This window comes from Phaseolus vulgaris, chromosome 3, assembly GCF_000499845.2.
Source record: "Phaseolus vulgaris cultivar G19833 chromosome 3, P. vulgaris v2.0, whole genome shotgun sequence".
NCBI classification, from domain to species: domain Eukaryota; kingdom Viridiplantae; phylum Streptophyta; class Magnoliopsida; order Fabales; family Fabaceae; genus Phaseolus; species Phaseolus vulgaris.
In genome coordinates this window covers 40,760,591-40,902,710 of record NC_023757.2, presented here as the reverse complement: position 1 = coordinate 40,902,710, position 142,120 = coordinate 40,760,591, and the positions used below count along the sequence as shown (strand labels likewise).

Sequence of the window (142,120 nt, the reverse complement as noted above, 5' to 3'; positions counted from 1 at the left end):
GTCTCCATACATCAACATTAGGGAGCTGATGGTTGCTTTGCCTGCTGACCCATGTGGCACATGAATTGGGTATGCCAGCAATACCATTCATACCAGAATCCTCCCCACAAACCTGCATATTACCTGAAGACTTTGCATGTTCCAACACACCAGACGAATTAGTATCAGAATCAGGCTCCCAAATTGCAGGAACTTGACTCATATCCTCTTGCACAGCTTTGTCATGATGAGGCTGCAAAACACTTTCATTTTCACGAATTTTCGTACGAGAATTGTTACTAGGAGTGGGTGATTTAATAGAATTCCATCCATTGGATCTATTGAATTGCTCACCCCTACTATTGGGGGATGACAGCGTCTGTTGATGGGTCCAAGAACCTGAAATAACCTTATCAGTTACTTCCAAGCCTGAGGTATTAGCAGCAGTTTCATAACTATGACTCCCTTCCCCAATTGGTTTTTGCTGAGGGCTGCAGTCTAGCCATTTGCCTCTTTCTAAAAACTGTGGAATTGATCTTTGAGATGAATCGGTCTGTAATCTGTCTTGCTGTTCCTGTGCAGTATCAGCACCTGACTGATGAAATCCAGGAAGACCAGAATAGTTTACAGCGGTACTGGGCCTGCTGCTGAGATCATCTGGCCACATAAAAGGCCTTGAATTTATATTAGGTGCTGACTGCAAGTTATTGTCAGCCCACACTGATTGCTGTTTACTGTCATTCATGGTTGAAGGCCGCTCAGTTCCGGAACGCTCATTATTCCGGAAACTTAGACCACTCCATTCTTCCTGTATACCCATTTCACTACCAGAAGTTTCAGCTACAGCAGACTGCATAAGTGCACTCCAACTCCCACTCTGAACTGATGGAACTCCACCTAAACTATCTGTACCATCCAGCATATTGAAACCAATTCCATCCCAAAGGCTGTCATCTGAACCAAATAAAATCTTCTCTTCTGTTGGATCTAGGGTAGCCACGTTTTGTGAAGGAGGAACCTGCGCTGCCACCTTGTCCTGAGAAGTGTCAGAAGATCCACCAAGTTCTTGCCTCCCATTAAAATCTTCAATTTGTACATCTCTTTGCTCAGAATTTACTTGCTGCAAGTTATCCATATTTAATCCACTGTTTATACCTTGAGACAGAGAACCAAACATACTTTTTCCTTGAACATCCTGTCTTGAAACTGAATTTCCATCATTTGTGTTTGTTTGATCTGAAATTGAAGCATATTGATGAACTGGAAATGAATGGCCACTGGCTGATATGTGTGGCAAAGCCGGTTTGTCACTTTGAATGCGAGAATACTGATGTTGGTGTTGGTGGTGTTGTTGATGTTGGATAGAAGAAACCTGAGATGCTGCAGGCTTATCTGCTTGAACATGAGAATACAGGTTGGGTCTTGAGCCAGAAATTGGAAGCCCGTAAAGAGACTGCTCTCCCTGATTAGGAACCAAGCCCATTAGGCGCAGTTGTTCAGGAGATAACATAAGTCCATTAGAGGACCCTTGCATAACTGCAGATGCACCATGCTGGAGCCAATTCGCATTAGACATAACTTCAGGCTGCTGCCACACAAGGTTAGATGCCTCATTGATGGGAATGCCATTAATAAGAGATGCAGAATGCCCTCCAACTGTCTGTTTTGAAATGGAGGATGCTGGATTCATAGAACTCTGTTGCCTAGCTTCTAGTTGATGAAGTTGTTGCTGCCTTTGAAGTTCTTGCATCTGGTTGAGCATTGCTTGCTGTTGTAAAAGCTGCATGTCATTCATCCCTGACTGCTGTCTAGGAAAAGACTGAAGCATGCCTGAATGCCGACCACTCATTTGCTGTTGACTTCCAAAAAAATCATAATTAACAGGAGACTCTGATGCATCAGTCCTAGTCATGTTTTTCTTGTAGTGTTCAAGACCAGGCCCTTGTTGTGACTCTAGTACAGTCATTCCTCTTGAAAGATTTGAAATGCCATGCAAATCAGCCTCTGTATCCATTCCCAAAATGTTTGCTTCATTTTGCCTTGACTGAAAAACCTGATGCCCCTGCATATAGCCATTTACAGTTGTCTGTTGGTTTGGGAGTTGATTTCTACCAGAGTCAGGCCTCAAATTTGATTGTGCCAAGTTCAAACCATGTCGTAAATGTGGTGTGCTTGGGTGTCCCTGCTCAAAATCTTGGTACGCATAATTCGATTAGTGATGGGGGGGAAGACAATAAAGTTATAACTTACAAGGTATGTTAAACCAATAGAGATTTATCAAAAAAAATGGTAAATGCAAGTGATAAACTATCAATAAGAAATAAGTAAGCTATTATATAAAAGGGGAATTTGACATTTAGTTCTACCTGATTGCTGTATATTGAAATTCTTCAAATTGGAAATAGAAGGTGCACCAGTTGGTCTCTGGCTACCAGCCCACAAATTGTTGCTTAGCCCTGGCCAATTCCCGTCAACTGCCTGTGAATGATACTGGCCCTGGGACAAGTTCTCTTGACCAAAAAAATTATGGACCCTGTCTCCTACTTCGTTTCCAGGCATAGATAACTCAGCCCACAAATTTTCAGCAAATAACTATTTATAAGAAAATATAGTAAATCAAGGAAGATAAAGAAAAAGTTCCTCCGAAAATTATGCTGTCCAAAAATACACCTTTGAGGGACAATCATTTAATCCTGGAAATTATTAAAGGAAAAGAATTAGAGTGCAAGCAAAAATCCATTTGTATATACTTATGCATAGAATGTTGTGAAAGCACAATGTAAAATAACAACTGACATCCCATGCAAGATGAAATACTTGATCACTATTAATCAACCGCACCATGTATCGCACAGAATACTGAGGATTAGTGCAAAATAGTGAGATGCAAAAAATTCACGCACAAAAAAACATTATAAGGCAAGAATAGGCTTCCAGGAATGAATATTGAATGTGATAAGCATTGTGATGCACAATGAAATTACCTATAAAAAAAAGCCCTATAACTTTTATTTGTTTGTGGGTAAAAATTTTGGACTACTACTTCTTAACTGAACAAAAGCACATGTCTTACGTATCAAATCCTTTGGTAAAGTGTAAGACAAAGCATAGAAGTTCAATTCCAACATCAAGATTCTGTGTTCCTTCTTAAATGAAGAAAAATATGACAAAAAAGGAAGAGAAAATATGAGAAAAAAAGGAATGCAGTTCCAACTTCCAAGTTATAATACTGGAAGCACCTCCAGCATCACAAGGTCAAATCACTAAGTATATTAGGCACTCTAAGCCTAATCCATGTTTTTCTTAAACATTCTTGTACTACAGGATTTTCTCCCTTACTTGCACTGTAACTATTATACAAGCCTAGTATTGAAAAACTAAGGTTCAAACAGAAATTATCCTCCTCAAAAAATGTCTACTTATAAAAAGGATTTCTTCTTTCTGGACCAATGTGTCACCACCACTAACAAATAAATAAATATATAAAATATGCTTAGCCTTCACCCTCTTCGGCTAATTGAGGGATTGGTGCACAAAAGGAATTGAATTGGAGAATATTTATAGAGGCTGCAACAACTTCCCAATCAACCATGGTGAGAATCTTGAGAACGAAAGAAAGAACACACTTTTAAAAGTGAAATGCATAACCTCAAACATACTTGCTCCAAATTAATGTGCTGGCAAACCAGAGGCATGCAGAAAATGGGAATAAAAAAACCCACTGCAAAGCTTCTGCTTTGTATTCCCCATATGCAGCTTCACCTTTTCTATTTACAAATGCATGTTATTCTAGTAATGGCATTCAATATTACTACCGGCGTTTTCACATACTCGCACCCCTTAGTTTTTAACTTATCGTCCTCAAGACATCTTAGAAATGCATTGCATTTACGGAAACTGGCAGTTATTTCTCAAAATTGAAAGCAAACTCCAACTATTTGCAGCATGGTAACCAGAAATATCCCAACAAATGAACTTATCCAAGATCTTCAAAGCTCTCCCCTTTAGTTCTGCACGTACACATACACTTCAACTACAGCTATTAAAAAGTGGTTTAGAACAAAATTCCATCATCTCTGCTGCCAGTTCCAGGCTCATATTGCACCCACAAAGATAGAATCTGAAACCAATCTTTAACACCTATCCTAAAATTAACCGAGTATAATCTCCTTGCACAAATCACTTGGGTGAATCAATTTGTCAGCGGAAGAAACCCTTCCACTTCACTTTCCACATACTATAATGTTATATAAGTATGCCAAGAATTCACACTCTCTTTCCTAATACCGTATAGAGCGAGAACTAGAAACAAGGTAATTGAAGCAATCAACCACGAAAATCCACAATCAAATTCGCACAATTCACCTGAGCTGAAACATTCTAACTTCTTAAAGAAATGGGAGGAAGCTAAGCACTCAACACGCAATTACTATTCCCCTTCCCCAACTCTCCCATCAGCTGAGTTTGTCTCAAAACAGAAAATCGCTCGAAAATCTCAAAAATACGACCCAGACGCAAAAGATCGGAAGCGCGGCACAATTCGAGCTCACAATCAGCATTCAAATTGATGAAACAACGCAAAACGAGTGCACATGCTTGCGAATTGGCGCCCAACGCGAAAAGCCAGAGACGCAAGCGCAGATTTGGTTTTTCTTTTTATTTCTTTAATTTTCTCAAAGAAAGGGTTCGTAGAGAAAGAAGGCTAGGGTTTTGAGAGATAGAAAGATAGCCCGTGAACTCACAGTGACATTGAGAAGGCTCCATTGAAGCTCCAAATTGATCCCGCGAGAGTGTTGAAGAAGCATGCGTTAGGGTTTGAAGCGGTGGGAAGCAGAAGAAAACAGGACTCTCTCAGCTCACACAGATAAAGTGATCGAAATAGTGCGAAATTTTCAACGAACACAGCAACAATACTCAGGCTCGGCCCCAACGTGAGGCTCGGCGATCCGAAGCTCGTTGCTTCGGATCCGAAGCTGGGCTCTTTCAGGCTTTTTTTAGAAGATAGGTTGTATGAGCTATAGTGAGCCCAAGAGGGGAAGATAGCACGTGAAGAGTTGTTGAAGGTAAATGACACATCCAATTGAATTTCGACACGTGGCAAAGTGACGGCACAATCCCTTTTTTGGAGCGGGAATAAACTGCTGGGCGAAAAAGCCCAATCACTTTGTTTCAGAAAAACGTGATAAAATAATTGCTTCTTTGAAAACAGTTCATTATAAACATTTATCAAAACAAAACAATAATTTATTTATTGTAGTTACTTAAAAGTTTAACTCTCAATCATCTAGTTGACTTTATTTAGTTTTTATGTTTGAATTCAAATTATTATTTTTTATAAGTCTAACTATAGCTTATATATTAAAATATTTATTATTTATTGTGCATAATGCATGAACTGAAATGTTAGTTCATTTTAACAGTGAAAAATGTATAGATTTTACTTCAGAAATAATTAGAAACAAAGCTAAGCTGACGGCACAACTAACCTTTATTACAAAGTAAATTAAAGGCTACTTTTGAAAACTTAGAGAGCGGGTACCTCTTTTCTCTTTATTATATTCTCTTGCATCTTTTCCTTTGCATTGTAACAACTTCATCTAACTTTTGGTAGGTTTTTGTTTCATTTTTTATGTAAAGTATGTCTTCAACAAATGTTCTCTACAGTACTTTAATTGTTAGTATTATAAAGTATTGAACAATAATGAAAGCATGAATGAAATGATGTTTGAATGTATGAGAGAAACAAATGACAAAATTTCATGTGATTAATTCATTGTTTGTTGCCCAAGCCACGTGGTAAAGTTTTTTTTTTTCACCAGCCTTGTGCTATGATCCCTAGATGTGGAGTTTCAGAGGTTATATGGAGAGATTTTGTCATTTAGTAGGCGATGCATCATCATACACTGTAGCAACTAATGATTGTAAGAAAAGATATCAAAATAAAATCGTACAATAGTAAACTTTGTTAATAAATAAAATAAAATCGTACAATAGTAAATTTTGTCACCCAAGTTGTTGGGTTTGGGTTTGGATTGTTAGAGAATTTATGATTAGGGAAATTAGAGGATTTGAGAGTATGTGTAAAATTGTTTGAATTGGGATTTGAGTGAATTTGTGAGAATGATTTATTGAAGTTTGTGATGATAGTTGGAAGAAAACTTACAAATTATTTATAAATTTATTCTTGTTATTAACAAATATTTGAATAATAAATTATACATTTTTAGTTTTGAATTAATTAAGTTTTTGTAATATATAATATCTATAATTGCTAATATTTTTAATGAAAAATTAAAAAATATAATATAAAATAATTTTGTATTTAATTAAAATAATGTTATTAAATATATTAAAATTTATGAAATAATAATAATTGTTATATACATTTGTTATTTTATATAACTATATATATAACTATATATGTTTTATTGATATTATAATTTTATTTTATTCTTTTCATTATTTATAATTATGTATTTTTATTAATAGTATAATTAAATATTTTTGTTACATAAATTTATATAATATTTAATATATTAATTTTGTATATTGTATAAATATATAATTATATTAATAAGTATAATAGTAATAAAAATAATTAATATTATTAACCGTTTGAATAATTACTATATTTTAAAAATAATGTACAATGTAAACATATTAGTAAAATGAGATATATATAACTATGCTCTGGTGCATGGAAGGTACGCAAGTAAATTCATTGAAGTTTACGTGACACCCTCTATAATCTCTCATATAATATAAGATAAAAAATGAAGTCCCTGTTCCCTCCCATCTGCGCCAACCCCTGAAAATACAGCACAAGTAAATGTTTCTGTAATGAGAGTGTATTAAAAATATTATAGAGTATTTTTTAATAAATATAAATGTTTATTACATTCATAAAGAATGGTGATTTAACTTTAAAAAAAGTATTATACAAACAATTTATTAATATTAATCACATAATATTTGGATATTGTTGGAAATATTAAATGAATTTGGTTAGCTGAAGTAACTAGCATCAACAATCCCTCAATCAACGTTAAAATACGTGTTCTAGTGTATTAGATTATAAAGATATTGTTATTAAGCCAGATAACTTTAATGTAATTCCCTTTACAACACTTGATGGTGGTGACAACCTAAGTAATGGTTCACACATGGACACAAGGTCATCACTGCTAACATTAGTAGCTGGTTCTCCATCAATTGGCAAACCAAGTTGCAACGCTACATCCGCTAAAGTAACAGTTACTTATATGACAGGTAAATGAAATGTATGTGTTTTAGTTCTTCATCTCTCAACTAAAGTTGTTAATAAATGATGGTTGATGTTAATACTTTCAAATGTGAAGAATTTCAGTTTCATGAATTAAATTTTGGACTCGTGCATCAACCATGTCCTAGATGATTTAGCACCTATATTGAATGATGTTTAGGTTGTAGCACTAATGCAAAAATAGAGTTTTACAACGTGTATAAACACTTATTTAAGCGGGAGCGTTGTCTACAAAAACAAATGACAATTTTGAAAGTAAGATCAACATATAATTATCATTTATTTGAAAATAAAGCGCATAAATTACTATTTAGTGGGCAACCGTCACCTATAATGGTCACTATAGACTATGTTTTTTAGGCAATCATCGCCTATACATGTGTCTACCATATAGACTATGGTTATTAGGTCATAGCCGTCATTTATATGCTTTTTTATTTTCTATTCTATGTGTTTTTGTTTTGCGTTTTCTTCACCGTTGTTCTCATTGTTGTCTTCTTTGTAACTTATCCCTGTTGTCATTGCTTTCATTTCTTGTAGTGTGTCCTTATTGCTTTTTATGTTATTTTTTATATTTTTTTGTGCTTTCTTTAAAAATCATTGTCTAAAAAGATTTCTACAATAGTGTAGAAATCTTTGATTGTTTTCCCATAAATCCTCATGACATGCTTATGTTGAAGACAGAGTAAAGACATATGTAGTAGAAGTTGTTGATTAAAAGTCATTACTAACAAAGAAGAAAATAGTATTACATATTTGAAATTTAGTTAAATGTGAACATAGAAAATCAAAATGAAAAAAAACTATTTGATATTTACATTTTTTTTTCTTTGTCTGATTTCGTTTAAATGGTATATTGCATTTTATAAACACATAAACCTTAATTTCATTAAAGAAAACATTTTTATGACGCACAATTAATTATTTATACTTCCTTTTAATATTATTATTTATTTTTATATAAAAATATTTAATTTTCAATTTCAAGTTTTCAATGCCATAAACAATAATATCATATTTCAATAAAAATAATTATAAAAAATATTTAATTAATATTTAAAATTTTAAGAGAACAAATATAGGCACGAATTCAAGTAAGTCCATTATCTAATAAGAATACATTGAACTTAACTCTAGGGCAGTTTCTTCATGCACCCCCACAATATTATGCAAAGACAAAAATAATCTTATTATTTTTAAAAAATCCCAAAACGCACGTAAGATCCACACTACTCTTTCTTCTTCCTTTGCCCACAAACTACACACACGAATTCTATTTCTCTTTGAACAGCGGCGACGCTGCTCCATCTCTTAGCACAGGAAGGTGTTTCTTTTGGTGGTGGCCGGTAGTGTCCCGAATTATCATTTTCGCAGTTTATATATAGTATTATAGACAATGCAGTTCGGTAATTTTACGAAATCAGGAATTCGCATTGGTTTTTCACATTATGGATTTGGAAATCCATAAATCTTTTGGATTGGAGAATCTGTAAATCTTTCATATCTATCAATCTGTAACAAAATATAGATTTTGGGATTCAATAATCTAGAAATCAACAATTTATTAATAATTTGCTTCCAGAACACCTCCTCATCTGGAAAACAACATGATTCACTTCCAGATTGATGAATCCGTAGCACACTCCACCACGGTGTCCTTTTCCAAATAAATGGTAAAGGTCAGTTTCAAAATTTTTAAAATTGTGGGAGTGCAGGAAGAAAAACACAGGGATGCAGGAAGAAAAACACAGGGATGCAGGAAGAATAAGCTTAACTTTAGTTTAGCGTTTTAGGTTTTCTAATCTATAAAACAAGACTGTTTTTTTTCTGCACCTCCATATATTTTTCTGGCACCTCTATACACAAATTGAAAATATATTTTTATCCTTTTTTGTCACCCCATAGACTAGTTTCCGGATTATATAATTTGGAACACACTTGAAAAAAGACTTTTGGATTACATAATCCGGAAGCTAAATAAGACTTCCAGATTATGTAATTTGGAACACATTTGAAAAAAGACTTATGGATTACATAATCCGGAAGCTAAATAAGACTTCCGGATTATGTAATCTGGAAAGTAATCATGCATATGAAAAAAGGCTTCCAGATTACATAATCCGAAATCTAATTATAAATTTAAAAAATGACTTTCAGATTACGTAATCCGAAATATTATAGAAGGACATTTTTGAAAATATATGGAGGTGAGAGAAGAAGGTATGGAGGTGCAGGAAGAAACAGTCATAAAACAAATGGACTTAGTCATCATGGACTAGAAAAACAAAATTTTTCAAGTTCACCGAGACTTTTTCTATTTGCATATTCATTTTTTTTTCTGCACCTTATTTTTTTAAAATAACGGATTTGTTATTCTATGTTATAACAAGTATAAAAATGGAGGTGTTTAACTTTATTTTCAGAGCATTTTCAAATTTGTGCAATTTAAAAGTTTTCTAAATTAAACAATTTAAAATAATAATTTTAATTTTAGTATTATTATAAAGTGTATATGCTAAAAAGATCGAATGACCCATATTATACAATCCATAATTAAAATAAAATTATTTTTGAATTGGAACATATCGTTTTAAACAAGTTTCATACTATGAAAATTGAAATAATATTGTTTAAGTTTTGAGTTAAAAAACAGACAATTCATTTGATAACACGTATTCATAAATATAATTATGAATGTCAGATTTCTTATTATAGATTTTTTTTGGTACAATTGTAGCTACAATTGATACTGAAGTTGATCTGGAATTGCACCTGCAATTTCATATTCATCCAAAAGTTAAAAATTGTGTCTCCATGACAATCTTTTATTTTCACCTTTTGAGTTTTGGGCATCTGTTGGGCCTATTTCTCTTTCCAGTTTTAGTTTCAATTTTTCTTTTATGTTTTTGTTGTTGTGCTTTCTCTTTGCACCCCACGTATTTATATCCCTTTTAGTGCTTTTTGTTAAATACATTTCCAGTTTCTTATCTTTCACGAGTGCTATCTTCTCTCTCGTTCTGTTCTACACCAAAGATTCAAGTGTTTTCTTATTGTCTCTGTAAATATCAGCTTCACAAAGCCTTGTGTTGATTTCATTTTATGAAGAGTGTGCACTCTGAATTTGCTCCCTCGTTCTATCAAGATTTATTTTCTTTAGTTCTTTTTACATTTCACACATTTTTCCTCTTTACGTTTTTATTGTTTTCTCTTTGACAACTTTTTTTTTTTTTTTCTTCAGTTTGTGATTTCGTGTTCAAATGGTTGCTAGTTAAACCTTTAATCCTAGTTAAAGTAAGAACCCTGTTCAAGGTGAAAATCTTACCCACGGTTTCTTGTATCTATATCCTAGTGAAAATCCTGCAACTTCTCTTATGCTTCTTGTTCTTGATTCAACCAATTATCATTTTTTGAGTCGTTTGGTCATCATTGCATTAAGCACAAAGAACAAGGTTGAGTTCGTTAACGGTACTACTCCCCAACCTTCAGAGACCGATCCTTCCTTATCACATTGGACACATTACAACAACAACATGGTGTCATCCTGGCTTGTGCAATCAGTCTCTGTTCGTATACACCAGAGCATCATATGGATGGATAGAGTAGACATCTGGAATGATCTCAAGGCTAGTTTCTCACAAATGGATTTATCTCGTATATTTGATCTTTAAATGAACGCCTCCTCTCTCAATCAAGGTAGATTATTTCACAAAACTTGGGGTTATTTGGGATGAATTAGATCATTTTAGGATTGGTCCTATATGTTCTTGCAATGTGCCTTTTATTATTGTCGAAAGAAAAAGAGAGGATCAGACAATGCAGTTTTTAGGTGACTTTAATGATCAATATTACAATATAAAAGCTCGTGTCCTTCTCATGGAACCCATCCTAGTTATTACCAAAAAAAAAATATGTTGTTGTTCAACAAGAACACCAGTTTAATAGAAATGTTATTGTTGCTAATATAAAAAATGTTCCCCCTATTACTCATACCAATAACACTACCTGTCATTCTATGGAAAATTGAGTCACAGTGAAAGTGTTTGTTTAAAGACAAATGATTTTCCTAATCAAGATAACAAAGGACCCAAATTTAGCAATAAAGGATTTGTATTTACTGCAATAGAACTAGTCATACTATTGATGTTTGCTACAAGAAACATGGGTATCCCTTGGATATAAATCTCAGTATGGTAAGCTTCCTCAATTCAACAACATCAGCATTGCAGAACAAACAGAATAATGGAAGAGATTTCTGCATCACTCAACATCAATATCAAATTCTCTCAGACCTTCTTAAAAATGTTCACAAGATCATATTTTAGTTATCACATGTAATATCCATAAACTCAAAAACTCCAAATTTAATGAATATACTTGGATACTAGATTCTGGTGCCACATATCATATTTGCTTTTTTTTCTGTCTAATTTTACATCATATAATCATGTTAAACCTATTACTATTAAGCTTCCTAATGGAAATTCTGTTATTACTTTTTGTCCTGGCACAATTTCCTTTAATGAAAAATTCATTCTTAAAAATGTTTTATATGTACCATACTTCTCTTTTAATCTTATTTCCATATCCCAATTGACAACATCTCTTAAATGTGAACTTATTTTTTCACATACTGAGTGTTTGATACAGAAGTCCATGACCAAAGACAAGATTGGTACAATTGATATTGTTGATGGCTTATATGTTCTCAATAAAATTGATAGCAGTATTATGAGTTGTATTACAAGGCAAAATAACATTTGGCACCTCAGAATGGGACATCCAAAGGAAAGGTTAAAAATTCTACAAAACTATTATCCTAATATTTATATTTATATTGACAAGTATTATATCTTGGATGCATGCCATCAAGCAAAACAAAGAAAGCTATGTTTCTTTCCTAGTAATACTCAAACTGCTCATGCTTTTGAATTACTACATATTGACATTTGGAGGTCCTTTTCTGTTGTATCCATGTTTGGTTTTAAATACTTTCTTACTATCGTTGATGATTTTACTAGATATAATTGGCTTTTTCCCATGCATAACATATCTAAAGTCAAGATTAGTGTTATTAATTTTGTTACTTATGCTGGAAATGATTTTCTATGCATGATTTCTTTCTCTAAATGTATTATCGACCAAATCACTTGTGTTGAGACACCTGAGCAAAATGACATTGTTGAAAGAAAACACCAACACCTCTTAAATGTTACACAAACTCTTATTTTTCATTTTAAACTCCCTACTATTTTTTAGTGCTTTGTTGTTGATGAGCATATATTTATTCACACTCACTAGCCTTATTCATAGATTATTGGACTATAATAATAAATAAATCCATTGTTTTAATTAATATTCTTATAATTGGGTTTATTTGGGCCTTAACTATTATTATTGTTAATTTTGTGTTTTTAGAGTAAATTATCCAGAGGAAGCATCTACCTTTGTGAATGGGCCAAATATGCAAAAGTCCAAGTTGCTTCTTGAACCAAAACAGGAAACAAATTTTGAGGAGAAGAAAGAGAAAATAAAATCTACAATATCTCAGAAACAGAATTGGAAGCAAATCTTCTGCAAAATACAAGAATTATGGAAAGATAGAAACTTGGAAACGGTTAACAAAATATAAACTACAATATTCTCTCAAGATCCTTGGAGGTGAAAAGCCTATAAAAGGACACAAGCATCAAGGAGAAAAGAGAGCTTCATAGGGTTTTCTTAGTTTATTTTCTTCTTTGTAATTCTTTTGTTTTGCCTCCGCATGGAAGGCTAAACCTTTTTGGTTGATTCCTTTGTAATTTCCCATTGAGTTCTGAGGTTTTGTTCTATACAAGTTTTGATTTTTAAGTCTCTATAGCAGTTGTTTTTATTGTCTAATCTCCTGGAAAACTAGTTTTTGTGAGAGGTTGTACTTGAACGCATGATTGAGAGTCTTCCTTATCTTAAACTTTGGTTTCTTAGTTAGTTCGCATTGTTCTAATTAATTTCTTGGGCGCATGATTCAAGGGAGAGGAGGTAAGCATTCCCATGGAGTATACGCATGGAACAAAGTGGGTATTGATTAAACCAGTAGACGCATGCTTTACTGGTGAGTTTCAGTTGAATCAGATCGGCGCATGTTCAATCTGGTTTAGCTCTGTTGGAGGATTGAGAAAAGATTAATCTTTAGAGAACCTGTGAAGAATTTAATGGTGGAAGAACTAGGGATCAACCGCTTTTTATTTGCTATTTTAATCTCTTTTATATTTTTTGCACAACTATCTCAAACCCCCTTTTTATCTTTATTGTTATTGCTAACTTTTATTGTCTGCAGATAGATTTTAAACCCTAATCAACTGATTTTACTATTGGATTCGTTGGGAGACGACTTGGGGACATTTGTCCACAATTATACTATCATCTCTCTAGTGTTAGAGAAGTCTACGCTAGAATCATATTAATTTGACAGCAAAACGACAGCTATCAAATTTGGCGCCGTTGCCGGGGAATTCAATTTGATTTTGGTTATCAGGTTTTTCTTTCTTATCTGCATAATTATTTTTTTTCCCAATTTTTTTTTCTGCATATTTAACCTTTATTTTCTTCCTTTTAGTTTTTATTTATTTATTATAGCAATAAAAAAAACGAAAAATAAAATAAAAAAATAAAAAAATAAAAAATCCAATATTTAGGATATCTGTTATTTTATTTTATTTTGATTTGTTTTTATTTTCTTTATTTATATTTATATTTTTATCTTTATTTTGTTTTGATTTGTTTTATTTTCTTTCTTTATATCTTTTATCTTTATTTTGTTTTGATTTTATTTTATGTCATATATCTTTTATCTTTATTTTATTTTTTTTGTTTTTATTTTATTCCTTTATATCTTTTATCTTTATCTTATTTTGCCTTTATTTTATATATTTTCTTTTTTTAGTTATTTCTTTTGTTTTGTTTTGTCATCTTTATTTATTTCTATTTTTGTTTTTGTTTACTGTTTTTATTTTCTATATTTTATTTATTTTTACATAATATTTTTTTTCTTTTTTCTTTTTTTCTCTCTAACTATTTTTTTTAAAGCATTAAGTGTAGCATTTGCATTAGTTTTTATTTTTATAGGATTTTGCATTTAGGGTAGACACTTCAGTTGCTACTCTTTAAGTTTTTAAATTGAAAGCAATTCAGGGAAGACTCTGGCTAGGAAAGACTTGGTTTTTAAGTTTGTCCGCTTGTGACTCACCTCTCTTTCCTGGGAGTTTACTTGGTTTGCTTTTCAATTAAAAAAAAAGTTTGCTCTGAGGCGTCTAATAGGTGTTGGTGTCCATTACATATCTCCCCTGTTTTCAATTCTAAAATGGAAAGGAAATTAGCTGAACAAATTTACAATTATGATAATCATTGTGAGCCATATTTGCAGCAATCTTCACAGTTTTATAAGCAGCTTTTACAACAATGTGAACCCTACTTTCAACAGCCTCAAAATTATAATTCATATTATCAACAATGTGAGCAGCCTTTGCAGCAATGTGAACCCTACTTTCAACCGCCTCAACATTATAATTCATATTATCAGCAATATGAACAGCCTCTACAACAATGTGAACCTCACTTTCAGCAGCCTCAATGTTATAATCCATACTGTCAACCGCCTTATGAGCAACCTCAACAACAATCATATTATCAGCAAAACTATTTTGATGAAAGTCAAACATCTTTTCAACCATTTGTGCAAACTGATAATACTCCTCGTAATCTTGAAGAACCAACTTTAGAGGAGTTGATGAGGAAAATGACGGAGAGTAACACAAAATTTCAAGAATGGACGGCTGAAAAAATTGCAATTCAAAAGGAAGAACCAAGGCAAATAAAGGAGGTCAACATGAAATATGATCAAGAATGGGTGGCTAAAAAAATTGCAATTCAAAAGGAAGAACCAACTTTAGAGGAGTTGGTGAGGCGGATGGAGGAGATGAACATGAAATATGATCAAGAATGGGAGGCTAAAAAAATTCTAATGCAAAAGGAGGCTGATGTTATAGCAAGAAGAGAGAAAACTGATCAAATGATTGGAGAGATTGCAGATTATGTTCAAGAGATGAAATCACCTCATGATCCAGATATAACTCTTCCAGACACTGATGGAATGTCTAACCTTGAAGCACCTACCTCTGCCATAGACACTCTCGAAAAGAAGTGGGGCATATCAACTGTTTTTAAAGTTAATCCGAATGATTTGCATGAAGTTGAGCTAGCTGAACCTAAGATTGCTACACCATTGAATGCTACTGTCCAACCTCTACTGATGGAGGAGAAATCATTGCTAAATCATGAGGAATTAAAAGTTGTGACATGTGAAGATCATTTAGTGCATCACATAAACACTAAGGATGAAAATGTGCTTGAGTTTCTAGGAGATTTTAACTTCTCCAATCCAATTAAATGTACAAATGTTGAGATAGAATGCACTAACTCTTGTGATACAGGTCTTGATAGAGAAGTTGTTGATGCTGTTATATTTGCTGAATCTACTGAACAAGATTGTGCACTAGCAGATGGCTCTAACATAGTTTTGGAGGTAATACAAGAAGAGGAAGAGCAAATGTTACCCGTCCTTCAAGTAGACACTGCTAGTGGAGAAGAAGATGATATTATTCTTCCATCCTTAAAGCTTCAAAGAGTACAACCTCCATTATTTAAGGTGAAGCCCATATCACTCATTCCATCATCTCCACTGGCTACACCTTCTACCATAATTGGAACGTTTGAAAGCAGCCTTTACCAGCCACCACCACCTCTTAACTTACATTTCATTCCATCTCCCACCCCAACTAGATCGTCTACTCTAGCTAGACTGTCTAGCCTTAGACCACCACCCTTAGACGATCCTCAAACAACTAACCATATCAGATCGTCTATGATGAATAAATTTTTGTCTTCCATCTATACTCTAGAAAGTACCATCATCCATTCATGGAAGAAACTGTACCATTTCACACGGCCTCCAGACCTACCCCAGTTCCATCCACTAGGCTTCTTCAACATAATATTTTTGTTACATAGTTTACCAAGGTACTGCATGCTTTGGTTAGACGATCCAGTTGACAGTGTTTCTACACCACTATGGATGAAGAGTCTTGGCTTGTATTGTAAAGGGGATGGTTGAAACAGCTGCAACTGCCACTTCCCTCAAGCTGAATGAGGGAGTACTTCTTCTCTCACTTTTATTATACACATTTATTTATTGATTTTACATTGAGGACAATGTATGATTTAAGTGTGGGGGAGGAGAATGATAGTTTAGGATTTATCTTTTGTTGATTTGTTTTTGTGTTTTTTGTTTTTCTTTTATTTGTTTGAATTTCTTTTTGCTTTTGTTAAAATAAATAAGTTCTTTAGGATTGTCTAATGGCTGACATGTTTTATAATTCTTGAAAATCTTGGTTTCTTGATCTTTGTTGTTTGATTTTCTTAAAAATTGATAAATAAGTTGGTTATGAGAAATTTTGGGTTGAATCTTTTGATAGAATGTCCCTAGTGAGTTTTGAGCCTTAATTGATATATCATTTAATACTCTTTTTAGTGTGTTTTTACTCATGTTTGCTTATACTCTAGAACTTAGCTTGATTCTTTGTTTTACAATTGTGATTTACGTGCATGAATTGATATGATAGAGGCATTCTTTGTTTAAATTAACCCACTAGCCATATTAGCCTACCTTTATGATAATCCATTTGTTAACCCCTTGAGCCTATAGCCTTTTTCTTATTTTTAACCCTCATTGCAAGCCTCAAAACAGAAAAATCATGTTTGTCCCTACCTTAGAAGATGAAGGAGCGTTGAAATTATTTGGGAATAGGTTTTTGAATAAGTGTGGGGTGTATCTCATTTTCATAGTTTACCTCTTCAGTTTTAAAGAAAAAAGAAAAGAAAAAAAGGGAAAGGGGTAAGACAAAAAATGAAAACATCAAGAAAAAGAAAAGCAAAGCAAAATAAATAAAATAAGAGTGGATCATCTAATACATTGGATTGACTGTCTACCATATGAAAAAAAATTATATCTTGAAATAAAAAGAGGAGTTGAATTGTCATAAATACTTACACTTGTTTTTAGACCTACCCACCATTGCTCCTTTGTTTTTCTATGGTTTTAAGCCTTTTTTCCCCTTTTACCTACCTTTACCTTAGCCTCATTACATCCCTTATGAAGTCCTCTTGATCTTTGATTGCATGTTTTTTTCGATTGTTATGAATATTAGAGTCTTGCTAAGCATATGGTAGTCTTTGTCTGCATGGGTGCTGAGTGTAAATACAAACCCTAATAAACACTGAGAGTTGGAGAGTGTCCAGTGAAGTTCTGTCAATTTTGATTCAACCTTCGATTTCAATTACCTGCTTGTATATTAAAATATACAAATTTCCATTCACATTTTTCTTGATTCCTTAATTTCTTGAAATTATATCATGTTTGCCATTATGCATTCTTAGAATTTGTTATTTGTTATTTGCATTGTTTTTCTTTTCTTTTTAAACCTTAGAGTGCTTTGCCCGGGAGTGCAAAAGGATAAGTGTGGGGGTATTTGATGAGCATATATTTATTCACACTCACTAGCCTTATTCATAGATTATTGGACTATAATAATAAATAAATCCATTGTTTTAATTAATATTCTTATAATTGGGTTTATTTGGGCCTTAACTATTATTATTGTTAATTTTGTGTTTTTAGAGTAAATTATCCAGAGGAAGCATCTACCTTTGTGAATGGGCCAAATATGCAAAAGTCCAAGTTGCTTCTTGAACCAAAACAGGAAACAAATTTTGAGGAGAAGAAAGAGAAAATAAAATCTACAATATCTCAGAAACAGAATTGGAAGCAAATCTTCTGCAAAATACAAGAATTATGGAAAGATAGAAACTTGGAAACGGTTAACAAAATATAAACTACAATATTCTCTCAAGATCCTTGGAGGTGAAAAGCCTATAAAAGGACACAAGCATCAAGGAGAAAAGAGAGCTTCATAGGGTTTTCTTAGTTTATTTTCTTCTTTGTAATTCTTTTGTTTTGTTCTATACAAGTTTTGATTTTTAAGTCTCTATAGTAGTTGTTTTTATTGTCTAATCTCCTGGAAAACTAGTTTTTGTGAGAGGTTGTACTTGAACGCATAATTGAGAGTCTTCCTTATCTTAAACTTTGGTTTCTTAGTTAGTTCGCATTGTTCTAATTAATTTCTTGGGCGCATGATTCAAGGGAGAGGAGGTAAGCATTCCCATGGAGTATACGCATGGAACAAAGTGGGTATTGATTAAACCAGTAGACGCATGCTTTACTGGTGAGTTTCAGTTGAATCAGATCGGCGCATGTTCAATCTGGTTTAGCTCTGTTGGAGGATTGAGAAAAGATTAATCTTTAGAGAACCTGTGAAGAATTTAATGGTGGAAGAACTAGGGATCAACCGCTTTTTATTTGCTATTTTAATCTCTTTTATATTTTTTGCACAACTATCTCAAACCCCCTTTTTATCTTTATTGTTATTGCTAACTTTTATTGTCTGCAGATAGATTTTAAACCCTAATCAACTGATTTTACTATTGGATTCGTTGGGAGACGACTTGGGGACATTTGTCCACAATTATACTATCATCTCTCTAGTGTTAGAGAAGTCTACGCTAGAATCATATTAATTTGACAGCAAAACGACAGCTATCAGTTGTACAACATGTTGTTTTTCTTATTAATTGTATGCCTACTCCGCTACTTAATAATGTTACTCCTATGGTGAAAAAATGCATAAAAAGGTTTGTAAAATTTATTCTATTCGTGTTTTTGGGTGTTTGTGTTATTCTTCAACTATCCTCGCTCACAACAAAAATGCTAGACAGTCGCGTTGTTCCAAGTGTTTTTCTTGGTTTCAAATCAAACACAAAAAGTTTCTTGTTTTTAAATCTTAAGATAGATTTGTCAAGAAATGTTATCTTTTTTGAAAACTCTTTTCCCTATCATTCAAAACATATTCAAAATAATTATTCAAGCAGCCTTTCTTTACCCATTCCTCAAAATTATGTCCAGACTCATGATGATTTTCATATGCACACTGAAAGTATTGATAATAGTTTTTCTGATAATATTTTTGAGATTGATACTAATGTTTAGCAAAGTGAGACTATAATTGTCTCTCCTAGAATATCTACCCGCAACAGAAGGCCCTATGCTTATCTCTAAGATTTTGATATGCCAAACTTCAGCAATAATACTGTAAGTACTAAACATTCTATTCATTCCTTTTTAAATTACAATTCTTTATCCAAGCATTTAAAAAATATAATAATGTTAATCTCTTATGTTGAGGAACCTCGAAATTACGAGGAAGGTGTCTTATACCCACATTGGATCCAATCTATGAAGGAAGAATTGCAAGCACTCCAAAATAGTGACACATGGTCCTTGACCAAACTTCCTTATGGAAAAATAACAATTGGGTGTAAATGGGTCAATAAAGTCAAGCATCATGCAGATGGTTCTATTGAATGCTACAAAGCCCGCTTGGTAGCAAAATGGTACAATCAAATTGAAGGTCTAGACTTCTTAGACATCTTTGCTTCTATAGCAAAGTTAACTACCCTACGTCTACTCCTTTCTCTAGCAACAACTCAAAATTGGACACTCAAGCAACTTGATGTGAATAATGTCTTCCTACATGGAGACCTAGATGAAGAAGTTTACATGCAATTGCCTTCAGGTTTTCCATTCTCTTCTCCCAATCTTGTTTGTCGCCTCAAGAAATCTCTTTATGGCCTCAAACAAGTAGGTAAATAATGGTATGCTAAACTCTCAAACTTTTTATTTCATACAATTTACAAAATCTCAAATGTTGACCATTCTTTATTTTTGAAATATGATGGCAAACACACCACGACATTGTTGGTCTATGTGGATGACATTATTCTCATTAGGACTAATCCTATGGAAATATCTACCATCACTGGTTTGTTATATAATTTTTTTCATATTAAAAATCGTGGTGATTTAACTTATTTTATGGGCATTAAAGTGGCTTGTAATGCCACTGCATTCACTTAAGTCAATGAAAGTACATTATGGACCTACTAAAAGATAGTGGCATGTTGGGATGTCCTCATGCTCCTACACCAATGCTTCATAATACCAAACTCTCAACCACAAAAGGCATTCCCCTTGGAGACGCATAATCCACTACTTACAAACGTCTGACAGGACGTCTCATTTATCTGATCAACACCCGACCTGACATCTCCTTCTCAGTTAATCACCTCAGTTAGTTCGTCTCACACCCCCAACCAATGAGCATCATCAGGCAACAATGTGCATTCTTCGCTATCTTAAACGAACTCCCGACACATGTATATTCTTACACAATAAATCTCCTATTCAATTAAAAGCATATAGTGATTTTGATTGGGCTACATGCCCTGAAACTCGCAAATCCATAACTGGTTTTTCTATATATTTGGGGGAGTCTCTCATATCTTGGAAATCCAAGAAACAACAAACCATATCCAGGAGCTCATCTGAGGCAGAATAATGTGCCCTTGCTGCAACCACTTGTGAGCTTCAATGGATAACATACCTGCTGCATGATTTACACATTCAACATCAACAACCAACCCTTCTCTATTGTGATAACCAAGTTGCCATCCAGAATGCTCACAATCAGGTCTTCTACGAATAAACCAAACACATTGAGATTGACTGTCATGTTTTTAGGGAGAAACTCAACACAGGCCTTTTCAAACTTCTTCCAATTCCTTCCTTCTTACAAGCAGCAAAGTTTTTCACTAAGCCTCCACCCACTACTCAATACAACATTATCTTTTCCAAGCTAAGAATAAAAGACATTTATTCCTAGTTTGAGGTGTGGAGAAAATCTTTTATTTTCAGCTTTTGGAATGTTAGACCTATTTCTCTTTCCAGTTTTAGTTTTTTTTGTTATGTCTATCGTTTGCTATCTCTTTGCATCCCATGTATTTATACCCCTTTTAGGGCTTTATGTAAAATACTCTTTTAATAAATTTTGAGTTTCTTATCTGCCACAAATGATCCCATGTATTCAAATGTTTTCTTATTGCCTCTGTAAATGAAAACCTTTTTCAATTTTTCTCTGATACCCTTTTATTCACAACCTATAATTTTGGAAGTTCAAAAGTCTCCACCTTTTCCTTATTGTGTACATCACCTTTGAACCCGTTTGCATCATTTAGGCATAGTTTGTTTTTTGACGAGAAAAAGTAAATGTTTAATGCGCATAAGTGAAAAATATGATTTTTTTTTATAAATAATAAAAAACACGAAAAAATGAGAACAGTTATACACGTTTAATTTTTTTTTACGTTTTAGAAAAGAATTATGAAGAAGTTTATATATATATATAATTAATTATTTATAATTTACTTAACTAGTCTTTATTTTAAACTTAGATTATTATTATTTTTATTTAAAATAGGATTACAATTCAAATATAATAAAAATTATAAAAAAAATAATTATTATAAAATAACATAACTAATCATAATATATATATTATATTATAAATATAAATAATAATAATAAAAAATATATTTTAATAATAAAAAATAAATTATATAATAATTATAAAAAATAAGATAAATATAATAATGTTATTTAATATAAAAATATTTTTTTATCAAATATTTATTATTATAAATATTTAAATATTTTTTATCAAATTTTATATTATTTTGTATTTTTTCTAAAGTTGACTTTAACACATTATCAAAAATAATATTTCAATAGAAAAATATTTTAATTAAAAATAATTATAATTTATAAATAAATGAATCAAAATAATTTTTAAATATAAGAGTAAATTTATAAATTTATATTTTTATCAATTAAAAAATATAATTTCAATTACACCTATCAATCACTCATAAATTTTTTCTACTATTATATTTACTTTAATTCAAACAACCTCACACTTTTTCATAATTTCCTCTGAATAATCTCAAATCTCCTACCTTAAATTCACTCTATTAAAAAAAAACATTAACAGTACCTTTTTCATACTTTTTCCCTAAATCATCTCACACTTTTTCATAATTTCCTCTAAATAATCTCAAATCTCCTACCTTAAATTCACTCTCTAATAAAAAAAAACATTAACAGTACCTTTCTATACTTTTTCCCTAAATCATCTCAAATCTCCTATCTTAAATTCACTCCCTAATAAAAAAAAAAAAACATTAACGGTACCTTTGTACTGTGTTTGAACTATGGGTAAAAAAAGGAAGTGTCGCATTTGTTGAAAAATAATAATATTGACTTTGAATAATGTAAATAAAGTCAAAAAAACCTATATCACACATATTTTAAAAATTAATTTTTTTAATTATATTATAAATGTTATATAAGTAAAGTTGTAAAAAATAATGATAATTACACAATTTATGCATACAATTTTATAATTATTAATAATATATAATAGATTATGTTATACATTTTATAATATAATTAATTATATAATATAAAATAAATAATAATATAAATATATTTATATAGTAATAATAATAAAATTATAAATATTATTAATATAAAAGTTAAATTTTACAAAATAAGAATATTATTTAGAGTTAATTTATAAAATAAAACATTATAATTTCAATAAATTTTTAAAAAATAATAAATATAAACTAAAAAAATTAATAATGGTTAATTTTTTTATTAAATAATATATTTTTTATTTTATTTTTTATTTTTAACAAATATTTAATAACATTAATAATAATAATAATAATAATAATAATAATAATAATAGTTATAATAAAATTATAATATTAATGTTGTAATATATATATAATTATTATTATTATTATTATTATTATAAAATAAATATAAACATATTGTTATTATTATTTAAATTTAATATAATTTTTTATTTAAATTTTATACTTATAAATATTAAAATATTATTTATTTTATTTAATAATTTTTTATATTTCAACAATTTTACATAATTCAAATTTGTTTCACTGACAGCTCTTATTACAAAATGTAATGTTTTAATTACAAACAATTCAAATATAAAAAATAATCATTCAATACATATTTTTAATTAACTGAAATCTACAAAAACAAAAATAAATTTATAAATTCATATTTTTAACCTTTTAAAAAAAATAAAAAATCTCTCATAATCATCCTATCACTTACGAATTTCAATAAATTTTTCACACAAATTCAGTTATATAAACAACTTAACTTTTTTTTCAAACTTTTTTTAAAAATCAATTTAAATTTATTTTCTCAAATTCTCACACATCTTCTCCCTAATCTAAATGTAAGAAGTTTTTATTTATTTAGATTTTAGTTAATTAAAATTTTATAAATTATTTTTCGTTAAATAATTAATTAATAAAATATTAAGATTACAAATCTACTCTTCCATCTTAACAAAAAACTAATTAATTTATTTATATATTTTTTATAATTAATAATAATATTATTATTATATAAATTTAATTTTATATAAATAAATATATTTTTTCATTAATTATTATTATTCAATATTTGATTAAATTAAAATAATAATTAATAATAATAATATTATTATTTATTTTTTATCAATTTATTTAATTTATATTTATTATCATTATTTAAAAAATTTATTTTAATTAATATAATTATTTATAGTTTTATTATTATTTTATAAATTAATTTAAATATTAATATTTTTAATATTTATATTATTATTTATTATTATTATTATTATATTATTATAATTAATTATATTATAAAATTTATATAGATAGTTAATCTATGATTATGTATATACATAATCAATTATATATTATAGAAAAGTATATAAATTTTATAATGTAATTAATTTTTTTAATATATATTATTTCCATTTTATTATAAATATATATTATTTTTATTTTCTTATAAATATATAATATTTTTATTTTATTATAAATATATAGTATTTTCATTTTATTATAAATATATTTAATATTTTTATTTTGTAATATAACTTATATGTTTTGAAAAACTTTTTTTAAATAACTTTAATTGTTTTTATCATATATATATTATTTTTTAATCAAACATCTAAATCAAACATAATCAAATATTTATATTTTACATTCATAATTTTTTTTAAAATTAAAATTTATGTAAATTTATTTATTTTTACTTTTGAAAATTATTTATATTATAAAAACTAGAAAATAAAATTCACATATTTTTTTGGAAAAAAAATAAGAAAAACAGTTGTTTTATTTGATTTTCAACTTGAATATTTTTGTAAATCATTTTTCACGTTTTATGTAATTCCATTTTTTCCCTCCTTTAATACAAATAACAAGCATTTCTTCATATTTATCTTCGTCAAGAACCCTAAGATTTGCAACAAAAATAAATGTTTATAATATAAACAACAAATATTTCTTTATATTTATCTTCGTCAATAGCCCAAACGTTTGCACATGTACACAAAAATAATATAAACGTTCATATAAGTGTTCACACACTGAAATATTTACCTAATATTTTTTTCCTTATATTTCAAGTTGATGGAAAAACATATTTTTAGAATGTTTAATCAAATATATTTTACATAATTTAAATCTAAATAGATGATTGTTTATGATTTTTTCACAAAATTAAATAGTATGTTTTTTAGTATGTTTTTTTAGTATGTTTTTTTAAGATTACCAAAATAAGTAAATATTTAAAAAATTAATAAATAAGTTGTATTTTAAAAATTTGATTTAAAAATAATAACTCATGAAAACACAAATTCTATATTAAAATAGAAGTTGTGTACTTGTATAGGATAAGGAACCTAGATACCTCTGCCTGGATGTACAATTATTGACATGTCGATGATCTCCAAATTCCTTTAAGTCTCATTTTTCCAATGTCGATACTCGATCGGTCGGGATACCTGAGATTGCATTCCGACACTCAAGTCAATGCTCTGATTTAGGTGTATTATAGTAGAATATAAAAACGTACTTTGCTTCTTTACATAAAGCTTTATTTATAATGTTTGGTTTATGAGTTTTGATCCTTATGGACTGAATATTAGTTGTTAACTGCCATCTATAGCGATTCCTTAATAAACTTGTATGAGATTTTGATTTTTTAAATTTCTCATTTTTAGAAGTTGTACCATTAATACAATACATATTTTTTTTTTATCGAGAATAAATTGGGAGTGTTGATAGTTTGTATGGTGGTCTCATAATTAAGAAAGGTTTAGAGAAAAAAAAAATTTGGTAATTAGTAGGAAAACAAAAAGGTGTTTCAAATGTCTTCTTTCTCACCCACCATTGACAAAACAACTTGCTTCAATTGAGATACCTACCATTGCTGAATATTCTCCCTCACCTCACCACTCTGCAAGCAAGACTAAGAACTATTTTAGTAGTTATAATTAATTGCTTCAATTGGTAGTTATGTTTTATTTTTTTTTAAGTTTAACTATTTTAGTAATTTTTTAAAAAAATTACACTTGTTAAAAAGAAACTAAGTATTACATTGATCAAATAAAATAAAAGGCAAAAAAGGGGGAAATGTAAAGAAGTCATCGGTTGCTTTTTCTCTTTCAAATAATATCATTATTTTATAGTATAATATATAAGTAAATGTATAATTTATTTAATAAATTAATTTTATAAAATTGAATTAAAATTAAAATTTTATTTTTAATATAATATTAAAATAATTTATAATTTATAAATTTATTAAGTTATCGACATAAATATATAATTTCCATAAATATATAGTTTAATGTAAAGTCGATACATTTTGATACAATGATAATATATTTAAAATCTCGCTTTAATTAAAAAGTATAAAAACATTTCATATCATATTAATAAATATGAATCTTGAATAGTCAATTTTATGAATCTCCATTACCTCACCACAAAACTATCATAACTTGTGATTCCCTAATCAAATTCTACACATTGTTTCTTCTTTATACTAACTTGTTTCATTACATTCACAAAAATAATGGGCCGTGTTTGGACGTTGTTACTAACTTTTTAAATTTCTCTGAAGACACGAAATTAATATTCTAGATGAACAAAGAAAAATATAGAAACTCAAATATTCTATTGTGAAAATTAATATTGTTACTGTTTTGTATACGGTTTTCAACTCACGTGTTCTTACTATTCTTTTGATTGAGATCCAAGGGAATACTTTTCAAAACTATATTTTTCTTACATGATGTAACATGACCTCTCAAAAATAAATTCAATTTCCTTTTTCAAAATTTGCAGATCCATGGAAATACTTTTCAAAACTATATTTTTCTTACATGATGTAACATGACCTCTCAAAAATTATTCAATTTCCTTTTTCAAAATTTGCAACTCGTGTATGAAATTTTTTCATTACAGTTTACTTTAAAACTATTTAATCTTATAAATTTTGTGAAAATTTATAAAATATTATTGTTTGTGATGTCAATCCTTAACTTTTTTTTTTCTAGTTGAATTATGTAATTTTGGGGCTCATTATTAATAATCATACTGATATTGCAAATTTCATATTTCATCATACATTACTTTCAATTATAAATCAAGAAATTATTAATAACACTATAATCTAATTATACGAAAAAGAGATAAAGAGAAATTTAGAGAAAATTAATAGATACTTAAATTTCTTGTATATCACAACTTACTTTATAAAAAAATATACATAAAGGTAAGAAAATAAAATGGTATATAAAAAGATGGTAATAAAAGTGGTAATAAAAATATAATGTCTTATTCTCTTGTGTGTACATCACTTCATCATGTATAAAAAAATATATATATATAAGTGTATGGAGACTTTGTCTCCCAATTACAAAAAGCTACTAATTATGTGTTGATCCGTTAATTATGTGTTGATCCACTAATCATGTAATTATATCATTATCAAATTAATTGCGTATAATTTGATAATTATTATTTTTTTAATACTTCTCTCAAGTTGGTAGGTGCAGATGATCTTTATACATTTGTCTGTTTTTTTTATTCCATTAGATAATAGAATAACCAAGAAAAATGCAATACCCAAATATTGATCTTCGAGTTATTTGACAATCTCCAAGTTTGAGTCGCAATAAACTGTCAATTTCAAATTGTTCTCGGATGACAATAACAATCCTTGTCCCGATGATCTTTTGATGTACTTTAGGACTCGAATTGCGGCATCCAATGAGATTTTCGTGGAGCTGGTATATATTGACTTAGGGTCCGAACCGAAAACACTATGTCAGGTCGAGTAATCCTGAGGTATATCAGTCGTCCCACAAGTCGCCTGTATTTGACTGAATCCTTTAATAACTCTTCATCGTTCGATGTGAGTTTTAGGTATTGCTCCATTGAAAATTTGTTTTGACGAGCATTATCCTGCAAAATATCAAACGCATATTTTATTTGTGACATATAAACACCAGCTTTGGAATGGGAAAATTCAATCCCTAAAAAATATAGTCTCCAAGATCTTTAACATGAAATTGTCGTAATAGACGGTCTTTAAGAGATTTTTTGACCATGATGGGGTTATTTTTTTTGGTTTTTACCAAAATGGGTCAGTTTAAAAAAAATTACAAATTTAGGCAAGTCGTGTCAATTCGGCACGACTTCATATGTAGAAATCGTTCCAATTAGGCACGACTTCTGCCATGTCATAATGAAGTCGTGCCAACTTGACACGACTTCTGCCCTGTCATACTGAAGTCGTGCCAACTTGGCACGACTTCTGCCCCGTCATATTGAAGTCGTGCCAACTTGGCACGACTTCTGCCACGTCATTTTTTAAAAATTTTATTATTTATATATTGGATAGTAAGTTATATAATGTTAAAAATTAATTTGATACATAATTTTCTAAGAGTGTTAGTTTTAAGGAACAAAAAATTGGATAATCGTGTATGGATCATGTTTGACGGTAATGTAATACAATAACTTGATTATTTGATTAATTAAAAAATGAAGAAAATTGTTATTGAATTTGGAAATAAATAGATAAATGAAAAATTATTATATTTGGAAAATAAATAGAGAATTATTGTTGTGAATTTGAAAAATAAATAGTTTGAGAAGTAATGATTTTACGGAACACGTAATGATGAGAATAAATTAATTTGTAACATTACATAACTTACTACCCAATATATAAACAATAAAATTAAAAATAAAATAAAAAAAAGTATGACAGGGCAGAAGTCGTCCCAAGTTGGCACGACTTTAGTATGACATGGCAGAAGTCGTGCCTAATTAGGACAACTTCTGCATATGAAGTCGTCCCAATTAGGCACGACTTGCCTAAGTTTGTAATTTTTTTTAAACGAACCCCATTTTGGTAAAAACCAAAAAAAATAACCCCATCATGGTCAAAAAACCTCTTTAAGAAGCTGCATTTGTGTCAGATATTTTTTGTCAAAAGAATATCGTCCACATAAATAAAAGAAGGCAAATGATGAGTTATTATGTCTTGTGAATAAAAAGTAGTCCACCTTGGATTGTCGAAATCTTGCAGATTTAATCACATGAGAAAATGTTGAAAATCATGTTTGGGATGCCTGTTTAAGACCATAAAGAGATTTGTTGAGTCGACATACAATGTTCTCCCTTATCGACGATGCCCATGTGGCAAGTCCATGTAAATAATTTTGTGTATTTGCCATGTAAGAAGGCATTTTGCATATCTAGCTCGTGAATAAACCAATTTTTAGCTGCTCCAATGGTGAGAAGACACCTCAAAGTTGTTAATTTCGCTGTTGGTAAAAAAAATTCACAATAGTCAACACCTTTAATCTTAGTGTACCCTTTGCGACAAGGCGTGCCTTATATTTGTTGGACACTGCCATCCGATTTGTACTTTTATTTATAAATCCATTTGCATCCGATGGGTTTCTACCTGACGAGTAACGTGTCAAGGTTCACATTTGATTTAGATGCAAGGCGAAAAGCTCTTTTTGCCAATTTGGATCAAGGATAGTTTGAGCATAAGTGTGAGGTTCTTTGGTGCTTGTGATGTTACCAAGATATGCACTATGTGTAGAAGAAAATCATGAATTAGAAAGAAAATTATACATAGGATACTGGTTACATTCGGTTGGTCTTCGGTAGTGGTCGAATGATTGACTTGTGATCCCGTTACGTAGTCTTGAAGCCAAGAAGGTGGGGTTGATGTGCGATTGGATCGTCGAACAGGAAGGTCGGTTGGAGAAGGTTCGGTAATGGGTGCTAGACTTCCTAGCGCGGAGAAAAATGTTGGTCTGTTGGAGGTTCAGGTGCATTGTGACGAGTAGGAGAAGATGGTGGATTGAGTAAATGTCGGATAGGAGTGGGTAAGTCAATGTCAATAGCGGGCAAAATATCTTGTAATGGAGGTGAGGATTGCGTATGAGACGGTTAGCAGAATGGAAAAACACTTTCATGGAAGGTGACATCTCAACTTGTAAAAAACGTGTTTGCACCTATATCAAATAACTTCTATCTTTTTTTATTGTGAGGATGATCAATGAAAACGCATAGTCGAGCGCGCGTATCAAATTTTTGCTTAGGTGAAATAACAATTGCGTAATAGAGGCGACCAAAAGTTTTTTAGGTGAGAAAGTGAAGGTGGGTGATTATATAGCAACTCAAAAGGTGATTTATTTGAGACTAAAATAGGAGAACTTGTGTTGTGTTTAAAATGTGTCCATGTTTGCGTTCTACAACTCCATTTTGTTGAGGAGTGTAGACGCAAGTGTGTTGACATTCAATATCTTTTTTGAAAACAAAATTACGCATTGAAATAAATTCCAATTCGTTGTCAACGCGAATGGTTTTAATAGATGCCTGAAATTGATTTTATGTAAATGTAAGGAAGGATTCTAAGAGATGTTTCAGATTCATGATTCATAAGAAATAGCCAAGTACATCTAGTATAGTCATCGAAAAAAAGTTTTACAAAATGAGTTGGGGTTTTATGAGGACCCAATGTCACAATGCAATAAATTAAATGGAGAATGAGATTTTATTGTGCTTCAAGGAAAGTGTAGTGTTCTTTGTTTAACTTCGGGACAAATAATACAATTATTATGAATGAAAGTGAGATGTTTACTAATAGGTAGTAATGAAAATGCAAGTTGTAGACGCTTGTGCCATAAATCAGGGTCGGTCGAAATTTGGTTTGGAAGAGGGATATGTAGTATAAGCCTGCGTATTGTTTACCTGAACCAATCATGTGGAAAAACGCAACCATGTGGAAAAAGAATGACACAACAATTTAGTGAACTGGTTATCTTACTAATAGACTTGAGATTTAAATTAAAAGAAAGAACGCAAACAATAACATCTTTGAGAGTGATATTGTCATTGAATTTAATTGTGCCCGTATATGAGATGGTCGCAGGTGAGCCAATGGGCAAATTAACATTTGGAATAAATGATGATGAAGTGTGTGCGAAAAGTTGTGAATCAGATGCAATGTGATCGGTTGCTCCGTTATCTAAAATTCATGGTTTCGTAAAAGCAGAATCAATAGACGAGTTATGGGCAAACTGACATGACCTGCAGTGCAGCGAGTAAACAACCTTTGCTAATTGCTGAATTTGCTCTCTGTAGTGAAGCCTTGTACCAAGTTTCCATCGGACTCGCGCCTTCTTTGCCAAACATGATCCTTTATTTAGTGAGCATCAAGATCGGTGACCATATAAGAAAATTGTATATAAGTATATAAGAAAATGGTAAGAAAATAAGAAGACAAGAAAAGAATATGATATTTAAGAAGATGGTAAGAAAATAAGAAGATAAGAAAAGAATATGATATTTAAGAAGATGGTAAGAAAAAATGGTAATGTCTTCTTCTTTTGTGTCCATGTATAGAAAAAAAAATATATACACTTTATTTCTAAATCAGAGTCCCTAAATTACAAGCTAAATTATGTGATGGTCTACTAATAATAAGATTTTATCATTATCAAATTAATTATGTATAATCACCTATAATTTGATAATTATTATTTCTTTAATATATTTTAGTTCATCATTAATTTTAGGAAGAAAATTTGTTATCTTCTCACAACTATTTATTTTTTCATTTATAAAGTTTAAATTCAAGATTAATTAAGACATATCGATATTAGCTCATTCTTCTAAAGATTGCAGGTTGTTCTGATTTTGAAAATATTATTATATATTAATTCTACTTTGTTCAATGCAATTTTCTATCATGACAATGATCACACATACTAACATTTGACTGAAAGTTAAATCCAAACACAGCCTAATGATTGTCTAATACTAAAGAAAAATCTTCCACTGAATAACACACATAAAATTTCCCTTATATAACACACTAGGTTGTGCTGCTTTTGTATCCGACACCATTGTTGAAAGCACGTTGCTCACATACATAATCCATATCCATGTCACCTTGGCTTTTAGCTTTTGCTACTACTATCGTAGCAGCTATCCTTATTTACAGTCTTTTCAAGCTCAGAACCGCGCATTCAGTACCACTGCCACCAGGGCCAAGCCCATGGCCCATAGTAGGAAATTTGCCTCACATGGGCCGTGCGCCACACCAGGCCCTCGCAGCTATGGCCCATAAGTATGGCCCGCTCATTTACCTCCGGTTGGGCTTTGTTGACGTTGTGGTGGCGGCTTCCGCCTCCGTGGCAGAGCAGTTCTTGAAGGTTCACGATGCGAAGTTTTCGAACCGGCCACGGAATTTCGTGAACAAGTACATGAGCTATTACAAAGAAGACTTTGGGTTTGCTTCCTATGGCCCAAGGTGGCGGTTACTGAGAAAAATAAGCTCAACTCATATGTTCTCTGGTAAGGCCCTGGATGATTTTAGAGAACTGCGTGAGGTCAGCATCATTTCCATATTCCATATCAATTTCCATTAATCATATAGCAATATTATCGTATTATTTATCGACTTAAAAAACTTCTCTTTTTTCATAAACTAATTTTAGTTTATTAATGAGATTTTTTTCTTGTTTTCCCACCTAAATTTATATTAAAAAAAATCTAAATAAATTATTAGTTTCATTTCTCACTTATCATAACAAGTACTGAAAGAGGTAGTTGGGGAGACTTTGCAGGATTGGTGGATGAAAATATGAAAATGGACAAATGAACAAAAATTTACGATTCCAAAGTCGTATACTGTGAATACGAAACAACAGTGTCAACAGGAATTACGACTGTTTTGTAAAATTTGAATAGAATTAACCCATTCATATACGATTTTATTTAAGTCTGTCTCAATTTTTTTAAAAGAAAGTTGTCACTTCGGATAATAACTTTAGTGTTAAAATTATATAAAAATTTGCACTTCAGATTTTAGTGTATTTCATTTGAGTGGAATTTGTCATTTCTATGGATGACTTTTAATTTGTTTTTCCGTAGAAATAATTAATATATTTTTAAATAAAAATGTGTGTATAATATTTAAAATTTGTTTAAAATTACATGTACCATTTATAAAGTTTTATTTTAAAGTATATAAGCTTAATTTTTTTATTTAAAAAATTATAAATAAAATTGAAAATTTAAAACTATTTTTTTAACAAATTGTAGACTTTAATAATATTTAAAAAAAATGTAAACATTTTTAATTTATCGCATAATCTATTTTTAACCAAATTTATTTAAAATACTTTCTATAGTTTTAATATATCAAGATTTAAAAAAATAAAATTAATTCTTTATTTTTTTATGCTTTTTCTAAATAATATTTTTGAAATTATATACTATAAAATAAAATTTTACACAAGATTGTTAGCCAGTTATTAAATTATTATATACATATTTTTATTTTAAAAAATATATTTATTATCATTTTGATGAGAGAAAAAAAAACAATTTAAGTCGTCGTCAACTAAAATGGGGTAAATTTCATATCTAGCACCATTTACACTTTTATTTCCCTAACTAGCACCCTTTTGTTTTTATTTCCCTATCTAGCACTCTTTTGTTTTTATTTCCCTATCTAGCACCCTTTTATTTTTTATTTCCCTATCTAGCACTTCAAAAATAAATTAAAAAATAATAAATTAATTTTTTTTTTATAATTTTAGTTTTGAATGCATTAAAAAATAAATATTTTTAATGTTTAAAATAGTTAGAAATATAATTAATGAATAAAGAAATGTGTTTTTACAAAATAAAAATAAAAAAGTAATAAATTTAAAATGTTTAGTTTAAAAATTATTTTTTTAAGAATGAATAAAATAAAAAATTAAACTCTACGAGAACATAAAAGTTGAATATATAAACATAAATTAGTATTTATTTTATTATTATTGATGATGTAATTATGTTAATTTAAAGTAAAAAATACAGGACATAATTATAAAAAAAAACAAAGTTAAATAAGGACTGATATGTACATAAAGGAACAAGAAAAAAAAAATGTTCATATTGTCAAACACCAAGACACACATAAAGAATATGTCCCAACATTACTGGATTGTGCACTTCTCGTCATTAATTATGTTTCATTTCGCATAAACTATTTAATGTATCATTGAATAAAATATTAAATGAATTATCATCTTTCATTTATTTTCATTTTTATGATCAACATATACTTATTTAGTATCGCCTTATATCTCTTATATTTATCTTATTTGAATTTATTTTTATATCTTTTATCTTTATCTTAATTTGTTTTGCCTTTATTTTATATCTTTTATGTTTTTAGTTATTATTTTTTTTTCTACCATTCTTTTTTTTTATTGTTGTTGTTTTTATTTTCTAGACTTTTTTTTTTCATTTTTTGCTTCTCATTTTTAAGCATTAAGTGTAACATTTGCATTAGTTTTTTTTAGGATTTTGCATTTAGGATAGACACTTCAATATTACTTGTGTATCCACTATTAATTAATACTAATTGACTTTATTTTTTTTTGTAATTATGTCATGTATTTTTTACTTGAAATTAACATGATTACATCATCAATAATAATAAAAATAAATAGTAATTTATGTTTATAAATTCAACTTTTATGTTGCTGTAGGGTTTAATTTTTTATTTTCTTCATTCTTAAAAAAATAATTTTAAACTAAACATTTAATTTTTTTTTATTTTATAAAAACTCATTTCTTTATTCATTAATTATATTTTTAACTATTTTAAACATTAAAAATATTTATTTTTTAATGCATTCAAAATTAAAATTATCAAAAAATAAATAAATAAATATTTATTTATTTATTTTGGAAATTGTGCTAGTTAGGGAAATAAAAAATAAAAGAGTGTTAGATAGGAAAAAAAAAAAGGTGCGGGAAATAAAAACAAAAGGGTGCTAGTTAGGGAAATAAAAGTCTAAATGGTGCTAGATAGAGAATTTACCCAATGAGAATTTCAGTTTAAATAATATATACGGTAGTTGTCAACGTCAAATATAATTTTTTTGTTGTATGTTATTTATATGGAAATTATCATCCCAACTACAATCTTCCGTTAAATAAAAATTGGGTAGATTAGTGGGTTTAGGGTTGTACACATTAATGATCACTTCTATTCAAATTTTACATAGTAATCGTATTTTTTGTTGAGAATATTTGTTTTAAACTGAAATTCATACTCATAATTTACATCTTTTACTGTTATAAAAATTTGAGATTTTACTTGTTAATGATGACTTATATATTTTTATAAAGAGAATCATTCGTAATTCACATTTTTTATATAATCATATTATAATTTATAATATTATTATTATTATTTTTATATATATTTAATTCTAAACATGCTTTTTATTATATATATTTATTTTAAATTTATATATAAAGAAAAAAAAGAAATTGTATACAACTAGGTTGTCAAATTATATTTTTCTTTACATAATTTTTGTTGCATTTGTTTATTTTTCTTATTTTGATTACCTAATTACACCATTTTGCTCATTTTCCCGACTTTGCAAGTCCATTCAATTTTTCTAATGGAAATAATATAATAAAGCAACACATAACCTAAACAAATGTATTTACAGAAAGAGGTAAAAAAATTAACACGTAATCTGGCAAGTTCAGACTCAAAAGCTGTGAAATTGGGACAATTGTTGAACGTATGTGCCACCAACACATTGACAAGGATAATGATAGGACGAAGAGTTTTCGATTATGGAAGCAGTGGCTGGGATCCAAAGGCAGATGAGTTTAAATCTATGGTGGTGGAGCTCATGAAATTGTCAGGAGTTTTTAATATTGGTGACTTCATTCCATTCCTGGATTGGCTAGACCTTAATGGAGTAAAAGCCAAAGCAAAAAAACTACGCAAGAGGTTTAATGCATTTTTAACTAGTATTATCGAGGAACATCAGATTTCCAAGAATGAGAAACACCAAAACATATACTTAACCACACTGTTGTCACTGAAAGACACTCCTCAAGAAGGATGCAAGCTTTCTGATGAGGAGGTCAAAGCAATACTTTTGGTACGTATATTCTCCACAGACTATGTGTAACTCTACCTTTTCTCACAATTGATGTAAAGCGATGTCTCTTGCAGAACATGTTTGGAGCTGGAACAGACACACCATCAAGCACAATTGAATGGGCGATGGCTGAACTAATTAGGAACCCGAGAAGCATGGTTCGGGTGCGACAAGAAATAGATAGTGTTGTGGGTGAAGACAGACTTGTGACAGAACTTGACTTGCCCCATCTTCCTTACTTACAGGCTGTGGTGAAGGAGACATTTCGTTTACACCCACCAACCCCTCTTTCTATTCCACGAATTTCTGAAGAGAGTTGTGAGATATTTGGTTACCACATTCCGAAAGGTGCAACTCTCTTGGTCAATGTGTGGGCCATAGGACGTGACCCTAAGGAGTGGTCAGACCCATTGGAGTTCAAGCCTGAAAGGTTCCTCCTTGGTGGTGAGAAGGGTGGCGTTGACGTTAAGGGCAACAACTTTGAGGTAATACCCTTTGGTGCTGGGCGTAGAATATGTGCTGGTATGAGCTTAGGTCTAGTGGAGGTTCAGCTACTCACTGCTACCCTAGCCCATGCATTTGACTGGGAGTTAGAGAATGGACTTGACCCCAAAAGTCTCAATATGGATGAAGCGTATGGGCTCACCCTCCAGAGAGCGGTGCCTCTTTCTGTCCACCCTCGTCCTAGGCTCTCACACCATTTGTATTCATCATCATCTCCATGATTTTCAAGCTATCCTATGTTTTCTCACCTTCCTCTTTTACTAACATGAATGTAATGAATAAATGGTGGGTTAAATAATTCCTCACATTTTCAAATCTGGACAGGTGTATGGTTGATCATGAAAGCCCATAACAATAAGATAGTAACTTTCACTGCAGAAGGATACTACTTTAAGGTCTATAAAAAATGACAAAACCTAAGTCATAATTTATGATAGTGGAACTTGAAAAAAAAAAGGTTAGTGTTTGGAAAAGTTTATTTTGACACTTATAATAATATTTTAAATTAAAAAATAAAATAATAATACAATAGAATGTAGAGTGTATGTATTTTATTGTATGAGATATTAAAGTATCACCATCTTATTGTTTAGATCAAGTTATTCAAAGGGGATACTTTTTATTTTTATTGTAAAATAAGTCTTTATAAAGATTTTATATCCACTGTATTATAAAAAAAAAAAAAAGATGAAGAAAACAAAAGAATAAAGACAAAAAAATATAAGAAAAAATATTCCTTCAATTTTCTTTTTCTTACTTGTAAAACACATCTTATCTAAAGTTATTTTACATTATTATATATGACTTTTGACTGAACAATTTTTCTTGAGTGGAGTATGATTAAGGTGTAATGATTCCGTATTAGTAGATTTACACGCCTAGTGCAAAATTATTGTTAGCATATTAAAGGCGTTAAAAATGTAATAAAAAGTTGTAAATCATGATTGATATCATTACACGGAAACTTTCATCACAAGAAAAGAAAGTGGGTAGTTAACTCCATCATCAACTCAATTTCACGATCTCGTTGAAGAAAAATCCACATTGGCAGGGACCAAACAATGTCCTATGGTTCCCGCAAACCCCTTTTCTTGTTAACCGATCTCAGCCCCTGAAAGCATGTCACAGAGTATCGAAGATGAGGCTTTGTCGCCACTTGGCAGCGATCTGAAGTGCGATGGGTACGGCATCTTCCTTGTCGTTTCGTCCGTCTTGTTCGTTCTGTATCTTGCGCTGCACGCCAAGAAGAATCTCAGCAGCCTCTGTCATCGAGGCTCCTATGTTGTTGTTTCCTATTATGCCCTCCTCTGGCTCGTTACGCTTTTAAACCTCGCATGGTCTTCTCTTCAGGTACACCACACCACATCGCATCTTTCCTTTTTTTATATATTGTTTTCTCCTCTGCTTCCATGCTCATTTGAGATATCTATGGACTGGTGGTGTAAAATGTTTCACACTATGACGAAGTAAGAAATCGTTCTACTCATGATTTTAATCTTTAGAGACTGAAAGCTGGGAAGAGGACTTTTGAAGTCCAACAGCATAATTACGTAAAAAAAGAAGAAGCATGAAACAACTAGTTTTATTTAAATTGTTCAATTAACAAGAGTGGCGTTGTGAGCTGGATCTATCATATCTTTGTGAATGAACAAAGATAGGTGTTCAAGATGAAAGCAAAAGGGTGGTTCCGGCGAGGCAATGATGATTTCTAGCAGGCGGTCGAGGTGGAAGGATGGGAGGCAGTCACCTGCAAGAACTCTCAACAAGTCAAGAACAAGGCTCATGGAGTGGTGGGTGTGTTTGCGAAGCTGTGATCTCATGAGGGTGCACGAGAGTACCAACGATGACGGTGTTCATGACCGGGGTCCAACATCAAGGTTGGCGTTAATTCAGAACAAAAGGAAAAATAGATGAAGTGATAAGTTTTATTTAAAATGTTTAATTTACTATGCTATCTATTCATAATTCCCAACACCTATGACTATGGATATGTTATTACTTCAAAATTGCGCGTGAGTGTATAACATGTAATTTTTTCAAATTTAAAAATATATACATTAAGGACATACCAAGTAATATTTTGAAATGTATCACAGACGCAAATAGCATACCAGTTACCATCAGAGTATACACCCACATGCTATATATTATACAATTAAAAATCTGCATTTAAGTTTTTCAGCTACGTGGCTCTGTTTGCTTTTGAGTCCAGTGGGTAAAAGTAATCTGTATGGGTGCAAAATCTACGTCATAGCTTTTCCATTTCTGTGTGTGCTTCATTGTAAATTTTGATTATCACTTTAATTTACTCCCATTCAGTTGGCAGTAGGATTTGTACCTTTCCTTCTTTTAGCCTTTCAGTTCTTGCTTTTTTTGCTTAAGCAGGCATGGCAGTGTTCTCATGGAAAGGAGGTTGCATGGAATCTGCTGTCCTTATTCACAGCGTCTGGTATGCTATGTCTAGAGATAAGCTTGATAGCTTTCTTACTGAAGGATAACTATATGAATGGCATGGAAGCTCTAGCACACTCTTTCATTGCATCAGGGATTGTTGTCTTTGTGGATACCCTTCTTAAGGTGAGTTTGATTTTCATTCACATTAGTTATGTCTCAACTTGCTTATTCTTTCTTGGTTTCGTTAAACTTTCCGTTTTATGAATAGCATTTGGTTTTCTTCCTACCCTGGTTTGTTTCTTGTTGTCAATGTAACTTGGTCTTACTCTACATCACAATTGTAAATATAACAGCTCAGGAAAGAAGTCACTAATATTAGCTACATTGATCTCTACCAATGGTGCAACCTTCATTGAAGAACTAATGGGTGCAACAAACACAGCTCTTAAGAAAGTTTTGCAGTATGAAACATAATGTTAAACAAACTTTGCCTTTGAAATGATAAGTGAACTTGTTTTGGCAGTGATTCTACATTTGTGGTACCTGTTGCTGTGTTCATGGGTGGCTGCTTTCTGTAACAACTATTAATTAGTCTCCTTCTGCAGTAAATGTTCATGATCCAAATTTCCAAAAGTCATGTTGAGTTAGCCATCTCCTTTTAGAGAGTTTACTCCAAAATGTTTCTGAGCCTTTTCTTTTTGTCATATTGTTGAACTCAACTCCATCATTCTACGGAAAACGTCATGTGTATTTTATGTAATCTCTTTAATACTAACAAAATGAGAAAGGTGGTTGTTATTTACTAAAAGAAGTTCATAAGCTCCCAAATTTTGACTGTATTCGTCCTTGCCAGTATTAGGCATCTCTCAAATTTCTCAGAATTGAAAACCCATAGGCTTGTGCCTTACAAGTTTTTCTTAATTTCTAATAGAAAGTTCGTGTATGGATTAATGTGGTTGCATCACCATTTTTTACTCCCATATCCTAATTAATAGTGCTTTATCACTTCCATATTAAATTTTCCCTTACGGCACAGCTGCCAAGTTGAATACATAAAAGGACCTAGATGTGTCGTCTTGGTCTGACAGATGTAGCTTATTCTCTCTTAATTAAATGCTCGCATGTAGTATGGTATATTTTTTAAACTGTAATATATTTCTCTTTAATCACGTGATATGTCAATGGGGTGCTTTTAACTGCGGAGACTTTAGTCTTTAATTTCAATTGGAAGCTTCCTTCTAGATCACTTCAAGACATTAGCTACAATTGTGACACAAGATTCATAGCATGCTGTGAAACTCTTATTAAAAAAGTTTTAGCGCAATTCAAGACTGTTAGGCTAAAAGATATCCCAGTGAGGATTCAAATATGATATTTTAATAAATGAGGAAATATTATTCTCGGATTGTTACCATAAATTACTAATTATATATCTGCATAAATGTCTTCAATACGTTAAAATACAGCTGAAATTTTGCTCGCATCACCCCACCTTAGATGTATGATGTATCAAATAGGAAATAACAAATTGTTGCAGTTATTCTAGGGACACTATTTTATTGTTTTAGAATTTAACTTGTCATTTGAGTTAGGTTCTATTCAATTGTGATTATATGCTGTATCTCATTTCTTTGAGGATTACTTATCCTTGATCTGTAACTTTCCCATTCTCTTCAATATGAATTTCAATTTGCAGTTTCTTTCCTAAACAAACAAAAAAATACGGTGGTTTCAACCTGCAATGGTTTTCCATTCATGTCTGTTTCTCATTGCATATGATATTAGACACAGTGCCACATCGTTTATGCCCTGTCAAGTGTTCATTGTTCTATAGGTGTTAATTACTCAAACTGCCTTTAACTGTCATCCCCTTTTATGCATTATTTCGTGATTTATCTTTTGCTGATTAAGCATTTCCTTATCAGGCAATATATGTTTTTGGATTTGGGGTCCCTTTGTTCAATAACCATGTTGGAAGCACTCATACAATCAAGTGGAGTTTATGGATAGTACATAAGTTATTGCTTGCTGCAGCATATAGTTTCATTTTGTTTGCACATTTCTCCAAATGGAGAGAGAAGCTACCACGTGAGTATAACTTCTGACTGTGTGGATAGCTTTTTTGTGCACCTAGAAGGGACATTCACACTTTCCAAATGAGGAAACATGGAAGTGATATTAGTGTATCATTGAGTAGAACATCTGTTTACATAGACATTAGGCACAACTTTCTGCCAAACACCCTAATTCTGTTACCAGTTATATTCCAAAAGATTAATTTTCTTTCATCTTTGCAGCAAGACCAGCTTTTTACAACTATGTTGCCGTAATGTTTGTCCTCAGTGTGATTAGCCTGTTTGCTTGTGGACTCGCAGGAATTGGCATTGGACTCGGCAATTGGTAACACTATATATCTTCTTTTCAATTAGGACTTAGAAGAGGTATTTAATTATCATCTCGATAACTTAAACTCTGAATAACAGATAATGCTTTCCATCTGCAGGTTGTATGATGTCACTGTGCTTTGTTATCACTCTTTGTATCTTCCATTTCTTTACGTTACTTTTCTTGCAGATTTCTTCCGGGTAAACATTCAGTGTTATTTACTGTTTCTTTTTGGTTTCTATAATATATGCATGAACATCATAACTTGTACTGCAGGAGGAAGATTTCCTTTTGGACACTGCATATTATTCCGAGATGAAAGATGCTGGATTCTTTGATGCTGACTGGGAATAATTCTTCAACAAATTATAAATGGAACCGACATGCATATGTTGTCTGTGCACTGTAAATACTAGACTTTCTAACAAATTCAAGCTCAACTCTGCTCCGTCAACATCTCGATGATATATGTTGGATTGTATGATCGTACCTGCCTGTGAAATGCTTTTATAGGAACAGTGCTTTCATATTCATCATATTTCTATCAACTAACATACCAAGAAATGAGCTTGTTCATGAAAACCAAAATAGGCTCCAGAATCCACATAGCATTAAAATGTATTTCTGAAGAATAGGTAGTGTCTCAGGTTGTCATCAGCAACTTCATTTTGCAATTTTACCTGCGTATGAAAAGTTCATAGTTTTGGTAAAATCTTGTCCATCATCTCCATATCAAAGACCCACATGATATTGGATTAAACATATATTGGCCTCTGCATTTTATATTTTATAATATGCGCCTTCCGATGCATAGCATTTTGCATTGCGTGGCTTTTGGTTTTGGAGAATGTTGGTTTGCATTCAAGGGTAGTAAGGAACTGTCGGGGAGATATTTATTGACTGATTATTTTTTCCTAATAAATGAATCTTTCATAAAGAATGGAAACATTCTAGCTTTAGGTTGTTAATTTCTGTAGTCTTTATTATATTTGATGCATTCAATAACTACTTTAAGAAGACTCTCTAGTCAAAACCTTTCCGTTGTTGAAATATCTTAAAATAGTGTGTATCAATAAAGGAATACTCCAAGTATTATCTAATTTAAAAAGTTATTCTAACTAAAAAGAAATATATAAAGAAAAATATTGTTGACACTAATAGAAATTTGAGATAACAAATGTAAAATATCATTTGAAAACTTGGAAAATTATACTATAAAATAAAATCTTTATATTTACATGTATTTAAGTGTTGTCTTAAGTTGATATATATAGTCATTTAAATTTTTTGTTTTTTTATATTATTGACTCTTGTTATCAATCACATGTTGATTTCATCGTATCATCATAATTATCCACTTTCGGTAACCACAATCACTATGTACTCTACTAATGAACAATCTAAAATCGACCACTACGACTATAACATGAATAAGTGACTCTTTTACACAAACATGTGGTTATCCAGGTTGATATATGTGATCATTTAAGTTTTTTGTTTTGCACAATACTAATTTTAATTTTTCAGTCACTAGCTAGATTCATTATATTATTATAGTTACCTAGTTTCGGTAACAACCACCAATAAATAGTTTAAAACTGATTATCACAAAGTTACAACACAAACTAACATCAACCACACACCAAACAGACTCCACCACACGAAATGTCTGTAAACTAACCAACATCATGCTTGAAACGCCAACACAACCAATCACCTTCAATGTCATAAGGACGAAATCGAAAAAATAGATGAGAGAAACGATTAAAGAAGTCCTCAATGATGAAAAAAAAAACTTAAAACAAACCTAAATCGATTTTTAAAATCATTCAAAGCTCTCAACTCATTAATTTTTTTTTTCTACATTAATAGTTGTATTGATAGTTGTTAAGAGGGAGTTTGCCATGTGGGAGTGTTTAGATATAAGAAGTCATGTATAAATTCGCTAAAAGATGAGCATATATAGTTGGTAGTGTGAAAGAAACAAAAGTTATGATATTGAATTAATAGCTTTTGGGGGGCTCAAAGCTAAATTAATAGTATTTCGGGGTTCAAAGTTAATTTAATTCTGTACTTGTTGTGAATCGTAGACCTCTTTGCCCTTCCATTAGACCTAACCAAACCCATGTTGTGTTAATCAACTGGGTTTCCGGCCCATGCCCTTAGTTCGGGTCGTGGTCTCACCCATTCGATGATGGCCCAGTGAGTCATGTTACACTTCCTCGAGACCCGAGACTCTCTGTATAAAGCATTGGACGCTGAAAGCGAAAAAAGTAAGCAAACATTTCATCTCTCATGTAATCACCAACACTAATCAAGTTCACAAACACTGTGTTGTGTAACAACTTTTTCTCACACACTAATTATTTTTATTGGTTAGTCTCTTTATTTTAAAAGGAAGAAAATTCTTGGACCGTTGGTGCAGTTGAGATATTCAATTAAGAGGAGAAGCAGAAGATAGTTCGGAGACCAGACTCCTGTCATTACTTCTGGCAACCCACAAGTACAACTAGCGAAATAACATTGAATTACCTGGGACCATGGCGCATGGAACATATACATGTGCGGTTTTACAATTCTAGCCGTTAACACGAGACGTGCAACAATAAATCTTTTATTTCCACAGCTCCAATATTTATAATGTGAGGCTGAACCCAAAAAAGTTCTGCAATGCAAATTAATTCTTTAAACACTTTCATAACTTTCTGTCAAATTTTCATCAATTTTGACTAATACTATTTAATTCTTCCCATTTTTTCTACTCTAGCTGGACCTTAGCAAAAGACCAGTCCCAAAGATAAACAATGACCCACTACCAAAGGTGCGTTATTCACTCGCTGCTTAGGCCTCCTCACTCACCCTGTTAGCCTTTTACGAGTCCCTATGTAACTATTTTCCTTCCTTGATATAGGGTAAAGAAAAGAGGAGCGTGATTAGAAACAAACACACAACTATTATTTACATTATTTTTAACCACATTAAGTAGTTGTAGTAACAGTGAGACTGAGATTGCAAAAGTACAAAAAGCATTCACAAGCCGACACAAAAGGAGGCCAACCATCATCCCACCGTTTACACATTACACAACTTTACCATCTCCTCTCTTCCCGTGTTATATTTTGTCCTCATATTCTCATCTCATCTCACACTCTGTCACGCACCCACCCACCATTCTCCTTCCTCTCTCTCACTCTCACTCCCACTCTCTGCTCTACTACCTATTCTCTCCATCTCACAACACCATTGCTCTCTACCTCATCTCCTACCATGGCTGCTCTAGCTCTTGCACTGCTTCTTTTGGCTCTCACTGGCACTTCAAGTATGCTTCCAACTTCCCTTTTCTTCTACTCTCCCTTCTCAACCTCAACCTTCAAAATTTTACTTCTTTTTTCTACTTTAGACACCCTTTCCATATTCTAACCACTGGATCTATCTCTCTGCTTTCTATTTTTTCACATAATCTTCAAAGAGCAAACTTTATCCTAGCTAGGAACAAAATTAGTCATGCGAGTGTGCCATTCCACATTTCTTAACATCATGATCTACTAACATCTCACCTTGCTAGCATAGATTCTTCAAAAGAGTCTACCATGTATACCTTCATTCGTCCAAACCTTCAGCACTAACCATAAAATCATTTCCTCCCCAAAATCTAAACCTTTCCTTCTTCTTTCACACTCGCTGTCTTTGTTTGCTAATGTGTTTAAACTGTTACAGCTGCAACTTGGTGCGTTTGTAAGGATGGAGGCGACGCGATCCTGCAGAAAACATTGGACTATGCTTGTGGAGCTGGTGCTGACTGTAACCCTCTCCATCAAAACGGTCCTTGTTTCCAGCCCAACACCGTGAGGGCCCACTGCAACTACGCCGTGAATAGCTATTTCCAAAAGAAGGGTCAAGCTCAAGGGTCCTGTGAGTTTGCTGGAACAGCCACTGTTACTGCATCTGACCCCAGTAAATCCTCGATCTCTCTTTTCTGTTCTTTTTCTTAGCATATATTCCTTCCAACAACAAAAGTAGCTGACCCTTTTACCTGTTTCTCTTTCTCTCCTTCTTTGGTGAACAGGCACTGGCGGTTGTTCCTACCCGTCAAGTGTCAGGTATGGATTTCGTCCACTCTTATCTTCCTTATTCACAAGCTTCATGTTTGTTGTTCGTTAGTTTCAATATGCTTTCTTTTCTTTTTTGCTTAAAGTTTTAACGTGGTTGTCTGATTTTGAAGGTTGGCGTTGTTAACGTTGGTAGTGAACTTACTTTTTTTTTTATCATAATAAAACATAATCGGGGATTGGGCACTTGCATAGATTAGTACATTATTTTAACTATGAAAGGGTTATTTGGTTTGCAATAGGCATATTCGCTGGGTGGTAGTGTAGCAGTGTTTTGTAAGGTTTCACACAGTGCAGTGTTGCTACGGGAAGAGAGTTTTTTATGAGTATAGTTCGGTCATAAATAATGTTTTCAAAGGAAACCAATTAGGTTAATTTTTTATAAAATAAAGTAACATTTGTTCTTAAATAAGTACTAGATTTTTGTTGAAGGGGAACTTCACAACCGCTTTGAATGTTTTTTTCACTTTTTTTTTTCCTGATACTAAAGTACTACAGCCGTGCTTACTTTTTTGTATCATAAAAGAAAGTGGAGAAAAGTTGAAATTCAAATTGTCTTTTAATCATGATAAAAGAAAATGTGAAAGTAGTGTACAAGGAAACAGAAATAAAACAAACATTACTCAGATATTTATTCAACTTGCATTTTTAGGAGTATATTTTTTTGGTGAAGGCAAAAGGATAAAACTAAGAAAATAAATTATTGGGTACAAGCAGAATAAGGTTTATTATCTTTAATTCTGAAATTAAATATATTCATCTGCATTTACAAATTTATTAGACGTTCGTTTTTAATTTCTCCGTTCTATTATTGTCGCTTTGACGAGGTTCTGTCCTACGTTTACGAACTGTTTTTTTTTTAATTTGGTTTTGACAATATCGGTCGGAACTTCACAATTGGGTGTGCAACTCATTACCCATTTATTGGTGATTATAGCCGTTGCAGCGAGACACTCAACTTTTTTAAGTTATTAAAGATGCTTCAATAATTGGGATCCGATGCTGAATTAAAGTTTGAATCTTTTTAAACAAAAAATTGGACATTATCATTAATAAATGACAAGTTTGTCCCAATTGAACGATCTTATCCTTAGCTGCCCTGCTTTTAGCAGTTTTGGCAATACAAAATAGTAGCAAGACATAAATGCCCTTATTTATGTGTATGTTAATAAAAAGTAAGTGGAGGAGGGTGTTTGGGTAAGTTAACAATGAGCACTGAGAAGTGTGTATTTTTGTTTCCACATTTCATGATCAAGTTTGAATTTTGGTGATGGATGATGATGTTGCACAAAAGCCAAATGGACAACACTTGCTTCGGAATCTGGGCCATCAAACTTTTAAAAAAGTCCACATATTTGTTATCGTGGTGTATGACCCTTCTCGTCACCCATCGCTTTCTATAGTTTTTCTCGTCTGTTTCTGTTTTTAACCTGCAAATTTGTGAAAAGCTGTTTTTTTTCTCGCTAAACAATACTACTGCTACTTCTATTTACCTCAGTTAATTTGGCTAACAGTTAATACTGCTAGTACTTCCATTATTGTCTGTCAAGTTAAAGGGGGAAGGACGATTGTGTAGAAAAGCAAATCTCACGAAAGATTTTATGTTCTGAAATATTCTTGAAGGTTATGTTACTATGAAAAAACCATAATTTCGTTCATGCTGGAGTCATTGTCAACTTAGGAAAAGTAGTTGGGAATTGAGAATGAGCATGGAGGTAGATCGGTTTAAAACTTAATGGGCATTAAAAGCTGGTTTATTCAGCTGAAGAAGGGTACGAATTGAGTCCAAACAAAATAGTTAGTTGGGTGTGTTTGCTGTGAGTGTATGTGTAATAATAATGCGGATAATTTCATTTAGTTTTATTAACCCTTTTGATTGTAAAACTTGATTATTTATCATGTGAAGATGAGGTTAGCCAAGACCGTGAATATGTAACTGGTAGTTAGCTATTGGTGTTTTTTGTTGTTGTTTTGAGACATAGCATTGTGGGTTGATCATTTGATTCCTTCCTTTGTCTTATCAGTGCTGCAGGCACTGGTACAACTCCTGTCACAACTACACCAACCATGGGCACCACTCCCACCACGGGAACCCCAACAACCGGTACCGGAACCGGCACCGGAACCACCCCTGGTACTACTCCATACAGCACAACACCTGGAGTGTTAGGAGGCATTGGCAGTGGCATGGGACCTTCAGGACCTGGCATGAATGATGAGAGTCACGGTGGCCTTAGACTAGTGCAGTCTAGTTTCTTAATCATTCTGTTCTCTTCCTTCGTGATCTTCTGCTGGGGTTGAGAACACGAGTGCAAACTGCTCAATGTCACTGTATTATTGTGAATGTTATTTTTCTAGGTGTTGAACTTGGGGACGTTAGTTTTTGGGCATCTTTCTCCACCTTCCACTGGTTATTGGGTTTTTGATTATTTAATTATTGAATTTGGCAGCATTTTCACTCTACTGTCCCAAGAAGCACACAACGTTGTCAATGAGATGGTGGCACCTGGAGATACTAATATGTATGCTTCAAACATGACCTTTCTATCTAATCTATGAAAGGGTTTTTCAATTGTCTATCTTGCTGACCAATGTGTGGAACACAAATATTTCTTTAGGAAGTCACTTATCAGTAATGGAATGATCACCTGAATCCCGGTTGATACAAAAACCATGTCAATTTCAAACCATGAAAAAATGTTATGTTGCAGACTTCTCAGTAATGTGTGAAATACCAATTTTGTGATTGACTTTGGTCTTGTTGTACTCAAACAGTGTGTGGTCCTTGTAGTTGAAATGATGATTTGCCTAAAGAAAGGGAAAGCACGATAAAATACGGTAGCAGTGTGTGAATAAGATGTTTGTGGAAGCATTAGGGTAGTGAGAAGAGTGGATTTGAGCATGAAAAATCACATGGCAAACCATTTTTGGATTCATTTTTTTAAGACACCGTATGGGCTGATGTCTGATTCTCTTGTCAGGCTGAGTGTGGAGTGAGGTGGCTCCCAAATAACACATGATTGCTTAAATAATATGATGTTTGTCTTCCCAATACATTATTTATTTCTCCATTTTATGCAAGGTTGTGTTTGATGCTTCTTCTGTTGTCCATCACAACCTTTCTGTTTGTTTTTCTTGTATTCCCCACATGTCTGTTTATTGGCACATGGGTTTCTAAAATTTTTATTTTTAACTTTAAATTAACTATAGTTAAAGATAAAGATTAAAAAAATATAAAAAGTTTAAGCTGGGAAATATTTTTACAGAGACTAAAATCATATGCGTGTTTACATAAACTTAAAACATGTTTAAATATAATTATTTTTTAAGTCATTGATTTGTAATTAAATAACCATATAAAACTCTTGTACACTCCTTTAAACGTGTTAAACAAAAGCTTATTTTTTAACACCAAGGAACTCAAATGATTAAAAGCTCTGAAGGGATGTAAATTCATTTCTATTTGTATTTAATTTTTCTGTACAAAAAAACTTACTTTTAATCCAACCATTTTCAACTTTTTTTTACTCGTGTGACAAGAAAGTAAATAGGCATATATTTTTGGTGTACAAATTTCATTATTTTTAATTGAATTCTTATTAAAAAAAATCTATTAAGTATTTTATATTTTTCAATTAAGTTTTTATCATTTAATCCTTCTCTTAAAGGAGTGATATTGTTATTATTTTTCCCATTATCCACTTTATTTGATATATAAAATTTTGTGGTTAATATAAAATGATACTTGGATTATTATAAAACAAGACAAATTATCTTTATTATAGGTGAGATCGTGAAAGTGAACGAAGAACATAAAAATCTCATTATTCTACACACTTTTAATTAAAATAATAAAAGTCATTAATCGTTTTATATTAGTACTATATAATTTTATATTAACTATAAATTTTTACATTTCTTAACATGTGGAACACATGGAAACCTCCATATTCCACACACTTTTAATTAAAATAATAAAAATCATAAATCGTTTTATATTAGTATAATATAATTTTATATTAACTATAAAATTTTACATTTCTTAACATGTGAAACACATAAGTGAGATCTCATTATAGAAACTCAATTAGAAAATATAGTATCTTTTGAGTTACCAATAAAAGAAAATAAATTTAATAATAAATAAATTGAAAATAAGAAATTAAAACTTAATTAAACTTATATTTGGCAGTTTCTTCTTGCAATCTTACATTTTTCTTCCTTCACCCCAAGATTTTATAAATTTCGAAACTGACCTTCACTTTTTATTTGAAATCGGGATCTGGGAGAGTGCTATAGATTCATCAATCGGGAAGTGAATCATGTTGCTTTTCGGATGAGGGGGTGTTCTGGAAGCAAAGTTTGCATAAATTGTTGATTTCTGGACTGCTGAATCTGGAAGCCTAATTTCTATTACGAATTGGTGGATTATAATGATATTTTTTTCAATTATGGATTTTTGAATCCAAAATGCATATTTTGAATTATGAATTGACGAATCTGGAATGAATTTTTTAATAATGGATGTTCTACATTTTTTATTTTGGATTAACAATGTCATTCATGTATTACCGGAAGTGTCAATCCGAAAATTTACCGGATTTCATAATTTGGAATGCAAAAGAAATAAATGTACAAATTTTATATAAGGAAGATTTTGTCTTTGCCCAACATTGTGGGGGTGCAGGAAGAAAAATGTTGGAGTGCAGGAAGAAACTGCCCTTATATTTTTATGGCTTCTTCTTCCTGCACTCCTACGTTTTTCTTCCTGCACCCCATAATTTTTAAAATTCCAAAAATGACCTTGACCTATTATTTGAAAAGGGGCATCGTGGTGGAGTTTCTATGCCACTATTCATCTTCTTCATTCATTCATCTCAGGTGCTGGTGCAGGATCTTTGTAGTTGTGCGGAGTAAGGTGGAGGAGTAAGCTACGTTGTCGAAGCGTTGTTTGGGATTTAGAGATAAGAAATAAGTTTTTGTTTAGGAACATTGGTGGTTATGGAGTTTTCATGGTTCTTGGAAATCGGGATTGGGTAATGTGCAACGGATTCATCAATCCGGATTTGAATAATGTACTACGAATTCATCAATTCATAATATTACCGAAAACAACAATCCAAAATATTACCAAAACTACCAATTCAAGATTTACCAGAAGCATCAATCCAAGATTTTTGAGGATTCCATATCCCAGAATGTGAAAAAATATACAGATTCTCTATTCCGTTAAACTACTGAATTGCATTGTCTAAAATGTGCAAACGAAAATCTGAAGAAAAATTGAAGTACAAATAAAAAAAAACCATAAATTTTACTTAGCTTCAAGTTACCAAGATCACCCTAAACCACCAAAAGATGTGGAGTTATGGAATTGCGCCGCAAAGAATGGAGATTTGGAGACTTGGGAGTTGCGGCTGCGCTGGGAAGAATAAAATGAAAGTGAGAGTTTTAGGATTTTTAGGATTTTTAGGAGTTAGGGGCATTTTAGAGTTTTTAAAAAATAATAAGAACAATTTAGTCTTTATAAAACACTGTGGGAGTGCAAGAAGAAAAATGTAAGAGTGCAGGAAGAAATTGCCTATTTATATATGTTTTGTGATTGTTTGGTCCTAGGCCCAAATATGCAAGATGGTTTTTTAGAAAATTAATTCTCGAGTATTTCTTCTTACACGTCCATAATTTCAAACTACACCCCGAAAATTTGAATATTCCAAATTTACTCTTTTGTTTTTATATTTTGAGTTTCACTTATAAATTATACAATCTGAAATGTTAAACTTTTTTAAGTTGCAAAACAAACAATTCAGAATAAAAAATTATATCCTAAATTATAGATTCTAAAATAAATTTTTATAACTTACATACAACCAAATCCCCTTTTTTTTTATATAACATTTAATAGAAACACTATAGTGAACCACATCAAATCATGTCAAAACATCAAGATTTCAAAAATAGCTTGGCAAGAAAAGACACAACAACATAGTACCAGAGACACGAACCTTAAGAAAATGTAGGCATCTCTAATTACAAAGTGAGGCGAGAATTACAGAAGGGGGGAAAGACGGAAAAAGAATTTTGCCATAACCTCTGGTTCATAATCTCCCATTATTTTGTGTATCTATTCTGGAAGTATATTATAACATATTTGGAAACGTATTTTCCAGAATAATTTTTCCACGACTTTCACAAAATAAGGGTAAATTAGAAAAGATATTTGATATTTTACCAATTTAATTGGAGTATAGGAAAAACTTTGAGAGAGTTCACAAAGAAACACCCAATGGGATTGGAGAAAAAAATGGCCTTACTTCTTAGAGTTCTGAAATTTATTCTTACATATCTATTGGGTGTCAAAATTATGGTAGTAACAACTGTAATATTTTCTAATTAAAAAATCTAAAATAAATTATAATTTTTTTATTAAATCTGGAAAAATTAAAAATATATTTTTAAATCTTAAAATATATTTTAGAGTAGTTTCAAATTCGTTAATCCAAAAATGTGTATTTTTTTTTATCTAGAACGTGTAAGCGCATGCCTTCAAAACAAAAGGAACATCTTTTACATTCCTTATATTCCATTTTTTAAAATAGAATAAAATATGAATTGCGGGAGAAATTGGAACAGTCGAAAGGTGGGAATAGGTTGTTCAAATTTTTCTTACGCGGTAAAATCCAATGAAAACAAAGGAGAGAAAGAGGAACCGATTAAATAATAAATAAAATTAGCTTAAGAAGTCAGAATATTAAATTTAAGATATAGGTTTCTTAATTTTTTATTAAGTTTTAAGAATAAATGCATTTCCTATTTCAACATAATAGTTATTTTATGAAAGTAAAATTTGTAAAAAGGTTTTAAAACAATACAATGCTACAACAACAAAAAAATGGTATATGAAATCGCTCTATAAAACGTTAGAATTAGAAATAGTGTAAATTGGCCGGTTTGTACGCATATGAAGTTGAGTAGCAGAGTGACATAAACTGAAAAGTTGGTGTAGCCATGGAGGGCGAGAGTGCGAAGAAGAGTAGCGAAAGCAGTGTGAACGGTCAACCCCGTGTGGGTTTACTATACGATAGGAGAATGTGCAAGCACCACACGCCGAACAACGAGGACCACGTCGAGACTCCTAATCGCATTAGGTCAACTTGGAACCACCTCGAGAGCGCCGGCATTCCTCAACGGTAACGCATGCACGTTGCTTTAGGGTTTCGCTTAATCTTTTTCTCTTATCTTTGTTCTTGCTGATTTTCTTTATCGTATTCCAGATGCCTGATTCTGGAGGCCAAGAAAGCTGAAGACAAACATCTGCGGTTAGTGCATTCCAGAGTTCATGTAAATCTGATTAAGAACATTAGCTCCAAGCAATTCAGTTCGCGGAGACCCGAGATTGCCTCCAAATTGAATTCCATATACTTTAACGAAGGTTCATCTGAAGCTGCGTACCTTGCTGCTGGCTCTGCTGTAGTGGTGATGTTTTCGACGATTCTTTCTTAAGATTTTGTGTTTTTCATTACTTGTTAGTTTTTCATTATCTCGGTAGCCAAGATTTCTTCAGTTAGATTATTATCTGTCTCTATATTATCTCTCTCTGTTTTGGTGAAAATTATGGTTTATTGCCTAGTGACGGGGTGGACATAGGTTTTCAAAGATTAACCCCTGCAGGCCTTGCGCTTAATCTGATTAATTTAAGCTTTATATCTTATTCGTACACTAACTTTGAGAACCTAATTTAAGATATTTTTGACAAGTAGGTTGTTGAAAAAGTGGCAAGCGGGGAATTGGATTCGGCTGTTGCCATTGTTAGGCCTCCAGGTCATCATGCAGAACAGAATGAAGCTATGGGGTTTTGTCTCTTCAACAATGTGGCAGTTGCTGCAAGATATCTCTTAGACGAAAGAGTAAGTTACATAACACCTACTACCAATTCCAATTTTACTAAGAATGTTTAGCCTTTAGTAGTCTGTTACTTTATTGCCACCTTTATTTTTTTGGTTTTTCTGTTGCGACAGCCTGATTTAGGTGTGAAGAAAATTTTAATTGTTGATTGGGATGTCCATCATGGAAATGGTACTCAAAAGATGTTCTGGAATGACTCTCGAGTTTTATTCTTCTCCGTTCACAGGTGTGTTAATTATTTTCACATATTTTCTGGTCAGTTTTATTGGTTGGTGATCTAGTAGTTGTTTCTTAGTACATCCGGGAAGGTAAAAATTTGTTGCTCATGGTTGTGTTAGGTACTGCAATGGGCTTGACTGCCAGATCATTTTGCCTTCTTTACTAGTTTTTAGGGTTGGACCTCTGAGAAGGACTTTCGCTTTAAGGACTTCAGTTAAACTTGGTCTCGATTTCATAGTTGATCAGTTGATCCTCAATCAACTAAACTTTTCTATTCATACAGGCATGAGTTTGGGAGTTTTTATCCTGCTAATGACGATGGATTTTATACTAAGGTGGGAGAAGGAGAAGGTGCTGGATATAATATAAATGTCCCCTGGGAGAATGGGAGATGTGGTGATGCAGATTACTTTGCAGTGTGGGACCACATTTTGCTTCCTGTAACCAAAGAATTTAATCCAGACATAATTATAGTTTCCGCGGGATTTGATGCAGGTCTGTTACTGTAACGTTTGGGATTTTCTGTTATCTATGTGGGAGGGTGGTGTCACTTGTTCTTCACCTGGTTTTGGTGCATTTGTTCTTGAAGCCTAGTTTACTTGTTTTGCAAGAAGGAAGTGGATTTGGGTCAGTTGATATGTTAATTTATTATAACTGCAATAAGTAATAATTATTCACTTCTTTAATTGTCACAGCTGTTGGTGACCCTTTGGGAGGATGTCGTGTCACACCATTTGGTTATTCTGTTCTGTTGAAAGAGGTTACTTTAAAGATTGAATTTTAGTGATCGCTTCCTTCATACTGTTTATTCTAATGCTAGTATGTTACTTGATAAATCAAAACTGCTATATTTGAAGAAAAGTTAGCTGTTAGAAAAACTCAATTAAATATGTAGGTTTATAAGTTTGTCTATTGATTAATTTCTTAACATCATTATCAGCATACCATTTTATTATGGTACCTTTTTTTAATATTTTGATATTACTTCTCATTAATTTTAAATTCTGAGAAATATGAAACAAGTTCAATATGCTGATCACTGTATCAGTAACAGAACTTTTTTTCCTTTCTTTATTTCAGTTGATGAATTTTGCTGAAGGTAGGATTGTATTGATTTTAGAAGGGGGATATAATCTTGATTCCATTGCAAGATCAATGCATGCTTGCTTGGAAGTTTTGCTAAAAGACAAGCCTGTTATCAGATCCTTAGAGGCCTATCCATTTCAGTCTACATGGAATGTAATTCAAGCGGTAAGAACTTGTTATACTGATGTACGTCCTTTCTCTCTTAGGGATATAAAAATAACTTATTTTTCTCTCTCCTTCGCCGAGGGAGGGGTGAGGTTCTCTATTTCTTTCCTACCATACACATGACATTTATGCTACTTGAGATGTGCATGAAATTCTTTAACTTAGTGCTAAAGTGGCATGAATATTTTGCAGGTTCGCCAGACGTTAAGTCCCTTTTGGCCTACACTTGCATCTGAACTACCACAAGAGTTAGTCTCACAAATAGCACCCCCTCCGGTAATGTAGTTTCCATAACTGTTTTTCCTGGAGTTGTCGTGTGAGAATTGAGCCGAATGCTCAACTAATTGCTCCCAATGGTTCCCAAAATAATCAGACGATTTCTGTTGAAAAAGGGACTTTGATGTTCTACTAATGGGTTTGGACCCCTTTATTTTGAGCATCTTTTGTTTTTGTTTTTATAAAAGTTAGGAAACAGTGATAAAAAATAGTTTAGGTACATTTTAGAAAAAAGAAATCTTAAAAAATCCACTGAAAATTGAAAACAAAATAAAGTGTTTTTCAGTGTTTTCGATAAAAGGGAAAACATGGTGGCAATGTTACAATTTATCAAGATTGGGTTTTATTTTCAAATCTTCAATTTTGTACGCCTTTCTTGCATTCATTTCTGTCTGTGTCTATCTTATTTTCATTTCTTTATATGGGCAAGGTACTCATTAAATATTTTGCTGTTTTGTTCCCCTTTGCAAGCATACTCTAATTTCGAGCTCTGACTCCGAAGATGAGGATGATAAGGGTGCAGCAAGTTTAGAAAATGTTGGAGAACTTCTTGAGGATGTCATAAAACCACTTTCCAAACTGAAAGTTGATGCTGGTAACCTTTATCCCTAGATGTTCTTTTATAATTGGAGAAACATCTCAGAAGTATTAGTACTTTTCTTTTCGTGAAATATAATGTTAACTCCGTATGTTTGGTCATTGATGTGTTTCATGAGACTTCTAGACCAAATTTTGTCTGGATCCACTAGAGTTGGTGCAATACATTGGCAAAAAGGATGGTCGTGACCTTTCTTTCACGTATTTATTACTTGACAAGTTATATGCTTCATGCAGATGAAGAGATTCATGTTTCTAGTACTTGGCGATCTGAATTGTCAAATGTTTATATATGGTATGCCTCGTATGGATCAAATATGTGGAAAGCAAGATTTAATTGCTACCTAGAAGGTGGACAGGTAACGCAACATTCAAGTCATATTGTTTTTTTTTTATATATAGGGATTGAAACACTTATAAAACCCCCAAAGTATCGCTGCTGTTAAACACCAAAACAAGCGTGCTAGGAATATATATAAACTGATAAGCAATAATACAATGTCGAATCAGATGTTCATATTTCATTCATTTCATTTTTCATCAGCATTTATGATATTTATAGTCATATTTTAAAAGTTATTCTTTTTTGTTAGCTTTTGGCACTTTTTTCATAATGCTCTGAAATATCTGTCAAGGGAAAGGTACTAGCCGTGGAATTTTTATTTTATTTGAAAAAAATATATATTATACTTTGTTGCAGGTGATTGTGTTTTTACGATAAATGGCGAACTTCTCTTATCTGACAATATTAAATCTCTTGCTTTCTGGCTTAGGGTGATCAATATATGTATTGTTTGTTCAGTTCACAAGGAATTTGAAACCTTTTTACTTTTTGTTTCCATTCTTTCTTTTTCTGTAGTTTTGTTTCTTTTGTATCTGTTATATTTTTTTGAAGAATTTATGAATGACTTTCAGGTGGATGGTATGGTGAAGCAGTGTTCTGGTTCAGTGAACAGAACTCTGCCAAAGGAGATCATGTGGAAGACTTTCCCTTGTGATATATTCTTTGGTCGTGATTCATCGTATTCGTGGGGTCTGGGAGGTGTTGCATTTCTTAATCCTGAAAAAATAATTGAAGGCAAGACCCACATGTGCATGTACAAAATTTCGTAAGTAAATCTATAGTTCGAATCTGCTTCTATTTGCGCAGATAGTCTGTTTCTTTCATTTCCTGTTAGAGCGTGACATTATTGAATAATTTCTTGCGGGGCTTTCTTATATATCCGATGGAGGCCTTGACTTTAGATTCTCGTCCACATTTGTTACAGGCTAGAGCAGTTCAATGATATTTTATTTCAGGAAAACATTTTAAGCCTTGATGCGGGCTCTCCTTTATTTGATATAACCACCTTGAATGCTGTCTCTGACAAGGAGTTCAACTTCCTGGAGGTTGTCAAGGTACGTATCCCTTGTCCCGACTCATTTTTCTGATAGTAACTAATGCATTTATTTTATTTTGTTTAGTTCCAGCGTCTCTTCATTACCTTTTTTTCTTAATGTCGTGCAGGGTGCTTGGTATGGTAATGTTGTGTACTTAGGAAAGGAGCAGGATATTCCTGTAATTACCATGACGTGAGTAACAAATTATACTTTGTATTTGTGCATTTGGGTAACATAATTGTTGATCTGTATTAGCATGGCATTTATGTTACTTTTATCCAGGTCTTCGCTTCTTGATATTGAACGTTTCAAATCTGGGAAGCTACCATTACGTGCTCCTAATAAAGCATATGCCAACTCCTTAATTAAAGGGTTGGTAGAGGGAGAACAACTTTCGGAGGCGGAAGCCATTGCTTACATAGAAGGTGCTGCTAAATCTTTGTGATTATTGCATACGCGAGTCGTTTACTTTGGGCGTAAAAATACGCTAGTACGGCTTGTAGAGAAAAAAGTATTACCTTGTAGACATTGGATAATTCAACCCCCACATAATAGTGCTTCAAGATTCTGAATTTTATCGTATTTTCGTTCGTGCACTACCCTTTTATTTTCAACAATACTGGTGCCTGCATTGTATGTGTATTTGTTATTAAATAGTGTTTTTTTTTTCTAGCCAAAGGCTATAGATTAAATCTCACCACTCTAGCTAGAGCATCTAGAGTTTGTTCAATAGGTTTTTTTATCCGATACCTATCTATAAATCTAGAACTCCCTGTAGTCTTTACTTACACGTAGTAAGAATTACCAGTTTTTTCAACTCCACATATACAGTTAGTCTTACGTAGTAGGAGTTATTATTCTTATATGCTTCGCGCGTAGACTCGCGTATCAAGGACACCTTCGTCTTGGTTCCAGATATTCATCCAACATCGCCGTGAGTACCTGAAACAGAGAGAACAAAGGGTGCCTTCGCGGTTGTTTGCACTCCGACGATCAAGTCAGCAAGCAGAAAACACTAAACACCTCCGTATCGAAGCATCGTAACTGTGATGCTCTGAAGGTGCGTAACTGAATTGTTACTAACTTTTTTCTCTCTCCAATCACTCGTGCGTAAAGGGTGTCAACGAGCAAATGATTAGAGTGTGTGTAGAATCGGTAAAACGTACCTCACTAAGCTTTCAGAGAAGCTTATTTACCTTGGGTTTCAGTGCTTATTGTCACGTGGCCTTTTTGACTTAATTGCAACTCCACGTGGAAGGCCTTACAACGTTGTAATCCAACTTAAGGAAATCCCAAAGTGTAAGTCTTCCTTCCTCGAAGTGCATCTGGCGCAAGGGGTGACGACCTGGGTGCCAACTCATGTGCCCCAGCCTCTAGTCATTCGCCCTAGGAGTGTATCAGCCTTTCTCTCGTACCATGCATGTGGATTACCCCTGGGACGTGACCCTCTCCTGGGTCGTATCTGTCCTAGGGACTCTCCAGAGGTGGCGTGGGTACTTCACGAGTCAGGATATTCCCTACTGGTACTGGGAATATGGCCTTGAAGTCACCTTTCTCCTCTCTTGATTACTGTTCTGAGGTACCTGTGGCCTTTTATTGTGCCGTCCCCTCCACTGTCCTCCCTCGTGCATCTTGTGGTCAAAATGTGGGCATCTGCTTTAGGTTTCCATAGCGCATATTGTGTTTTATGCTTAACTTGGCTTGTATCTAACCTTTGCTTGTTTGCTTCTTTGGTGCAGACTCGGTGATGGATGCGAACTAACGCATGAAGCTTGCCAAGGCCTTGAAGGCCCGTGGCAAGCCCACGCCTGAAGGAGCTGGCGCCTCCAAACACCCAGCACCTGAGCCTGCCCATCAAACCTCCCCAACATCTTAAACACCAGCCCCATCTGTGCCCATGCAAGACCGTCCTTCTTCGCCTGCCACCCAAACACCTGCCTCCCCTCCCCCTATCGCTGCAATGCCCCTCACCATGGTCGACACTGCAACCACACCAATCCCCCTAGATAAAGGCAAAGGGGTGATGGTGATCCCTTCCGAAGATGATGAGGACACTGAGGACAAACAAGTTTTCGAGAGGAGGAGGACCAATAAGGTCGTCACCTCTCATTCTTCTTCGAACCATGGCGTTGAGTCCTCGAGGGAGCATCCACTAAGTGCTACCTCATCGCCCCATCAACTAGCCTTGGGGGGTGGGGTCGAGTCTGAGCCCACACCTACTCCTGTGCCGGCCCCAGAGCTTCCCCAACCAGTCCAAGAGTTACCGAGGGGCTACTTGCGCCAGGGGGCCCATCTGATGAGGCCAAAGAGGAGAGTATGGCTTATTATCTCAGGGCGTTCCTTGCTTGCACCAACTCTTGGTGTGACCAGGCTAGAGCCAATGCTAGCGAGCTCTCAACTATTCAGGCTCTTGAAAAAGAGTTGGCTTCCCTGAAGGAACAAAAGCAGATCCAGGAGTGTCACTGGGCTCGTCAAGAGGACGCTTACAGGGACTCCTTGAAGGAGGCTCAGAAGGCAAAAGATGCCGCCAACAAAAGACTCCACGAAGCTGGGCAAACCTACGTTGAACTTTTGGGGCAAGTTGTGCCTCTTCGCGTGAAAATCGCGGAGCTCAAAGATGTTGCTAAAGCCTCCGAGGTCAAAATGAAGAAACTCGAGGACCAAAGTGTTGATCGAGAGGTAAAGCTGGGCGAAGCGGAGGCGACGCTCGATGCCAAGACTAAAGCATTCGACCTGCTGGAAGCTGACCTTGCAAAACTGCGGGCTGAGTGGGACGAAGCTTTAGCAGCCAAAGACAAAGAGCTGGCTTCCCAAGCCGAGCGCTTCGAGAAGGCGGAGAAAGAGCTGATCGACAACACCGTTGACACCTTCGCTTATGGGTTCGTAGAAGCTCTAGCCCAAACGGCCTGCGCAAACCCAGGGATCGACACCTCTTGCTACATCCCTCTCAACCACATCGTTGAAGGCAAAGTCATTCCCTTAGATATCCCTGAGGATTAGCCTCCTTTCTAATTTGTACCTTTATAAACATATATTTCTTTGTACTGCCACACTCACTATAGTCAATCATTTCATCTTCATATCTTTACTTATGCCTTTCTTCTTTTACTGCTTGGTAAACGTGTTCGTGTTTTATCTTCGTATCGACCATCGTGTTTACTTGCTTTCTCTTGCTCCGCGAATTCCTTCTGCTTCTTTAACTCGTAATAAACCTTTAGCTTGATCTTTGCTTACCCTTCGTGGCCCTGAGGCACCTACTGTCGAAGGTGTTAATGGCCTCGTCATCGCTTAAAGATGAAAGAGGACACATCTTTTCTATGGCCTCGACATCGCTCGAGGGCGAAGGAGGACTTAACTCTTCTGGCCTCGTCGTCGCTCAAAGGTTGGGAGGACTTATCTTGGCTGAAGCCTGCTTAGTAGTACTGGGTGCCCACACTCAAGGAGAGACCTGTTGAACGCAAGGTCATTTCGTCCTCAGCATGTCTAGACACTTGGGACAAAGTGACGCTTTGGTGCCCACGCTCGAGGAGAGGCCTGCTTGAAGCAGCGCCGTATTGTCCATGGGGTGTTTAAACACCAAGGTAACTAGCCCTGATCAATGCGCACTTGGTGCCCACGCCTGAGGAGAGGCCTGCCCGGAGGCAACGCCGTATCGTCCCCGATGTGTCTAAAAACATCAAGGTGATAAGTATTCTTGGTGCCCACGCCCGAGGAGAGGCATGCTGAGAGCATTACCGTATCGTCCCCGGTGTGTCTAAACACCAAGATGACCAGACACTTGGTGATTACGCTTAAGGAGAAGGTTTCCGGAAGGATGGTGATCCTGCCGACAACTCAAGCGTGGAGGAATTGCCTCGTCGCTTCCTTGCCCCGCCTATGGCAACTGTGCTATCTGCAAGAGTGCTCTTAGAACCTTCTCTGGGAACTTCAAATGCAACCTGCAAAACACACAGACGGCGCCTCTAGTAGCCGTTTGCACTCCAACGCTCAAGTTAGATCGCAGAATCACTAACAAAAATAATGTGTGTGTGTATTACTCTTTGATTCTCTTTTTATCCCCCTCTGTGTCTGTGCCTAACAGAGTTCTGTTACGCTGTTCTCTGCGTGTGTCAGAATTCTGTTATGCTTTTGTACGAAAACGTACCACAGTCAGGGTCGTGGGTGTCTGGGTTTTCTGTCTGTACCTTTCACGACACGGAGTGCACCTTTATCTGGGCCGCGCCCCTCTCAGATAGTGACACGTGGAGGCATGCAACTCACATATAACCGTACACGTGCCACCACCTGAAGGGCTCTAGCGCATCTCTTTGTGCCCCGAAGTTATTCCCTTGCGGAGTAACTTGGCGCGTTTCTTCCATCTGGGTGAATCGCACATTCCCAGGAGAACGCCAGGTGTGGCTGGACTAGGCACACACACCAAGCACTGCTCTCTGCATACGCGATTCCCCCTCCACTACGTCATGCACGTAATGGGTTGAGGAAGTCACCAATCACTGGCTGGTTTACTAACTCCCTCAGGCCACTCTCGTGCACAATTATTCCGGCGAGGAGCTCTTCTTTCTCTGAGGTATGATCATGCGAGGTCCATGCGTAACGCTCTCGTTGGGAATCTGAGTCCCAGTTTAACTGCGTGTAACACGAAACCCCGATGACCATGCACCCGATGACTGATCGGTGCTCTATTGCTTCTCGCATTCTCCCCCGGGTGTTTATCTTGGAACTGATCTGCCGGTGGCCACTCGGTTACTGACCATCGATCACCATACCGGGTGATCTCCTCCCTGATTTCTCTGCCACCTGATCCACGTGTCACCTTGCGAGTGGTCCACGTGGTTATCTGCTGCTGACGTCATCGACTACCGATGATCGACCGGATCACAAGCCCCCTAGTCTCGAGGTGTGAACTCGTTCTCAGCGAAGAGACTAAGTGGTCGCGCTCTCGGTCCACGTGGCCAGTGGGGCCGCATCACGTGCCACCTCACGTGTTGCCTTTTAACGTTACAACTTCCTCCCTTAATCTTGCGACACGTGGCCGCATCAACGACCATCGTGGAGTGTCGCTAGCGCTTCCCTTATTCAAATAGGTGCGCGTTTTCACTGTTTCATCATCTTCTTCAACACTCTCAGGCTCACTTCGAATTCCCTCTCTGCGCGCCCATCTTCCTTCAAGCTTTCTACCTCCAAACCTTTCGCGACCACTCAAAGGTATGGTTTTTCTTCTTCCTTGGTCTATTTAGGCTCTTTTCACCATTGCATTCGTCCCTTTCATTATCATGCATTCATCTTCTCTGTTTTTGCTCTTCTCGACCCGCGCTAGGGTTTTCGCGCCCCTCACTCTGCTTTTTGCTTCTCTCTCTTCCTCTTTTTCGCCTGGACATTTCTTTCTTCTTCCCTTGCTCTGTTTTTCACCGAACCATTCATCATTTCCTCTTCTTCCATTCGTCTGACCCTTCATTTTTCTCCATTGCAGTTATCTCGCAATGGCTCGCTTGAAACAAACCGCTCGAATCGTCGCCTCGTCCTCTGGTGCACAGCCTTCAGCAAGTGCACCGGCGCCGCCACCACCCGATGCAACCTCCTACCATGACAACGCTAGGGTCTACGACTGGGCTCCCCTGGCGTTGCTGGGTGAAACCTCCACCCTACTACCGCAGGGTCACCTCAAATCCCTTCTGAGCAACGACCCAGATGAGCCTTCTTGCGCCATCGATAGGGAAAACGATTTTAACATCCGTATACGCATTCCTCCTCGAGGGATGCCCATCTGTGCGGATGATAGGGCCACCAATGTGGTGCCCTTCACCTTCGTCTACTCCGCCATCTTCAAGAGGTTGAAGCTGCGCCTGCCCTTCACCTTCTTTGAAAAGGAGCTGATGATGGAGCTAAATGTCGCCCCCTGCCAACTCCATCCGAATGCCTGGGCTTTCATACGGGCATTTGAGATCCTCTGCAACTACTTCGGGCATAACGCCTCCGTAGATGTATTCCTATACTTTTTCGAGGCGAAGAACCCCGGGGATAGGACCTGGGTCAGCCTGAACGGGGTTGCTGGACGGGTGCTCTTGGGCCTGTATCAGCAATCCTTCAAGGATTGGAAGGGCAGGTTCTATATGATATCTGCTACCCCACAAAGTCCAACATTGCTCGAGGGGTTTCCCCTTTATTGGGTTCCTGGAGTCGAGTTCAAGAAACCCCGTGGCCTCAAAGTCATGGCCCCCTACGAGCGCGAACTATGTGGGCTGTTCCTAGGGGCAAAGTACAACTCAGCTCTTCTCATCAAACACGAGTTTGATGTGTTGGCTCTTAAGAAGTACATAGGTAGGCTCTTCTTCTTTCACCTCTTAGGATACTTGCACATTCTCATGCATACTTGTATACATTTTGACCCACTTGCATAATTATGCCATCTAACTCTTCTTTTTTCCTTCGATGTAGACATGACTTCAGGGAAGGAAAGGAGGAAGGCATTGTTGGAGCTTGCCCGAATCCAGGGCGCCAAGATGATTGACTCTTCTTCTTCCACCACCGATCCCGTCGCAGCTCCTCCTCTCTCGGTCGCGCCAGCTGAAGGCCCCGAGCCAATGAGGAAAAGAAGAAGGCTAGCGAAGGCCTTTCCTTCATCTGCTACAGCTGCTGCTGCCCCTACCCCCTCAACCGAAGAGGAGAGTTCTGGCTCTCCTCTTGTACACCGCAAGAGGAAACTTCCAGAGGTTGGGGGGGCTTCATCCCTTCAGCCTGGGGAGATTGAAGTGGTGGAGATAGAGGAAGGTTCAGCCTCGCCCCCTTCTGCTCAACCTGCCCCAGTGCCAACATCCTTCCCCTCTCCCCAACAACTACCATATCCAGCTCCTCGACCACCATCTCCTCCCCTAGTAGGCCAAGCTCTTGGTCAATCCACTCCACCTGCTGGGAGCGATTCTGCTCACTCGGGGGATCCCCCGGGACTTCTCGCATCGCCACCACCACCGCCAACCTCCGCTGCTACCGCTGAAGGTGGTGGGGGCAGCTCGCGACCAAGCGGCTCTGGAGTTAGCAATGAGAATTTCAACCGAGTCATTGCTTTGGTCCGACAACTCATTCGCAGTCGGGAGCTTATCGAATGGAACGGGGAGGAGGTGGACATGCACTTGGCTAAGCAGATGGTGCTTTCCCTGGAGTTTTCCACCCAGCACCGCAAGCAACTAATCCTGTAGAAGAGGATCAAGGAGCTTGAGCACTACAAGGAGTCATTGCAAAGTGACTTTGAGGCTGCCCAAGGGTCCGTAGATCTGATGAGGGGTATGGTGGAAAAATCCAGGGGAGAGTACCTAGCGCAGGTCCAAGAGACCATCAAGACTGAGATCTTGATGGGGCAAGCCGTCAACTCTCTGGACTGCGAGGTGGTGCAACTGCGGAGCAAGGTGATCCACCTGGAGGCCGAGACCTCCTCCCTACGCCAACTGAACTCACAACTAGTGGGGGAGCTCGAGTCTACCAGGGAAACGACCGCTACTGGGGAGAAGAAGCTTGAGGAGGTGGTGAGCAAGCTGTCTGAGGCAAAGGGCCAATTGGAAGAAGCTGCCTCTTCCATTGCTGCCCTTACCATCGAGAAGAATGCTGCGGAGGCCTCAAAGCAAAAATTCGAAGCTGAGAACGCCGACCTTATGAACGTGGGTGCTGAAGCCCTTGCTGACAGATTCGAGCTGGCGCTCGAGCAGATCCAATTCGTTCTCCCGAATTTGGACCTCTCACAGTTCAGCATTTATCATGAAGTGGTGGATGGAAAGCTCATTCCTCCTTGAGCTCTTTTTCTTTTTTGTAATTTTATACTTCTGCACAACTTTTTGTACTTTGAACTTGTATAGATCTTGTCGTTAATATATACTGGTGTCAGCTGCATACCTTTCTCTTCGCACCTTCTTAGGCTTTATCTTTCACTTTGCACACGACTAACTGTTAACCATCTTAGGCTTAGCGCGATCGACCTTCTTTGACCTTGGCCTTTACTTTGATCACGACTAACAACTCCCTTAGCTTAGTCTTCAACAGTTCTTGTGTACAGCTTTGTACTAGATGACTGACTAGGCGTAGTCTGGCTGCTTCGACTTGTGTAAGAACTTGTTTGGAGAAGTTTCCTTCGACAAGGCAAGACTGATCAGTCATCGTTCTTCAAGCAGCGTACCCACCAACAACTCATCAGTCATCGTTCTTCGGGCAGCGTACCCGCCAACAACTCATCAGTCATCGTTCTTCGATCTTCACTTTGCTTCTCTGTCGCTCTAGCGCTAAGTGCATAGAGGACATCGATCGTCAGAGGTGATACCTTGTTTTGGGGAAGAAGAGTGTTTCTCGGTAACCCCTCTTACTTTCCCCAAGGTCATCAACCTTGGGCGGATCGGGTTATTCTTTCCCTGCCTCACTCCTGGGGTGAGAAGGGTTTAAACTAAGAGCTTTACTGGGCCAATATTGGTATATGCCAAGTGGGTAAGGACGTTTTTCAAAATCCTTCCTTTCCCTCTTTTGGTCTTACTAGCACCCCTGGCTTTTCGAACCCTAGTCGCCTGCACTCACACCTGGGGTGAGGAGGACTTAGATCAGCGCCCATATTCGCAGCTAGGGCGAATAAGGCCTAACCGATCACCTGCACTCGCGCTTGGGGCGAGGAGTATTTTAACTTGAAAACTTTCGCACACTTGATATACTGATAATCTTTTCATTGGGTGGCCTCATTAAAAACCCTCCTTAGGGAAAAGAGTGTCCCTTTATCTGTTCAACTGTTTTTAGTATATACACTGGGTGTGTCTTTAGCGCGAGAACGCAACTACTTTACAACTTAATTGAAATAAAATTTCAAGTGGGTGGCGTTCCACGTCCTGGGGATTGCTCCTCCTTCCAGAGTCTCCAGCCAATAAGCTCCATTCTCCAATGCCTCAACCACCCTGTATGGGCCTGTCCACTTTGGAGACAGCTTGTTTTCCATCTCATTCTGATGCGCCTTTCTCATCACCAGATCACCTTTCTGGAAGCGACTGAGCCTCACCTTGGAGTTGTGCCTCCGTTCTACTCTTCTCTTGACGGCTTCAACACTAACTCTGGCTTCTTCTCGCACTTCGTCCAGTAGGTCGAGATTCACCTTTCGCTCTTCATTGGATTCTTCGGCAATGAAATTCAGAAACCTGGGGGAGCTCTCCTGTATCTCCACGGGGATCATGGCATCCGTCCCATAGACAAGGCTAAAGGGTGTCTCATGGGTGCTGGACTGTGGAGTGGTATGGTAGGACCATACGATTCTGGGGACTTCCTCTGCCCATTTTCCTTTAGCTTTCTCTAGTCTTCGTTTCAGCCCCCTGAGCAGTACTCGGTTGGCTGACTCCACCTGCCCATTTGTTTGTGGGTGTTCCACTGAGGCGAAAACCTGTTGTATCTTTAACTCCTCGCACATCTTCCTTAGCTGATGACTTGTGAACTGGGTGCCATTATCGGAGACCAGCCTCTTGGGTACTCCAAAACGACAGACGATGTTCTTCCAGACAAAGTGTTCGACTTTCTGTGCGGTGATGTGTGCGACTGGTTCTGCCTCCACCCACTTGGTGAAATACTCGATGGCCACGATGAGGAACTTCATCTGCCTTATTGCCAGGGGAAAATGTCCCAGGATGTCGATTCCCCATGTGTGAAATGGCCATGGGCTATGGATGGACTTCAACTCCTCGGGGGGTGCCTTATGCCAATCTGCGTGAAGTTGACACTGTTTGCAACGTTGAGCATACCTCACGCAGTCTTCCTTCAACGTTGGCCAATAATACCCTGCGCGGAGGATCATACTTGCCAAAGCGCGACCACCTACATGACTTCCGCACACCCCCTCGTGTAGTTCCGACATAAGCCTAGCGCATTGCTCGCCATGCACACAGATCTGCACAGGATGAGAAAACCCAAATCTAAACAGGTTTCCATCAATCAAAGTAAACTTACTCGAGCTCCGCTTTATTCTTTTTGCCTCTGCCGGGTCCAGTGGGAGTACACCATCTTTTAAATACAACTGGTACGGTGTTATCCAGGTGTCGGGCTCCCTAATAGCGCAGACTTCCATCACTTCATCGGTCTTTGCCGGTCGCGCTCTAACCCTTGGCGCTTTCAACGTCTCTTGAGTCAGCGAACGATGACCGATCGCTAGACGCTCCAGTGATTTGTACACTTGAAGTACCTGGTTGTTTGACACGAACGCTCGCGGTACCTTCAAGGTCTCCTGAATGACAGTCCTCTGCTTTCCCCCCTTGCCAGAGCTGGCCAGCTTGGCAAGCAGGTCTGCTCTGGCATTTTGCTCTCTCGGCACATGAACCAGTTCAAACTCGGTGAAGGACGTCTTCAGGAGTTGTACATACTCTAGGTAAGCTGCCATCTGAGGATCTTTCGCCTGGAACTCCCCTGTAACTTGCCCGGTGACTAGCAAAGAGTCACTCTTGGCAAGCAGACTTCTTGCTCCCATTTCTCTTGCTAGCAACATTCCTGCGATCAGGGCTTCATACTCCGCCTGATTGTTGCTAGCCTTGAAGGCAAAGCGGAGGGACTGCTCGATCAGCCCTCCGTTCGGGCCTTCCAAAATAACCCCAGCGCCGCTTCCCTGCTGATTGGAAGAGCCATCTATCGATAATACCCATCGGAAGTCTACAAGGTACCTCGTGTTGCTGATCTTCTGTTGGTGGCCCCGACGCCCGATCACCTTGCGTCTCCTGCAAGTAATTGCTCAAAAAGCCACTTTTTACCAACTCCGCGAGTTGGTGTCCCAACGCCAAACAAGAGTGGAGTGAGTGACCATAGGCCTGGTGAAACTCACACCACACATTCTTTTTCCTTCCTAGCACCTTGCCAGTCTTCTCTAGTGCTCGCAACCTTGCCGCTATGGCTGGAATGGCGATCAGCTCCGCCAATTCCACCACGAAGTCAAACCTGGGGAGCACGTTACTCTCTCTCGCGCGCCCCCGACCCTGATCCTTCTTTCCTTCTCTGGCCTCATGCACCCTCATCGGCTGCTGAGACTTGCCCGATCCTCCGCGCGACTTGGCCGGGACCGCGCTTCCCCTCTTCTCAGAAACCTCTGTCTTTGCTACGATGTGCGCCAAAGCACAACGCCTAATCTCTGCGAAGGTGCTGGTGTGACTTCTGATCAACGATTCACTGAAAAGGCCTGGCAGAACCCCTTTCTTAAACGCATGCACCAACATATCTTTGTTGATGACACGTGGAGACATGTGACTCACATCTCACCTTACACGTGTCATCATCTGAGGGTCAAAGCGCACCTCTGTTGCGCGCCTAGGTTATCCATGCATGATGTAACTTAGCGCAGAACTTCAACTAGGTGGCTCGTGCAACCTCAGTGTGAATACCAAGTGTGGCTTGGGTAAGCGCACGCACCAGGCATTACCTACTGTGTGAACGATCACCTCTGCTTTGCACCATGCACGTTATGGATTAAGAAGCACTAATCACCGACTGACTTACTAGCTCTCTTAGGCCACTCTCGTGCACGACACTACGAAGCACATAACTTCTCCTTTCTCTGATACTCTGCCACGCAAGGCTCATACGCAACGCTCTCGCTGGGAATCACCCTTCGTTTCTGATCCTGCCTGTTGACCAAAACGCTGGAGCTTTGCCTCGTCAAACTTGGATCGACGTATGCGCCGTGTTTGCCTCCGTCCTTCATCGTGATCCACCTCAAGAACCTGCAAAAGACGAAACAGCGCCGCTGCGGCCGATCGCACTCCAACGCCCAAGTCAGTGACTGAACCACCAATTACTTCAAGAGTAAGACTCAAGAATTCTAAGGAACCGTGACCAGTTCTCTCTCAGTGTACTCAAGACTCGCAAGCGTAAAGAATAATCTGAACGTGCGTACCTCAGAAGTTCGTTGAGAACTCTTATATACCTTGGCACTTTCTCTCTCCTGGCAGTTACACATCTAGACACGTGGCTCGCATCCAGCTGTACACGTGCCTTCATCTGGAGCATCCTTGACTTGGGCGCTACTTCTAACTCTTCTTTGGCTAAGTTACTTATGCATGATACTACTTAGTGCATAGTTGCCTTGGAGCGCGATCTCTTCTGGATGGCGAGTTCGGGTGCCTTCGTACACACCTTCCCTGTGGTCTCGCCGGCCGCCTTCATGATCTACACCACCTGTTTCACCGTATATGCTCAAGCAAGCTGTCCCCCGACCTCATCCTCTGGCCAGCTGGGAAACATCCATCTGCCTTCATCTTCGGCGATGTCCTTGTTTCGGCGATCTCTAATCACTTGGTCGCCTGGGTTCACATCTGGCGACTTCATCTTCAACTCGGTGACCGCCGGTTTAGGCATGATGGAGATCGGAGCACGCCAACTTAATAACTGGCGATTACGCGAACCCCCCGACCTCCTTCCCTTCTGCCAACTAGGTGTCCCGTCCAACACGCCTATATAATAGCTCGACGCCACGTCATTACTCCCGACTACCAGGGCGGTACACAAGCCCCCCAGTCTTAAGCGAAGACTTGTCCAGCGAAAAGACTGAAGGAGTCACGTCATCACCGATCTACGTAACCCAACTTAGGGAAATCCCAGGGCGTAAGTCTTCCCTCCTCGAAGTGCATTCAGCGCAGGGGATGACTACCTGGGTGCCAACTCATGTGCCCCAGCCTCTAATCACTCACACCATGCACGTAGATTACCCCTGGGCGTGGCCCTCTCCCGGGTCGTGTCTGTCCCAGCGGTTCTCCGAAGGTGGCGTGGACGGCCACGTCTCTACACCTCATGCATGGGTACTTCACGAGTCAGGTCACTCCCTGCTGGTACTGGAAATATGGCCTTGAAGCCACCTTTCTCTTCTCTTTAGCACTGTTCTGAGGTGCCGAGGCCTGAGGCCTCCACGCCTGTACCGTGGCCTCTCACAGTGCCACCCCCTCCACGGCGTTATTAGGACAACGAGTCACGCCTTTAAGGTGGGAGACGCCTAAACCTGTCGACACTCAAAGCTGGCGACGCCCAAGGCGGTCAACACGCTGACGTTCCTCCTTGGAACCCCTTGGTGGGTCCCATCGTATGTTTGACTTTGGTCAACGTCCGATGACGGGTCAGTACACACACACACACACACATATATATATATATATATATATATATGAATGTCTCTTTTTCTGACTTCGGCTAGCTTGATGGTAGTGTATGTCTTAAAACGATTTTGACAACTAATCGAACGTCAATTCCCATACCTAAGTAGCACGGTCCTCCTATTTAACCAATGGTAAACTTATGTTTTAGGGTACCTAAGCTCAAAGCTTCGTTGGGCAACAGGTCCTCCTGTACAAATTGCTTTGCTTTATCTGTACGTACTCCCTAAAGGGAGGTTTCTCTTTGGTTCGTGCCAATAGCGACCTGAGCTCTCAAAGTAAGAGGTATTGCCTGACTTGCTATGAGCCTTACTGTTTTTGCTTCTATTCTTGGAATCTCACTAAGGGGAAACTTCACTCCCACTCTTGGTATCTTACCAAGGGGAGACTTCACTGAGGTTTACTGTTCCCACTTTTGGTGTGTTACCAAGGGGAGGTTCGTTATCAACCCTGATTTATTATGAACCCTATTGTTTTCACTCTTGGTACCTTCAAGGCGCTCTGATGCTTAAGTCAGAATCAATTTGATATGATAATCAGATAAAATTCACTCTAGTTACCTCTTATATTGATGTCCTATTTATAGTATTTTCTTATTGGACCCATAACCTATCTAGATTTTTCTTTTTGTACCTAATATCTTTTTAAATACACACCTATTAATTTAGACCTTATCGTAATGGGCTTTGCTACAGTGACCATATTTATATTTTTTTATTTTTTTTCTACATTTAACTTTTTATATATACTTTTCAGCTTGACCTTTCGGTATGACTTTTCGACCAATCGGCCTAACAGTACATTGTTAACCCAGGCTGGACGACTTCATACAACTTTGACTAGAAAAAGTAATTATATTTTGGTAATTTATTTCAAATTTTCAACTAATTTACAGTTACAATTTGTTTGTTACTAATAATTCACTTATTAAATTCATATTCAAAATTTTCCCTATTTTATCACTAATATCAACGTTTTATATGCCCATTGCGTAACCGTAACCCGAGAGGCAGGAATATTGAAGTGGAAGACACTTGTTTGTAAATAAAAAAGAAAAAGAAGGCACTTGTACCTCTAGATTCCATATTCAAGCACAAAGTGCACGTTACACAGGAATGAGAGTAAACGATAATGATCAGCTTGGCAAGGCTTTTATCGCGTTGGCTCAAACACCAATTGGGGGATTTCTCTAACATACTCCCACTTTCGTAACTTCTGAGCAAAGTAACTGTTCTTACAACAAGGACCAAGAACACTTGAAATGGGTTAACAAGACTAATCCTTCAAGCTTGGGCTGAATACTATCTTGGGCTGGATACTTAACTTCTCTCCTTGATGGGAACTCTTGACTTCTCCTCTCGGCTGGTGCTCTCGGCTTCTCTTCACAACAGGTGGGGGGTACCTGCAAGTCACTCCGATGCCAAAGTCAGAAAAGGTTTAACATTCATCAGATAAAATCACTCTTACCTCTTTCTATCTCTGAACTCCTATTTATAGAGTTTCTTTAATGGGCTTTCCCCTTTACTCTTGGGCTTTCTTTCTGCACCTTTTTTATTATTTGTGCACCCCTCTTGCAAGTTTTTATCTAATTGGGCTTTTATAATATTTATATTTTTGTTTTATTCTTTTGTCTTCTTCGCTTTCGGTCTAAACCTCTCGGTTTTAACCTAACATCTTAGTTGTTATACTATGTAGTTCTCAGCATGAACCTCTCGGTTTTAGCCTACTAGTACACTAGCCCCCCAAGACAGAAATATTTTAAGCTTTTTTAAAAAAAATATTCGTGTCTTAATAAAATATAGTAAATTTGACATTTGATTTGATTTGATATTGAATGCCTCGGTTTTTGTGCTTTAGCTTGCTGAGTTAAGTTGATTTGACGTGAATTTGTTGTTGCAACCGTTAGATTATACATTGTTGAACGGTTTCAGATTGCTCGTAACGTTTCAAATTCTAGGGTGTATCTTTGGGTTATAAATAGGGTCTTCTTTCAAACTTTTACGAATGTGTTTCGTTGTGTATTAAGAAAAGAAGCTTATTTTCAATCTGTAATCAGTTCTTGCAAAGGTAATGTCTCTTTCAAGTTTTTCTGCTTCTGATGATTTTTCAAGCGCGGGTGGTGAATCAACTGGGCGAGTGGTGCGAGAAGAGGATCATCGAGACTCGAAGTCTTCATCTGCTACCCCTTCTTGTATGAATGATTCAAATGGAGCACCGACTGTTGATGCTCCTCAAGAATTCGGCATTGTATTGCCTCAGAAAAATCTTCGTCCAGGTTACCAATGGGTTAATCCTAAAGTCCGAGAGTATTTGTCCAAATACCATTCTGCTATCGAACTTTGTAGTTTCCTTTCCCATTCTCAGATTTATTATTCTGACATTGAAAATGATATTATTTCTTTTCGGCGTGTTGGAGATGCCGATAATGTTTGTCATGGCCGAGAGGGTGATAGTTATGAATTTTTTTATTTTTATGCTTGCTTTTTTAGAGATCTTCATATTCGGTTGCCTTTTAACAACTTTCAAATAGGCGTTCTTAACTTTCTTAATGTTGCGCCTACTCAGCTTCATCCGAATGGTTGGGCTGCGATGCAAGCATTTAACATTTTGTGTAAATTATTATCGCTTTCTCCCAGTCCTACTTCCTTCTTGTACTATTATAGCTCTCGGCCTGGGAAGCGGCCAGGGTGGTTATCCTTTATTAGTAAATCCAATGTTTGTTTCCTTAAATCTTTTACATCATCATACAAAGATTTTAAGGGGAGTTTTTTTAAAATTCTAATAGAGCCTGTAGGAAGAGAGTATTTTTTTGATGGAGATTCTCCAAGGTTTCCTCTGTACTGGACAAAAGATCCTGTGAAGTTTAACTCAATTTCGTTTCATTCAATGGGTGTGGCCGATCGTCATGTTATCGAAGTTTTTAGTCGGCTCTCGTACCAGGTTCCCACTCGCGCCTTGCTACAACTGTACACTTCACCAAATCCTCGAGAAGATCTGATTGGTACGTGGTTGTTCCACATTTTCGCTCTTTATAGGATGAGTTTTTTAACTTCGCTAAATGTTTTATTGATTTTCAGCTTTGATGGCGAGCACTAATCCGAAAGCTCGCTCGTATTTTTCGAAATTGCTGAACAAGGTGGGTGATGTAACTCCCTATCGTGAAAGTGTGGTGAATCCTGTGGTGGAAGAAGTCGTGGAACCCGTTGTGAATGTTGAAGTGGTTGAACCGGTAAGTAATGTTGAGGCTGCTGGTCCTTCAAAGAAATCGAAAAAACGTGATAGAAATAGCAAGAGGTCGCATTCGTCTTCTCGGCGCCATCGCCATAGTGAAAATGTTTCTTCTGAACCTCTCTCGGAAACGATATTTAGTGCTACAACTAAATATGCGAAGTTTGTTCAGACATCTTTTGGTGAATCGTCTTACAACATGCTGAAGACTATGGATGCTGCTTCTTTGGCAGATTCTGTTATTGAATTGTCAAGCAGAAATCTTTTGATTGGAAAGATGATGAAGGAGAAGAATGGAAACTGTGTGGCTTTATCTGAGTTTGACAAATTGAAGAATGATTTTGCTGAGTATAAAGAAAAAATGAGCTCTTTATCGGTGCAGTTAGAAGAGATTAAAAAGCAGAAAAAAGAACGAGAAGTCGAAATAGAAGGTCTTGGGAAGAAAATTTCTGATTTGGAGAACGAGAACTTGAAATCTAGCGAAGAGAATGTTCGACTGTGTAAAGAAAATCAAGGCTTGAACGAAAAGGTATCAGCATTATCTTCTGCGAATGATTCCGACAAAAACACCATCAAAGCTATGGATGAGGAGATACATCAGCTGAGGACTAACGTTTTTGAAGCCGAAAGCTTTATCTTTGAACAACATAAATTGGGTTTCGAGAAGGCTCTTCAACAAGCAAAATATTTTTACAAGATTCCTATTGATGAAGAGAATTTTGATGTTAAGAAGGATTTTTATAATGGTGAATTAGTTCCTGCTAATCAGATTCCGGATAATGATGCCGAAGATATCAATATCGAAAATTAGGAGGATATAGCTGTTAATGTTTTGTTTATAGTTTCTCGGTTTACATGACGAGACTGATTTGGTTTTGAAATGTTGATCTTATATATGGAAGTGTGCGTCCTTTTTGTAATCTCCCCTTGGAATCTTATCAGATATTAAAGAATATTATTTCCCTTGAGTTATTGTTTGTTATTCACTAGGTATTATCGTTGACTCTTACTTTCGACACTGTACTGAATGTTATTAGAACCTCTCGGTTTTGCCTTCTCGGTTGTATGATAAACCTTTTGGTCGAACGCTATTGGGATTGTGCTTTCGGTTATTTTAGTTAAATGTTTTAAATGTTAAATTACAAATGTAACAAGATTTTTTCTTTTTTATTACCTTCAAGCATTAAGTTTATCTTTCGATTTTTTATTGCCTTGGAATAATTGCTACCTTTCGGTTTGCATCACTTTTAAAGTAAAATGACTATCTGTTGGTTTTTATTACTTGAAAATCATAACTATTTTTTGGTTTTTTTTGTAAAAATTAAAAAACTACTTTTCGACTTTTATTTTTTAGTGCAAAATGGAGAATTTTCCTACTCCGCAATTTGTTGTGAGATTAACCAAAAAACGTGGACCAGCTTGGGGCTTGACCTTAATGTTATTTTGGATAGATCTAACTCTTGCCTTTAGTTGCCGATGTTTGAATTAAACGCTATGATTCTCTTGGTTTTATATCCACTGCTTGAAGATATCTTGTGAACTAATTGAAGAAAGAATCGAAAAGACCGCTTTTTTCGGGAGGGATTTCACCTGGAGTGAAAGCATCCAGGACCGAAAAGAGTTATGTCAATAATTTTGTCGGGAGGGATTTCACCTGAAGTGAAAACATCCAAGCCCGAAAAGAAGGATGTAAATTTTTTCGGGAGGGATTTCACCTGAAATGAAAAGCATCCAAGACCGAAAAGTAGTAAGTATTGTTTCGGAAGGGATTTCACTTGTAGTGAAAACATCCAAGACCGAAAAGAAAAGAAATTCTTCTTGATTAGATGATCGGTATGTATACAAGTTTTTGGCTTACATCCTCTGTTTCAACTAAAATAGAACTTTAAATGACTCACATTCCATGTATTCGGTATCACTTTTTCTTCTTGAGTTTCTAATCTATAAGCTCCGTTGTGTAAGTTTTCCATTATCCTGAATGGTCCTTCCCAGTTGGATGCCAACTTTCCATGTCGTGGATCTTTCCGAGCATCAGTACGCATTCTCCAGACCAATCCCCTTCCTTAAAATCCCTGAACTTTACTTTCGCATTAAACCTCTTTATTGCTCTTCTTTTTACTGCTGCTTCCTTTATTTTTGCTCGTTCTCTGAGTTCTTCAATAAGATCAAGGTCAGTTCTTAAACATTCATTGTTGATATTCCAATCTTCCATTTGCCTTCGTAGTGTTGGTTCAGTAACTTCTACTGGTAACATTGCATCTGTTCCGTACGTGAGATTGAATGGTGTTTCTCCTGTTGATGTTTGTGGTGTGCACCTGTATGCGCATAATATTTCTGGCAACTTCTCAGCCCATAGTCCTTTAGCACTTCCTAACCTCTTCTTTAACTGTCCGAGAATAACCTTGTTTGCGGCTTCAGCTTGTCCATTTGTTTGTGGATGCTCAACTGACGTGCTTGTTGACTTGATCCCCAAATCTGCATAAAATTCCATAAGTTTTTTGTCAATGAATTGTCTGCCATTGTCAGTTATAATGGTGTGTGGGATTCCGAATCGACATATTATATTTTTCCATACAAACGATTGGACCTGCTGAGCTGTTATCTTAGTTAATGCTTCTGCTTCTATCCACTTTGTAAAGTAGTCGACATCTACTATCATGAACTTGGTTTGTCCTCGTCCAAGTGGGAATGGTCCAAGTATATCCATTCCTCATTTTGCAAATGGCCATGGGGAAACAATTTCGTGCAACTCCTGTGCTGGTATGTGATTTAAACTTCCAAATTCTTGACATTTTTTGCATGTTTTAACATAAAATTCACAATCTTCTCGGATTGTTGGCCAATAGTAACCGGCTCTACAAACCTTTGTTGGCATTGTTCGAGCTCCGCAATGTAGCCCACAAATTCCTTCATGAAGTTCTTTAATTACGTATTCAGCTTGTCCTTTCGAAAGACATTTTAACAAAGGCACAGAGTATCCTCTTTTGTATAATTCATCACCAATTAACACAAAACTAGCTACTTTCTTTGCCATTCTTGCATCCGATTCAACTCCTTGTTCTTGGCTCTTTATTACTTCTATGTAAGTTTTTATCCATTCATCTTTTGAGGTTGCAATATTCAAGCATTCTTCCACACTCACTGTTGGCTGACTAAGAGTTTGTTGTATGATGGAGTTGTGTTGCCCCTGTCGTTGTTGGCTTGCTAGCTTGGATAATGAGTCTGTTTTCATGTTTAGTTCTCTTGGAATATATTTCATTTCGGCCTTATTAAAAGATTGCATAATATTTAACACTTTATGACAATATTTCATCAGTAATGGATCTTTTACCTGATACTGTCCCTGCACCTGTCCCACCGAAAGTTGAGAGTCACTTTTGCAAATGACATTTTCAACTCCCATGTCTCTGGCTAATAGTAACCCTGCAACAAGAGCTTCATATTCGGCTTGGTTGTTGGATGTTCTGAACTCAAATCTTAGCGCCATCTCCACCTAGAAGTTATCTGGTTCTTCAAGCACTATTCCTGCTCCGCTGCCTCTTTTGCTTGATGCGCCATCTACATACAATGTCCATTGCTCCTGCTGTGTTGTTGTCGGCATTTGAATAATAAAATCCGCAAGGGATTGGGCTTTGATAGGTCCTCTTGGCTCGTACTTGATTCCATATTCTGATAGCTCCATCGACCACGTCACCATCCTACCTGCAAGTTCTGGTTTTCTCAAAATTTTGGATATTGGATAATCTGTTCTCACAATTATCTGATGATTCTGAAAATATGGTCGAAGACGTCTCGCAGCATACACCAGGGTTAAGGCAAGTTTTTCAATCTTGGGATATCTGGTTTCGGCACTCTGTAGGGATCTACTCACAAAATATATTGGTTTTTGCTCTGGGGTTTCTTGTATCAAGGCCGCTCCTATGGCTTCAGCTGAGGTTGCTAGGTAGACTATGATGGGTTGGGTTATCACTGGTTTAACCAAGATTGGTGGTTCGGCCACTATAGTTTTGATTTGAGAAAAGGCTTGCTCACATCGCTCATCCCACTCAAAGGTTTCAGATTTTTTTAGCAAGTTTACTATTGGTTTGGTTTTTTCGGCCAGAATTGGTAGAAATCTTGATAATGAGTTAAGTTTTCCCACTAGTCTTTGTACCTCCTTCAAATTCTTTGGGCTTCCCATCTTCATTATTGCTTCGCACTTGTTAGGGTTCGCTTCAATGCCTCTGTTTGTCAACATGAAACCCAGAAATTTTCCACCTCTTACCCCAAAAACGCATTTTTCTGGATTAAGCCGAATTTCGTATTTTCTTATCTGTGCAAACACCTCCTCAAGGTCTTCCAAGTGTTTCTCTATCTCCCCTGATTTCACAACCATATCATCAACATATACCTCCATATTCTTTCCGATCTGATCCTTGAACACCTTGTCCATCAACCTTTGATATGTTGCTCCAGCATTTTTCAAACCAAAAGGCATGACTTTATAACAATAATTCGCGGTATCTGTGGTGAAAGCCGTTTTTGGAACATCTGGCTCATACATTTGTATTTGATTATACCCTGAATAGGCATCAAGAAAACTCATCATCTCTTGTCCAGACGCCCCATCCACTAATCGGTCTATGTTGGGTAATGGGTATGTATCTTTCGAGCAAGCTTTGTTTAAGTCTGTATAGTTTGTACACATTCTCCACTTTCCATTTGGTTTTTTGACAAGCACTACATTGGATAACCATGTTGTGTATTGAGCCTCTTTTATGAAACCAGCTTGCATTAACTTCTCAGTTTCTTCCATTGCTGCTTTTCGTCTTTCTTCTCCCAACTTTCTTCTTTTTTGAGACACCGGTCTTGCTTCTTGACATACAGACAATTTATGACAAACTACTTTCGGATCGATCCCAGGTATATCGGATGGTTTCCAAGCAAACAAATCTTTATTGTTACGTAACACTGTGATGAATTTACTCAACAATTCTTTGGACAAACTTCCACTTACATAAGTGCATTGCTTCTCGTCTTGACCCAATACCACAGTTGTGGTCTCTTCTTTTGGTTCTATCCTTTCGTCATTTATTCTTGGGTCCAAATCGGCCATTGCCACCATTCTTTCAGTATCATGGTCTGCTCTTAAATTCATCTTTAAACCCGCTGCATAACATTCCCGAGCATCTTTTTGATTGCATAAACCGTTGCTATCTCACCCTTTTCTGTTGGGAACTTCATAGCCAAATGCGGTGTTGAAACTATTACTCCCAGTTTATTCAAAGAGGATCGTCCTAATAACACATTATACGATGTAGTAGCATCCACCACCAAATATCTGATTTTGATCTTTTTAGTTTTATTACCTCTTCCAAATGTGGTCATCAAATCAATGTACCCCTTAGTATTAACTCTTTCTCCCGAAAAGCCAATGATCTGCTCTCGGAAAGGTACTATATCTTCTTCTCTTAAATGTAATCTTTTGAAAGTATCCCAAAACAAAATATCAACTGAACTCCCCTGATCAACTAAGGTTTTCATAACGGCGTATTCGGCTATTTCTACCGTTATCACCATAGGGTCGTCGTGATCGGGATCAATCTCTTGAAAATCTTCATCTGTGAAAAGCATTGGTGGCAAGGTTCTTCTTTTGAAAATATGATTAATGGTTCTGATACTTCTCCAATGTTGTTTTCTTGCTGATGAGGATTCCTTTCCTGAAAAACCTCCTGAAATTGTGTTTATAAATCCTCTGACCGGCCTACCCAGACTTCGTTCCCTACTCCGCCTTACTGACTGAATGTTTTGATGATCCCTATCACTTCTTCTTTCTAGCCTCCCATCTCTTCTATCATTTCTTTTTTCAATTCTTTTTTCATCTCTTCTTTCAAATCTTTCAACTCTTCTCTGGCCCATTTCTCCCCCTCTCGATCCTCTCTCAGGACTTAACCTTATTCTCGCATTTCCTCCTTGGACGAAGCGTTTCAACTGCCCAGCTTGAATTAATTCTTCTATTCTATCCTTCAACCCGATGCATTCTTCTGTATGATGGCCATGATTTTTATGATACTCGCAATGCTTGGTATGATCTGCTCTTTCTGGTGTTCGTGCTTTTCTTGGTGGTGGTATTATTTCTGTTGCCATAGCTTCTTGTAAAACTCTAGCTCTGTTTGCATTCAAAGGTGTGTATTGTTGGAATTTTCGGCTTCTGAATTCTTCTCGGGCTCTTCTTGCAGCAGGTGGGTGTTCTCTTTCTATCACCCTCTTCTCACTTCCATCAACCCTTACATGGTTTCGAAACTCCCTTAATTCTTCCATTTGCATAAATTTTGATGCTCGTTGCCTTAGTTCATCCAAATTGATTGCAGGTTTCTTGCAAAGACTATCGGCAAAAGGTCCCGGTTTTAATGCCGTGATCATATGATGCATGGTGACTTCTGGGCTAAGATTTCGGATTCCCAAAGCAACCTTTCCAAAACGTTCCATGAACATTCTTAAGGATTCTCCTTTCTCTTGTCTTATGTTCACTAAGGCGATTGACGTTAAATGATGAGGACGACTAGTTGCAAATTGAGCGCCGAACTTTTCTATCAACGTATCAAAACAATCTATACTCAAAGGTGGGAGGCGTGTAAACCAACTCAATGCTGCCCCTTTCAGAGTTGTAGGAAATACTTTGCACATAACAGCATCATTCCATGTATACAAGCTGATTTGAGTAGTATATATTGCAATATGCTCATCAGGATCCGTACTCCCATCATATTTGTCAATGGTCAAGTTCTTCCAATTGTCAGGCAACGGAGTATCGATTATAACATCATAAAACGGATGTTTTCTAGAAGATGTCCCTGCACAAACCCCAGAGTTTTCAAGCCATCTTCTTCTGGTTTGGGAACTTTCGTTGTGATACAGCCTTTCATTCACTTGTATCCTAGGTTGAACAGTTTCGAAAGATGAATTCAAAACCGTTTCCTCTTGTAACTTTCTCCTCATGTGTGCGTTTTCGGCTCTCAACATACTCAATTCTTCTTCATTATTCTTCTTTAACATCTCGAATTCTTTTTGTAATTGGACCAACATTGCCATTGGCATGTTAACATTGTCTTCCCGGTCTCCACCTTGTTCTCCTCCTTGACTCATCTTGTCTTTAACCCTTCTCAATTGACCCTCGGCCCCACGGTGGGCGCCAAAATGTTCTTACAACAAGGACCAAGAACACTTGAAATGGGTTAACAAGACTAATCCTTCAAGCTTGGGCTGAATACTATCTTGGGCTGGATACTTAACTTCTCTCCTTGATGGGAACTCTTGACTTCTCCTCTCGGCTTCTCCTCTCGGCTGGTGCTCTCGGCTTCTCTTCACAACAGGTGGGGGGTACCTGCAAGTCGCTCCGATGCCAAAGTCAGAAAAGGTTTAACATTCATCAGATAAAATCACTCTTACCTCTTTCTATCTCTGAACTCCTATTTATAGAGTTTCTTTAATGGGCTTTCCCCTTTACTCTTGAGCTTTCTTTCTGCACCTTTTTTATTATTTGTGCACCCCTCTTGCAAGTTTTTATCTAATTGGGCTTTTATAATATTTATATTTTTGTTTTATTCTTTTGTCTTCTTCGCGTTCGGTCTAAACCTCTCGGTTTTAACCTAACATCTTAGTTGTTATACTATGTAGTTCTCAGCATGAACCTCTCGGTTTTAGCCTACCAGTACACTATATTTTAGGATGAAGAAAAGATACTTGACCGTGAGAAAAGTTCCAAGATGGTTAACTAATCACTGTAAGGGGTTTTATCCATCAACTGTCCTGTTTTGGCCTCATAGGCGAAATATTCTTAGGTGCTTGTAAACTTAATAACGATAACCACTGATTTTATCACTTTACAAAATACTTGGATGTGACAATGCGTAAAGTAACTGGCCAAAGACACTTGGATTGCTTTATCTCTTAAATGCATAATTAGATCAGCCTAATAAAAAGTGTTTACTAGATATTGTTAGGGGGATTCAAGATCCATTGAGACTTCTAAACTGTAGGTGAATATCTTAAAAGATTGAAAATATCATCTATAATCATTCAATAATTTCTTTTACTATCATCATCACAATATTTCGTTGAAACTAAAAAATTGACGACATACAAAGGGATCAATTCAAATTAGTGCAAAGACCTATGTCCACGACTCTCTCGACTATAACAGAATGCCGAATAACAGAATGCCGAAGGATTACTCAAAAATGATTTTAGCACTATATTAAGAATTAAAGAATGGACCAATCTTTTTTGTTGGTCAATATCTCCAACTGGAATAATACTGCGATTGAACTGAATAATTCCAACTGTAGTTTCTTTTATCGACCTCTTAGTATTGTCGCATGCCCAGAATCGCCTAGATGTCTATGTAATTTATTTCTGCGTAGCAAATCAAATTAAGTTATGCAACAGTTCAGTCTGATATATCAAGATTTATTATTTAGAACAATATGAAATTTGTTTTCATAAATAAGAGAGGCATAAAATTACCTTGATTCAAACTCCTCTCCACACGCATCACAAGTATTACCAATGTTTTTTGATGTCACCTTATTCAAAAAACAAAATCACAATCAGTTTATGGAGCACAAAAAGCAGCTTGATTGTAAGGCAAGGCCAGAAAACATTACAGATCCTATCATGGCTACAGAAAAACTATAACAGAGAATAAACATGAAAGAAATTGGAAAACTGAACAACCAAGGATTGTGCCAACAAATTACTTCCAGGTATTGCTCGCTAATCGTTAGGAACAGAATGGTTAAGCGTGTCTGGTCCTTTTAAAACACTGTTTGGTTCAAAGAAAAGGGACCGGAGCACCTATGTAGTGGTGGAGGTGAATGAAGGGAAGCAGAGATAAACAAATTCCTTATTATACAGTTAGAGCTCATAATAGTCAAATAAAACTATTAAATTTAAGATGATTTAGTCTAATCAATGTAAAAGTCACTCTCAAATCTACTCGACTTTGGGAGAAGCCAAAGTTGAACGAGGGAATTTGGCCCCCGCTACTCCATTTCCCAACATTCTAATATATTAGGGTAACTGTGACAACTACTATATTTATATACCACATAACCACAATTTAAATTCAGGTTTATTCAACTTTTAAAATACCCTAAACATAAAGCAGAACTCATATGTTATGTTTTTGTCTGATTCAAGGTTTCAAATTGCAGGTGCAGTTATTGTTGTCGAGTTTCTTAATCTTGCAAGGAACTTTGGACAAATGCGGCTATAATTGTGGTTGTGGACACCCTAAAAATCTTGACATTGCACCAAAAATTATTATCATGAACCGTTTTTTACAACCTTGGTCCCAATTTTACCTATCTATAAAATGCTTCCCTTAAAACGCAAAAACTATCGGAGTACAAATGCAGGTTTCAAGTTCAGGAAACTACTAAAATAAAAGATAGAGTGACAGCAGTTGCAGCAACATGTCTTATGAGTCATGGAGAACAGAGAAGGTATACTCAGAAGTTCTTACCTTTGCTTTTCTTCCTTTGGATGAAATTTTGGCTTTGATTTTTGTGTCCTTGCCAGCACCCTTTTTATCAGCGGATTGGTTTGAAATCTTATTACCTCTACTAACCTGCTGCTCGTTACCCATACTATTATCCTCATTTTCCACAAAATGTTGGGAACAAGACTCCTCTGCATGAGAATTGTCATTTCCATTACCGTTTATATTCTCATCATTGCAACTGGCAGCAGGCTCCTGAGATTCTTCCCAATTTTTCCTACCCCTCTCTTTCTTAGCTCCACGTTTCTTTTTTGTGCTCTTCCGGTTGTTATATTCCATAGGGCCAACTTCATCATTCTCAGTTTCAATTTGAGATGGAACTATTGAAGCTTTGGATTTGTGCGTTGAAGCTCGTGGCTTTCTGTTCTTGTGGCCAGCCACCATTGCTTCAAGAACACCATTTTCATCGTTATCATCATCTTGATTGCCATTATCGTCAAGATTGACCGACCCATTGGCATCTTCCCCCTCTTTCACATGCGAAGCTTCAGAAAACTCGTCGTCATCATCATCATCATCACCATCACCGCCGCCGCCATCTTCATCATCCAGCTCAACCCCGTTTCTAATTACCCCCTCTTCAACATTAAGACCATCCCGAATCCTCGTCTCCAAATCACCAACACCATTCACTCCAACCCCATTACCACCATCACCATTCACCCCAACCCCATCTTCCTCACTTCCCAATCCCTCCTTTCCTTCTTCTAAATCCTCCTCATCACCAATGGAATCCCTGAACTCCGCAACCCTCTCCTTATGCTTCTTGGACTGCTCATGGTTCTTCCACTGCTTCTCACTCTTAAACTTCTTCCCACAGAGCACACAATAAAACTCCTTATCATTCTTCTTCTCCTCATCCCCCTCTTCAACCCATTCCTCCACTACCTCCTCCACCTCCACCTTAGCCCAATCAGGTTCCTCATACGCCATGGCCCTCTCCTTCCTCTCCTGCTCCAACCTTTTCTTCCTCTCCCTCTCCTCCTCCTTCTTCCTCTCCATCTCCGCACTCCTCTTCACCTTCATGTCAATTACCCTCTTATCCCTCTTCTTCACAAAATCCCCCAACCTCCTCACAGTATCATTATACTCTCTTCTCGCCTTCCTCCTCACCTTATTATTCTCCTCCTCCATAAGCCGCCTCGACTTCCGGTTCGGCCCTGCCATAACATCATACTCATCCACCCAACAAAAATCCATCACAGTACAAAACCCTAACCAATATCCATAAAACGCAGTGACCTGCGCGTAGGGGCTATCCAGGTTCCCCATTACAGGAGCCTGTCGAACCGCATCAACTCCGAGCCCCATTTTCCGAGCGAAATTGATCTCGTTAGCAAGGATTTTATCGAAAACATCAGAATAAACTTTATAGAAGCCCTTTCCGGTGTCGGAGTAGCCGGAATAGACGGTGTTTGAGAAAAAGGAGAAGAGGTCGGGGACGAGTGATTTGGAGAGGGAATTGGGGTCGGAAAAGAGGATTTGGGAACGGTGAGAATCGTACCAAGCGCGTTCCTTGGGGTCGGATAGAACTTCGTATGCGTGTTGGAGTTCTTGAAACTGCGCGGTGGCTTCTTCTTGGGAGAGACCCGATTTTACGAGCTTGTCCGGGTGGCGCTGAAGAGCGAGACGGCGGTAGGCGGAGCGGATCTCTTCTGGGGCGCAGTCTTGGGAGAGATCGAGCACTTCGTAATGGCATCGCTTTGCCAAAGATGAAGAAGACGCCATTGATTCTTGTTAGGGTTCCGGTTTGGTGTAATCAGGTAAAACTATTACAACACACCAAATCCTCTAAGATGGAAAAACTATATCTATCTATATATATACATACTTACACACTACATGGATTTCTAGTGTCATCATTTTGATTTAAATTTTAAAGATATGATTTACAACTTATTTAATCATACTATTTTCTTTCTTCTCCATTCTATTATTTATTTGTTGGTTTGTTTTACATCATAAAATTTATAATAATAACAAAATTTAAATATACAAGTTATATTATGATGCTAATTTGTAGTGAAATTTTTTTAAATATAAAATCATATTCAAGTTATGATATAACTTATAAAATCCTTATAAAACCTTCTTTTTACTCAACATTTTTATTAGAGAATTTTATCTTTTAATAAATAAATTTTATTTATTTAATAATTTTCTATATTTTAATTGAAAAATATTATCCTTTAATATATTTATTTAATAATATAAATAGTTAAATATTTTTTATTTTTAAATATTTAAATAATTTATCTTTTGAAAATAGGGATTATATATTTTTAATGTTATTTTAAAAAAATTATATTATTTTTAATTAATTATTCATAAAAATAATTGTGAAAATAATAAAATTATAAAATTGTAAAAGTTACATAATTGTATATACATATACAAAACATATATCATTTATGCTTTGTTTGGATTAGATAATGGAAATGAGAGAGTGGATTTCAGATGATTTGAAGAGAAAGTGTAAAAAAAGTTAGGGTGTTTGGATTAAGGTAAATAGAGTGGAAAGTGTGAGAAAAGTTTATGAAAGTTTGTGAGTGATGTGATGAGTGTTATTGAAATTGTATTTTTTTTAATTAATAAAAATGTAACTTTACATATTTGCTCTTACATTTTAAAATTGTTAAAAAATTAATTTTATTTATTTATTTATAAATTATAATTATTTTTTATTAAAAATATTATTTAAATATTTATTATTATAAATATTTGATAAAAACTTATTTTTATTATAAATAACATTATTAATTTTAATTTTAATTTTTTAAATTAATATAATTATTATATAAATTTATTTTTTAATTATTAAAAAGTATATTTATTATTATTATTATTTATGTTTATAATTTATTATATATATAATATGATTAATTATGTTATTTTATTTTATAATTTTAATTATATTTTTTATATTTAAATTATAATTCTGTTATAAATAAAAATAAAAATAATTTTAATTTAAAATATATGGATAAAACAGTAAATTAATATTAATTAATTAAATATATATATACACACATACAACTTTTTTCGCAATCTGCAAAGAAATACAAGACAATCTGCGAAGAAAGTTTTGAGAGACAATCTGCGAAGAAAGTTTTGAGGGAGAAAACATTCTTGATTTTCGTGTTTTTTAAATTATTTTGTATTGATTTTCCAACTTTCGTTTACTTAATTGTTTATAAAAATAATAAAACTATGAAAAATTTGTAAATACACATATGAAGAAGTGTAAATATTTTCGCCAGTCTTAGAAAAGTGTATTAAAATTTATTTTGTAAAAAAATGAAAATGATAGATAGGAAAAAGATAAAAAAATTAAGAAAAATGTTTAAAACATTTTTATTAGAAAATAACAAAATATTCTTATCCACAAAACTATTCTAATTTTTGTATATTTTTTTAATTTAATTTACACTTTTAATAGTCTATTATCTAAATTAAAATGTAATTTATCTGTTATAAAAAATATTGAATTTGATATCCTATTTTTTTTAAATATCCAATATTTTCCATTAGTGTTGGTTGTATTGGAGGAAAGGTCACATCAAATATATTATTTTAAAATTTTATAGTATCAAATTGAATATTATAAAAATAATGAAATGAAATAAGTTAAAATGAAAATCTGAAAATATAATTTGATATCTTATTTATTACTTTTTTTATTTAACTTGTTTAATAATTATTTTGTGTTATCCGTATATTTTGATTTTTTTTATCTTCGTAATATTTTTTTTATATACCTCTTCTTCCCCCTTTGTGTTTTTTTTTGTTTTTTTATATATTTTTCTATTCCAAATACTTAATTTGTTATTTGTCTTGATCTTCCCCTTTGTGTGTATTTGTTATTTGTCTTGATTTTGTAAAGATAGTTAAGTTTGTTTTCGTTAAACCCTTCGAACCTCAATCCTTGTCAAGAACTACACTTCTGTAGCCAACTAAACCTTTGTAAGAACCTTTTGGAGAAAGAGAGGACAAAGAAGAAAAATATATTAAATAATGAATTAATTATGATTTTAGTTTCTTAAAGTTGGAATAAAAAAAAAGTTATGAAAGATTATAGCTTGACAAGAGTAAATTTTTCTTTAATTCATTATACTTTATTATAAAAAGAACAAAGTTAATATGATTGTATATAAATAAATAAATAGATAAACGGTTGTTTTTGCTTTAAAAAATATCATTTTATCATAGGCTACATTTTCAGTTTTAACAAATTGAAATATTTAAAAAAAATTAAAAACCAAAACCTAAAATTATCGTGAGATTTAGAGATAAAATCTTGTGTTCTAAATAATATATGTTTTATTATGTATTAATATCACACTGTATCACTAAATAATATGTATTGTAGTCCCATATTAACATATGATACAAGAAGGATTAGAAGGCGACAATGACTTTTTAACTCTATGATAATCTCTTATATTATATATTTTTATAGATAAAGAATAAAAAATAAAAAAAATTATAAAAAGACTATTAAAATTTTATTCTTTACATTGTAAGAATTTTATATTTCTCAAAATGTTTTCTTTATTTTTATAGTTTTCAAATTATTATTTATTATTATATTTGAGAGGTACTAAAAGTTATCAAGATAAAACAGTTAAAATCTTAATTGCGGTAAGATTTCGTATTCTTACAATAGTTTCATTTATTTTTCTTCTCTTTTTCATGGTATTGAAAATTTGAAAGTAATTTTGATTTGACAAGGAGAAAAGTTGTTTTTATATAGTGTGGATTTTTATCTAATTAGTAGTGAACTAATGGAATATAGTGTTATTTAGATTATAAGTTAGATTTACTCCAAATAAGAGAAATTAATTATAATACATGTTCAATTTTTTATATTATTTTAGATGTGCGAAGTGTATGATTGTTAAAATGGTGTAATGATAAAATATATAATCATGTACAAGTTGGATGATCATGATACTGTAATAGAATTTTATAGATTATATATACATTATTGTGAGTATAATTAATGTTATGGGATAGTTTAAACATAGTATATCATTGATTTTGGTAGAAACCAAATTGTGATATTTTTGGATTGAAATGACTAAGTGACGGACTGACTATCACTTAAGCAGTAGATAATGACTATATGTATCGTTTAATGTCATTGAAATGCTAACATAAATACTTAAATGACAGAATATATCACTTAAACATTAAAATGTAATAATGATGTCTGATATTTTTTTAGATTTATCAAAGCATGCAACAAATAATCTTAAGCTTGTTGCATAATACAATAAGTATTCTTATGCAATAATTAGTGAGTAGATAGTGAGGATCTTATTTAGTTCTAAATAAGTAAAATAGAATTTACTTGGAATGTGAATATTAAAAATTAGAATTTTCTTTTTCTTTTCTTTCATTTGTTAAATAGGAGCAAATAGTAATTTTGTATGTGGTCTATTAAGTTAAACAAAATTAGGGAATATGAGCTTTGGAAGGCAAAGAAAATTTTGAAGTTAACCAAGTACAAGTTCAACTCATTATATTCTCCAACAAGGAGAAAAGTCAAAGAGAAGATTAGACATGACAATGACAAGTGTGACTTTGGCAATGTAAATGTAGTTTAGGCATGGAATGATGATCCAATTTAAGTAATTGATCTAGATATAGATATAGATTTAAATTTTAAAATTTAAATAATTTATAAATTTGCATTTTATTTTATGTGAATTATATGCATTCATCATCCACACAATAATATAACACTTGAGTGATACATAATGAAGGAGAGAGAACAAGTCATATTTTATTCTATAGAATTGGTGTTACTTAAGCAATATAAGGTCACTAAAACGAGATAAGTTGGCTAAAGTGACATGCATCTAATGATAAATATGTTGTATTGGGATGCACATATAAATTGTTAACTATGTGTCTCCATATATATGAGGATGATGATGAGATACATGTTATGTATGTGAATATTTATTTGATATTATAATTGAGTGCGATTGTGTATATTGATACTTATTATAGTGTTGTGACCCTTTTAAGAGTGTGTGGTGAGGAATAAATGAGATAATATTTCAATTTCAAATGTAATAATTTCAAGTAAAGGAACTTATTCCAAAAAGTATATATTTTAACTTCAGCTATAATCTAGATCATGTAAACTAAGACGTCATATATTAAACAACTAAAAAAATTATTTGTGTACCAGTTATAAAATAAAATAAGTTCAACGAATTACCCTAACATAAAAACAATAATTTTTCAACATGTTAATGGAACAAGTTTTAATTTTTACTAGAACATATTTAATAAAATATTTAAAAGAAATATATGAAGTGTGACAAATTGCTGAAAAAAATTGATGTTCTACTCAATATATATGTATATATAGTATAACATTTTGTCGAGGCATTATAGTGTTAGGTACAAATTTAAATGATTTTTTAATTGGAAATTTAATGTTTTAAAATTTTATTAATGATTAAAAATGATATTATGTCTGATACAATCTATGTTAAAAATATTTTTTTTATTGTAAGACGTATAAAATAAAACTTGACAGTGTGCGGAAGACACTAGCAAAATGCATTACACGCCAAAGAAGCAGTGGAACTGTTCGCAAATAATGTTTGCAAGAGCATTCCCATCCACCGCATCGTGTAAAAAAACACTACAAAAGAACTATAAATAAAAACTGTGGAATTTTGCAAAAGTTGGAGCAGAATCGGTTTCAGTGGCTACATGACTATGAATTTATGCAACAACGCATTTTCCCACTTCAACCCACCATTTCAAACCACACCTCAACTTCCTCTATCTTCAATCTCACCCCTCTTCAACTTTAATTCCCTTCCAAAACCCAAGTTCTCACGCGCCACCGCAAATGCTACCAACGAACCACCTCTGCCAACCATGTCCCAAATTCTGGAAGCGTCGCGAGCGCAGAAACTCGACCTTCACCTCAAAACTCTGGGACCCTTTTTCAGAATCACCGCAAGGAGCTTGGTAACCGACGCAGAGCTCGGAAGGGCCGAGGGGTTCACAAGATTCTGGGTAGATGGCAAAATTCTTCACTTGGACTCGATTAAACTACGAAGAGACACACTGGGCATGGAGAAATCAATCTTTGGCCTTGGCTTGTTCATTGGAGCCGTTGCAATTCGACACGGTTATGATTCTGGCTGCAAAATAGCGCAGCTATTGGCCATCAACGACTCCGATCTTTACCATTCCAAGGTTCTCTTCTCACCAACCTTATCCAAAATGTCACACCTTTTACTCGTTATTCACCAGTTTAATGATATTTTGTACTTTTTTTACACTCTTATTGAATTGGTATGATTTTAACTTTTTTTTAATATAAAAGTCACTACATTTATTTTGAATATCGATGCAAGAAGTATTTACATTATCGATTCATAGACTTTTTTTCTCTTCCTTTGTCGGAGAACATGTGCTTTACTTATTAATGATCATATTTAGATATGTATGGTTATGGACAAGAGGGGTTGAATTTGTTGTTGTTTTGACAGTTGGTTCGCTTCTACAGTAGACTTGGGTTTAAAGCCGTGTACGAGGTTACGGGGTCATCCCTTGGAGATGTTGGGCACATGCTTGTGTGGGGTGGTGTTGGTACCCGCATGGATGCTAGTGTGGAAGAACTGATGGTAAAATGGTGCACAAGATTCAAACAGCCCCATAAATAATTGTGTCTCGGTTGGAGGAGCAATTGAATTACAGAAAAAGAAACGTAGTAAGAAGTAGGTATAGCAGGAAACAAAAAACAAAAAAATGTGGTTTTTTTTTGGTCGATTTGATGTCTTTGTTCTCATCCTAATGAGGGCTGAATCCAGAGAATATGTACAAATTCTAATTTATTGAGAAAGAGTATGTTTGATGGTTGTCTGTATTATCACTAGTTACTTGTTACTTTAGCTCTGTGTACAAAGTTTGCTGCCTTAAACATATTAGAGATTGTAGTAAAAAAGGGATATAGATTAATGTCAAAAGTAAAGACCAGTAATTACAGAGTATGGTTGTAATACTTTTTGTAAAATTTATTCATCATTTATACTTCTCCTATACGTATGGTTTGCTACTAGAGGTCTATAGGAAAAACCGAAATGTAATGGATAGATACTCAACTTACAACGATGAATGAGGACTAACGTATTTTCTTTCATTCTTCAATTGCTGAACTACTTCAAGTTGGTATGTAGGAGGCACCAGAGCAGCAAATATATTTACAGATTCTCTGGCAAAATAAAGGGTGCTGCCCGGATTCTGAAGGTAACCCTGCTTACCTAATCAAGGCATGGGTACAACAGGTGTCATTCCTTCAGAAACAAGTTTAATAATTTTCCTTGTGGAAAACAAATCTAGTTGTGGTTTTGGTGGAAAATTTGGTGCACAACTTCGTCAATTCTCTTGCTAATTTAGATGGTCCACAGTAGAAAACCCCTGTGCAAGAAAACCAGCATTCTTAGTTAGGAAAATAATCTACCCTCTTTGGAACAGAGTTGGGTAAAACTTTAGCCTCTAAATTAAATTTCTATTTCAATAATTAAACAAGACACAGAGTTGGGAATGTATACCAAGTAAGGGGTTTCAGAAAAAAAATTAAGTAATCCTGATGAGGGATATTTTTCTTACCAATCTTAGCTCCTCCATGCTTGCGAGCCAATCTAGAAAATATGTTGAACCAATTTGGTCGAGCAAAATGTGTGTGTATCTGAAAATTTCCATAGAGAAACGGTTTTTTAATCAAGCAATAGCCTGAATGTGACACAAATTATTTCTTTAACGCCACTCCAGTAAGTTTAAAATTTGCTTGTAATTTATATAGTTTGGCTACATATATTGGCCAAAACTAAGGAGAAGTGCACTTACAGGAGTCCTGGAAACTGTGTCGGTGCCATTCTTGGCAAGATGCAAGGCTTGAATGACACTTAGCAAAGCTGAACGAATATCTCCTTCTGGATGTACACTGGTCAGGAAATTGTGCATCTCCACAACGGACTTCAAGGTTATAGAAAACTAGATTGGTAAGAAAATGCTCGAAGATCTTAAATTGCATCAAGATCAAAACAAAATTACAGTTAGACATACCTGCTTTTTGGTTGAATTTGAGATTTCCTTCATGACATCTCTAAACCAGTCAAAAGAGTTTGGCTCTCTTGTAACCCAATAAAGATATGCTTTTAATGGACCCTTTGTTAAGCTGCATTTTCTGAGACCACTCTATTTCAAATGCCCAAGTGTGGCATTTGTTCAAAGAAACAGAAGCAGAGCAATTGAATTTTGGTGAAGACATAATCATCACAGTAAGAAAATTCTTACATGAATAAACAAATAAAAAAACTTACATGATCAACTTCTGTTGTCTGGACACCTTTAACTACATCTTTTAGGATGCTAATGAACGGTGTGGCTCCTATTCCAAGACCAATTAGTACCAGAATGTCATATTTTACATGGTCTTGAGCAGCACAGCCATAAGGGCCATCTATGTACAGTTTTGGACATCCCTGTGATCGTGATAACACTGCCTGCAGATTGTGGAGCATTTTTTTGAGTCCAAAGAATAAGAAGCATACTTTTGCACTTAAAATTTGCTATATTCACCTCTTGGAATAGATCATATATTTGGTAGCTCCAGTCTCCGAGTGTTCTAATGTGCACACTGAGGTAGTCATCTTGTGGCCCTGAAGTCAAGGAAAATGGATGCCTGAAAATTTAGACAAAAGAAACTCAAATAGAACATCAATATTCATTGACCTACTTGACATCACAAAACCGAAAGAATGCATTGAAATAGGATATGTTTGAACAAATTTATCAATAAACACTTTTAGGTTGGACAAAATTTGTTTTGTTATAAATTAAAAATAAAAATTTAGAGAAGTTATATTAAAAAAATTCTACAAAATAACTTAGTCTGCAAATTAATTTTAAGTTACAATTTTATTTTATTTTTTATATTTTTAGAAGTGTTTATGTAAAATTTGTTCAAACAATTAAATAAAAATTGCACGATATCTTGAATGAAATGGTCACTTGAAGGAAATAAAAGTACCATTCAAAAGGCGAAATTTGAGGGCACTGAATGAATATATACATGCCACTATGGAACTTGAAACCTTCTGGTTTTTGCATTTTGAGGTACAGAACCTTTCCTGGGTAGAGACTAGCCTGCATGGACAAAAAGAAGAGGATAATATAATTCTTATCATTGACAAAAACAATAAAAGAAATTGAAATTTTTCACATTTTGGTCTGTACCATAAAATTTATTGACAGAACTTTAAGCCCACTGATTTTACAAAAACAGTTGAAAAGATAAAAGGCTGATCAAATACCTTCAAAATATCTACTTCGTAAGATCCAGATCTACAGGCTCTGAAGATCCTCTCTCCAGTGTACAATAAAACTGGAAAAGCAATGTACATCCATGTCTGCACATGGAAAGATTGATGGAAATTGAATTTCTATACCAAAATTAGTTCTGTAATTTTTTAAATTAAAGAGCTTTATAGGAACTGTTGCAATCCTGTAAATCACAATGTGTGCAACTAGGAATAAAGAAGTAACGAGGAGTTCAAATAATTCAGAAGAGGTTATAATTCACCCAGCACATTCTCAATGTCACGTCTTTTGTATACTTTTTTCGATAAAAATTATGTTCCAAAATAATGCACCTTAGAAAATAGAAAGAGCTAACAAATTGAAGAGCTTTATACCAACTTTTGCTACTGTCGTAATCAAAATGATAAGCAACTAGCATAAACTAGTCGTCGCAAGGAGTTTAAATAATTCATAAGAGCTAATAGTTCAACATGCACATTGGCCGCATTATCAATGTTACATTTTTATATATATATTTTTCTGTAAACAAGAGAGAAAAAGGTTACATGCATGTAATCTATGTTAAAAAGTAGAAAGAGAAACACAAGTGATGGAACACCAAGCTCGAATGATTAGTTTTTTTACCATTGCATGTACTGGTTTTAGATTAAAAACATTTTCATTATGTAAAAGCAGATGTTATAGTTTCACAGAGAAACGCCATTACAAAGGTAAATCACCAAAGTCAAGGCTAGAATCACGAGAAAGTAAATAGTAACAGGTAGAATAAGGATGGAAAAAGACATGAAAAAAGGGGTACCGTTTTCTCCATCAACTTGTCGGTCAGGAACAGGAAGATGGAGTGAATAATGAGGAGGGCGTAGACAAGGACAAACAAATGGTGGGAATACCAAAAGGTGTTGTAGCCAGTGACACGACGGAGGGACACTGGTAACACAGGTGAGCGACGCCTTGGCCACTTGGTGGCTAGTGAAAACGCAACGCCCATTAACACCACCATGGCTATCCCACTTGCCACCTCCGTCGTGGCCAAAATTTCTGCGTACGTTGGTCGATGGTACCCAAATCCTGCGGCAATTGTTTGCCGGAATATTGATCTGTCTGACTCACTAATTCTTGGGAAATCACACGCAAGGTGCGTTCCTCCGTGCAATATCACACCCACCACTATTCCTCCTGCTATAACCTGCATAAGTAACCCAAAAACTTCGTTTTTTCATATCATTGTTATTGTCAATGGCACAAGGTGCTTTTGCTTGTTTTTCTTAGAATTTTGGTAGGAATTCAATCTCAAAAGTCCGATCAATAATTAAAGATAGTCCCCTCTCTATATACATATTTCCTCACACGTTAATCTAGAGTATGAAAAGATTGAATATCTGCAATTAATTCAACACAGAGACTCGTCATCATTTGTAGATATATCCCAAATGGGGTCTCTGGAATCAATCTTTGATATTTTAGTAGACTTAAGTTCAACTGTTTATGACCTTAATTTAGATAAATACAAAAATGTCATACACATCCATCTTGTTGGTCTGATAATCAATACTTGAACCAATTTTTTTTTACCAAAAATCAAAAGGATCAGTGGTCATACAGGCATCTAACAATAATATATTCTCCTATCATTTAGTGAACTTGTTTACCAAAACTCAGAAGGAGTTGGTGGTCGTATACATGCATCTAACAACTATATATTGCCGAATCATTTCAGTGAATATGACATCTTATCTAACTTTCATACAATATTCAATGTTGTTTTGTTTATCGATATTAATTAATCAAAGTTTAATATGAATAATTTTTAGAATTATGCCTTAAGAAGTATAAACAACTTGCATGAAATGAAGGGGAGATTAGAGAACCTGTGTGTACCTTGTGGAAGTTGATGTTGTCGTTGAACGGAATGACAGAGTTGATGGGACGGTGCTTGCGGAGCCATGTGATGGTGTTTCTACAAACAGGGAGAAGAACAAGAGCCATGTTGAGTTTTAAGGTCTCAGCTGCACCTTTAGCCGTGGGAAGGCAATAACCCATGACCTCAAAACCTGATCTATGGCGGTACTGAACAAATTTCCACACAAATAACCCTAAACATGCAAGGAACCAAAGTAGAACAACCCAAGCACGTCTCCAATAAGTTCTGATCAGAACTTCTGTCCTTGACATTGGCTCTTGCTCTTCACAAAAGTCACCACTGCTAGAATGAACGTTTTGTGTGCTGCCTGTTGCTGCTGAAACTTGTTTCATTGGAGAGTATGCCTTTGACAGACTTGCCTTGAATAGAGACCCCATTTGGGATATCTACAAATGATGACGAGTCTTTGTATTCAGATAAATAAAATATGGAATAGGGTCAGTTGGTAATGGGGGGTTGAGGCTTGATTGGTACCTCAATGTAGCCTTTCTTTTTCTTGTCGAGAGATTCCATGATCAAAGAAGCATAGTTCTCTGCTTCATCATGTGTCACTGATAGCTTGTTTGTAGAAGCAGTTAATAAAATCGTCTGTATAAGGTACAAACTAGTCATACTCACAACAAACACTTATATACAGAAATATGCCAATTATAATTGACGGTTTGTATCCACAGCATCTATAATTAATTATAGAAACCCATCATAGAGTTTGTCTGCAGAAGGGTCAAAAAATCAACCCCAACATGCGGAACAGGACAAGTAACACATGCAAATTTAAGCAGCCTCACACCTGGTACAGTTAATTATGATTATCTCATTAAATAAATAATAACCTGCTTAATATCTGTCTCGGTAATTCTTCCATCCTTGTTTCTGTTGCACCTAAATTAAAGCAAAGGAAAAATTACTAGTTGATTTCAGAATTGTGCTTGAGAGAGTTTAGCAAAGTTTTTTTTTTATTACATGTCAAAGAAGATTCTCAATCTTGAGTTAAAAGAATTATCCTTCATCCGAAACCAAAGATTGTACAAATCAGCTTTGGTGATTTTGTATTTCCAATTATCGCCGCCTCTCAGTGCACACAGTAATTCGTTGGCAAACTCTGGTGATGACTGCATCCCTATAAAATAGGAAATAATTGAAAGTGGAAAATTAACACAATAATTGGAAGAATAAAATCAGAATTAAGTAAGAACTGGTAGGTATAGATAAGGCATCTGGTTTTTTATTATTATTAAAAAGGTATTAAGCTAAAGCAGACTTAAAAAAGAGAAATAAAGTGTTGAACATTGATGATTGAAATAAATTAAAGTAGGAAGAATAATAATTAAAATGAAACAAGTTGTCTTATATTCCGGCACTATAGCATATCCTAAGAACATGGCTAAGGTGGCTAACTGCTTTCCTCACTATGATGATTCTCTTGTGTTAATTGCCAGTGCCAGATGATAAACAGAAGAAACACGAAAAGGACTTATCAATGTCACAACCAGCATCACGCATTAATGCATCATGAATTATTGTATTTGTGGTCGTAAAACCAAGTGATATAATGTTTACATGATGAACTGTTGACTTTAGTTTCCTATTCTCACCAATGCAGAAGCCAAATTCGGACCATCTCACAACCGGTTCGGTGCTCCTTCCGGTTCGGGCCACTTGGTCGAACCGCTTCTCCACATCCTTCCATTCCACTCCACTTTGACCAACAAAGCCATTGATGAATCCAACTCCTTGAGTTGCTTCATTTTCTATTATCTGGGAACAGGTTTGTTCTGAACTCAAGTTTGTTGCATCAAGACCACCTTCATGCCGAACCTTTGAGCCGGTCGGAACCGAAGACAAGGAATGAAGGACTTGGGTCCAAGAAGTAGAGGAGGAGGTGGTGGTGGAGGAAGATAAGGAAGAAGAAGAAGGTGATGATTTGAAGAGAGCAATGAGGGATCGTTCGTGAGGAATTTTGGACTTTACAAGCCCATCCATTGATGGGTTGTGAAGAGAATTGAAGGTTTGATTAATTTGTCATGGAAAGGTAAGGTTTTGTTTCCATCATATTGTAAAGAAAATATGAATTGAGTATGTAATGCACAATAGTGGAATTAATAAAAAATCTTTCAGGGAAAGATGGTGAGTGGTTTTCTTGAGAAGCACTGAATAATAATTGGATTGATAAAGTTTGACCAAGAAAAGAGCTAGAAGCAGGTAGCAATAGCTGATGTATATGGATTTGTTTATGTTGTTTTACAGACAGATGGACAAGAAAGTGGCCATTTTCTTTCCTCTCTCTCTCTTTTCATGTACGAGTGAGTGTGGAATTTTCTTTGGAATAGAGTGGTTGAGTGAGGAAAATGAAAAAAAGACAAGTTATTGAAAGGAATAAAGGATCATGCGCATGGTTTGGTAGGATGTGAGGACTACGTTACATAAATTGAAGTTAGCAAAAGAGGTTCTGTTGGAAATTTGCCAGATTGGGAGAAAATGGAGATTAAGTAAGAGCAGGTGAAGATTGAAAACAAATCCACGCAATGGAAAGGGTGTGAGATATTGGTGCCTTTGTGTGTGTTTGTGTGTTGGTTGAAGATGGGAGGGAAAAAAGAACATGTTTCATTTGTAGGTAATATATGCACCAAGAACAGCTCATAGTATTACAACGTAAGCAAGCAATAGAAAATAATAGAACAATGATTAATTGCTAAAGGAATGACGTGTCTTTGCTACTTTTTCTATTATTATTTTTGGATGTGGTTTTCTTTACACCCATGCTACTACGGAGCCACCTAGGCCTTCTTACTAAATCACAATTTTTTTATTTTTATACAATTGTTTGAAATGTGTTAAAAAAAATATGAAGTTGCAAATTACTTCTGTAACTTGTGTAAAAAACTTCTCAATTCCAATTTAGTTATAAATAAGTGAAGATATAAGGATATATATGATAAGAAAAAAGGCATATCAAGCATAGAAAATTAAGTGTTAAAAAATCAAATGTCCATTGTGAAAGGTTTCTGTATGATCTAATTTATTTTTATATTGTTCGTTTGAGGATTTTATTTCATTCTTTATATATATATATATATGTATGTATATTTTTTCAAAATAAGAGGATACATTAAAAGTTATGTCACAACTTGTTATTAATTAGAAAAACTTTTTTATCCTTTCTATATGTTTGTATGCATTTTGGAATAGTCAATGAACTAAACGCTATTTTTTTTATATAAAAAAGTAGCATAAAGGCTCATATTTTAGATACGTTAGGAGCAGAATACAACATTCCTAAGTGAAGAATAACAAGATAGAACAGATGCATGAGAATAATTATAATTTGTGTTGGAATATCTTCTTACAATCTTATTAAACGAAATAGAATAGTAGTGTGTTAATCCACTAATTACAAAAGAAGCGCCCACACAGAAAAAATGTACTTTAATTTCACAAGTCAAACTATTCAAATAGAACAAAAAATAATACATTAAAAATTAAAACATTTCCACTAAAAATCCTGATACATTGTATTAAATATTTACTTAAATAATATATATATATATATATATATATATAATTACTCAAATAGCATGATTTATTGTAACAGTTTAAAATTTGGTTAATTTTAAACTTGATTTTTTTTTTAAAAGAGAATTGGTAATTTTAAATTTTTTAAAAACTGGTTTGAAAAAATTATTTTAAAAAAAGAAAAATAATTATTTATACAAACATATATCTTTAAGCATTAATTATTTAAAAATATGTAAATAAGAAAAAATTGTTAACAAAAATAACATTTATAAATTTTGAAATAATTTATTTTTGAAATTTTGGTTTGAAAAATTTATAGAAAAAGGAAAGAAAAATATATTAAAAAATAATGAAAAATGTTTTATATGATTTAAATTATTGATTTGTGAATAATAAATATAATAATTAAAATATTTATAAATGTAATAATTATTTTTACAAATAATTATTTGAAGAAAAGTAATAATTTATATAAATATATTTTTTTTTATAGAGAACACTATTCCCTAATTTTTATCCATGTCATTATTATAGGATTTTTTTTACATTTTTACATTTGCATCTACTTAATATCTATTTTATTTATAAATAAATAACTATTGATATATTTTTTAGTTTAATACAAAACTAAATAATCACTTATCTAAATGTTTAATTTTTTATCAAATTAATTTTGTCATTTTTTATTTTTCAATTAATTAGTTATTTAAATAATATTACTTGAATAAATAATTTTTTTAAAATTATAATATTTTAAATAATTATTTTTTAATATTTTATTTTTCTAAAATATTATTTCTCAATATTATTATCTTTCTAAACCTACATTTTTTTAAATATATTATTTTCTTCACTTTTATTCAAAAATATTTATTTTTTAAATATATTTATTTTAAGATAATATTTATTTATTTTAAAATTATTTTTCCTTTACTTTTAGATAAAAAATATCAAGTTCATAATAACCCAACTCTAAACTATTATAGTAGCTGTATTATTTAAGTAATTATTTGACATAATATATTATTTTAATAAATATTTGACACAGTATTCTACTGAAGTAAATAAAAATGTTCTAACTATTCCTTTTAATAAATCACATTCTGAAATTTATCTGTTTAAAAAAATATAAAAAAAACTCTCACATTTTTTCCAAGTATACCCTTAGTACTTCCCGTTTAATTAATCTAAACCACTTTTAATAAGTTATTCCAATTTTTCTAAATATTGAATCGTATAGGTATATTCAAATTAATGGAATACTATAAAGGTAATTAAGGTGAAGAGAAAAATTAGTTTTTCTAAAAAAAATTCCTTGGTTTAATTAGTTAAACTTTTAAAGATTAATGTATATAATTTAATAAATTTTAGTTAATGTAAATATCATTGTATATGAACTAAAAATACCTTCATTACAATTGATTAGTGGTGGTTAAGAGTAAATGAAGAAGACATGATGCAAGACAAGTAATAATTAAGTAAGAATATGAATATGATTGGGGAAAAATTGACAAGGTCTTTAGTTTCCTCTAAAACAATGAGAGTTTAAGAAAAAAATGGAAGTTTAAAATAACAGTAATTTTAAAACGGAGGAAATATTTTATAGAATATTAATAGGATTATTAAAAATATATTTTAATTTAATGATATCATTTATACGTTATATTTATACCAGTTTTGATGGTTATTTTTGTGCTAATTTTTTTTTCTGTATTTTTTTTTCGATCTCAAAATTGAAAATAATTGTAACTTGATAGTTTGTATTAGGCATATTTTAATTATATACTTGGTTTGTATTACAAGTTTATTGATGTGTGTTCACACAAAAAATAATATTCTAACAAAAATTTAATTTATTGGCTTACTAATTGGTGTAGACTTTTGTTCTAAACGTAGATGTTACATAACGTGTCATTCTAACAAACAAATTCTCATGGTACAAAAATTCCTTGTCAAGAGTGTATGATACATCTTCAATTATACATAGTTTATCACTGTCTATAATACATATATTATGATGTATACAGAGATTTTTAGTTTATTTTTATTTTTATTTTTTAATAATGCTTTAAAATTATAATACATAAATCACAATGAACTATATAAGAGAAAGAGTATTAAAAAAATCATTCTAATAAAAATTTGTATGTATATATATTTTTTAATATTGCAATTAACACTAAATAATATCCAATATAGATTAAAATAGTATATCAAATAAAGTATCTCGTATATATTAAATTATACATCGATATAGGTTATATAAAATAAAAAATAATAACACGCACTTGATTTAATATGCCCAAAATTAAAACTATTATAAATATTAAATTTTAATTTATTGAAAAAACAGTGTGATAAAATATAAAAACACACAAAATAATATAATGCCAGTATTTTCTTTAGTATCAATCAAAATAATTCTAAAATGTTCACTTAGTTTAATTTATTTTAAAATAAATAGTGATTTTCTTTGTTAAAATTATTATTTTCTTAAAATTAAGTCTTATCATACATCACCATTTTAAGTTTTTGGAGAATTAAAAAAAATACATATTTAAATTATTCTCGTTCTCAACTCTTAAATAATGTGGGTACTAAAACAAAATGTATCAAAATAAATTCCTTAGCCAATGATTAAAAGAATTTGTATTTATTTTTAGAATTAATTTTTTTATTTTGTACAAACAATAACAAGTTGAAATATCATAAGATTATTTATTGTATCTAAATTGGTATAGGACTTATTTTACACAAAAAAAAGCTTTTTTAATAATATTTGTAAGTGACGATGGTTAAATATAAATTATTTCAAAATTTTGATAATTAATGAAACAAGCTTTGAATAAAATTCAGTCAATTTTGATGGATGGTTTAGACTATGTTCATGAAAACAAATCATAGAGCAGAGAAATTAGTTCTTTATTACTTCAAATACAATTTTCTATTGTTTGAATATATGTTTAAGACAGTTTAAAGTACGAAATCAATACTCTTTTTTTTTTATAAAAGTCAGTCCAATTAATAAAGACGAACTCATATTTCAAAAGATGGTAATATTTATTATTGATGTGACAACTTTGTTCGTAAATGTTTACAAAGTTTGATGATACATAAGTAACTCCGTAAATGTTTACACATCGATTCGGGTGAATCAACTTGTCATAATAATTCGCTTATACTTTTAATAAAACAAATAAATTAATCATAATTAGGAGGGTTTAAGTGGTAATTGAAATATCAAAATAGGAAACTCTCCTTAAAAACTTATTTCTTAAGCATGTTTCCTAACTCTCAACACCACATGTGCTTCAGCACAACTTTTCAAACAAAGATATAGACAATCATTTGAGAGGAAGCATTGTAAAGCAATCATATTTTTTTATTTGTTTTATTAGTTTGGTTAATCTTATATAAATTATCCTATTGCGTTAAAAATTTAATTTGGTGGTTTAAATGATACCGTGAAGACATAATAAAAATATAATAAATGAACTTGGAAGAGTCAAAGTCACACTCTGAAATACTCAGATAAATATCTCATCGTGATGATAAACCGAAAGTGACACTCCCATGATTTCAGGGAGTCACCTCACATGATCTGATCAACTGATTATTCAGTCCACACAGGTAAGGGTCCACAAGTCAACCCATAAAGGGAATTTATGAGGGGAAAAAGTACGTTTTTTCATATCCTAAGAGAACACACCAAAATATTAGCACTGCGTCAGAGTGCAATCGCAGATACTCCGACCGGCAGAACAGCAAAAGAAATAACTTCAAGGAACTAGGAGACTATCAACATGTCAGCAAATTGCGTACCCAAACATGTATTACATGGACTCCATCATCCACACGGGTACATAAATAAAATTAAAAAATAAAATAATATATATACCTGTAAAATAAGGTATTATGAGTATGATAAAAATAAAATATGAACGGCGTTATGCATCTTGACACCGTTTTCGACAACTTATGTCATAATTATTCTTTTGAAGGGAAAAAGAAAGACTACAATACAAACAAGCGTGATGAATGAGTACGCAGATTAGGTTTGAGATTTAGTTGTCATCAAAATTAACCATGCTACAACTTCTGCCTATATCATTTTTTTAAGTTTTCAAATTAATAATGATAAAATAATTAAATTATATAATGCTAGTTCACCAACTTCCAGATCATCTTAATGAAATTTAGTTTAAATATTCTATAAAATAATCTCAAATTCAAATAGCGTGAACGGAAAAATGTTATTAGTATATGCTAGAATAATTAGTCAAATCCTTTTAATAGATTTTTTTTTTATCAGGAATCCTTTTAATATATATTAATAGTAAAAAAATTGTGAATATTATAGAAAAAAAACACTATTAGCTCGTGATTTAGTCTTTAATTTGTTGACAATTTAAGGTGGATTAAGTTTATGTTTTAAATTACCCGTTTAGTAATTGCATTAATTATTATAAATTTTATAATATATTTAGAAGTGAGATATTGGAAAAAAAGGAAATTGAATTTAATCCAGGGAACTTATGTAATGATTATAAAAATCATAAAAAACTGCATTATTAGTTTTACTCTAATTTTTTTTTCTTCCATTTAAAAAACACCATATATTTTTTAATTTTAAGATAATAATAATTATTATTTTTAACATATTTTTCTATAAAAGAGTGTTATGTGATGACTGGTTTTACATCCTTGTATGTGGTGTTTGTGTTTCTGAATATTTACGTTTTGCACATTTGCCTTATGTATATATATCATTTCTATCTCTTTGGTTTTATAATACAGTTAGTATTTTTCTAAATACATTTTTTTTTTGTCTTCATTACATGATATTAATAGTTTTCTTCCTCTTCTTTTCTTTTTATTATGTCTTCAACATCTTCTTCTGTTGCCTTACATCAAGAACTCTTCTTTGGTTTTTCTTTCCACACTCCTCATACCTTTAACACTATTATTTATTTAAAGTTAGATGATGAAAATTATCTGATATGACATCAACAAGTCATTGTCACTTTTCACGGTCTTAAACTTGTGCAGTTTTTAGACGGATTGATGGAAAAAACGCACGCGGAAGCAATACACACAATCACGAATCAACTACAGAAAAATAAACAACACATGATTTAACGTGGTTTGGTCGTCAACTGCAACCTACATCCACACGGATAACTATTAGGTTTTCATTATATCTTGTTGCACACCAATTACAAGTACAATGATCTCTTTAAATAGAGATAAATAGAGATAATAAAGGAACACAATGATTAAGCCTATTCACTAAAACATGGTGTCTACTCAGCCCAACCCAATTGGTCATGACTTTATACCCAACAATCTTCCACTTGAAATCACGTAACAATGTTCACCTGCGCTTCAACTGTGTACATGATGTCTTGTCAGCCTAACTCAATTGGTCCTGACTTCATACCCAACACGAATATGCTATACCTCTTAAATTCCTCATCCTTGAAGATGTTATCAACAATAATGTTAGTGTCGAGTTTATTCTTCATGAACAAGAAGATCAACTTCTTGTTGTTTGACTTCTCGCTTTCATGACGACATCAATGCTCACCAAGATGGCAAGTCTTGAATATGCTTCTCAAATACGGACCAAGTTGCGAATATATTATGCCACATAAGATCGTGCAAAGGTAAAGAAAGTCAAACTTCAATTACACAATCCCAAAAAAGATTGTTCTTTTTTATATCAAGAAGGATGTATATACTCTTGCTACCATTGGTTCCCTTTATGAAAACATGTAATATTTATTGTAGAAAATGGTCTATCCTTTTGTGAACATGTATTATTTTCAAGTCTAATCAATTACCATTTAATGCTTCTAACATTGTCTACAATAAACTTCTATAACTAGTATTTGTTGACATATGGGGACCTTCCCCGATTGCTAGATCAAATGGTGCTAGATATTATTTAGATTTTCTTAATGTTTTCTCTATATATATATGACTTCATCTCATTCATTCAAAATCGTAAGTTATGTATATTTTTATATGTTTTAAGATTTGTTTTGAATAAACTAGTCATTCTTTACAATTTCTACCACCTCATTTACTATCGTTTCACAAAATTGTGTTTATCTCATTTCTTTTTTTTCCCATTCACAACAGGATGGAAAAGCGGGTCGGGCCTGTGCGGGCGGACTTGTCAACCTACCATTATTCAGACATGACAAGTTAACATTTTGAACTTGTCAATTTGTATTGGCTCGACCTATTTAATCGGTTAATCCGGCGGGTCATAGGAGGGACAGACTAGCCTGCCAGTTCACCCTTATTTATGTTTGATATTTTTAAATAGAAATCTTATGCTTTTGGAATTAAATTGATATATAGAACTTTATTTAAATTAATTTTTGTATACATCATTTGATTTATTAAAGTATTGTTGATGTTTACTTTATTTTGTTTGACATTAAACCCTTTTTATTAGAATATTAAAGTTTGATTCAATTTTACTGTTCTTCCTTCCATTTCTATTGTAAAAAAATGATATTAATGAGGTTGTTTCTTCCTGTACCTCCATAGCTTATTGTGACACCCCATACTTTTTAAAATACCAAAAATACCCTTTATTCCATTGATGTTTTTCAATGATTTGGAATAATTCTGGATTATATAATCTCGAAGGTGTTTTCAATCCGAAAATATCTTCTAGATTTTATAATCCATAATGAGTTTCTTTTAAAGAAAATGTATTATGGATTATAAAATCTGGAAAGTATTTCTAGATTACATAATACAAAAAATATTTTCAGATTCATGAATACTTTTTTTGGATACTGTAATCCAAAATATACATTTTTTCAATGATTTTTTTTTTAAATTATATAATTTAAAAGGTATTTTTGATTCGGAAATTTCTTTCGGATTATACCATCTAAGATGTATAAATAGAAAAAGATTCATTTTCAAATTGTAGAATCTATAATGTATTTTTTTAAGAACAAAATTATTTTTTACCTTACCTATGTGGTGTTAGGAGATCTTAAGAAGATGAAGAAAGAAGTAGTTTCTCAATAATTACAATCAAATAAATAAATTCAAAATAAATAAATTATAAAAATATTAAAAAATTAATAAAAAATAATGAACCAATGAACCAGGTAACTCTATAATCAGATATCAATTTCAACACTTATAATCTTGTATGTCGGGTCAAAAATAGTTGCCACTTCACACCGTGACTATGTTATGCCACCACCGTTATGCCTCCGACCATCAATAACACTCCCATGTCACCACTGTTCTTCTATTTTGAGCTGGAAACAATGTCAGTTTTTAGAAAAAAAATTAGTAATAGATATAAATTTTGTTATTAATTATATATTATTTTATTTTTATTTCTCATAAATATTATTTATAATAATGATAAAATTAAAAAATATCACAACAATCCTATATTAAAAAATAAAAATACATATATCTTGTATTTTGTAACCGTGGATTATAGCAAAGAAGTAGACACTCCACCGCTAGCTGCTAAAAGAGACTTTTCTTTTTTCTTTTTTCCATTTTTTTAATGAAAATTCAATTACAGAAAAAAGTTTATTAACATAACTATTCCAGTTTAAATTTGACTAATTGTAAATGAAAAACGTTAAAAATGTTCGTTGCAATTAAGAGTATTAAAGGATAATAAAATCTAAAAATGTTTTCCTTTTACTACCATATAAACTTCTAAGAATTTGCCATACAAACTTTTAAAAGGTGATATTTACAAATTAAAAACTTATTATGTAATGTTGATAGTATTATTAAATATTGGTAGCGCGTGTAATTGTTTGTTTGAAATCAAAGCTCCAAAAGTTGAGGGTTTTTGGTTTGGTTTTGATATGGTTGTGTGTCGTAATCATAGACATTCATACATTTTGGTATCAACACCCAACTGCCAGGATGCCTTAATCACTTCCAAATTTTGATTTTGTCCTCAACAATTCTAATTTCTTATCGCAAATTCCCTACCTGTCTGTTTCCTCATAAACGGGTCTCTTTTGTTGTTTTTTCTCTCTTCATCTCTGCCATTGGAATTGGATGTTTTCCATGTTCACAAAACCCCGTGAATATTTTCATTCTCCTTTTTTTATTCTTCATGTTTATTATTTTTTCTTGTTGGATTCTCCATCCACCAACTTGGGGAACAGTGAATGATAGGTTTCTTAGTTGATAATAAGAGTTGGGAGAAGAATGTGTTTGGTCAGTGAATCAGGGATATTTGTTTTATATTCCTGGAAGTAGTGTCCCTCAATTTCTGTAAATTTATGGAAAGTTTTTTCCTTTCCTGTTTGTTTCTGATGATATACAGAAAGAGGATTATATGTTTTGTGGGGTTTGGGTAGTGATCATGTGTGTGTCTTGAAGAGGTAAAATGGATTTGTGGGTTGTTGCAGCCGTTGCTGGAGCTGGGTGTTTGGCTAGATATTTGAACAAGCTTTCAAAGAATGTTGATGGTTCATCTCATTTGTCATTAGAGGATTCCTACTTTGAGAATGATGTGTCCCCATTCCAACCCTTCTGCACACAAGCAGGGAGAGATTCTTTATACAGAAGGGCCTCAGATGTGAATTCAGAGGATTGTCTTTTGGCTTCTGACGAAGGGCTTGAAAGTGAAAAAGTAAGGCTCTTCAGGAATTGCAGTGAGAGCGATGTTCTTTCTGTGTCTAACTTTAATGATTATGGAAATGAGCAAGCCTCCAATGTTGTTGGCAAATGTGATTTCCTACCATCTGATTTGTCTGCAGGAAAATTGGGCCATAATCCTCATGGAAATAGAACCTCTCACAGGACTAACCATCTGTATGGGCATATTAGTAGACCTTCAAACTCCTTAGAAAGTTGCCTAATGGCTCAGCTATGCGAAGAGCAAGTCAAATTGGAAGAATCTGTCTTTTTGCCATCCATGGCAACTAGGTCACTTCTTGTTGGTGATGGAAAACAAGTGATCAGCAGAGCAAATGATGATGATTCTTTCAGTGGATTAACCGGAAGTGAAGAATATAGGTTGAATAGAGAAGCCAATAAGGTGAAGGATAAAAGTGTATTATTCGGAGTTCCTTCCTTGTCCAAGATTGGATCTTCTAATGATGCCAAAAAGATGAAGCTTAATGCAGGCAATGGACGAAGTAAAAGATTGAGCTCTACTAGTAATGTGTTCAGTGGAAAGCACATCCATACTCAACATGGTATGGTTCTTGAATCTTAACTTACAAATACTTTTACAGTCTCTGTTGTGTTGCAAAAAAAAATTTGCAATCTTGGACATTTAGATTTTTGTTTTGTCATGAGAGTATTTCACTTGTTAATATCATTTTTTTTCAGATTCTTCTGCATTCTCTGGTTAGTTACAAACTTACAATTTCTTGTAAAGGAATCTTGTTTCATTTACACACTCAGGTCATTCGGGTGCATATATACATGCATTTCAATAGTTTCACCGAATGAGACTCGTATATAATGAGTTTTTGAAAATCAAATGGGTTATGAACAGGCATAAAAACTCCCTACAAATATATTGGAAGGATGTTATAGAATCTTGGTTTTTCTATTCACAGACCGATTTTTCCCGAGAAGGTCAATGTCACTGTTCCTATGCAAGTGGGTGTTGTTTCGGTCTGGAGGGGGAAAATTGGTTCATGCCCTAAAATGGCTTTACCAAAACTGACTAAAAAATGGTTTTATTATCTGGGCTTAACATGTTTATCATTGCTAACTCAAGCAAGTCACACGTGTAAGTTATTTACCTGTTGATGAAGTAGGTTTCTAGTTATTTCATGAGTCGATATCAAGTCTCCGGTGCTTGTTGTGTGGTGTGTTTTGTTTTAACTATTCTTGTTGACACGTACATAATCATCAGATGCATCATTTCTCTTCAGTCTCGGGATTTCTTTTGGGATAATAACCTCCTTATTGGCAAATAAAAGAGAAATGGACAACTTAAGAGAGTTGTTAAAGGAGACAGAAAACTTGGTTGAAGATCTACAAGAGGGACTTGAAATGAAAGATTCAATGAGAGTGAAGGAGTTACATAATCGAAATTATGGTTCACAGGGTACTTATGATCATTCCTTGTGTGATAAGGAACTAAATGGATTTTCACCTGAAAAGCACATGGATAATTTTCCAATAACTGACTGCAAAAAATCATATGATCAGAAGGAAGAAGAAAGTTCAGAATCTATGAGCAAAATTGAAGCTGAGCTTGAAGCTGAACTTGAGAGATTGGGATTAAACATGAATGAACCTGACCAAGAAAGACCGCAGTCTGAGCTTGTAGAGGTAAGCAAAATTGTTTATCTTCTGCATTTTCTAGTATTAGTAATAAGATCCTATAGGCATATTTCATTTTCTTGGAATATTTCTGTTGAAATATGCTTTATTATTTAGCTCCTCATCTATGGAAATCCTAGCCCCATGCATGGTAGAGTTGAAAGCAACAAATAATTTAGAAAAGTAGTGGTTTCTGATTACGCTCCAAGAGATATTATATTAATATTACTAGGTTCCTCCCTCTTTTCACCTCTACAAAGTATGACCCAAACCTGTTTTGTGTAAGACAAATGCCTTGTGATATTGTGTCCTCTGTATGGTTTGTTTTATGGCTATTTTTTATCGATCATTTCTTATATGTTTGGTTTAGTTACCATAGTACAGCATATCGCCACACTGTTAACTTTTATAATTTAAAATAGCTTTGCCTATGTGAAAATATCTCGGATGTATGTTGAGCTGCAAACTATGGATGAATGCCTATTGTCAAATAGAATCTCACTTTCTTGAAGGATTTTATGGGTCTGATTGTACGATGTTTATATTTCTCATTCTCACCAATAAATAAGTAAATTAAATAAACCAAGAAAACTAAAGTGGTAATTTATTCCTATTATAAAAATCTTGAATTTGTGTTGTGTCTAACATAATTCTAAAAGCTAACTCATGAAATAAGGATTGCCTAGGCCTTTATAAGCTCTACATTGTTGATGTGAGATCTCAACACACTCCCTCATTCCCAAAGTTGGACATCTAAGAGGGTGGATGTTATAGAATTGATTTGTTTCTATATTGGTAAGCTGTGTGAGCAGTAGTTGGAGGCGACCCAATAATAATTTTATAATAGACTCTGAAACTGTTCTTACAAGGCCTGGAAGCAAGCAACTTTTTCTCCTTTAGACCTGTCGGCTTCACGGTCTTCTAATTCAGATTCGGGCTTTCGGCTACATTGTTCAATGGTTTGGGCTTGGGCTTGAACGTTGGTTATGGATTCTCACTTGTTGGACTAGATCAACTGGAACTCTCGGCCTCTGGTTTCAGGATCAACTCTCGGGTGGGTGTGTGTACCGACAAGGGGCTCCGATGACAAAGTCAAAATCGATTTTAGTTAATTATCAGATAAAATTAATTCTACTTACCTCTTGAGTTGATCACCTATTTATAGTACTCCCTTATTGGGCTTTAGACCCAATTGGGCTTTTACTCTTTGTACCTTATTATTTATTTGACATACTGCACGTATTTGGGCCTATTTAATGGGCTTTGCTACAATATTTTACCATTTAATTATTTATTCATCTTTGCTTAGTTTCCAGTCTTATCAATCCTTGATAGTTGGATGTGTTGCATGTTGTGACGTTTCGTCTGGAAGGGGTTTAGAAACAGTATAAATATTTGTTCTCAAATGGTATACCCCATTGCTTCTACTACTTTTGTATTTTTGTGTCGAGAGATATTCATAACCATTCTTAGAAGGTATTATGTCTTCCTCAAGCTCGGTTTCCGATTCTGATGAAATTTCGGGGCTTTTGAGCGTGAGCAATGAAGCTACCGGGAGAGTGATTTAGGACATAGCTAGAAACATTCATTTGGCTGCTTCGTCAACTACTGTGTCTCTTGTAAAGAATAAAGCTTGTGCTAGTATAAGTTCAAGTGATGAAGATGTGGATCTTGAGGTTGAAGAAAGAGCTGAGATGGTAGAAGAGAACTGGAGTCTTCGTCATGGTTATGACTGGGTTAACCCTAAAGTTCGCAAATATTTTTTTTCGGTATCGATAATCTTGAGCCTTTCGCAACTTTTATAAAAAAAAATTGTTTATTCTTCTGATGCCACTGAGGAAATCATTTCTATTCGGCGTTGCCGAGCCATTGACAATGTTTGCATGGCCGTGAAGGCAAAGGTTGTGAATTCTTTTTACGGACATTCATGTTTGATTTCCAATGGACGAATTTCAAATGCGTGTTCTTCGTCTTCTCAATGTTGCCCACCCAACTACATCCTAATAGTTGGGCTTCTATGCAAGTCTTTCGCATTCTGTGTAAATATCTTTCATTATTTTCTAGTCCAGGATTTTTTCTTTACTTTTATAGTTCTCGATCTGGTAAACGACCGAGTTGGTTGTCTTTGATCAGCCGGTCGAAAGCTTGTTTACTTCCTCCCTTCACTTCTTCTTATAAAAACTTTAAAGGTGGTTTTTTCAAAATTCTTATTGAAAAAACCAAAAAGAAATATTTTTATGATGGCAATGTCCCGAAATTTCCATTCTATTGGACAGGTACTCCTTTAAAATTCAACTCTTGGTCATGCCATTCAATGAAACCAAAAGATCGCCATGTCCTCTCGGTTCTTGATCACTTGTTCCGGAAGCTTCCCACTCGCTCTCTACTGTGAATCCATCTCTCCCCTAAATCGGAAAAGGATTTTATTAGTATGTCTTTTCGCAAGTTTTCTTTTTTGAACAAGAGAATTTTAACTTTGTTAAATTTTCTCTCGGATTTCAGGTTTGATGGCTGCTACAAATCCTAAAGGTCGCAGCATATTTCCAAAAGCTTTTCAGCAAACTTGGCAGTTCAACTCCTCAACCCGGAAGAGAGTTTCAAGCCAGAAGAGAGGTTGAAGTTGTGGAACCTATCTCTCAAGTTGAAGCTATTCTTGACACCGATGATGTTGTTGTTGACCCTCCTAAGAAAAGTAGGAAAAGAGACAAGTAGACGGTCTCATTCTTCACCAAGACGTCATCGTCATGGTGTTGAGAGCTCTTCTCAACCACTTCCAAAAAGTATTTTTGGTGCTTCTAGGCACTTCTCAAAGTTTGTACATACTAACTTGGATGGACCATCCCGACATATGTTTCGGTCAACAAATGTTTCTTCTTTGACGGATTAAGCCATTGAGCTTGCCACTCGATCTTTATTAATTGCAAAAAGACTTAGAGAAGAAACTGTTAATGGTGTATCTACCACTGAATTTGAAAATGTGAAAAAGGAGTTGGTTAAGTCTAGCAAAAGTCTTGAATCCGCTCTTGAAACTAATCTGACCTTGACCAATCAAATCAAAGAACTCTCGGATGTCCATTCACATTGTGAGGCTGAAAAAGAGTCTTTGAAGGATGAAATTGTTGGTTTAACTACCGAAAGATTGTTGTTCCAAGGTGAAATCCAAAGTTTGAAGGGAGGCGTAGCTGATTTATCTGCTGCCAAACATGCTGATGCCGAGAAGATAAATTAGTTAGACGTTAAGATAAGTAAGCTAGAGAAAGACCTAGTAGAGGCTCAAAACTTTGTTGTTGATCAACACAAACTAGGTTTTTCCAAAGCTCTTCAAAATGCCAAGTATTTTTACAAGATTCTTTTAGATGAAGGAAAACTTGATGTGGGCAAGGATTTTCACAATGGCGAGCTCATTCCAATTGATGATATTCCTTATGATGAAGCACCGGAAAAAGAAACTGCAAATGACGATGACCATGTTGATGTTGAATGACTTAGTTTTAATTTATTTTTGCTTTTTGTAATACCTTCGATCATTAGTTACCGGTTTGTTATGTTTTGGTTTGCCTTTGTCCGCCATTTTTTAACTTATTAGACTTAATATAATAGTTTCAACATCATTATTTTCTTATCAACCCTTCAACCTTTCGGCCTTTCATTATGATCAGCTTATAAAATGATTTATGTGAAAATGACAACTGTTTTAAGCTTGTCTTTCAAGCAAAATAAGCTTGCAGCTTTTCGACCTCTGGACGTTTTCAACTTATGATAAAACAAATCAGGTAAAGATGGTTAAATGTTCTAAAACCTTTCGACCTTTCAATCATTTGACATTGTCAACGTATCGTTTGACATTTGTAATTCTAGTTGATCCAGTCCAACGAGTGAGAATCTATAACCTACATTTCAAGCCCATGTCCAAACCATTGAATAGTGTAGTCAAAAGTCCGAGTCCGAATTAGAAGATCGTGAAGCCAGCAGGTCCAGAGGAGAAGAAGTTGCTTGCTTCCGGGCCTTGTAAGAACAGAAACCATATTGAATTTTGACTAGTTCTACTTCAACTCCAAAATCTAACTTATGAGGTAGTGATTGTCTGTCTTTTATAAGCTCTACTTTGACTATATTTATAATTGATATGAGATCTCAGGATCAAGAAATCAGCAGGCCCTTTGTGTTGGGTTTTGCCTTTTTCCCCCATGGCTCAAAGTTGTTGTAAACATGTGATGTGTTTGTATTGTAAGCAAATGAATAGGAAAAGGGGTAGAATATTATTATGCTGTTTTGACTAGAACTTTAAGTAAGAATAACATAGTCTTCAGACATGTTTCAAACTGAGTGTTTATCATATGACAATTAACTTCCATATTTTTTTTATGGAGCAAAATTATACAGAGATCTATCGGGATATACATTATAGTATGTAAAACAAATATAAATACAAGTGACAAGTTATCTATGTTAAGGTTCTCTATATGCAGAACTTAAGTAGCTGAATGCATTTGTATTGTTACTTCAAGATCTGTTTCATTACTTTTAAGCTACAGCACGGGTTTCTATTTTATATGATTGGTTTTATTGTATTTAAAATTGGATTACTAACTAACACTAAACTTGCATTGGTATAAACTAATAAATATATGGCAATGCTTGCTGTAGGAATTTTTTTTTTTTTTTACTTTATCCCATTCTATATTCCAAATTTTCTCTTTACCAATTTGTAATCATATTTTCAAAGTCATGCAAGTTGTCATTTTCCGTTTCTTTTATCTCTCTTTCACTTAATGCTAAAACTTCTTGGAGTAGCTGTAGAAAGGGTGTCATCTATAGGAAAGTTTGATTGTTTTCTTACCTTTATAATAATTTTTGGTGTTATGGGTTTTGCAATAAATTTAAAGCCTGCTGTAATTTGCATCAAGGGTTGAAAAAAAAATTTGGAACAAAGTATAAACCTTACCACAGAAAATATTTTCTCAATTAGTAGGATAACCTCATTGAATCCTTTTAATTTGCCAGTGTAGTTCACTTCCCACTCCTGTTTTATTCACCATGTCCCCAAAAGTTTAACTCTTTTGTTTGCCTCCATTCCATTTTTTTTGTCTTAAAGCGAACAGTACTTAAGGGTCCATGGTGTGCTAATGTCGCTAAAATTCTTGCAGCTTGACCCTGACTTTGTAGCAGATTTTGCTCAAGGTGAATTGCAAACTGACGTGATTGATGGGAAAGGTTTTTTCCATTCAGAACTAAATGAGGATGACAGTGGCACTTTGGTTCCTGTAAATTATGCCGTTTCCCCTCATGAACTAACACTGCGCTTGCACGAAGTTAACCAATCCAGACTTGAGGGACGTGTACAGGAGCTTGAGATTGCCCTTGAAAATAGTGAGAGAAAATTATGGTTTATGGAATCAGAGCACGAGAGTGATTCCCAGAAGTGTTTCCCAAGAGAAGGAAATTTGTTGGCTTGTAATGACTGTGAGCCTATGACAGAACCCTTAGTTATGAATTTATCTGATGATCCTCCAGGTGTTTACAATGATACCTACTATGAAGAAATTATAAAGATAGATGACTTTGAAGAAAATTCTCCATCAAGCATTCATATTACTGAATGCGAAGCAGCAAATGAAGAGAGACTGTCAAGGGAACTCTCTTCTGGTGAGGTCACAATGTTGGAAGGGCTAAGCTCTAGCAATTATGGATCAAATGATGTTGGAGATGAAACTTGTGAGTGTGATTATGAGATGGAAAGGCAATTAATAAGACAAATTGTTGAACGGACCAAGAAAGGTTCTCCTGTCTTCCACAATGCTAGAAGGATATTGTATTCTATGGATAAAGATGAACATTGATATAAAATAGTTTTTAGTTGAGTAGATATGTAAAAGAGGATAATAATGTCTCTCCCTTTTTCTGCGTGGTGTACCAGATGATAGCTCTAAGAACACGGCATTGCTTCCTTGTTCCTATTTAGTTTGATGCTAAGCCTACCACTCTTTGCTGACTGATTCTTCTTGTACCTATATGTTCTTCTCCCACGTCCATAAATTTTTGTATTTCTAAAAATGTCCTAATATTCTATATTACAAAATTTGGAAGTCATTTTTCAAATTCGTAATTACCTTTTGAATTACAAAATCTGGAAGTTTTTTTTTCAGATGCATGATTAGTTTTCGACTTACATAATCCGGAAGTTTTTTCTAACTTTCGAATTATGTAATCCAGAAGTCTTTTTTCAAATGCGTGTCTGGATTACATAATCTAGAAGCTACTATTAAATCCAGACTTCTAGATTATATAATCTGAAATATCATTCTGATTATGTAATTTGAAATATGGAGGTGGCACAAGAAAGATAAAAAAAGTATTTTCATGTTTTGTATGAGATGCCAGAAGAACATATGGAGGTGTAAGAAGAAGCAGTCCTCTTTGCTTCATTTGGAGTTCAGTGTCTACAGGATCCCATCTTAGCGTTATTGTCTAAAATCTAAAGTTTTTTCTTCCTTCACCCCATCATTGCATCTCACTACTAATACATAAAGACTAAAATATCCTCCCTCATTGCTGCGCCTTTGTTGCAAAAGAAAAAAAAAGAGGGAGAATGTTCCACAGGAAGAAGAGAGAGAATGTGTTGTGAAAAAAAAGTAACAAATAGTCACTTACATAATTAATAAGTAACAAAAAAATTAAATAGTAATCATAAAAGCATGGTCAATGAGTCAACAGGAAGTATTGGTTGGTATACAACTATTGATACACTCTTCCTTGTATTAGTGGTTGACAAGTTCAAGCTTTGGTGTAGATATTCGACAATTAGTCTTTTGTCTAGTAGTACTTTAAACACACCATACCTTTTTTTTCATTCTTAAATGTTTTATTTTCTATGAAAAACTAGATTTTTGGAAATTGATATGACTTCTTGGTTGTCCAGTTACCGCATACAAGATATATGATCTTGTTCTTGTAAGACAATTTTTATGCAATTGATTAAGCTTCTCTAGAGTGATTAATGAACCATCATCCTTGCATAATTTCTCCTTTTGTAGTTTTCCATGTTGAATTTCTTCAAATTCCTTTTGCATACTTTTTTTGGAAAACAAAAAGGTCACCTTCATTTTGTTTAACCTCGCAACTAAGGGATAAAGAAATTTGTCCCAAGTTTAGTCTTAAAAACTTGTATCATATCATCATATAATCATTGAATTACTAAATAAGTTCAACATTAATGCTAGTAATTAGGAGATCATCAACATACAAAATGATCACAATAAAATTAGCTTGATCACTTTTGATATATAAAATAAATTTATTAATATTTTTAATAAAATATAATTTTGATAAATATTTATGAGTATTGTTGTACTAAGCTTTTGAGACCTGTTCCAATCCATACACTTAATGTGCTTTGATAAAGAAACTTTGAAGTTAATAAACAAAAATGTATTCTTCCACAAATTCATTTAAGAAAGTTGACTTGCGATCAAATTGGTAGATTTTCCATTCTTGTTGTAGCAACTAATAACATCATAATGGTATCCTACTTACAATTGGAGCAAAAGTATCAAAGAATTATACTCGAAAAATTTTAGCACATCCTTTTACTACAAATCTTGTCTTGTGCTTGTTGACTAAACCATCAACCTTCAATCTGTTTAAAACACATATTTCATACCTATAACTATTTTGTTATCAACCTTTTCAACAAGTTTCCAACTCTAGTTTTATTAATCATAACAAACTTAGTTGTTTTTCCCTTATTTCAAACTTGCACTAAACACAAAATTTAAAACTCAAAATTTTCCTTCTCATTCATGTTTGCTTACCAATGAAGCAATTCGAAAATGATTATTATATACTATGAATTTTGACATCTGAAATAAAACATTATGATTATTATATACTATGAATTTTAACATCTGAAATAAAACATTTGATTCTTGATGTTTGCATCCAAAAAGTTATTTAAGTTGTCCAATAAAACATTCGGATGATCATACCCAGAAGAGTCAATTCCTAAAACATCACGTTGAATATAATTTTTATATGCAAGTTTTTTTCAAAATGAACCAAAAGGTAATTACCAACTTGAAAATAATTTAACATTTTTAAATCAACAATAATATGCATTTATTTGTAATTAACCATGAAAAATAATGTCTTTTTCTAAATACATTTTAAGAATCAATCCCTAAAACATTTTAAATCACAATACTTTATCTTAAATATTAAAACGGTATAATCGATCAACCAAAATTAATATTTTTCTTTTTATATTCTATTAAATGTCCAATTCTCATTCAATATTCATATGCAAACAAATCGTTATTTAGTAAAAATACTAGCAAAACTATCAAGTTTACTTGTGAGAGTTTTAGCACTTAGAACAAAGTCATCGGAATTTTTTTATCAGTTTAATTTAATTGAAATTTACGTTTACACATTTCATGAATTTTATATCAAATTAAACCTATAATCATATTTTCCAATAAATAAGTTTTACTAAAATTCAAATTTAAAATTTAAAATACAACACAAAACAAAGAATAAAAAACAGGTATACTGAAATTGCATATTTGCAAAAAATACTAAATCATGATCTAAAGATATAAAATAACTAATTTTTTTATCAGTTTAATTTAATTGAAATTTACGTTTACACATTTCATGAATTTTATATCAAATTAAACCTATAATCATATTTTCCAATAAATAAGTTTTACTAAAATTCAAATTTAAAATTTAAAATACAACACAAAACAAAGAATAAAAAACAGGTATACTGAAATTGCATATTTGCAAAAAATACTAAATCATGATCTAAAGATATAAAATAACTAATTCAATCTAAAATGGAAAATATGAAATCGGATTGTGTCAAAGTTATCAATACTTGAAAACAATGTAAATCGCTCATGTTACATTATTTGAAAAAGCAGACAACACCCTTAGTAACTCAAAATAACCTGCGTTTAATATTAAAAGACAACAAAATACTTCAAAAATAACAATTGAGAATAATTAAAATCTATTGCGTTTTAAGAAAGAAAAAAAAAAAGTTAACCTGCGCAAGCCAAAGGAGCTTAGGGGCTCACAAGAATTGAGGTGACAGTAAAAAATAATATTTTGTGCAGAACCAAGTCATCACTGGAAATGAATAGAGCGATCATAAAATTCTCACACAAGTTTTTGATTATTGTTGCAACTTGCGACAATTCATAGATTTACATGTTGTATGAGGATATCGTTTTGGTTAATAATAAAATCACCTCAATGTAATCAACGAAAATGAGATAGCTGAATCTTTACGGAAACAAGGGTAGAAAAACGCTTAAAATGATCCTACATTACTTTCTTCCCAGCCATGTCCAGCTGTGCCATATAACATGCCTAAAATGCACATCAGGTTGAAAATCCAAAGAGATTTAGGAAGAGGTAGGGTACAGAATACCAGCACTAGAAAACTACCAACCATAAAATTCCATCAAGCCCTTTTGGCAAAATTATCAGCATCGTCATTGTCATCCCTGTAATCCTCATCTCCGTTGCTGCTTGCTTTGCCATCAAATTGACCACTGCCTAACCCTCCACTTCCCCCACCAAAGCTGGTGCCAATACCTGCAGCACTACCATCAACAGCACTGCCAAAACCAGTAGAGCTTTCATGATTGCCTACTCCACCAGCATCACCAAAATTACCACTGTAGCTGCCACCACCACCACCAGCTCCAAAACTGTCAGCAGCAGGATAGTTATTGCCAGAGCCACTGTCCCCCGAATTGCCACCTGATCCATAGCCACCTGCACCGTAGCCGCCACCACCACCACCATAACCACCACCAGCATTCCCACCATAGCTACCACCACCATAACCACCACCAGAATTTCCACCATAACCACCACCAGAATTTCCACCATAGCCACCACCACCACCGTAGCCACCACCACCATATGCACCTCCATAGCCACCGCCACCTCCAGCACCATATGAACCACCACCGCCAAATCCACGAGTTCTTTCATTAGCATAATTTACCCTAATAGAGCGACCATGAAGGTCCTGAAAATGTAACACAGATAATGTAGCATTAGGTAACAAACGATATCTTGTTGCATAATTGAATAGACAAAAAAGGTTAATGAAAGAAGTACAAAAATATAAAACCACAAGCTGATTAGCAAAACCCAGAAAGTATTACATTCACATACAACTAAGTAAAATCGTTCTAAGTGCTTGGAACTTAAATGGAAACCCAATAAATATTGGAATTGCATAAGCCTATCGGGCAAAAGGAAAACTAATGACAGCTAAGATAACAGACTAAAGGTCTTCTAATGATTAACCAAAATATATTTCTGTCATTCAAAATTAACAAAGGAACCACAATAACGGTGAACATAGTAAGCATAATTATCAATCCCAAATTGAGGAACAAGGTAGTGAATCCAGAAAGATGGTATATATGCTTTAGAGATATTAAAAAACATAATACAGCAAGGAAGCAAAGGTCACAGTCAGCAAGCGACAAATAGTGACAGGTTCACCAGTAAATGGTTGCATTGCATGTGTTGGGAATGGCTGAAACTTGTCAGAGTTGGCCAGAAAATGCTGGAAACAACGTGGGCATTAGTCAGAAAGGAAAGTAGTGGCAGCAACTTCAAAACAGAGTGCCTTCAAGTGACACGGAAAATGGGGTTTAAGTTTTGAATTGAAGGTGGGGGAAAAACAAAAATTGAACCGCCTAAACAACAGTCGCATGTTCAAAATAAGTTTCCTCCCAACTCAGTCTAATTATGAACCACTAAAGCCAGATGTCCCCTATCACAGCCACAATAGCCACTGGTGTGCTATTATTGACAGCTATGCTAACTTTTAAGAACAAAGAAGAATAAACTAGTGAGGGCGCAGTGAAATGATCCCAGATAGCATCAGGGACAGGCAATGTATGCAAAAATAGGGCCTTTATCTTGGCTTAAAATAACATTTAATAAAGCAACGATTTGAATATGGGACCGCATCACCTAATGTGGCTGTGACAACCTCATGTCCCCAACAGAAGGACCCGTCATCAGCCCACATCAGGTCACCATTATCACAACTCAAAAACTTGCAACCCACAAAGAAAATCTGAGTAAACAAAATCAGCATTTCACACATCATGCACACTCCCACAAACTGCATGGGTTACATGTGCAGCTTCAGCCCGTGATCATTTTGCAACCAACCATTACAAACCACGCTACTCACAATATCATAAAAGCATGAACAAGTAGGCTGTGTTACCTGACCATCCAAGGCCTGAATGGCACTCGATGCCTCCTCAACAGACGTGTATGTAACAAATCCAAACCCCCTGGATCTTCCAGTTTCACGATCCATAATTATCCTTGCTACAATGATCATGACATTCAAGAGAAACTTTAACTGAGTAGAAAATTGATTTACATTAAAGCTGTCAACCGAATTTCATCAACTCAACCCAACAGAATAACTACTACAGAAAAAAAAAACTAAAAAAGAGAGAACCCAACGATTTACCATCAACAACTTCACCATATTTTGAAAAAGCTTCCCTCAAGCTTTGTTCATCAGTGGAAAACGAAACACCTGAAACAGACAGAGACAACCGATGGATGGATATACATAAACCATCACTATCAACCAAACACAAAAGAAGAAGCATAAAAGGCATTAACTCAAAAGGAAGATCAAACGCACCTCCAATAAACAGCTTGGAGCTTGGAGCAGAAGACAGACAGCGTATAGCCTGGAAAAAGGAAGGAGACGAACGCAGCTCTGAACTAACCTGTCTGCTAGCTGTCTGTCTTAACAAATTCCCAATTCTACCAAAGAAAGCCATTGCTGCAGAGGAAGCAATAATAGTCAACAACTCAGTACAGTGTATAACTTAAAAACACAAAGTAAAAAACTATTCAACAACTCAAACATAAAAAAAATCCAAAAAGGCAGCCAACAAGAAATGAACTACACGAAAACTTAAATCATTTCTTTGTTTCAGAAACAAAGAAGATAAATCCGAAAAGGCAGACAACAGAACTAATTTCAGAACAAGTTCAACCATAAAACTCTCTGATCCAAAGAGGAGATCAAACGATCACCGATGAAAGCATGTTCGCCGATCGAAAACGGAAAAGAAAATCACGTATCATACCATCATAAGCAATATATTGATTTACACTAAAATTATCAAACAAATAAATTGATTCTAAAGGAATAAAAGAGAAGCAGCGAAATGAAAGAAAAAAAATACGAAGAGAACCAGGGTTAAAGAAGAATATTGCATAATCGTATACTACCTGTGTTCACTTCTGAGACTCTTTCTCTAAAACCCTAGCAAGATAACAATAGATATATTTGAGGAAGGGAAATGGGTTTAAGTAGAGCTTATTCAAGACGTAAGACTCTATTTTTCTCCTGCCTTTTTAAATAACGGGCCTAAGCCCATTTTTGGTGATGTGTGGGCCCGGCCCATGAGAGAACTGAAGCCAGCCAACCAACCACAGTACTTCCCAGTCACCAGTTTCGATCTGAGTCAGTGTGACTCTCTTTTTCTTTCTTTCTTTCTTTCAATCTTGCAATGGCACAAACACAAACCCGGAGACCCTGTTCAAGCATCCTCGATTCTCTGGGGGAAGAAATCGTGAGAATCATCGCACCCGTTTCAATATGCATGTTCTTGGTCGTAATATTGGTGTCAATTCTGAACACGGATTCTTCTCTCTTCGACGCATCGATGAGCATGGTCACCATGGCCTACACCGAGACAACCTCAGACTCCACCTGGGACAAATTCCTTGGTGCCCTTTTGAACTCCTTGGCTTTCGTCGTCCTCGTCACCTTCGCAACCTTCATCCTGGTCCTCCTCTTCTACTTCCGATGCACCGGATTCTTAAAACTCTACATGGCTTTCTCCACTTTCATCGTGCTGGGGTTCCTCGGCGGTGAAGTCTCTCTGTTTTTGATCCAACAGTTTAACACTCCCGTTGATTGCATTACGTTTTTCCTCTTGCTGTGTAATTTCGCCGTTGTGGGTGTTATGACCGTGTTTATGTCAAAAATGGCGATTTTTGTGACGCAGGGGTATTTGGTTGTTATTGGAATATTGATTGCTTATTCGTTTACTATGTTGCCTGAGTGGACCACCTGGGCCTTGCTTGTTGCTATGGCTCTGTATGATGTGGCTGCAGTTTTGTTACCAATTGGGCCACTAAGGATTTTGGTGGAGCTTGCAATATCAAGGGATGAGGAAATTCCCGCATTGGTTTATGAGGCTAGGCCAGTGAACCATGGTAATTTGAGTTCTGCGCAGAGGCGGCGGTTGTGGAGGGAAAGGAGGGTTGAGAATTCAAATCTCCCAACTGATTCCAACTCAGCGTTGGGTCATGGCCCCAGTGTTGAACTCCCCTCCGATTCTGATGCAAGTCCCAGCAATAACGCCAACATGGTTAGGGGAAATGCCTCTACAAATGCAAATCTGAGAGCTAGTAGTTCTGGTGCTTCTTATGGTTACGGAAATTTGGTGACTGCAGAAGAGGAACCGGCGCGAGTTCATGGGACTGATTCGGACCTTTCTGCGCCCTTGATCGATCGTGGAAGGAATGTCCAGCACGGTAGGGGGGAAGATGCTGTGCCAAGTGAGAATTTGATGCTAGAAGGAATTGGATTGGGTTCTTCTGGTTCAATCAAGTTAGGGCTGGGAGATTTTATCTTCTATAGTGTTTTGGTTGGCAGGGCGGCAATGTATGATTTTATGACGGTGTATGCATGTTACCTTGCTATCATTGCGGGTCTTGGGATAACTCTGATCCTTTTGGCTTTATATCAGAAAGCTTTGCCTGCTCTTCCTGTGTCAATAGCATTGGGTGTGTTGTTTTATTTCTTGACCAGGCTCTTACTTGAAGTATTTGTAGTACAATGTTCTTTAAATCTTCTGTTGTTCTAAGGTTAGAAATTGTATTGTTTGGGTTTGGTACTTGTGTGCCGAACTTATGACATGACCACGAATATTGTTTGTTAAAATCTTGGCTTTATGCCCCATCTTTAGTTGTAAGGTTTTCAGGAAATGTATATTTACTTAGCAATTCTTTGATGCCTCCTTATTTAGTTCTAAGGATGTTCTGTGTGTCTTATGGCGAAGGGAAATGGAGATGTGGGAATCTAACCCCCTCCCTCCCCACCATTACCAGTGTGCCACTCAAAGGCCAGGTGAGAGATATCAGTTGAGCTTATAGCGTTGACTTTTGATGCCTATTTTTTACACTGTTTGTTGATTTTGTTCTATAATTCTTTTCTTTTCTGGTTGGTGCTTAGAAAACGCCTAGCTTACTGCAGGTTTAGGATCTGTGACTGCAAACAGTTCATTCCTGATATCGAAAGTAGAAGAGGTGCCAAAAGATCTTAATATGCTTTAGCTATTGAATTCAATTCAATGTAGAAGTCCAAAAGCATGTCATTGCTTGTCCAGCTAATTGTGAAACAAAACATTCAATCACTCTATTGAAATACTTAAAATCCAAGTTTTTTCTTTAAAACTATAAATAACTATATGTTTGCAGATGATATGATAGGAATTCACTTTCAAAAAAAATAAAAATCAATGGAAAGTACTAAGCCAAATAGAGTGATTGAATTGCAACTAATTTAGAAAACAATAAATTTTACATGTCAGTCAGAGCCAAATAAAGAGGAGGTAGGAAACCCTTTTATATTTCTTAATATTGGGTTTTATCAACTTGAGTAGCAGGTTTGGTTAATTGAACCTAGTTTTGAAAGTTTAACATAAAGGAACTTATAGGTGATCCAGCAAATAGAGGACTTAGAGTGGTACAACTAGAACATTGAGGATTAGAAACTTGGATGTTATGTGGTCTTGATAGGAATCTACCTTTTAGGTGGGATAGGGCTTTTAAGACATATATCATCGATGGCCGTCAGAGTATGGGGCCTAATATTTTTCTGTAAGGGAGATACCTAGAACAGAGAGGAGTGTTGTGTGGTTCTGTTATACACTGGAATTGGTAAATCATTTGTGGGGGATTATGTCAGATTTGATACAGAAATTGGAGTCAAAGGAACTTTTCTCTAACTTGGGGGACCATTGCTCTCATTCTATAGCAGATTACCTATTCTTCTTCTTTATATGTTATTTCCTTGTGTTTCTGCAGTACCTCTGATACTGATTGCATCAGTCGATACTCATTAACAGGTTTTTCTAGAGTTTAAGTGCATTTCCTCATTCATTTATTACTTTGAAGGGGGTGGAGGACTGGAGAGTGAGGTCATGGTTATCCTTTTCTTTCATTTGTATTGGGAAGTACTTTATTATTTGAATGTTTGTATGATGAAAACCTTACATCAAATTACAATTAAAGGGAGAAATGTATTTTTATTAAAATGAAACAATTTTAAAATCATACTGTCACACAATTTTTAAATAATTTGTTTAGATAAAACAGTTTAAAATTATTAAATTTTATTTTTTTAATGAAATATTCTAATTGTTGTTGAATATAAATCTATTTTAATATTAAATAATATTTAATAATTTAAAACACAAATTGATAATAGTTTTTAGTTCATGTTATCTTAAATTAAAAAATGTTAATTTTTGGGTTAAAAATTGTACTATTTTTTAAAAATATTTTCTTTTATTTTTACTTTATGTCAACTATAATTTTTTTCTTTAACATTAATTAAGATTGTATTTTTTACCAACATTAATTAATGTTTTTGTAGTGGACATGTGAATCGAAGCGGACTAAGTTGATTTTGAAATAATCATAGATCGTTTGGGACTGTTTCTTCCTGCACCTCCATATCTTCTTCTGGCACCTCCACACACAACATGAAAATACATTTTTATCCTTCTTGTGCCACTCCCATAGAATAACTTTCGGATTATGTAATCCGGAAACGCATTTGGAAAAAGACTTCCGGATTACATAATCCGGAAGTTAAAAATACTTCCAGATTATGTAATCCATAAAGTAATCATGCATCTGAAAAAAACTTCCAGATTATATAATCCGGAAGCTAATTACAAATTTGAAAAATGACTTCCGGATTATGTAATCCGGAATATTACAGAGGGGTAGTTTTGGAAATACGAAAATATATGGAGGTGAGAGAAGAAAGTATGGAGGTGCAGGAAGAAACAGCCATCGTTTGGTTGATAGTTTCTCCATAAAAAAAAACTTAACGATTGTGGAAAAAAAAATCGGTGGCATTAATCGGAAAACAATTATTACAAATATCAGTAAAAAATAAATCATGGAAAATGTTAATGTCAACTTAAAAAAAATAATTAGCATTTATCAAAATGTAATTCTTAATAAAAAAATTAGCTATCATCAATCGGGAAATAACTCTTCTATAGTTATTTAGTTGAGAAAAAACATTAACTAATGTTAATTAAGAAATTAACTTGTTCTGTGTTATTAAAAAATGATTTTATTACGTAAATCAATCAAGGAAAAGAAATGAAAAAAATATTATAAGAACATTAAGTGAGAGTGAGCTATCCTCGACACCTTAGGAGATCTCGTAATATAATACTTTATGATGGCTTGTTTCTTTCTACACCTCACAAATTTCTTATCCCACTTTTCATTCTTTCTTGAATGAGTTCTTTTGGAAACATTGTTTTTATTATTGAAAGTTTATTTTAGAATATATGGGAAGTAGGAGAAAAAGATTGTGAAGCATGGGATTTTTTTTTTTTTACAATTTCTTTAACCAATATCCAAGTATTTTCTACCAAAATAATAAATCGGTTTGGTATTCAAAAAATCACTTTTATTGTTTTCATCTCTTATACTAAATATAACAAATTTAAGTGCATAATTTTTTTTCATTAAATTTCTGTTAGTTTTCCATTAAAATAAATGTTACTGTAAGAAAATCTTTTACAGTGCAATTTTCAAGAGATCCAGCACTTTATCCTATTTTTATTTTTCTTACAAATAATCTAATGAATGAAAGTATCTTTACACTACCTTGAGAATTTTGAATATTATATTTTTCTCTTTTAATAAATGAAAATATACATTGCAAATTTATATTACATGGCAAATTTATATTTTGTTGGTGTGAAGATACGGAGTAAAACAAAAAGTATTTATCAAAATTAAATCAACATACTTATTAAATATTAAGTGTATAATTGGGGATTTTTAAGGTAACAAATTCAATATACGCTATCAAAAGCTTTTTTATCATTTGCTTTTTTACAATTATTTATAAAAAAAAATATTTATTAGATGTTAAATTTTGAAACCGAAATAGCTGCCAACTAGACTTTACTCTTATTTTCGGCCTTGATAGGATGATATAAGGAATAAGCCACCTCACATGCATGGTAAATGGTAACATGACCAATATTACAGTTGGCATGTTGAAGTTCACGGCAGATAAAGTTCGTTAGTTGTTACTACAAAAACATGAGAGAATATAACCTCCTAAACTTGTGCAACACCATACTTTTTATTTGACCCTTTTTTACTCTTTCCATTTCATCAATTTCTCTCTCCAATCTGTCATCTTCTTCAATATAACTTTCTTCCCATTTTCTTCATAATTTGTCTCTCTGTTACTCTTTGGAGGAAATCTTGGGACTGCTGATTTCTTGGCCATCTTGCTTGATTTCAGCAGGGGCCTGATCGGCAGTCTCTTTGGATCTTTCGAACACATTGGATTGTCATGTAATGTTCTCATTCTTTCAGCACTTCTTGATTTGAGAATTTTTTGAAATGTATTTTCTTTTGAAAATTTACTTTCTGCATGAAGATAGGGTTTGTTTGCTTCACCTGTCATGTCGATTGAATTTCAATGGTGTAGTATTGGTTTGTCTGATTACGAGGCTAATATTTCTGTTCTCTTTCCATTTGGACGATTTACACACAAAATGTCACGTTCATTAAGTTTGTTAATTTTAAGCAAATATTGTTTCTGTATGTTTTTCACACAAAAACACATTTTGATTATGATGATGTGAATTTTCATTTGTTATTTTGGTTTTACAGCTTACAAAACTTTCCATTAGAAAACCTGGACCTCGTTGGCCGATGGAAACTGGAGGAGATAACAAAAATATAGGTGATGTTAATTTGCATCAGACATCTCAATCAATGAAACAAGGAAATGGAAGCACAAACAATACTCATATGGAAGCTCAGCTTTCATCACAGTCAACATCATCATCCCAAAACTCCTCCCTAATGCCTTGTGATGAAACAAACAACACAGGTAAACTGAGTGCATATTAATGGTGCCTTGAGCATTGATCCTACTGACTGACTAAACACATCATTCTTCAAGTAATACAAGTTATTTATCTCTCATAACATCTGCAAATGAATCATCACCAGGAAATTCATCGGATGAACCAACAAAGTCAGACAACAAAATGGAATCATCACAAAACGAACCTTCTGCGAGTGAGACTGCTCCCACAAATTTTGAATCACACACTCTACCAAAATGTAAAGAAGATTGTGCTCGAATAAACTCTGTGCCAAAACATGAACATGGTGATGTGGCAGATGGGGTAAACCAAGGATTGGAGATACAAAACCCTCCAGTTCAGGTGATGGAGCGTCCAGGTGAATCAAACACCTCTCCTGATTACACCTTTCCATCTCATGTGTTCTCCAAGAGCAATGGAAACTCCCAAGTGGAATGGAGCACTGCTTCTAATGAATCATTGTTTAGCATCCACATGGGAAACACGAGCTTCTCAAATGAATTAGGTTGTTTTAAATCCCGGGAGTTTGATCAGCCTAATGCTTCACCAACTCACTCACTAGCTACTCCAACAAATAAATTCAATGCTATCAGCCAAAGGACTCATGAACTACTGCACGCACATAGTTCCAAAACAGCTGAAGCAAGAGCTGCTGAGAGAATGAGGGAGGTCATAATGGAAAGTAGTGAAACCACAGAGAATGTTGGTAAAGAACATTCTCGACGCCATTCAAATGGCAGCAGCAATTCCTATGCGTTTCAACCGTAAGCTTTGGTCACTAACTGATATGTTATGTGTAACGCTAAAACTGTTTTAAATTCAAATATTGAACAACTATCACACATAGTCATTCTTTTGATCACTTTTTGTTTCTCTTTCATTGATGTGAAGGTGTTCGAAAAGTCCAGATAGAAGTGGTTCGTCCCTGAGTGCTGGAGAGAAAGAAAATGAAAAGGAGTCGTCAAATACAGCTGATGAAACCCTAAAACCAGCCACAAAGGAACCAGGCAACTGGCTGGGTTGCTTTCCATGTTGTTAGTGGGGGATCATCACATAAGAGTTTTTTGAATTCTTACATAACCATTAACTATTTTTTTTTTCCGTCTTACCTGAATAGCAGAATAGATCTAGCTAGTTAGCTTTAATTCTAATTTTATTTTGTCATGTTTATTTTGTACATCTTAGTTGGGAAATCAGAGACAAAACTTCTAATTGACTCTGATTTAGTTGACGAAAGGAATAACAAATGTAATTCTCCTGGTATTCCGTTGCAAGCTTGTCATTGGAAATGGCTCCTATTTACTTTAGTCATAGTCAATCATACCACGGATTCCAAATAAATTATTGTTTTTCTTATTTTAATAATTTCATCATCCTTATAAATAAGTTATCAAGTAATTGAATAATTACCAAAATATATGTTTAATGGTCAACAAAATTATTATAATTAAGAAAATTATATTTTTATACCGTCAATCCAAAACACCAGGTTTTTTTACCACACTGATAATTTTTTTTTCTTTTTACTAAAATTGATCACTTTTAAAAAAATTACAAATTTGGGTAAGTCGTGTCATGTTAGCACGACTTCTATCACGTCATACTTTCTTTTAAATTTCTTGTTTTTAAATAAATATACATTATAAATATTTAATTATAATTAAAATTATAAGTTATATAATATTTGAAATTAATATAGTTTGTCTAGCTCTAATTAATATTTTCTCATCATTAAGTGTTGTGTAAATCCATTACTTTCCAATGTATTTATTTTGCAAATCCACGGTAACAATTATCTATTTATTTTTTAAATATAATAACATTTCTCATTTTTATTTATTCCAAATGCAATAACAAATTTCTTCATATTTTATATTAATCAAGTAACCAAATTAATTTATTATATTATTGTCAAACATAATCCATACATGATAACCCAAATTTTTGTCGTTTAAAACTAACATCCTTAAAAAATTATGTATCAAAATAATTTTAAATATGACATAACTTACTACTAAATATATAAACAATAAAATTATAAAAAAATTATTCAAAAAATATGACGTGGCAGAAATCATGCCCGATTGACAGAACAAAAGTCGTTCTAAGTTGGTACAACAGATTACTGTGACAAAGTCGTGTCAAGTTGACATAATTTCTTTATATGAAATCGTGCCAACTTGGTACGACTTCTCTAAATTTGTATTTTTTTTTAAAAAGACCTCATTTTAGTAAAAAAAAAAGTTCCAGTGTAATAAAACCTTATATAATTGTACTTTAATAATATAATAATATATATATGTACCGATAGGCACCGGACGAACGCACGCGGCCGACCGACCGAACGCATTTAAAGATATATTGATATTTATGTAACAAGATAAGGTGGTTAAGATACACATCCGAAGAATAAGGAATACGCATTTAAAGATATATTGATATTTATGTAACAAGATAAGGTGGCTAAGATACACCTCCGAAGAATAAGGAATACGCATTTAAAGATATATTGATATTTACGTAACAAGATAAGGTGGTTAAGATACACCTCCGAAGAATAAGGAATACGCATTTAAAGATATAATCCTCGGGTATTCTGGAGCACGACTGGCAAAGACCTATCCATAACCACCCCGAGCCCAAAGGGTAGAAAGCCCATTAGGTAATCCTATAAATACCGTGCTCAAGCCAGAGAAAGGTACGTTCTCACTCACTCACTAAACCACACTTAGAATCTCATACTCACTTGAGCGTCGGAGTGCCTTCGCAGGTACCCTCCCCCGCCCGACCGAAGGAGACACCAAGAAGGAGCGACCGACTGAAGGAGACACCCAGAAGGAACGACCGACCGAAGGAGAAGAAGATCGACACGTCAACAATTACACTACGTCAACCGACCGTGCCCGGGCCCCATCTCTCCACAACAGGTACAATTGGCGCCCACCGTGGGGCCGAGGCAAAGTTTCAATTTTTAAAGCTATAATGGTTGCAACAAGGAACAACAACGACGCCATGGCGGAACAGATGACCATGATTCAAACCCTCCAAACTCAGATGGAGGAACTGCGGCAAAAGGGGATGGACGATCGTCGTCAACACGAAGAGGATAGACATCGCCAAGAGGAAGAAATCGCCTTATTGAGAGAGCAGAACGCGCGACTCCAGCGACAGGTCGATAATCCTGAACGAGAAGGACAATCCCATGCAACCGACCGAACCGCCTCTCGCATACCTACGCCGGCCGAAACCAATCCTGCTTCCAGAGCTGAAACAATCGAAAGAAAGTCGAGTAAAAGGGCTCATCCTTTTACAGACGAAATTATTGCTACTCCACTTCCTGACAAATGGAGGGGTCTCACCATAAAACTCTATGACGGCTCGACCGACCCAGATGAGCATTTAAATGTTTATAAAACACAGATGACCTTGTACACCACAGATAACAATGTGTGGTGTAAAGTTTTTCCAACGTCACTACAAGGAGAACCTCTTACTTGGTTTACAGAGCTGCCTCTGAACTCCATCGATGACTTTGACGTCCTAGCCGCAAAATTTTCTACCCAACATGCCACCAGTCGACCGCATCATATGTCTTCCATGTCTCTCCTATCGGTGCAACAAGAGAAAGGTGAACCTCTTAGAACCTTCCTAGACAGGTTCAACAAAGCATGTATGAATATCCGAGGACTCAAACAGGACGTTGCATTACACCATTTGGTCTCGGCCATCCGGCCGGGTCGTTTTGCCGACAGTCTCATCAAAAAACCACCTCAAAACATGGAAGATCTCCGCACTTGAGCAACCAAATTCATGCAAATCGAAGAACACATCGACTATCACCAACGGTTCAAGGCCGTCGGATCCGGAGTCCTCAAAGATCAAATCCCGAGTAAGGAAAGAGAAATCGAAGCCAAACGGACCGTCCGAACCACTCAGAGGCCCGATCAGAATAGAGGAGGCCGTATGCCCAGATTCAACAGTTACACCCCTTTAACTGTTCCGCGGGGACGAGCCCTATATGAAGCACTACAAACGGACTTAATCCCGACACTGAAGCGATATCAAACGCCATCGAACGCAGATACCGCTAAGCATTGTCAATACCATCGAAACTTCGGCCACACAACCGAAGGATGTCAGGCGTTGAAGGAAAAAATCGAAGAGCTCATCCAGGCTGGCCATTTGCGACAATTCGTCAAGAGGACAAGGAATTCAAGATCCCCACCACGGAGTACCGACCGTCCATCCCGTGGTGTCGACCAGTCATACCATAATGATTACAAACGCCGAACTGACCATAGCCAAGCTTCGCGGAAACGCAGTGAAAGCCCCGTTCGGCGTACACGCGCCCGCAGCACAAGTCCCGACCGAAACGCCCGCCCACGCCAACGAGTTCGCGAAGTCATCAACATGATTGCTGGACCCGTTACCCAGGGCGAACCGAGCCACGAAGCAAATTATATAGCCGGAGGCTTTGCCGGTGGCGGGTGCTCAAATTCCGCCCGAAAGAAACATCTTCGGGACATCCAGTCCGCTCATGCCACTACGAGGAGGCGTCCACACATACCTCCGATTACTTTCACTGACGACGACTTCACAGCCATAGATCCAACCTAGGACGATCCTATGGTAATCACCGTGGAAAATGACAAGTTCGCAATTGCCAAGACTTTGGTAGACCAAGGAAGCTCGGTCGACATATTATACTGGGAAATCTTCAAGAAAATGCGCATCCCAGAAGCAGACATTCAACCCTATAATGAACAAATCGTAGGGTTCTCAGGCGAACGGGTCGACACTAAGGGGTATATAGACTTATATACAACCTTTGGTGAAGAAGACGGTCTCCATAAAACAATAATCGTACGATATCTTCTGGTTAACGCCCAGACTTCCTACAACATCTTGCTCGGTCGTCCGTCCATCAACAGGTTAAAAGCCATTGTTTCCACCCCACACTTAGCCATGAAATTCCCTTCGGCAAATAACGACATTGCAACAATCCATGTCGATCAAAAAACCGCTAGAGAATGTTATGTCGCAAGTTTGAAAAATGAGCCAACTCGACGGCTCTACACAACTAATCCGGACGACCGACTCCCGCAAAAAAGAGGACGATCCCCGACCCGACATTCCGGACGACGCATGTCCCGTCGACAAATGATAGCCCTCGTTGATCTCGACCCTCGTATGGACGATCCCCGTATGGAGGCAGGAGAAGACTTGCATCCGTTCCCCCTTCGTGATGATCGCCACACTACATATATCACACACTTACACATAAATCTCTTATTTATGCCTCGTTCGGCATCAGAATTATCATTACTTTAACTTAATCGGAATTATTTATGCCTCATTCGGCATCAGAATTATCATTACTTTAACGTAATCATAATTATTTATGCCTCGTTCGGCATCAGAATTATCATTAACATAATCGGAATTATTTATGCCTCGTTCGGCATCAGAATCATTACTTTAACGTAATCAAAATTATTTATGCATCGTTCGGCATCAGAATAATCATTACTTTAACGTAATTAGAATTATTTATGCCTCGTTCGGCATCAAAATTATCATTACTTTAACGTAATCAGAATTATTTATGCCTCGTTCGGCATCAGAATTATTACTACTTTAACGTAATCATAATTATTTATGCCTCGTTCGGCATCAGAATTATCATTACTTTAACGTAATCGGAATTATTTATGCCTCGTTCGGCATCAGAATTATCATTAACATAATCAGAATTATTTATGCCTCGTTCGACATCAGAATTATTATATTTTAACGTAATCGGAATTATTTATGCCTCGTTCGGCATCAGAATTATCATTACTTTAACGTAATTGGAATTATTTATGCCTCGTTCGACATCAGAATTATCATTACTTTAACGTAATCAAAATTATTTATGCCTCGTTCGGCATCAGAATTATCATTAACGTAATCGGAATTATTTATGCCTCGTTCGGCATCAGAATTATCATTACTTTAACGTAATCAAAATTATTTATGCCTCGTTTGGCATCAGAATCATTACTTTAACGTAATCAGAATTATTTATGCCTCGTTCGGCATCAGAATTATCATTACTTTAACGTGATTGGAGCATAAAGCCGCCTGTTGAAGACCCAGCCGAAAGTACTCCTCACTTATGCGGAGCATAAAGTCTTGGCATTTTTTCACTTCAGCTTTGAGGGCCTCCTCCCGGTTGGCCCCATCCTTTAATTGCACCTCAAACCCTCTTTTTTGCTCTTCACACGCCTTTACGGCCGCCCGCTCCTCCTCCAGTTGGCCTTTTAGCTTCTCGACCATCCCGGCCGACGCCTTTGAAGCTTGGTTTGCTTCCGTCATTTCCTTCTTCAAGCGAGGAACGGTGACGGTCGTAACTCTCTCAAGTTCCTCAATCACCGTTCGGCTCGCCACGAGCGCCCGACTTTGCAGTTCTAAAGTCTCCACCATCAACTTCGTTGTAGGGATGGTGGAGAGTAGGTGGGAAGCAATCTCCAAACCGGCCGTCAATAAATGCGAACGCTATTTATAACATTCCTCCTCTTCCCTCAACCGTCAGATGCACATTCATCCTACGACCTCAGCCAGTCGGAAGTCGAACCGTCACTCGATCTCCACCGTCGGATCGATCTCTGTCCCATCCGACCAAAAGAGCACGTCCCGTCATTCCGTTACATTTAATGCCTGACACATCGAAATGCACAACAATCATTACGACTCTTCGGCTTTTATTCCCCTCGAGCCTGGGGGGCAAGTGTACCGATAGGCACCGGACGAACGCACGTGGCCGACCGACCGAACGCATTTAAAGATATATTGATATTTATGTAACAAGATAAGGTGGTTAAGATACACCTCCGAAGAATAAGGAATACGCATTTAAAGATATATTGATATTTATGTAACAAGATAAGGTGGTTAAGATACACCTCCGAAGAATAAGGAATATGCATTTAAAGATATATTGATATTTACGTAACAAGATAAGGTGGTTAAGATACACCTCCGAAGAATAAGGAATACGCATTTAAAGATATATTCCCCGGGTATTTTGGAGCACGACTGGCAAAGACCTATCCATAACCACCCCGAGCCCAAAGGGGTAGAAAGCCCATTAGGTAATCCTATAAATACCGTGCTCAAGCCAGATAAAGGTACGTTCTCACTCACTCACTAAACCACACTTAGAATCTCATACTCACTTGAGCGTCAGAGTGTCTTCGCAGGTACCCTCCCCCGCACGACCGAAGGAGACACCAAGAAGGAGCGACCGACTGAAGGAGACACCCAGAAGGAACGACCGACCGAAGAAGAAGATCGACACGTCAACAATTACACTACGTCAACCGACCGTGCCTGGTCCCCATCTCTCCAGGTACAATATATATTAAAATTAATATGTGTATTATTTTAATATTATTATAATAAGTGGTTAGATACCTTTTGGTTTGTTTTGATGTTCTGAACCTATCAATGATCTTTGGAATAAGTAAAGGTTGTTCGAACTCTCATCCTCTATACACATTTTCAATAATGACTCTTCTTTTAGTTGTGGAACAAGTAATTGAGTACATTTTTATTTTTTAATTGACATAGAAGTAGGAATGGTAAGAATGTTAGGATTAATTCAAATTTGCTCATTTCGTTAAATAAATCCCTATTCTTTTTATATTGTTAACGGGTTCTTATATCCAAACACTTCTTAAAGTATTCTCTTAAACATTTATCGGTGAAATATTTAATTTAAAAAATATTTGTTGGATTTCTGACAATTATAGTACGGTTATAACATAAATTTAAAAATGATAAATACAATAATTTAAAAAAAAATTAAATTTATTGTATAAATTTTTATTATGATTATAAAAATAAGAAAAAAATTATTTTGAACCAGTCATGAAAAACATCTTTCTGTTTCCAAAAAATATGAAACATACTTGTGCATGTAAATATTTATTGTCAATTTATATAATTCATAATTATATAATATATAAATATGTGTCATCGTGTCCTACATTTTAGATATTATACCTATCTTTGTATCCGTATTCGTGTTGTGGCAGTGTATGTATATGTGTCATAGATACTAAGTATATTTTATTTGTTGGTGTTTAGTTTTTTCTTTGTAAGGCTATATATAACTTATATATTTCCAATTGAAGAATGTGTCATTATGAATAGAGCAAAATGTAAAATTCTAAAGCTTTAAAACATGGATACAACTCATGTATGTTATTTAGGTCAATAATCAATGACTCTTAGATGGCATGAAAAATCCATTGTTCTTGCCAACTTTTCTTTTACATTTTTATAGTTATTTATTCTATCCATAATTCATTCCTTCTTTTTTTACATATGGCTCTTTATTTTTCTTATAAATTTTGTTTCTGTCTATAAATTTCTTCTTTCTATTACTCCTGCTATGTGCTTCAAAAGTACAAGTATTTTTTTGTTGCTGTTTATCACATTTATGTAGAGTATTTAGATTTTCAGGATCACATAAAATTATACATAATAATAGTTTATGTATAATTATGTTTAAGTTTAGGTTGAGCTGGTATTGCAATTAATTTGCCTATCTTGATCTTATTATGTATGTTGTTTGTTTGAATAGATGTTATAATTTCAATGGAATTTAGTTAGTGCTTGTGCTATGATTTATCTATTAGTTTAATATATATATATATATATATATATATTTCAATTAAAAATAGTGACATGGATACTGTTAGTTAAATTAAAATAACCTCTAAACTATTATGACTTAACGTTGTGCCTGATTTGGTTGATAAGCTATATGTATTAGTCACTTTCAAACTAATATCGTGTTTTCAAACTAATTGCAAAAATCTGTGATTAGACAGCTATACAATCAAATCAAATAATCATCATACCACAATAAAAAAATCTTAATGTTAATCTTTTTTCGTCATATAATATTATTTATATGTTTTTTATTTTATTTTAAATTATAATAAACAAAGATATCTTTATTGCAAAAACGGAAACCATAACTTAGTGGGAAGACAAGATTAAATATATAAGGGTAAGGAAAAAAAAAAACTTGGTGACATGTCTTACTTTGAAAATTTGAATTTTAAAGCGGAAAATATGATTTGGATTGATTGATTTTCAATTTTATGTCTTACTTTTATTTTATTATAGAAAATATTTAAGAAATGATAATATATATAGTAAGGATAATTACAAGTTATTTGAATTATCAAATAGATATTATTTATAAGGCGTAATAATGATTACACAGCTAACTGTAATGTAATTCTCCAAACATATATATTAATAAGAAAATTATACAACTTAATTGTTTTATTTATATACATTTTCTAAATATTCATACAAATATATCTGATAATTTTTGTATGAATAAGTATAAGTTATCTAATAAACTTAATAAAAATACAAACAAGAAGAATATCATAAATTTATAAATAAAAATATGTAAATACATATGTATAATTCAATTTGATTTATTTTCAAAAAATTAAATTCGATATCCAATCTAAACTAATCACAAAATATTGATCCATTGTTTGGATATCGATACAATTTATAATCAAATTTAATAAAGCACTATATTTCATAAAAATATAACGACACTATTTTCGGGCACAATTTAGGGGGAAACAAATGGAAAACAACAGAGGAATATATTTTGCGGATTTTCTTTTGCATTTTTAGAAATATGAAATTAGAAAATATTTATTTCTCTTTTAGAATATTTTTGAAATATATTATCAATTACAATTGACTCCTATTTTTTTTATGATCACATAATTTGTTTTCTTCTGTTAAAAGAGTGTATTTTCTAACTTTATTAAAACTTTAATTTGTTTGTTTAAAAATTATTAAAACTAAAAAATTTAACCAAACGTAACTTTTAGATATATCTAAAGTAATATTCCAATTAAAAAATAGAAAATATTATTACCATCGATGAATATAAAAAGAAGTAAAAACTAATGGCGCGAGAAGCTTAGGAAAACGAAGCGCGAAAAGTCCTCGAATTGAAAACGCTGCTCACAAAATTGCCGTTTCCCGCCACACTCCCCACTGTACAAAACCACTCTCTCAGCGCTCCTCAACCTTACTCTTATTCTTCTCTCTTCATTCCTTTCTCTTCTCCAAAACTTCCCTCCAATGGCTGCAAAATCAATCACACCCGACGCCGTTTCGACGCTCCTCGCTAACCCTTCCCCCGATTCTTCGTCGGATCTTTCCGACATCGTTGTTCAAGTAGTTGATCTCAAGCCTAGCGGCAATAGATACATGTTTGTTTCTCTAATCTACTCATTTCGTTGCTCCTCCCCCTTTTTTTGTTCCGGATCTGGAATTTCCTGCAATTTTTTTCACTTAATGCATTTTATGTGGTATTTTAGGTTCTCTGCCAGTGATGGAAAAAAGAAACTGAGGGCGATTCTTCCTTCGAATATGTATTCTGAGGTTCTTTCCGGGAACATTCAAAACCTAGGTCTTGTTCGCATTCTTGATTACACTCTCAACGACATCCCTAACAAATCTGAAAAGTAAGACGTAGTTTCGTTGCAGTTATCGTTCCGTACACTAGCTTTCGTAGATGATTCGAGGTTTCTGATTTTTGGTCTGTATGTTTTGTTGCAGGTACCTTATTGTCACGAAATGTGAGCCGGTATCTCCCGCTCTTGAAAAGGAGATCAAGAGCGATGAGCCTGCGATTCTTTTGAAACCCAAGGAAGAGGTTGGTGCGAAGAGTGAAGGTGCTGCTGGGATTCTTTTGAAGCAAAAGCAGGAAGTGGTGACAAAATCTGCTGCTCAGATTCTAAATGAACAACATAGAAAGTGAGCGGTATTTTTGTGTTCTTGTTTCCTTTCAATGCGTTCTGATATTTAGGGATTTTTTTCGCTTACTGTATTCTTCGACATTTTTTTTTAAAAAATTTATCTCTTATTTTATTTTAGTTCGGCTCCTGCTGCACGCTTGGCAATGACACGTAGGGTACGTCCTCTTGTTTCGTTGAACCCTTATCAGGGTAATTGGACGATAAAGGTTAGCGTTACAAGCAAAGGGAACATGCGTACCTATAAGAATGCTAGGGGTGAAGGTTGTGTATTCAATGTTGAATTGACTGACGAAGAAGTAAGCTTTGTTCTTTCTTTGTTTGGGAATTGGATGCTGTTTTTTTGGTTAAGTATAGTCGTTGATGTTATTTTTTCTCTAATTTCAGGGTACTCAAATCCAGGCAACCATGTTTAACGATGCCGCGAGGAAATTTTATGACAGATTTGTTCTGGGAAAGGTTTACTATATTTCGAAGGGGACTTTGAAAGTTGCTAACAAACAGTTCAAGACTGTGCAAAATGACTATGAAATGACGCTCAATGAGAATTCTGAGGTGGAAGAGGTGGCGGACGAAGCAAGTTTTGTCCCAGAAACAAAATTTAGCTTTGTCCAGATTGATCAGTTAGGTCCTTATGTCAACAAGTCTGAACTTGTGGGTGAGTGTTGTTTAGAAGATGCGCTAATTGTTGTGGTTTAATCTTTCCCTCTTTCATTATTGATTGTATCTTACGTTATCTCAGATGTCATTGGAGTTGTTAAGAGTGTGTCTTCAACAATGAGCATTCGTAGGAAGAGTGACAACGAGAGCATTCCAAAGCGCGACATTACTATTGCTGATGAAACGTGAGTATTTACTACTTATCACCTTGAGTGTTTGGTTTTTCAACCATTAGAGTATTATTATTGAGAAACTTTATGTATAGGGAGATTTTAAGAGTGTTCCTATGATAATCAATGTTTTTTTTGAACGAGGTCATTATATTGCGTTGGATGATTGTGATTCATGTAGTGCAGTTGATTTTAGTTCTTACCTTGTAGGATACAGCTTTGTTGAATTGTGTAGCTTTAAATGTGTGCGCCTGACATTTCAGGAAGAAGACAGTGGTTGTGTCGTTGTGGAATGATCTTGCTACTAACACGGGACAAGAGTTACTGGACATTGTTGATAAATCTCCAGTTGTTGCAATCAAGTCTCTCAGGGTTGGGGACTTCCAAGGTATGCTAACCTTTACTTAGATAAGCGCTATGTGACACTGGTGCAAGAGGATCATATATTAAGCGTTCTTGAATATCTGTATCAGGTGTTTCTTTGTCAACTATAAGCAGAAGTGTAGTTCTGGTAAATCCAGACGTACCTGAAGCTAAGAAACTCAGAAGCTGGTATGCCAATATCCGCTACGCTATGCTACTTTCCTTGTTATGGTATTATTTATGATAGTCATACTTTTGTGCTGTATGGTCCGCAGGTATGAATTTGAAGGAAAAGATGCTGCAATGGACGCTCTAGGTTCTGGTTCAAGTCCGACATCTAATAATGGAATTAGATCAGTGTACTCTGATCGTGTTGCTCTTTCTCACATAACCTCAAACCAATCATTGGGGGATATGAAGGTATTTGGTAGCTAATTTTCTTGAATGTTGGACATTGTCAAGATGGTTCCATCTTGTTGTTTGATATGAACATTCGGACAACATAGTATTAGAACTCTTGCAAGTTTGAAAGGATTGTTATGTGATTCACTAACCTGACTTGTGGTCTCTCATGTTGCTTTGAGCAGCCTGCATTTTTCAGCCTTAAAGGATATATAAGCTTCATAAAGCCTGACCAGGCAATGTGGTATCGTGCCTGTAAGACATGCAATAAGAAAGTTACTGAAAGCATTGGTTCTGGATATTGGTGCGAAGGATGCCAGAAAAGCGATGAACAGTGCAGTTTAAGGTATTACATTGATCACCTTTAGTGTTATGTTTTCTATCTGATACATGCATTTAACGTTTTCATTGCCCTTTCAGGTATATTATGGTTGCTAGAGTTTGCGATACAAGTGGTGAGGCTTTCATCTCGGTTTTTAATGATGAAGCTGAGAAGATTGTTGGATGCTCTGCTGATGACTTAGATGACCTTAAATCACAAGTAAGATCAGTAACTCGTTAATTGTTGAAACAGGATGATAGAATGCTTTATTTAACGTTACATGTCATGTTATTGTCAGGAAGGAGAAGATAATCCTTATAATCTGAAATTGAAGCAAGCAACTTGGGTTCCACATCTTTTCCGCGTGAGTGTTAGCCAGAACGAGTATAATAACGAAAAGCGGCAAAGGATTACAGCTCGGGCAGTTGTTCCTGTTGACTTCGCCGCAGAGTCAAGGATTATGCTGGAAGAAATATCAAAGATGAGAACATAAGAGATGGATATGCAGATTTATAGTTTCTATATCTTTTTAAGTCTTTTTGAGTGATATTACTGGTTGTAATTATTAATACCCTATGTGGTTTATCAAACATTTTCAGACTTCTGGAAATATGCGCTAAATTTTTGTCATCCACATGTTCATAATTTTCCATCATGACATTAGTGATTCCTCAAATATTCTTCCCCAATTAGGTAGAAAAGTTTGCACTCTATGTTTTGATTAGATTTTTCATTCAGTGTCATAATACAGTATATTTTACTAATCTTACTCTTTAAAAACTTGTATTTTAGGGCTTAATCTTTGATTATAATTTTAAAATAGATAAGGTTCTAGATTATGATTAGAAACCAATGGTTTATTTAGTCATAATCTTTTGATTTAATTGTCCATCATACTTATTCTAAAATATAAATGAATTGATATAAAATATAACTTTGTTTCTGGAAAGAGTATTAAGTTAAGTGAAACTAAATATTTGAAGTTAAGGACTGGTTTGCGAAGAAGATTTATTATAACTTTGAGATTTGTTTATTAAGAAGTAAGCTTGATTTGATTGGTTTTATATATATTGTTTTATGAATGTGTTTTCTCTGGCCATCTCTTAAATATCAAATACGCCATCTCTGGCCTATCCCATTACTCCCTTATCCTGTATCCTCTCAACCATGCCAACCCATACTCTTCCCAACTTTGAGGATAAAGTTATAGAGGATATTGTTACTGAACCCAACAGACCCAAGATCCAATCACCTAAATGGCTCAAAAATTTTGTTGCAACTAAATAGATATAATATCTTCTTTTTTACAAGCATAGAGAGGCTTATTAGTGCAATCCTTCCCCCGAACCCTTATGTGTTGTGTTGTATGACTATTCTATCCCTACATCTTATGAAAATACTAATTTTACTATTATATCTCTTTATTTCCTTTCTAGGTTAGATTGTAGCATCGCCTCACAATATTGTTTTCTGAATAATATCAAGATAATCATTAAACTAATGGGAATAGACAATAATATCAAGATACATTTTTTGTACTATTAAGCATCTTTATTCCCAACTGGAATTCTGTGGGCATACAAATATCGGAAAATTTCAAAATAGCAACTTAAAAGTAATAGGGAGTCGAGTGTTTAAAGAACTTTTAGATCAAGTTTCTTGTTTTCTTACCATCATCTCATCTAAGTAATTGAATAAATATGAACCTATTTTTTACAATTAATGGAAGCTATTTGGCATTTGAAAGAATATCTACACGCACTTTAAAACATAAACATCCTAGTATTTATTCGTTGAATTTTATTAAAAATCATGTAATGTTACGAGTTTTACTTTTTATTTTAAAAAATCCTTTTATATATCTAATAAATTTTAACCAACTATAAAAATTGAATTAAAAGTATGTTAAACACTAATTATCTTATTAGACAAATTCCAAAACTTTATATGGAGATTTATATTGTGATTAGTGATGTTTGATTTTGCTTAATTGTCAGATAACTTTTTAGTCAAAAGCTCACTTGTAAATATTATTATAAGATTTTTTGAACACAATAAATTAATCCAAACACATAATACAATATTTGAATTCTTGAGATCATTTATAAGAGGCGAGCAACATTGCAATTTTATGCAACAGTTTGGATGCAGTGTTATCATCGTTGTCACTATCATCATCTTGATGTTTAGAGGTCCATTCCTGAAAATGATGAAGACTACCAGTGAAGTCCGTAAACAGACCATCAATGCCTATCTTGTTGATCCAGTAATCATACTCCATATACGGATCTTGACTAAAGTTGAAGTGCAAAAAAGAATTCTCATTTCGGTAAGTATATGGATGCACCTGTAAGGATATTAGCAATTCATATTGTCATGTGTTTGGCTCCAAACCATTCA

General features: G+C 34.5%; 16 protein-coding genes and 2 long non-coding RNA genes across 22 annotated transcripts in view; 10 read left to right on the top strand and 8 right to left on the bottom strand.

The window, feature by feature from the left end:
* LOC137807722 (uncharacterized) overlaps positions 1–4,991 on the bottom strand; it is a 10,380-nt gene extending 5,389 nt beyond the window's left edge. Inside the window, exons 1-3 of one of the 3 annotated variants that reach the window (XM_068608487.1) lie at positions 4,722–4,991; positions 2,346–2,672; positions 1–2,172 (exon numbers count right to left, since the gene is read on the bottom strand). The exon at positions 1–2,172 is cut by the window's left edge and continues 467 nt beyond it. In XM_068608487.1, the coding sequence (XP_068464588.1) occupies positions 1–2,172; positions 2,346–2,538 (2,365 nt within the window). In that variant the 5' untranslated portion in view covers positions 2,539–2,672; positions 4,722–4,991. Of the gene's footprint in view, positions 2,173–2,345; positions 2,673–4,344 lie in introns of all 3 variants that reach the window. The other 2 variants (XM_068608489.1, XM_068608488.1) reach the window with 2 other exon arrangements.
* Positions 4,992–31,524: 26,533 nt separating this feature from the next.
* Positions 31,525–36,501, top strand: LOC137805929 (flavonoid 3'-monooxygenase). Its single transcript, XM_068605804.1, has 3 exons — positions 31,525–32,109; positions 35,245–35,688; positions 35,763–36,501. The coding sequence occupies exons 1-3, from the start codon at positions 31,663–31,665 to the stop codon at positions 36,411–36,413; spliced, it is 1,542 nt and encodes a 513-aa protein (XP_068461905.1). The 5' UTR covers positions 31,525–31,662; the 3' UTR covers positions 36,414–36,501.
* Positions 36,502–37,083: 582 nt separating this feature from the next.
* LOC137807721 (protein CANDIDATE G-PROTEIN COUPLED RECEPTOR 2-like) lies at positions 37,084–41,819 on the top strand. Of its 2 annotated transcripts, none has more exons than XM_068608486.1 (6): positions 37,084–37,542; positions 38,578–38,769; positions 40,512–40,674; positions 40,962–40,986; positions 41,090–41,171; positions 41,248–41,819. In XM_068608486.1, exons 1-6 carry the CDS (start codon positions 37,312–37,314, stop codon positions 41,323–41,325), a joined length of 771 nt encoding a protein of 256 aa, XP_068464587.1. In that variant the 5' UTR covers positions 37,084–37,311; the 3' UTR covers positions 41,326–41,819. The 2 variants fall into 2 exon arrangements, with proteins under 2 accessions (XP_068464587.1, XP_068464586.1); XM_068608485.1 differs by having other exon boundaries at positions 40,884–40,986.
* A 1,819-nt stretch (positions 41,820–43,638) lies between these two features.
* Positions 43,639–47,659, top strand: LOC137807720 (PLASMODESMATA CALLOSE-BINDING PROTEIN 3). The gene is made up of 4 exons (XM_068608484.1): positions 43,639–44,290; positions 44,689–44,925; positions 45,038–45,071; positions 47,105–47,659. Exons 1-4 carry the CDS (start codon positions 44,239–44,241, stop codon positions 47,379–47,381), a joined length of 600 nt encoding a protein of 199 aa, XP_068464585.1. The 5' UTR covers positions 43,639–44,238; the 3' UTR covers positions 47,382–47,659.
* A 4,304-nt stretch (positions 47,660–51,963) lies between these two features.
* LOC137807716 (histone deacetylase 5) lies at positions 51,964–57,290 on the top strand. The gene is made up of 14 exons (XM_068608482.1): positions 51,964–52,270; positions 52,355–52,556; positions 52,841–52,987; positions 53,099–53,211; positions 53,488–53,699; positions 53,900–53,964; positions 54,285–54,455; positions 54,648–54,731; positions 55,203–55,326; positions 55,566–55,687; positions 56,244–56,437; positions 56,597–56,726; positions 56,836–56,900; positions 56,991–57,290. The coding sequence occupies exons 1-14, from the start codon at positions 52,089–52,091 to the stop codon at positions 57,151–57,153; spliced, it is 1,974 nt and encodes a 657-aa protein (XP_068464583.1). The 5' UTR covers positions 51,964–52,088; the 3' UTR covers positions 57,154–57,290.
* Positions 57,291–65,520: 8,230 nt separating this feature from the next.
* LOC137805640 (uncharacterized) lies at positions 65,521–67,939 on the bottom strand. Its single transcript, XM_068605581.1, has 4 exons — positions 67,527–67,939; positions 66,925–67,420; positions 66,175–66,603; positions 65,521–66,063 (listed from the first exon to the last, which is right to left on the bottom strand). The coding sequence occupies exons 1-4, from the start codon at positions 67,937–67,939 to the stop codon at positions 65,521–65,523; spliced, it is 1,881 nt and encodes a 626-aa protein (XP_068461682.1).
* Positions 67,940–75,776: 7,837 nt separating this feature from the next.
* LOC137805639 (uncharacterized) lies at positions 75,777–76,553 on the bottom strand. Its single transcript, XM_068605580.1, has one exon. The coding sequence runs from the start codon at positions 76,551–76,553 to the stop codon at positions 75,777–75,779; it is 777 nt and encodes a 258-aa protein (XP_068461681.1).
* A 1,652-nt stretch (positions 76,554–78,205) lies between these two features.
* LOC137805638 (uncharacterized) lies at positions 78,206–80,191 on the bottom strand. Its single transcript, XM_068605578.1, has one exon. The coding sequence runs from the start codon at positions 80,189–80,191 to the stop codon at positions 78,206–78,208; it is 1,986 nt and encodes a 661-aa protein (XP_068461679.1).
* An 894-nt stretch (positions 80,192–81,085) lies between these two features.
* LOC137807715 (DNAJ protein JJJ1 homolog) lies at positions 81,086–84,418 on the bottom strand. Its single transcript, XM_068608480.1, has 3 exons — positions 82,572–84,418; positions 81,572–81,630; positions 81,086–81,460 (listed from the first exon to the last, which is right to left on the bottom strand). The coding sequence occupies exons 1-3, from the start codon at positions 84,333–84,335 to the stop codon at positions 81,400–81,402; spliced, it is 1,884 nt and encodes a 627-aa protein (XP_068464581.1). The 5' UTR covers positions 84,336–84,418; the 3' UTR covers positions 81,086–81,399.
* A 4,754-nt stretch (positions 84,419–89,172) lies between these two features.
* On the top strand, positions 89,173–90,510 carry LOC137807718 (uncharacterized). The gene is made up of 2 exons (XR_011080584.1): positions 89,173–89,837; positions 90,134–90,510. It is a non-coding gene; the product is annotated as an uncharacterized lncRNA (long non-coding RNA).
* Positions 90,511–90,575: 65 nt separating this feature from the next.
* LOC137807717 (respiratory burst oxidase homolog protein A-like) lies at positions 90,576–97,469 on the bottom strand. 2 transcript variants are annotated; one of them, XR_011080583.1, is made up of 14 exons: positions 96,483–97,469; positions 95,851–96,007; positions 95,721–95,769; positions 95,362–95,475; positions 94,845–95,273; positions 93,766–94,152; positions 92,960–93,055; positions 92,677–92,792; positions 92,226–92,328; positions 91,967–92,149; positions 91,710–91,830; positions 91,491–91,619; positions 91,254–91,332; positions 90,576–91,061 (listed from the first exon to the last, which is right to left on the bottom strand). XR_011080583.1 is itself a non-coding variant. In XM_068608483.1 (14 exons), the coding sequence occupies exons 1-14, from the start codon at positions 96,868–96,870 to the stop codon at positions 90,952–90,954; spliced, it is 2,472 nt and encodes an 823-aa protein (XP_068464584.1). In that variant the 5' UTR covers positions 96,871–97,469; the 3' UTR covers positions 90,576–90,951. The 2 variants fall into 2 exon arrangements, 1 of the variants encoding a protein (XP_068464584.1); XM_068608483.1 differs by having other exon boundaries at positions 91,710–91,841.
* On the top strand, positions 93,961–95,554 carry LOC137807719 (uncharacterized). The gene is made up of 2 exons (XR_011080585.1): positions 93,961–94,101; positions 94,778–95,554. It is a non-coding gene; the product is annotated as an uncharacterized lncRNA (long non-coding RNA).
* Positions 97,470–106,223: 8,754 nt separating the features above from the next.
* LOC137807714 (uncharacterized) lies at positions 106,224–114,696 on the top strand. Its single transcript, XM_068608479.1, has 3 exons — positions 106,224–107,618; positions 108,290–108,711; positions 113,850–114,696. Exons 1-3 carry the CDS (start codon positions 106,805–106,807, stop codon positions 114,540–114,542), a joined length of 1,929 nt encoding a protein of 642 aa, XP_068464580.1. The 5' UTR covers positions 106,224–106,804; the 3' UTR covers positions 114,543–114,696.
* Positions 114,697–117,835: 3,139 nt separating this feature from the next.
* On the bottom strand, positions 117,836–121,128 carry LOC137807713 (glycine-rich RNA-binding protein blt801-like). The gene is made up of 5 exons (XM_068608478.1): positions 121,006–121,128; positions 120,407–120,550; positions 120,227–120,295; positions 119,972–120,078; positions 117,836–118,747 (listed from the first exon to the last, which is right to left on the bottom strand). The coding sequence occupies exons 2-5, from the start codon at positions 120,546–120,548 to the stop codon at positions 118,172–118,174; spliced, it is 894 nt and encodes a 297-aa protein (XP_068464579.1). The 5' UTR covers positions 120,549–120,550; positions 121,006–121,128; the 3' UTR covers positions 117,836–118,171.
* A 97-nt stretch (positions 121,129–121,225) lies between these two features.
* On the top strand, positions 121,226–122,791 carry LOC137807712 (presenilin-like protein At2g29900). Its single transcript, XM_068608477.1, has one exon. The coding sequence runs from the start codon at positions 121,287–121,289 to the stop codon at positions 122,649–122,651; it is 1,365 nt and encodes a 454-aa protein (XP_068464578.1). The 5' UTR covers positions 121,226–121,286; the 3' UTR covers positions 122,652–122,791.
* Positions 122,792–126,147: 3,356 nt separating this feature from the next.
* On the top strand, positions 126,148–128,305 carry LOC137805928 (uncharacterized). The gene is made up of 4 exons (XM_068605803.1): positions 126,148–126,408; positions 126,730–126,952; positions 127,075–127,714; positions 127,842–128,305. Exons 2-4 carry the CDS (start codon positions 126,772–126,774, stop codon positions 127,987–127,989), a joined length of 969 nt encoding a protein of 322 aa, XP_068461904.1. The 5' UTR covers positions 126,148–126,408; positions 126,730–126,771; the 3' UTR covers positions 127,990–128,305.
* Positions 128,306–136,957: 8,652 nt separating this feature from the next.
* On the top strand, positions 136,958–140,350 carry LOC137807711 (replication protein A 70 kDa DNA-binding subunit B). The gene is made up of 12 exons (XM_068608476.1): positions 136,958–137,257; positions 137,366–137,512; positions 137,607–137,804; positions 137,925–138,102; positions 138,191–138,461; positions 138,546–138,648; positions 138,897–139,021; positions 139,107–139,185; positions 139,272–139,416; positions 139,584–139,744; positions 139,819–139,939; positions 140,019–140,350. The coding sequence occupies exons 1-12, from the start codon at positions 137,127–137,129 to the stop codon at positions 140,211–140,213; spliced, it is 1,854 nt and encodes a 617-aa protein (XP_068464577.1). The 5' UTR covers positions 136,958–137,126; the 3' UTR covers positions 140,214–140,350.
* Positions 140,351–141,722: 1,372 nt separating this feature from the next.
* LOC137807710 (glycerophosphodiester phosphodiesterase GDPD6) overlaps positions 141,723–142,120 on the bottom strand; it is a 3,342-nt gene continuing 2,944 nt past the window's right edge. Inside the window, exon 8 of the mRNA XM_068608475.1 lies at positions 141,723–142,067. Coding sequence (XP_068464576.1) covers positions 141,819–142,067 — 249 coding nt within the window. The 3' untranslated portion in view covers positions 141,723–141,818. The remainder of the gene's footprint in view (positions 142,068–142,120) is intronic.

Excerpts from the sequence above, each read along its gene's own strand:
- LOC137805929 (XM_068605804.1), top strand. The coding sequence starts at position 31,663 with ATGTCACCTTGGCTTTTAGCTTTTGCTACTACTATCGTAGCAGCTATC. Across the intron at positions 32,110-35,244 it reads ATTTTAGAGAACTGCGTGAG|AAAGAGGTAAAAAAATTAAC; the intron begins GTCAGCATCATT and ends ATGTATTTACAG. Across the intron at positions 35,689-35,762 it reads AGGTCAAAGCAATACTTTTG|AACATGTTTGGAGCTGGAAC; the intron begins GTACGTATATTC and ends TGTCTCTTGCAG.
- LOC137807721 (XM_068608485.1), top strand. The coding sequence starts at position 37,312 with ATGTCACAGAGTATCGAAGATGAGGCTTTGTCGCCACTTGGCAGCGAT. Across the intron at positions 38,770-40,511 it reads TTGTGGATACCCTTCTTAAG|GCAATATATGTTTTTGGATT; the intron begins GTGAGTTTGATT and ends TTTCCTTATCAG. Across the intron at positions 40,675-40,883 it reads ATGGAGAGAGAAGCTACCAC|CAAGACCAGCTTTTTACAAC; the intron begins GTGAGTATAACT and ends TCATCTTTGCAG.
- LOC137807720 (XM_068608484.1), top strand. The coding sequence starts at position 44,239 with ATGGCTGCTCTAGCTCTTGCACTGCTTCTTTTGGCTCTCACTGGCACT. Across the intron at positions 44,291-44,688 it reads GGCTCTCACTGGCACTTCAA|CTGCAACTTGGTGCGTTTGT; the intron begins GTATGCTTCCAA and ends AAACTGTTACAG. Across the intron at positions 44,926-45,037 it reads TGTTACTGCATCTGACCCCA|GCACTGGCGGTTGTTCCTAC; the intron begins GTAAATCCTCGA and ends TTTGGTGAACAG.
- LOC137807716 (XM_068608482.1), top strand. The coding sequence starts at position 52,089 with ATGGAGGGCGAGAGTGCGAAGAAGAGTAGCGAAAGCAGTGTGAACGGT. Across the intron at positions 53,700-53,899 it reads TTCCGCGGGATTTGATGCAG|CTGTTGGTGACCCTTTGGGA; the intron begins GTCTGTTACTGT and ends TAATTGTCACAG. Across the intron at positions 54,456-54,647 it reads CATGGAATGTAATTCAAGCG|GTTCGCCAGACGTTAAGTCC; the intron begins GTAAGAACTTGT and ends AATATTTTGCAG.
- LOC137805640 (XM_068605581.1), bottom strand. The coding sequence starts at position 67,939 with ATGTCTCCACGTGTCATCAACAAAGATATGTTGGTGCATGCGTTTAAG. Across the intron at positions 66,604-66,924 it reads TCATTCAGGAGACCTTGAAG|ATCTGTGTGCATGGCGAGCA; the intron begins GTACCGCGAGCG and ends CATCCTGTGCAG. Across the intron at positions 66,064-66,174 it reads TTGGAGTACCCAAGAGGCTG|GTGGAGTCAGCCAACCGAGT; the intron begins GTCTCCGATAAT and ends ACAAATGGGCAG.
- LOC137805639 (XM_068605580.1), bottom strand. The coding sequence starts at position 76,553 with ATGGCGCTAAGATTTGAGTTCAGAACATCCAACAACCAAGCCGAATAT.
- LOC137805638 (XM_068605578.1), bottom strand. The coding sequence starts at position 80,191 with ATGAGTCAAGGAGGAGAACAAGGTGGAGACCGGGAAGACAATGTTAAC.
- LOC137807715 (XM_068608480.1), bottom strand. The coding sequence starts at position 84,335 with ATGGCGTCTTCTTCATCTTTGGCAAAGCGATGCCATTACGAAGTGCTC. Across the intron at positions 81,631-82,571 it reads CCAAAGGAAGAAAAGCAAAG|GTGACATCAAAAAACATTGG; the intron begins GTAAGAACTTCT and ends TTTTTGAATAAG. Across the intron at positions 81,461-81,571 it reads GGAGAGGAGTTTGAATCAAG|AAATAAATTACATAGACATC; the intron begins GTAATTTTATGC and ends TTTGCTACGCAG.
- LOC137807717 (XM_068608483.1), bottom strand. The coding sequence starts at position 96,870 with ATGGATGGGCTTGTAAAGTCCAAAATTCCTCACGAACGATCCCTCATT. Across the intron at positions 95,476-95,720 it reads CCGAGACAGATATTAAGCAG|ACGATTTTATTAACTGCTTC; the intron begins GTTATTATTTAT and ends TACCTTATACAG. Across the intron at positions 94,153-94,844 it reads ACAACATCAACTTCCACAAG|GTTATAGCAGGAGGAATAGT; the intron begins GTACACACAGGT and ends TTACTTATGCAG.
- LOC137807714 (XM_068608479.1), top strand. The coding sequence starts at position 106,805 with ATGGATTTGTGGGTTGTTGCAGCCGTTGCTGGAGCTGGGTGTTTGGCT. Across the intron at positions 107,619-108,289 it reads GCACATCCATACTCAACATG|ATGCATCATTTCTCTTCAGT; the intron begins GTATGGTTCTTG and ends CATAATCATCAG. Across the intron at positions 108,712-113,849 it reads CGCAGTCTGAGCTTGTAGAG|CTTGACCCTGACTTTGTAGC; the intron begins GTAAGCAAAATT and ends AAATTCTTGCAG.
- LOC137807713 (XM_068608478.1), bottom strand. The coding sequence starts at position 120,548 with ATGGCTTTCTTTGGTAGAATTGGGAATTTGTTAAGACAGACAGCTAGC. Across the intron at positions 120,296-120,406 it reads CTCCAAGCTGTTTATTGGAG|GTGTTTCGTTTTCCACTGAT; the intron begins GTGCGTTTGATC and ends TGTCTGTTTCAG. Across the intron at positions 120,079-120,226 it reads ATATGGTGAAGTTGTTGATG|CAAGGATAATTATGGATCGT; the intron begins GTAAATCGTTGG and ends TGATCATTGTAG.
- LOC137807712 (XM_068608477.1), top strand. The coding sequence starts at position 121,287 with ATGGCACAAACACAAACCCGGAGACCCTGTTCAAGCATCCTCGATTCT.
- LOC137805928 (XM_068605803.1), top strand. The coding sequence starts at position 126,772 with ATGGAAACTGGAGGAGATAACAAAAATATAGGTGATGTTAATTTGCAT. Across the intron at positions 126,953-127,074 it reads TGATGAAACAAACAACACAG|GAAATTCATCGGATGAACCA; the intron begins GTAAACTGAGTG and ends AATCATCACCAG. Across the intron at positions 127,715-127,841 it reads AATTCCTATGCGTTTCAACC|GTGTTCGAAAAGTCCAGATA; the intron begins GTAAGCTTTGGT and ends ATTGATGTGAAG.
- LOC137807711 (XM_068608476.1), top strand. The coding sequence starts at position 137,127 with ATGGCTGCAAAATCAATCACACCCGACGCCGTTTCGACGCTCCTCGCT. Across the intron at positions 139,417-139,583 it reads AATCATTGGGGGATATGAAG|CCTGCATTTTTCAGCCTTAA; the intron begins GTATTTGGTAGC and ends TGCTTTGAGCAG. Across the intron at positions 139,940-140,018 it reads TAGATGACCTTAAATCACAA|GAAGGAGAAGATAATCCTTA; the intron begins GTAAGATCAGTA and ends TGTTATTGTCAG.